We start from the raw sequence: 126486 nt of genomic DNA, 5'->3' as shown, positions 1-126486 counted from the left end.
AGGAAAGGCTTCTTAATTTTCTTTCTTTTTTCCCTCTTTCTCTCTCTCTTCCTGGCTTACTTTCTTTTCCTTCCTTTCTTTCCCTTACATTCTGTTTTAGAATCCATACTGAATATCAGTTTCAAGACAGAAGAGCAATGAGGGCTAGGCAATTATAGTTAAGGGACTTGCCCAGGGTCATACAGCTAGGAAGTATCTGAGACCAAATTTGAATCCATTCTTCCGCACTCCAGGCCTGGCTATCTTTCCACACCAAAACTTTCCCTAAGACTTCTTTTAAGTTTTAGGATTTTAACAGACTTTCTGGAAGCCAGAGAAGCCAGGAAGTAGGAAAAATTCCAGACATACGGACCAGCCATCGAAAATGCCCAGAGTTGGTACACAGAATGTCCAAGGAATAATCAGGAATCCGGTGTCATTGGATAAAAGAATATGTGGATGTGAGTAAAGTAGAAGAATACTGGAGAGTGAGGAGGAGGCCAGGTCATGAAGGACTTTAAAAGCCAATCAGCCCTCGGATTGGGGAATGGCTGAATAAACTATGGTATATGTTGGTGATGGAATACAATTGTGCTCAAAGGAATAATGAACTGGAGGGATTCCATGTGAACTGGAAGGACCTCCAGGAATTGATGCAGAGTGAAAGGAGCAGAACACCACAGAGATGGATACACTGAGGCACAATTGAATGTAATGGACTTCTCTACTAGCAGCAATACAACGATCCAGGACAATTCTGAGAGACTTATGAGAAAGAACACTATCCACATCCAGAGGAAGAACTGTGGAAGCAGAAACACAGAAGAAAAACAACTGCTTGATCACATGGTTTGATGGGGATATGATTGGGGATGTAGACTCTAAATGATCACCCTAGTGCAAACAGTAACAACATAGAAATAGATTTTGATCAAGGACACATGAAAAACCCAGTGGAATTGCGCATTGGCCATGGGAAGGGGTGGAGGAAGGGGAGGGAAAGAACATGATTCTTGTAACCAAGGAATAATGTTATAAATTGACTAATTAAATAAAAAAAAGCCAATCAGTTTTTAGTTTGATCCTTGAGGTAACAGTGAGCTACTAGAGTTTATTGAATGGAGTAGTGCACTAACATGCTCAGATCTGAACTTTAAGAAGATTAAGTTGAACTTCTTAAGCTTAATGGAGCTCATTTTTTAATCTTAGGAGAGTTTAGATTTGCTTGTTCTCTGTATTTGGGAATCTATGAAAATAAGCAACAATAATTTCCCTTTTCTGTCTAGCTTTGATCCTCTAGCAAGGATAACTCCTAGTAATTAGAAAGAAAATCTGTATTTGTGTGTGTGTTAGTCTGTGTAATTCTAATGTCTCTTTCAGCTGCCTTTTAGCAATTGATCAGTAATGCAACAATTAATCACACTTTTATTTTAATGACAGCTTTTAAAGACTGAATAAACAGAAATGTGAAACAAACTAAAAAAAAAAAAAAAACCACTCCAACAGATATAAGCTCTGAAACCACTGCATGCTTTCCCAAGGTAGGAGACAGGGGAATGAAATCACCATCCTGAATATGACCCTTTGGCACATTAAGAAAACAGGATCTGACTAGAAAAAATAAATCTTGGCCTTAGAATTAGATGATGGCCTAAACATTGCTAGTCTACTGCTTATTCTATGGTATTGCTTCTGATGATCTTTTTTATTCTCTCTCCTTTACTAGGTTTCTTTTCTTTTCCTTCCTTCCTTTCTCTCTCTCTCTCTCTTTCTTTCTTTCTCTCTCTCTCTCTCTCTCTCTTTCTTTCCTTCTCTCTCTCTTCCTCCCTCTCTCCCTCCCTCCCTCCATAACTCTCTCTCTCTCTCTCTCTCTCTCTCTCTCTCTCTCTCTCTCTCTCTCTCTCTCTCTCTCTCTCTCTCTCTCTCTCTCTCTCTCTCTCTCTCTCTCTCTCCCCCCCCCCCCGCAATGGAGTTTTTGAACTTTATTCCACTAGGTTTCCAACAGGGCTATTGCCTGGGCCCCAGTCCTCTCTCTCTTACATTTGGCAAAGGTTCTTTTCTGTCTCCAATTTCAGTGCTGGCAAAAGAAGCCAAGGGTGTGGACAGTGTGGGCAGGGGCCAGGGCATGAAGGACAGTAGTGTATGGCTTCTCTTAGGGGCAGCCTTGGCCCACTGCCTTCAGGCAGATGATCCTCTGTCCCCTTCTCACATTATCTTTTGAGAAGGTGATGGCCTGGAGACAAGATGGCACCAGCACCTGCTCATGAGGCTGAGGCATTTCTACTAGCTTGGGCATCTCTCACTGTTTAAACTAGTTGATAAGAGGTACTAAGTTCTTTGTGAGCTCAAGTATTTTTAGGTCTTATAGGCTCTGGGCTCACTGGGGGTCAGGTCTCTAGGTCCTGATTACAGCTTCCCTCAAGAGGGGTGCCTGAACTGTGTGTGGGATGGGCAGCCCTCTGATGTTATCACTTACAAGTAAGTCCCATAACGTATATCCTCTAATATCAATCAACCAGTAATCATCTCCTGAATATCATCTAACTAGCTACTACTGCCCCATAACAATTCATCCATTGACGAACCAATGACAAGTCACATATTAAGTACTTCCTATGTGTAAAGCATTGTGTTAAGTGCTGAGGATACAAGTAGCAAAGTGGAGATAGTTCCTGACCTACCAGGTTCAAATTTGAATGAAAAAGGCAGTGGATATTGGAATTTTAATTTTCAAATCTTATAGAAATATCTCACAGCCTTTCCGGTGCGGTGTCAAAACTGATAGCAATGTGTCTTTCCTGGCATTTCTATTAATAAAATCATGTAGCAATTTCTGATGTCGAACCATATGGTAGGGCCTTTGGGCTTTGGTGGCAAGACTTGTCTGTGTCTTTGCCAGGTTGCTAGGCCCTGGGCTGAAAGGAGGAAGGGTGGTTTGGGGTCACCACTGCTGGTTGGTCAGTGACTGGTGTTAGTGCCAACCAAGAAGGTAGGCTCAAAGTAGGGCTAGTGTTCTGAGATATTCCTGGGATCCTTGGCTCAGGGTCCTAGGTTGTGCCTATTGTGATGATCTTCTAGGAAGTGGTAGTCAAGGTGATAGCAGTGCTTTTTATGACTCACCTAGCCCAAGCAGCCTCCTGTTTCCACCCCAGAGTGCCTTTAAGGCCAAGTTGTCTTCTCCGTGGGTCAGAATGGATGATGGCTGGTCTGGAAACAGAATCAGTGGCGGCAGGGCACTAGTATTCTTGGCTCTTGGGCTGGTGTCACACTGACTTTTTGGGCATCGTTGCTCATTTGAGACAACTAGGTGGCTCATGTCTATGGCTATAACTCTTTGTGCCCAGTCTAGTTTGATCTCAGAAGTTAAGTAGGGTCTGGCCTGATTACTTCTTAGATGGGAGAACATCTGGGATTATTGGGGGTTTAGTTTAGGCTTTTAGAAAAAAATTTTTTTTTAACTCTTACCTTCCATCATAGAATCAAGACTGTGTATTGGTTCTACAGAAGAGCAGTAAGGGCTAGGCAATGGGGGTTAAGTGACTTGCCCAGGGTCACAAGGCTGGAAAGTGTCTGAGGTCACATTTGAACCTAAGACCTCCTGTCTCTGTGCCTGGCTCTCAATCCACTGAGCCACCCAACTTCCCCCTTTTAGAAAAAAAAATTTTTGAAGGCAGCTAAAAGGCTTAGTGGATAGAACCCTGGACTTGGAGTGAGGAAGACCTGAGTTCAAATCCAGATTCAGATACTTACTAGCTGTGTAACCTTGGGCAAATCACTTAACCTCTGTTTAACTTGATTTACTGGAGGAGGAAATGCTGAATCATGCCAGCATCTTTAAGAAAACCCTATGGACAGTATTGGTGTGTCATGAAGAGTCAGACATGACTGAACAAGAACAACAGGTGGCTCAATGAATAGAACATTGAAGTCAGGAAGACCTGGCTTCGATCTCATTTACTAGTTGTGTGACCTTTGGCCTCAGTTTCCTCAAATGTAAAATAGGTATAATAATAGGATCTATCTCTCAGGGTGGTTGTGAGGACCAAATGAGATGGTATTTGTAAAGCACTTAGCCCTGTGCCTGGCACATGGGAGGCTTTTAATAAATGCTTATTGGTATTGTTGGTGGTGAGGAAGGTGGGATTGTTCTTTGGAGTTATTCCCCTCAAAAATGGCTTTGGAGTTTGGGTTACAACTTGTGTAGGACTCTAGGAAAGGGACTTGGCTGAAAGAGGCTCCCATAGCAAACCCCTTCTATTCCCTGGAGGGAGGGAGTAGTAGTTAATGTTCTATTTGAATCTTTTCTTTTGCTAATTAGCCCATAGCTTTCCTTTTCCAGGCTCTCTCTCTCTCTCTCTCTCTCTCTCTCTCTCTCTCTCTCTCTCTCTCTCTCTCTCTCTCTCTTAAAGCCTTACCTTTGGTCTAAGTACTGATTCAAGGCACAAGAGTGGAAAGGGCTAGCCATCTGGGGTCAAGTGACTTGCCTAGGGTCATACAAATAGGAAGTATCTGAGGTCAAATTTGAACCCAGGATTTCACATCTCCAAGGCCTGGCTCTCTTATCCACTGAGCCATCTACTTTCCCTTTTCAGTCTTGTGTGTGTGTGTGTGTGTGTGTGTGTTGTGCGTACACGCATTTTTCATCTATGTCATGACCACTAATCCCAGTTGTCCCCTAAGACTCTGTCCTGGGTCCTCTTCTCTTCTTCCTCCATGCTGTTCACTTGGTAATCTTATCCACTTCCATGGATTCAATTATCATTCTAAATCAATGAGTCTCAGTTCTATTTATTCTGTTCCATCTCATTCTCATCTCCTCAGTCCCCTTGACTCTAGACAACAATGGAAAATGGAAAGAAGAGAAGGCAACATCTGCCTGACTTGAGGAGAGAGAAAAGAATAGATAAAAAGTGCTTGTGTGAATGTTAGCTATTATTATTATTATCATCCAAGGAAAGAAAAGAGTAGATGACAATTGTGCAGGAGAAAATGGGGAAAGAAAAGGAGGAAGAAGAATAAAAAAGTAAGGAGAGAAATTAGAAGAAAAAGGAGGGAAGGGGGAATTAGGAGTTGAAAGACCTGGATTCAAACCCCACCTCTGCTACTTTATTATTATTTTTAATTTGGACATTTTTATTTAATTAATTTAGAATATTTTTCCATGGTTACATGAATCATGTTCTTTCCCTCCCCTCCTCACAGCCCCCTCCTGTAGCCAATGAGGAATTCCACTGGGTTTTACATGTGTCATTGATCAAGACCTATTTCCATATTATTGATATTTACACTAGGGTGATTGCTTAAAGTCTACATCCCCAATCATATCCCATCAATCCATGTGATCAAGCAGTTGTTTTTCTTCTGTGTTTCTACTCCCACAGTTCTTTCTCTGAATGTAGATAGCACCTTTCTTCCTTTTTTTCTCCCCTTAGACTCTTACCTTCCATCTTGGAATCAATACTGTGTATTGGTTCCAAGGCAGAAGAGTGGTAAGAGGTAGGCAATAGGGGATAAGTGACTTCCCCAGGGTCACCCAGATGAGGCCAAATTTGAACCCAAGACCTCCCATCTCAAAGATAGCATCTTTCTTATAAGTCCCTCAGAATTATCCTGTATCATAGCATTGCTGCTAGTAGAGAAGTCCATTACATTTGATTGTGCCACAGTGTATCAGTCTCTGTGTACAATGTTCTGGTTCTGCTCCTTTCACTCTGCATCAATTCCTGGAGGTTGTTCCAGTTCACATGGAATTCTTTTAGTTTATTATTCCTTTGAGCACAATAGTATTCCATCACCAACATATACCACAATTTGTTCAGCCATTCTCCAATTGAAGGGCATCCCCTCATTTTCCAATTTTTTACACTACAAACAGCAAGGCTATGAATATTTTTGTACAAGTCTTTTTTCTTATTATCTCTTTGGGGTACAAAGCAGCAGTGTGATGACTGGACCAAAGGGAAGACAGTCTTTTAGTGCCCATTTTGGGCATAGTTGCAAATTGCCCTCCAGAATAGCTGGGTTAATTCACAACTCCACCAGCAATGCATTAGTGTCCCAATTTTGCCACATCCCCTCCAACATTATTACTTTCCTTTGCTGTCATGTTAGCCAATCTGCTACCACCTCTGTTACTTTAGCTATGTGACCTTGGTCAAATTGAACTCTCATGGGGCCTGTTCTCTCAGGCAAATGAGGAGTATGAGTTCTTTAAAATACATCTATAATATGAATATAACAAAATATATTCATTACTATATTACTAATGTATAATATCCTATATTAGCATAACATGGTAAATATTGGTATAGTATATTACAAAAAATATATTGTATTTTCCCCAATTACATGTAAAAACAATTTTTAATATTTGTTGTCTAAAATGTTGAGTTCCAGATTCTCTCCCTTCCCCCTCTCGTCTACCCCAACCCAAGACGATAAGCAATTGGATCTAAGTTATATACATACGACCAGAGTTCCGGTTCTTAAGCTGGGGTCCCTGAGTTTATTTTAACAAATATTTTGATCCCCGTATTTCAGTGGAAAGGTTTTCCTCGGTAATTCTGCGTCTTTGATGTTCTGCATTTAAAATTGCGATTCTTCCTGAGAAGGGGTTCACGCGCTTCCCTAGACTGCTGCCCAAGGGCTCCGGGATCCACAGAAGATTAAGAGGCCCCGGGCTAGAAGATTTCTAAACGCTCTTTTAGCTGGGAATATTCTGTGATCTTGGGAGAAGGAAAAGTGATAACAAAGTCGAGTTGAACTGAAAGGCGGAGAGACTGCGCAGGCCCATGGCTGAGGTCTCGATTTTTTTTTTCCTCTCTGTTTAGCCTTGGCTGACCCTGAGAGGTCTCTTGGACCTCTCTGACTAGGGCTGCCTGGCGGAGGATGACTTGAGCTGCGGGATCTGCCGGCCTTAACTTCTCCTGCCCCACTACTTTGCTTTGCGGCCACAACTTCTGCTGCGAGTGTATCGAGCACTGCTGAGGGAGGCGCAGCCCCGGATGATAGTCTAGGCGGTCTTGGGAGCAGTGGAAGAGGTTGGGGCTAATCCCTCTGCCGAAGGGCCGGTTACATAAAAAACGCTGCTCTTCAAGACCTGGTGAACCAGCACAGTCATGCCCCGAAGGAGGCCCTACAGGAACCCTGGGATCCCTCTTGAAGGCAACTGCCAGCCTACAGGGAAGGGGAACTGTGGGGCCAGGGGAGCAACAATCCAGTCTCCCAGAGGCCCTCGTCGATTCTCCAATCCATGTCCCCACTCCAAATCCTTCCATTCTCGCCAGTTTCCGACCTCATCTCCTTTATTATATCCTTACATCATTTCTAGTTTTTTCCAGAGTCCTCAGTGACTTAGTGGGCTCAGGACTTGGCGTCAGGAAGACCTCAGTTCAAATTCGATCTCAGACAATTACTAGCAGTAGACTCTGGGCTAGTCACTTAACCTCTGTCTTCCTTAGTTTCCTTTTCAATGAAATAGGGATAATGATAGCATCTATGGCACAGGGTTGTTGGAAGGATGAAATGAGCTATTTGTAAGGTGCTTTAAGCTCCATAAACGTTACCCATTACATAAGCTGCATATTGCAGAAATATATTGTTATATTGGTTTTCTGAGAGGATAAATGACTTGCTGAAGGTCATACAGCTAGCTCTTTAAACTCTGATAAATAACTGGTACTTAATAAATGCTTGTTGAAAAATGAGAGGTCATTCACTTTATCTTCTACTTGCATTTTCCCTTCTAAGTCAAACCCTTTTCTCCTGCCCCCTGCCTCTATTTATGGTCAGACTGCCCCTTTCCCAAACTTTCTGAAAGGGAATTTCTTTTGTTGCTTGGTTTCCCCCCCTCCCCCTTTAAAAGACTAAAGAGCTGTGAGAAGGCCACCACTTGGAGTGAAGCTCTGATTAGATCTTCAGTCTAGTCAGTGCAGAATAGACCCCTGGCTTGATGTTTTGACTTTTACCTTTTATTTTTTTTAAACCCTCACCTTCCATCTTAGAATCAATACTGTGTATTGGTTCCAAGGCAGAAGAGGCTAGGCAATGGGGGTTAAGTGACTTGCCCAGGGTCAAACAACTAGAAAATGTTTGAGGCAAGATTTGAACCTAGCACCTCCCATCTCCAGGCCTGGTTCTGAATCCACTGAGCTAACCAACTGCCCCTCTACACATCCCTTCAACATTTGTCATTTTGCTCTTTTGTCATTTTAGCTAATCTGATAGGTATGAGATGATATCTTGGAAGTGTTTTAATTTGCATTTTTCTAATTCTTTATTATTTAGACCATTTTTTCATATATTTATATATGGCTTTGATTTTTTCATCCAAAAATTGTCTGTTCATGTCTTTTATACATGTATCAATTAGGAGTTATCTCTGACTCATAATTTTGACAAAGTTCTCTATATATTTTATATTTATTTTTTTAAAAACCTTTATCTTATGTCTTAGAATCAATACAAGGCATCAGTAGTGGTAAGGGCTAAGCAATTGGAGTTAAGGGACTTGTCCAGGATCATACAGCTAGGAAGTGTCTGAGGCCAGATTTAAACCCAGAACATCTGTCTTCAGGCCTTGCCTTTTAGCCACTTAGCCACCTAGCTGCTCTATTTTTCTTCCAATTTCCTTATGATATGTCCTTTTATGTCTAGGTCATATATCCTTTTTTTTTTTAAACCTTTACCTTCTGTCTTGGAATCAATACTGGGTATTGGTTCTAAGGCAGAAGAGTGGTAAGGGCTAGCCAATGGGGGTCAAGTGACTTGCCCAGGGTCACACACCTAGGAAGTGTCTGAGGTCACATTTGAACCCAGGACCTCCCATCTCTGGGCCTGACTTTCAATCCACTGAGCCACCCAACTGCCTCCCATGTATCCTTTTTTTATCTCATCCATGGAGATTCTAAAGAGGTTTTTTTTTTTGCTGAGATGAAGCATGATATAATAGCTAGAGTGCTGGACTTGATGTCAAAGATCTGAGTTCAAATTCCACCTCAGAAACTTAATTAGCAGTATGACAAGGACTAAACCTGAGCCTGAATTTCCTAATGGGATTACCTGTAGTACCTACCTCATAGCATCAATGTGAGACTTAAATGGAGTCTTGCTTATAAAATGTTCTGTAAACCTTGAGATATTATACAATGCCCAATTATCATCATCATCATTATTATTATTATTTACCTTATTATGTCATTAAGATCTATTTTCACTGCTTTCTCCCAAGCTGAAGATTCCCAGCATATTTGAGAGAAACACCAATGAAATCATCAGTGATATAAAAGAACTGAAGAAAAAAAATCAGGAGACATTAATATAGGAGGAAGCTCCCAACAAAACAAACAAAAGGTGAGTTTATTTTGATTCACAGGATAGGGGTAAGAATGTTATATCTATGAAAATTGAGTGAAAATGGAAAAATGGTCCAAGGCATTTTTTAAGGCTGATGAAACTCCTACACACTATGTATATCATCAGATTAATGGAAAATAGTCTTCACATGCTGGGTGAGCAAAGCCCTAGTTCACCAGGGGTCGATGGCCCAATGGCTACCCTCACAAGGTTTAGCCGGCCTATCGAAGCCGTTGCCCGGGGTGTGGCCGCTGCTGCATGCTAGCAGCTACTAGGAGCCACAAGTGAGAGCTGGGTGTCAGGTGGGGGTCAGAGTCCAGAGTGCTGCCCTAGGAGGGCACGACAAGCCCTCTTTACCAGAAATACTACCCCTCCCTGAACACCCCATATACCCCATAAAGGCTAGGCAATGGGGGTTAAATGACTTGCTCAGGGTCACCCAGTTAGAACTGTTTGAGATCCATCTTATTTGCAAACATTCCAGTCCTGCCTGGACGACAAGCTGTCTGTCAAGGGACCATTCACTGGAAGCCCAACTGAGAAATGGAACCATTTCAGAGACGTGGTGACGGAAACATCAAAGGCAGTCCTAGCCCCCAAACAACGCAACCACCAGGACTGGTTCAACGAGAACAACACTGCTACTGAAGACCTATTAAACAAAAAGAACAAAGCCTTTATGGAGTGGCAAAATAACCCAAACTCTGCTTCTAAAAAGAACAGATTCAAATCTCTCCAAGCCACGGCGCAGTGTGAGATCAGGAAAATGCAAGACCGATGGTGGGAAAAAAAGGCAGAAGAAATCCAGCACTTTGCTGACACGAAAAACTATAAACAATTTTTCAGTGCCTTCAAGACTGTCTATGGGCCATTAAACCCCACCACCACTCCCTTGTTATCCTCTGACAGTGACACTCTCATAAAAGAGAAAAAAGACATCAGCAACAGGTGGAAAGAACACTTCAGTCAGCTTCTCAACCAACCTTCTTCAGTCGACCAAAGTGCCCTTGACCAGATCCCCCAAAACCAGACCTGACAAAGGCGTTCGACACAGTGAACAGGGACGCATTGTAGGTGATCCTTAGCAAGCTTGGTTGCCCCACAAAATTTGTCAAACTGATCCAGCCCTTTCATGTCGACATGACAGGGGAAGTCCTATCTGGTGGAGAGAATTCCGATCACTTCAACATCTCCAATGGTGTGAAACAAGGCTGCATCCTTGCTCCGGTGCTATTCAACCTATTTTTCACTCAGGTATTACGACATGCTGTGATGGATCTAGACCTAGGCGCTCACTATTCGACCTTCGCCGCCTGACTGCAAAAACAAAGACAACAGAGAGACTCATCCTGGAAGCTCTCTTTGCAGATGACTGTGCTCTCATGGCCCACCAAGAAAATCATCTTCAAACCATTGTGGACAAGTTCTCTACCACAACAAAACTGTTTGGCCTGACTATCAGCCTCAGCAAAACAGAGGTGCTGTTCCAACCTGCACCAGGGAGGCCAACTAACCAGCCGTGCATTACAATCGACGGCACGCAACTTTCTAACGTCAACACTTTCAAGTACCTGGGTAGCACCATCACCAACGACGGGTCCCTAGACCACGAGATTAATGCCATGATCCAAAAGGCCAGCCAGGCACTCGGGCGGCTGCGCTCCAAAGTCCTCCAACACAGAGGTGTAAGCACTGCGATGAAGCTCAAAGTGTACAAGCCATGGTCCTCAGCTCACTCCTGTACAGTTATGAGACATGGACACTGTACCGGAAGCACATGAAACAGCTGGAGCAATTCCACCAACGCTCTCTCCGGTCAATCATGAGGATCCGATGGCAGGACCGAATCACCAATCAGGAAGTCCTCGACAAAGCCAACTCCACCAGCATCGAAGTCATGGTCCTCCAAACCCAGCTACGATGGTCTGGACACGTCATCCGCATGGACCCACAGCGAATACCAAGACAGGTATTCTATGGTGAACTGTCAGCTGGACTCAGGAAACAAGGCCGACCAAAGAAAAGATTCAAGGATTAGCTAAAGTCCAACTTGAAGTGGGCTGGCATTACACCAAAGCAACTAGAACTCGCTGCCTCTGACAGAAGCAGCTGATGAACCCACATTAACCACGCTGCCACCACCTTTGAAGATGAACGTCGATGTCTTGCCGCTGCGCGTGAATGCTGACACCAAGCCACAACTGCACCTCCCATAACAACTGGAGTCCCATGCCCCATGTGCCACAAACTCTGTGCCTCAGCCTTTGGATGCCAAAGCCACATGAGGGTACATCAATAGATGATAATGCACAAAGACAATAGTCATTCTCGGTCACCAAGAGACTACTACTAATGGAAAATGGGCCAGGGAAACATTGGCCAGAATATTTTTTGGACCATCCCTGGAGGTAAGATGGGTTGTTTGTTGTCACTTTATTTATAGCTGTATACCTCTAATTTATTCCTATTCCCTATGTGTAACAGAGAGAGAATTAGTCACAAAGTTTGAAAGATGTAGGGTTAACTACTGAATGTGATGACACACTGACTGTGTGACCCTGGGTAGGTCATTTAAACTTCCACCATTCCAGGTAAGCTTTCTAAGATTACAAATTGTAAAGAAAAGTGCTGACCTTCATTTGTAAAGTGAGATTCCATGCCTGAAAATTCTCCATGCCAATGAAATCAGAGTTCTAGCCTTGTTCTTGTTCCCTCTGACTTAAAAAACAAACAAACTCTTACCTACATCTTGCACTAAATGTTGGTTCCAAGTCAGAAGAGTGGAAGGGCTAGACAACTGGAGTTAAGTGACTTGCCCAGGGTCACACAGCTAGGAAGTGTCTGAGGTCACATTTCAACTCAGTACCTCTTATCTTTAGACTTAGCTCTCAATCCACTGAGCCAGCTAGCTGCACTTCATCTGACTTTTTAAGCTTAGTCTGAGTTTTATCTGATTTGTTCTTGGTGGTTTATGGCTCAGCAACATTGATTTTTGAAAGGTAGGCATTTTGAGGAGATTAAAATCTTTACTATTCTATCTAAATTCTACTAGATTCTAAGCTTCTTGAGGGGGAGAGACTATTTCTTTTTTTTAAAAATATTTTATAATATCTTATTTCCCCCATTACACATAACAATAATTTTTAACATTAATTTTTTCAAGTTTTGAGTTCCAAATTTCTCCCTCCTATCTTTCCTCCTTGAGATGGTCAGCAATTTGATATAGGCTACGCACGTGAGATCATGCAAAACATATTTCCATATTAATCATATTGTGGAAGAAGACAGATTTTAAAAAAAGATCCATGAAGAAAACAAAGTGAAAAACAATGTTTTAATCTACCTTCAGACTCTCTTTCTCTGAAGATGGATAGCATTTCTCATTATGGTCCTTTGGAATTAGGCAGAGATGATTTCTTATCTAAACTTTATCTCCTTAAGAAGGTTAAATGTTTGCTTTGCAAAAGGTTCTTTGAAGTGGCTAGTACATTTAAAATAAATTTATTTATAGATGTATTTGGTAGGTTTTACTATATAGCAAAGTTCACTGAGTCCTCACTTTTTTACTTTCCCTCTGAGCAAGAAAAAAAAGAGAGAGAGATTGGAATCCTTCCAGACCCATCCTTTCATCTTCTGCTCTTCAGTCCAGGGCAAAACCTTTCCTTTGACCATCCTCACCTCTACTCTTTGACAAGCCTCTTTTTCACTTGGAGGATGACATCTGTTTGAGACCTGTCAGTTACTTAGCTATGCTAGATAAAGTAACTGTCTTATAAGCTTAGAGAGAAAATGACTGGAAGTCTATAAAGATAGTTTCCTCTGACAGGTTAGGCATAACAGCTCAGAGCCCCTAGTCAGAAGAATGTAAGCTCTTTGAGGGCTTGGAATCTCACTTTACAAATGAAGGTCAGTGCTTTTCTTTACAATTTGTAATTTTCATCTCTATATCCTACTTGCATGAGGATCTAAAATTTCTTCCTCATAAGGATCTTCTGTCTGTGAAGGTCTTATGGGAGAGGGGTTCTTTCTGGCAAATATTTTTTTTTTGTAGAAATCTTATTCACAAGGTGTGAGATGGTACTGGGAGATTGCATCTCTTCCCCTGGGAGGAAGATGGGATTCACAGGAAGGAAAGGGGAATGTCTTGCCTCTACAGAGACTTTCTCTGTAATGCTTTGTATGTTTTGTCATTTCTGTGGGACTATAATTGTTGAAAGAAAGGCTATCTTGTATCTGGAAAAGAAAATCCATAAGGAACTTCTGTGTGGCAGGGAACTCCTTTCCTCAAGGGACCCATCTATCCCTTAGTAGATATGTTGTAGGGTGGGAGAGGAAGAGGAGATCAAAGGTATAAAGTGGATTAGTGACTTGCGCAGGGTCACACAGCTAGTAAGGGTCAGAGGTGGAACTGAGAGTTGTGCCCAAGACAAACATGACAAACCATACCTTCATATCAACTGGAGAAGTGTGTTAGAGACCCAGAGACATTGCAGATATACTTTGGGAAGAGGCTACCCCCAATGGAGGGTAGGAATCAGGTAGGAACCAAATTGAACCAAAGAGAGCCGATTGTTAAATTTTCAATGTGAACATTTACACTTGGGAAATCACCAAAGGTTTTATCCATTGTTTTGTTGATTGTCTACATGTATGAAAGTAATGAGGAAACTATTTATAATGCAGATTAAATTTAAAATTGTGTGGAAGAATCATAAATACATATAATATATGGGTTTTTTTTTCAGAGAGTGGTTGTTAATATTTACCAGCATACCCCTGAAAGGTGGCCAGATTGCTACAGAGAGGAGTTCACTTGGGCCATGTCCTAGAGGAGAGGGAACTGCCAAACTGGTAGCTTCACCTTTAATGAATGATTTTTGCTAAGTAGGATCTAAGCTCAATTGGAGAGTGTTGGGAGTTCCTCTTCTACAGTTCAGTTCCTAGGGACAAAGCACTTATTGATCTGCTTTAATTACAGCTCAGGCCAGATTTGAACACCTGTCTTCCTGATTCCAAGCTCAGTGCTGCATTGATTATTCATATCCTCCCTTTTATTCACAGAGAACCCAAAAAGAGGAAATGAAAGGGGCTGGTGTGTGAGCTGGGATGCTGCTGCTCCCAACATCTTGTTTCCTTTCTTCAAATGTTTCTCCTTCCTCCCCCCCAAAGAGGTCTCTGCAAGTGTCTCACTTTCTACCTAATTTATGGGTACATGCACACCTACACTCCCATACTGAAGTTATAGTGTTATTGATAAGACGTCATACTGCTTGTTATTGCAGAATTTGATGGATTTCTGGGAGGGACTGTGATGGAATGCAGAAATAATCATCTGGAAAGGAATAATAATAATTCTAACAGCCTGAGGATGACTCATAGTTCTCTTACCTCAGATGCACTGGCCTGGGTTCTGCAAAAGATCCAAACTGTGAGTCTTTTAAAAAGATAGATTTCTTAGGAAAGTCATCCAGCATATTGGATAGCTTCCTGGGGACGGTTTAGGGGAGGAGATGGACAAGAATGGCCCAGGTTGGGTGGTTATCTGCACCACTGGAGGGAGGGATTCCCAGACAGACTCTCTAACAGAGTCCTCTGTTTGCCATCTGAGGTCTTTCACAACCTGGCCCTTCCTACCTTTTCTTACATCTTCCTTTCTTCCATAATACAAGTGACAGTGGTCTCCTGGCTGTTCTTTACAATGGTCACTCTATCTCTTGATTTGTAGTGTTTCTCTTTGTTCTACAACTCTTGAGTGCTTTCTGTTCTCATTTCTGCTTCCTGGCTTCCCTGATCTCCTTTTAGTCTCAGTCAAAATCTCACTTTCTACAAGATTTCCCTAGTCCTCCCTAATGCTTCTGCTTTTTCTCTGGAATTATTTCCAGTTTATCTTGTGGGTGTATGCATATGTATGTATATATATTACCTCTTTCTCTTTCTCTCCAATTTATCTTGTACATGTATTGTTTATACATTGTTGTTTTCATGTTGTCTCTTCCATCTGACCTCAGACATCATAAGGAGGTAATAGTACCTGCCTCTAAGAAGTGTGATGCAGTTCAAATGAGATAATATTTGTAAAGAACCTAGCATATAGTAGACACAATAAATTTTATCCTTCCTTCCTTCCTTCCTTCCTTCCTTCCTTCCTTCCTTCCTTCCTTCCTTCCTTCCTTCCTTCCTTCCTTCCTTCCTTCCATCTTTTGTTGTTTTGTTCCTTCCCTCCCTCCCTCCCTTGCCTCCTTTCCTTCTTACTTCCTCCCTCCTTTCCTCCTTCATTTGTTCCTTCATTCCTTCTTCCCTCCCTCCCTTCCCCCTCCCTATATTGTGAGAACAAGAACTATTTTTTACTTTCCTTGTGTCCCTAGCAGCCTTTAACATAGGACTGTGGAACATAGTAGATGCTTATTGACTAACTGACCTAATCAATTAGCAAGCATTTATTAAACACCTACTATATGTCAGACACTGTGCTAAGGCTGGAAATAGGGTGGGGAGATACAATCCCTTCCCTGAAGGAGCTAACAGCATTCTTTTGGAGGAAACAACATAATATAACTAGGTAGTAAGGCCTTCCTAAGGGGATTGGGGTTTAAAACCACTTCAACACAAATTGGGGAAAAAAATTGGTAGTTGTTTTCATGACTTTGGAAGAAACTAGGGGCTGCTGTGATCTTTGAAATGTGTGTGTGTATGATATTCTCAGAATGGTGCCTTTTGTTTCCTTCTAGTAGAATGTAGGCTCCTAGAGAGAGCACTATTTTTTATTTTGGTATTCCCAGAACTTAATTCTTTTTTTTTTTTAAACCCTTACTTTCTGTCTTAGTAACAACTCTAAGACAGAAGAGTAAGGGTGAGGCAAATGAGACTGAGTGACTTGTTCAGGATAACTCAGCTCGGAAGTGCCTTGAGGCCAAATTTGAATCCAGGCCCTTCAGACTCCAGACCTGGTTTGTAATCCACTGAGCCATCTAGATGCCCCTGAAGTAATTGTTAATATGGGATCTCTTACCTTGTCTTTTGCAATGTATTTTGATTACTATCTTTCAATCTAATTTATTTCTTCTATAGTCTTATGTATTTTATCTGCTGTGACAAGGAAATCACTTTAAAAGACTGATATATATTAATTTAAGGTCGCCAAGGAATTCAGCTATGTAATTCCTAAATGAAAACTCAAGTCAGCAGTCAACCTTTTATGGAGTTTAATTACAAACAGGATGAAGAAAGGTATTAGAGATAGAGAGAGAGAGGGAGAGAGAAAGGGGAGAGAAGGGAATAGGGCTTAAATACCCCTTCTGTTTAGGCTGGGCCAAAAGGCCCAAGCCCTTAGATAGCTGGGGCAAAGAAAGGAGATCAGTCCCTATTACTCACGTGACCAAAATGGAGAAACAGTCTCAGGGGCCTCCACCTCCAGCTTCCTTCAGAGCCAACTCTCAAAGCACCACACCTCAGACCAAAAACCTCTCCAACCAACAACCAACCCCCTCAGTCCTCAGACCCCTCTATCTTTAAGAAAACCATCCAAGTTCCCTCCCCTCAGTTCTCACATCTACCAATCACTGTCCATGTCTTCCCTGTGCCAATGGTGGCTCTAGCTTAACCCAGGACCGCCCAGAGGTCTGTGGCTTTGCCCATGTCTGTTGAAGGTCATATTCTCAATAATTAAATCTTGATCCTTTGCTGTAGCCCTTCCTAAATCCTGTTAGGACTGAGTGGGGTGGAAATTGTATTTTCCAAGACCTGGTTCTGTCATTCCAAGTATCTCTATTGTATCAATTCTAAAATCAATCATGACTCAAAGAAATTCCTGTTCTATGCTTAAGCATAGGTCAAAGCCCTTTCCATTGTTCAGCAAAAGATTTCTGTCCTAAAGTAATCTTAAGAAGGGAGGAGGAGGAACCTCCCATGCCAATGGGGTTCACATTCCAATAGAGTTCCCACTATCAATAGGAAAATTTTCAAGTATGAAATTTCCCAATGGTGAAATTTCCAACATTTATAAGTCTAAGAAATTTTAAGGTTTATACTGCTGCACTTAAAAATATGATTCTGTTGGGGCAGCTGGGTGGTTCAGTGGATTGAGAGCCAGGCCTAGAGATCTGAGGTCCTGGGTTCAAATTTGGCCTCAGACACTTTCCAGCTCTGTGACCCTGGGCAAGTCACTTAACCCCCATTGCCTAGCTCTTATTGTTCTTCCTCCTTGGAACAAATACACAGTACTGATTCTAAGATGGAAGATAAGGGCTTAAAAAAAAATATATATATATGTATATATATATATATGATTTTAAGAAGGTATCCAATTGCCTTATATTTAAAGCCTTTCTGGTGTGATAGTGCTGCCAAAGATTGTTCTCTAAAGTTGGCGTCTTTGGAGAATTCAGGATTGCCTCAAAGCCATGATGGCATTAGAGAGGTACTTTCTGGCATCTAACCCCACCACTTTCTTGAAAATACTCTTGCAAAAGTTAGTGGCAACCAATTAACTGTTAATTTTAATAGTCTTAGTTCTCATCCTTAATATCTCTGTACTTTTTGACACTGGGGCCATCTGTCTCCTTCTCCATGTTAACCCCTCTTCCCTGGGCTCCTGTGATACTATGATTCTTTCCTGGTTCTACTTCTACCTGTCTAGCTGCTCCTTCTCAGTCTCTTTTGCTAGATATTCATCTCCCCTTTACCCCTAAGCATGAGTTTCTCTAATGATCTTTTCTTAGCCATCTTTTTTTTTTCTTACCTCTCTATACACTGGTGATCTCATTTCCTATGGTTTATTCTCTTTGAGATTTGTGACTTGGTCCAACTCACCTATGATTCCATCATATAGGAAATGAAGGTTTGGGATAGAATGAAACTTTGCCGCATCCCCTCCAACATTTATTAATTCTCTCTGCTGTCATGTTAGCCAATCTGCTAGGTGTGAGGTGATACCTCAGAGTTGTTTTGATTTGCATTTCTCTGATTATTAGAGATTTAGAGCACTTTTTCATGTTCTTATGAATAGTTTTGATTTCTTTAACTGAAAATTGCCTATTCATGTCCCTTGTCCAGGAAGGTGAGGGTTTAAAAAAAAATAAAAAAATAAAATTTTTGTTTGTGTGTGAGGTATGTGTCTATACATATATATACTCACATACATACTTTTATATTATATATTTATCTCGCTATAAAAATGTTATAGATCTATAAAGCTGTCGTTCAATATAATTGGTTTTCTGTATTTTATTTGATGCAATTAAAATAATTATTCTAAGGAGAAGTCTATAGGGTTCACCAGAAGCATCCAAAGGGATATAAGGTACCAAAAAAGTTAGGAAGTCTTGGTAACCCCATGAATTGGTTTGATCTTGGCAAAAGGCTTGTTTGCTACTTTCACCTTAGAGAAATGGTTTGTGGTTGAGTTGGCCCTGTGTATCCATCTGAGAGAAGTGGCAACTTCTTTGCCATCACTGCCTCTTCCTCCCCCCTCCTTCTTTTCTTCTTCCTTCTCCTTTTCTCCTTCTCCTCTTCCTTTTCCTTTTTCTCCCCGTCCTCCTCTTTTTCCTCTTTCTCCCCTCCTTCTCTCTTTTTTCCTCCTCCTTTTCCTGTTTTTCCCCTCCTCTCTTTCTTTTCTCCTCCTCCTCTCTTTCTTTTCTCCTTCTCCTCCTTTTCCTCTTTATCCTTCCCTCTCCCCTTTTGCTTTTCCCATTTCCTGTCTCCCCCCTCCCTCTTCCTTCTTCCTCCTCCTTATTATTATTACCCTGGCAAGATGCAGTTTTCCAAGACACTAAGAGAACTTGAGAGTGGCCCCTAGTGGGCAATTGCCAATATCATGAGTTGAGCACGAGATTGGAAGGACAGTGCCAGGTCCTTGCAGTAGACAAGTCCCATCCTGGAAGACCAAGGTGCTTGCCTGCTGCAGTGGATCAGATGACTGAACTATAAAAAGAAACACACAACGTCTGAGTGAAGGGTCTGGTGAGGAGAGCCAGGACCCTCACTTTGGCAAGGGCTCTTCTTGTTCTCTTCTGAACAGGTCTCTCGTGCTTGATGAATCTGTAAGCTAAAACAAAACAAAAAACCAGAGGAGGAGTCAAGAATACTGAAGCCTTCTTTCTCCAGCCTCAAAGGCTTCGAGGACTTTTTCTAATAAGTTTTCTAAAAGGAGTTTCCCCCCCAACATTATTCCTGATGTGTTAAACATAAGATACACTCTCTTCTTTTACTCTGCTCTTCCTTTAGCAAGAGATTGTTCTCTTCATAAAAATGCTACAGATTGGACCGTAGAGGAAGCCAAAATATGACAGTCCTAGCCTCTTCTGTTGCCACTGGAGATCCAAGAATATACTGAATTTTTAAAAAAACCACACTTTGCAATGAATAAGAATAGCTCACATCTACATGTGAGCTTTTAGATTTGCTGGATTATTGTTTAGATGTGATCGCCTTTGTTTTTCCATAATAATCAGGTAAAGGAGATACTCTAATTCTATATCTTTTTAAAATAAGGACATTAAAACACCAAGCAGGGGATGGAAACAAACATTTGTTTGTAAAATTCCTTTTAGAAAACTTATTAGAAAAAATCCTCGAAGCCTTTGAGACTGGAGAAAGAAGGCTTCAGTACTCTTGACTCCTCTGGTTTTTTGTTTTGTTTTTGCTCACAGATTCATCAAGCATGAGAGACCTGTTCAGAAGAGAACAAGAAGAGCCCTTGTCAAAGTGAGGGTCCTGGCTCTCCTCACCAGACCCTTCACTCAGACGTTGTATGTTTCTTTTTATAGTTCAGTCATTTGGCCTTTTATGTGCCAGTCATTGTCCTAAATACTTTACATTATCTTATTTGATAGTTACAACAAACCTAGGAGGGAGGAGCTGTTATTCCCATTTTACAGAGTATATTGAGGCTGAGAGAGGTCCAATGACTTGTCCAGGGTCATAAAACCAGTATCTGATGCCTGATTTGAACTCAGGTCTTCCTGATCCAGGATAGCTAAGTGGTGCAGTGAAGAGAGTAACAGACCTGGAGTCAGGAAGACGAGAGTTAAAATGTGACCCCAAACACTTATTATCTGTGTGATCCTGGGCAAGTCATTTAACCTTGCTTGCCTCAGTTATTTCATCTGTCAAATGAGCTGGAGTAGAAAATGGCAAACTAGCATCTTTGTCCAGAAAACCCTAAGTGGGGTCATGAAGAATCAGACATAACTAAAATGACTGAACAAACAATAAAACTTCCCAAATTCAAGGCCAGTGTTTTGTCCACTGTGTCACCTACTAGCTTACTCTAGTCTCTATATGATACTGCCTCTCAAATAATTACTAAATGATCTCATATATGTTCAATCATTTATTCTTCCTGAAAAGTCACAAGCATTTCCATGGAAGGGAAACATTTTCATTTTATAGATGAAAAAACTCAGATTCAGAGAAAGAAAAGTGACTTGCCCAAGGTCACATAGCTGCAATATGGAAGTCTGAGGTCATAGACCTATTCCCAGCTATCATTTAGTCTAAGCCCTTTCCTTTCCATTTTAAAAGGGAGGAAAATGAGACTTGGGGGAGGTGGTGAGATTAAGAGATTTGGCCAAGGCCAAAAGATCCTGAAGGCACCTTACAGGTCATCTAGTCCAGTCCTTTTATTTTATGATGAGGAGACTTCCAAAGGAAAGAAAGTGGCTTGTCCACAAACCCATGGGGAATAAACATCAGAGGTGGGATTTAAATTTTGCCTGACACAGTATAGTATAGTATAATAGTTGTCTCTCGGTAACCGAGGATGACGATTGTCTTTGTGCATTTTCATCTATGATGGATGAGTGTGCACAAAGACACTTGTGCGTGAAGGAGATTTAAGTGGAAAAGTCAATGCACAGAGACAGTCCCACTCTCTCGGCGTTGGAAGCCTGGGTCCAGTGGCATGAAAAATCATTACATCTGGAGACTTCCTCAGCTGCATTGGATGGCCGTGTTGTCTTTTGTGCTCCAACACGCCCTAAGCACTCCACAGTGCTTTGCTGCGTCGCCCTCTCAGCTGTTGGACCTTCTATTTGTTTTCTTCCGTCTGTTAGGCCGAAGCAGTCTTCACATGCTGGGTGAGCAAAGCCCTGGTTCACCAGGGGTCTATGACCCGATGGCTACCCTCACAAGGTTTAGCCAGCCTGTCGAAGCCGTTGCCCGGGGTGTGGCCGCTGCTGCATGCTAGCAGCTACTGGGAGCCACAAGTGAGAGCTGGGTGTCAGGTGTCAGAGGCTGGAGAGCTGCCCTAGGAGAGCAAGACAAGCCCTCCATACCAGAGATACTACCCCTCCCTGAGCACCCCATACACCCCACCTGACACAGTAGGTGCTTAATAAATGTCTAATGACTAAGTGACTGACTCCAGAGTCAGTGCTTGATGCTTCTGCACATAGCTAGCAAGGCTCAGAGTAGGTAGGAGCTTATGATTTTAAGTACAAGATTTTTCAGTACACTGTGCTATCTTTCTAGAATAATTATTATATTATTAACAAGCTGTATTTTTTTCGGCATTTACTATGAACAAGGAACAGTGCTTTTCTAAGCAAACCCATCCACTGAGCATCTTTCTGGGCATTGGAGGACCTTGGGCAAGGCATTTCCTCTCTAAAGAGGGATATAAGGACATGAAAGAATCAATAAGGGATGATTAGATGGCACAGTGGATAAAGAACCAGGAGCAGAATCAGGAGAATTGTGTTAAAATCTGTCCTCTAGCTGTGTGACCCTGGACAAGTCACTTAACCCCATTTGCCTATTCCTTGCCATTCTTCTGTCTTAGAGTTGTTAGTAGAACAAAAAATAAAAATAAAATACAGAAGCAATATAAGCATTTATAAAGTGCCTACTAAATGTCAGCACTCTGCTGGGCAAGTTTGGTAATTCACAGAGCATGGGAGGGAGAGTAATGTACGGTGAGATTGGAAAGATGGTTTGGGGGTCATGATATGATGATTTTAAAAAGTTAAACAGCTGACCTCAGACACTTCCTAACTGTGTGACCCTGGGAAAGCCATTTAACCCTGATTGCTGAGTCCTTACCACTTTTTTGCCTTGGAACCAGTACACTAAAATGGAAGGTAAGGGGTTAAAAAAAGTCAAATAGAAAAGTATTTTCTCCTGGAGTGTAATTTGGAGTTGACTGAACATAAGTAGTGAGAAAAAAATCATCAGATTTGATAATTAAAAGATGATTGGTAACTTTGGAGAAGGTATTTTATCTGAGTGAGGATTTCTCACTTGATTGGACTATTCAGTCTTTTCAGTTGTGTCTGACTCTTTATGACCCCATTTTTTAACCCTTATTTTCTCTCTTAGTATTAATTTCAAAGCAGAAGAGTGGCAAAGTCTAGGCAATAGGGGTCAAGTGACTTACATTAAGCTAAGAAGTTTCTGAGGTCACATTTGGGGTTTTCTTGGCAAAGATCCTTAAGTGGTTTGCCATTACCTTCTCCAGATTATTTTCTAGATGAAGAAACTAAGGTAAACAGGGTTAAATGACTTGCCCAGTAAGTATCTGAGGTATGATTTGAACTTGGGTGCTCCTGATTCTAGATCCATTTCTCTATGGCACCTAACTGCCACTATGATTAGACTAGATGATCATTAAGGCCCCTTGAAGCTTATTACTATCCTCCATAGGACCCGAGGAAAAGTTGCTTGCTCCAGTGCTCATGGTATGCAAGTGTGCATGTATTTATGATGGCCAAAATTTCTTTTCTCCCATTAATGCCTTTGCTACCACATTCTTTAGTCACATCCCAAAGGAGAGAGACTATGTTTCTATCTGGTTCTTTTATTTGTCGGAACACTTGATTCTATCCCCATTTTTTGCCCAGGAAATAAACATATGTTTATAAGTATTCAATGAAGTCTTTTCCCCCTATGACTGGTGTGAAGATGAGCCTGGGTCTTCCAAGGCAATGTTATTTGCAGAATACTTTCATGAACCAAATGATAGACTGGCGTTGGTAAAGTACTGGCATTCATGCCCTGCCAGCAAGGGGGAGCTGCTCCATTCTTCCTCTTCCCAGTGCCTGAAAACATTTTTGCATGCCTCAATCCCTCTGTCCAGCTGCTCTAAGTGAGCACTTCCTCCCTCTGCTCTCTGAGGTAATGGGGGGTGGGGGTGGGGTGCTCACAGGGAGCTTGAAGTTGCAGTTTGGGCACTTGAACTTGAAAACCTTCAGCAATTTTCGGAGGCTGACCAGCAGTCTTCAAAGTTGGGGGTTCTTCTGACTAGGTGTGACAAACTCAGATAAGGAATGGGAGACAGATGAGTGTTTCAAACCCGTTGCTCAGGTGTCACAAGGAGCTGTTTTGAAAGGCACAGGGTTGTCTTTATTTTTATACATCAGTAGTTACATATTTTCTTGGCACACAGTCTCATTTTTCAACATTCATGATTTCTTACAGATAATTGGGTATGTCATACATTAATTTTTAGCAAATCGTTTAATTAACATTCTATGACCGTCTTGCGTACGAAATTGCTATGGATTTTGACAACAAAGCAAAGCTTGCTAAAGAGAAATGTTTTTTTTTTTTTTATCACAGGCAGGGTAACCAGGGTTCAGTCCTCACCGACCTGTGAGATGACCAGCTAAGAAAATCATTGTTGCTTTTAATCAATTTACGTAATCAATCAGAATTACTTGGGAGATAACTAACAAAAAAACCCAAACACTGCTAAGTGTGGGGTCAAAGAGTAAAATCAACACAATCCAGATTTAGGTCATTTCTAATTTCCAGCTTTCATTTTTCTGTGTTTCACTAAGGTATCTTAGAAATGTTACTTGAGTTTCTGTAAACACAACAAGCCAATGAGGTGTGACATACCAGCCTATGCCTGAAAAGTGATTAATACGCCTGTCATCCCTGGCTAGCAGTGGCGATGGAGAATCTGAATGTAGTTTTTCTAAAGGTTTAAACCTAGGAGAAAAAGGGAGGGGGTTTTTCCACCAAAGTGGGTGCATGGGATCTTTAGGTTTAATTCCGTAAGTATGATCTTTTAATGATATTCTGGGGGGATTAAAGTGGGGCATATATATTAATCCTGCAAGTATTTTACTCTCATATTATTTTTCCTGAAGCTAGGGAAGAGAACAATAATCATAGCAATTCCAATAGTAAGGGATGTTAGTGGGAGAAGTCACACAGAGTGGGGCTGAGTGGGTGTATCCATCATTCTTGGGGGCCTCTTTGCAGTCCCTGGTTTCCACCTGTGACCATGTCAGACAGAGTAGGTTTGATGGCCCCCAACAACTAATGCTGGGATAGACTGTTTACCTGAAGTCTAAAGACTAGCTTAATTAATTTCAGAGAGGATTCAATTGACAAACATTAATTTAAGCATTTATTGGACACCAGGACAAAGAGCTCTTTTAATTCCTTTTTCATTTCAGTTAGTCAATCAATAAACATTTTTTAAGTGCCTACCCTATGCTAGACACTGTTGTAATTATTGAGGATATAAATACAAATGTGAAGAAGAAAGTCTCTACCTTTAAGGAATTTGCAGTCTAAGGGGAAAGCAGGAAAAAGGTACCAAGCTTGGGGCCTAATGGAAAAGTCTGAAAGAACGTACCCAGGTATGAAGTGAGATTTCTTGGAAAACTGAGCTTGGTTTTAATATCCATTTCACAGAGAAGAAAACTGAAGTACTAGGAAACTATGGACTTATCACAAGTAGGTTAAATCTAAGGGGACACAAAGTTAAGGCAATACTGGAAAAAATTAATAATGTTTATTAACCATGCCAGTCAATTCAAATCAATAAGCTTTTACTAAGCAACTAGATAGACATCTTGGATACAACTTGGATACTGAGGAGATAAATCAAATAAAATGGGATATCAGATAATTCTTGTAAAATTGAAATATTTGTAAATCACTTAGCCTAGGGTCTGACATATTGTAGACACAGTATCAGTGGTAGCTATAATATTATTACTTTTTAACTCTTACTTTCTGTTTGAAAACCAATGATACTAGGTATCTATTCAAAGGCAGAAAAATAATACAGGATAGGCAATTGAGGTTAAGTGACTTGTACTGGGTCATACAGCTAGGAAGTATCTGGAAGCCAGATTTAAATCCTCATCCTCCCAACTCCAGGTATTGCTCTCTATCCACTGAGCCACCTTGCTGACCCATTAGCTATTATTATTAAAGTAATTTGCCCAGTCATACAGATAGTAGGTTTTAGGAATAGAGTTTGAATCCAGGTTTTCTGACTCTGAAATTCACTGCTCTTTCCACTATACCAAGTGATGCCTCTGATAGGGTAGATATTATACTGGGGGGAGGGGACTCTTAAATGCCAGGCAAAAGAATTTGACCTTCCCTGAGTAGGCAATAGTGAATCACTCTTTTTGAGCAAAGGTAATGACAATACCCAATCTATTGGTCATGAAAGATTATTCTGGCAGGTAATAAAAATGTATATTGGCAGGGGAGAGAGAGAATGGAGGTGGGAAGAACTGTAGAAATAGGTCTGTTGAAATTGGTGGAGCAGATGTAAGGAAGACTTGTGCTAAGGTAGCTAGTAGTCCTGGGATAGGAGGAAGGGACAGGAGGTGGAATAGAGGACTTGTTAAGTGGTTAAATATGAGAAGTGAGAGGGAGGAAAGAATCAAAGAGAAAAACAAGGCTTTTAACATGAAGGTTGGATGAAGCAGGGGGTGTCACTGATGGAAATGAGGAAATCAAGAGAAGCAGCTTGTTTAGGGGGAAGGATGATGAGTTGATAGGATCATCTATCTAGGGCTAATTCTCTCATTTTTCAGATGAGTAAACTGAAGCCCAGAGAGTATAAGCTAACTGTCCCAGGTCATACACATAGTGTGATACAGGCAAAATTTGAAACCAATTCTTTCTAATTCAGAATTTATGGATCTTTTCACAGTACCACCCGTCACTTTTATTTCATTAAAGATTATTCCTTTTTTTGTTTGTTTTGATATTACTTTAATTTCCCTATGTAACCCTCCCACATTGCCCTCTGTAAAGGTTAAAATTAATGGTTGGATGATGATTATATGAAATTGTGTATTTATTATATCTTGGGTCAGAAATTTATTTACAAATATTTACAAATAGGGAGGAAACAAAGAAGAGAAATGTGAGGGTGATAGAGAAGTTATCTATCCTATCAATATGATTGTTTTGCTCTGGATCTGCTTAATCCAGGCAGAGATTAATTAGCTCTCAACTAGGAAGGCTAGTAGTGAGTAACCATCCAGCCTCCTACAAGATGGAAGCTAGCCTCTCCAGAAGCTAGGAAAGAGGTCAGCCTTTTACTCACCCAATGAAGAAGTCTAAGAGTAAGAGTCCAAGTAGAAGCTGAGCCCACCATCTAGGCTAGTCTCCAGTGACGCTCCCTTGAAGATGATCTAAGACTATCTCCAGAAGACTATCTCTTCAGACTATCTTCTCAAAGACAATCTCCCCTGAAAGAGTTCTGGGCTTGCTTTTTATGGTGACTTCTTGGTCTTTCCCTTCTTCACAGGGGCCAATCACAGTTTCCTAATTGTCTAGCACTGCCTGGAGAAAGTGCCTGTAGGATTGACTTCTCACCTTCTGAAGGTTAAGTTCTCATCAAAAAGATTCACAGATTCCTGGCTTATTGAATCAAAAAGTTTCACAGTTTCCTGATTTGATTGAATTTCTGAGGGTGTGAATTCTCGAAGTACCTTGCTACCTTCTCATCTAGTACTAAGTAGGGTGTTTAATCTTTCATTGATTAAATTTAAAAGTAGATAAAGGTGGGAGTTAATCCTGTCTTCAGTCTAGTGAGGTACTAAGTAGCTGTGGTTTTTCAAATGGCTCAGAACCCTGGGAGACTACATCTCTCAGGACTCTCTACCCCAACTTCCTCAGATACCTCCCTCTTCCTTTGTGGGAGGTGTCTAAGAAAGTATAAAAGAAAAGAGAAACATGGGTTTTGGTACCTTTTCTGGAGAAGTGCCTTTTCCCTAGAAAGAGTCTTTGGTCCCTGCATCGCCAGAGATCAAATTTTCTCTAGCTTTCCCAAACTTTTAATTTTCTAGCCTAAATAAATCTATCTAACAATCCCTAGCTTCCTTTCCCTTCCTTTTTCCCTACCTTTCCCTCCAATTTCCCCATCAACAGTATTTAAGATAGAGTAAAGAATTCTCTTTCACACCTCCTTCCAGTTATCTCTCCTAAATCAGAATAAAAATTTAAAAATAAATAGTTCATTCCAGCCTATGTCAAGTTTGAAGTGTCAGATGGAAGTAGACCATAACAGATGTAGGTCTTGAGTGTGAGGTCAGGGCTGCAGATGGAGGCACGTGAGTCATCTGGAAGCTGTGTGAGTGAATGATTGTGAAGGAAGAGAATGTGGTGGTGGTGGTGACCCAGGGGAAAAGGAGGTCAAGGTTAGGATCTAGTGGAGCAACCACTTCAAGGAATTGGGAAGAAGACCAGGAGCCTAAGAAAAGGGAGGAATGGTCATAAAGGAGAGAGAGAAGTAAAAAAAGAAAAATTATTTCCTAGGAGAAGATTGGTCAGCAGTGATGGAGTTTTAGGGAGATTGAAAACTGAAAAAAATGCCATTAAATTTGGTCATTAGTGACTTTTGTTTTATTTCCAGGTTTTGAGATAGGAGGGCATTGAGTGGAGCCAGATTTCTAAAGATGTTGAACAGCATCTGGGAGAAGAGAGATGGAATAGTTATTATGGACATAATGGGGGCGGGAGCTGAGATTTCATGGGTATTGAGAACCCCCCAGGGAGACTCCCCTGCATTGGACATTCCCAGGGAGTTATCTGGAGCCCTGGGTGGTGAAGTCCCTGAGAAGTGACTTTCCCAGGGTCACACCGCCAGGAAGGGTCAGGGACGGGAGTTAGCTGCTGTTCTTTTAGGCTATATCCGCTACGCCTCCCTGCATTCTTTAATAAAGATAGCAATAGTCATTCTCTGGTTTAAAATGGTAAAAACGGCGCTTTAAAGTTCGCAACAGAGCTTTACAATTATTGTCTTGTTTGATTTGTGGGACTTGGGTTCAATTCCATAATCACCAATTAAGTGGAGATTTTCACATTTTAGTAGTTATTTATTCTTAAGCATTGGGGATCCCCGAATCAGTCTGAAATATGGAGCCACAAAAAGAGAGGTTCAAGAGGGAGAGCAGGTGAAAAAAACCGCGAGAAGGAGCGGAGGGCCACTTTGGGGTGGGGATTTAGTGAAGACGAAGGATTTCTCTTCGATGATTAGCAGAAGAGGGGATGGTGGAAGTCTCCATGCTCCCGGCGGTGCCGGTCTCTTTCCCACAGTGCCATAGGCTCTTTCTTAGCGGGGAGGGCCGGGGGAAGTGGAGCGTTCGCTTTACGAGCGAGTTTGTCCCTCGTCGCCCGCCGTCCGCTGCCGCCTGCGGGAGGAGGAGCCTGCAGGGCTCGGACCCAGCGGAGGAGCCGAGCGGCCGAGGAGCCGGCCGGGGGAGGAGGCGGTGGCCGCGGCAGCGGGGCGGGGCCGGGCGGGTCGGAGGGCATAACCGCGGAGCCGAGCCTAGCCTAGCCTAGCCTAGCCTAGCCCGGAGAAGCTGGGGAGCGGGCAGGGTCGGGGAGGGGCCCAGGCCGAGTGAGCGCAGCCACCGGCCCCGCTCCGGAAGGGCCGGACCGGGTCGGGCCGCCCCGAGCCGCCGCCGCCATGAAGAAGGACGTACGGATCCTGCTAGTGGGAGAACGTGAGTCCTGGGCCCACCTGCCTGTCCGGTCCCTGGGAATCCTCCTCGGGACTTCCCCTTTGATTCCCTGCTAGTTCTCCAGGCCTCTGTCGCCCCCCACTATCTCAGGACTCCATGTGCTGCCCCCCACTATCTCAAGATCCCTTTCTGCTAGTCCTTACTATCTCAAGACACTCCTGCTGCACCCCACTGGTTTATGATCCCCTTTTACCTTCCCCCATTATCTCAGGACCCTTTCTGCTAGTTCCCAAGGCCCCCACTATTTCAGGACCCTCTTTGCTGCTCCCTATTTTCAAAGGACCCCTTACTGCTTCCTCTACTATCGCAGGAATATCCTGCTGCTTCTACTATCTAGATCCCTTTTTTCGCTTATCCTCATTTTCTCAAGACCCTCTTCTGCTGCCCCCATTATCTCAGGACCTCCTGTTCACTTTATCTCAGGACTCCTCATTGCTAGTTGGTCAACTGTGTCCCCACTCTTTACTATCTATGGATTTCTCTCTGCTCGTCCCCAAGGCCTCCCCACTACCTCAAGATTCTCCTTTGCTAGCCTCTGAGGCCCCCCACTATCTCAGGACCTCCTCTTTTGGTCCCCATTATCTCATGATTCCTCTCTACTTGTTTCCAAGGCTCCCCAATATTTCAAGGTTACTGTATTAGTTCCCAAAAGCCCCTACTATCTGGAGACTCTCATTTTGCTGGTCCTGAGGCTGCCTCCATCTCAAGATCTTCTTTTATCTGTCTCCAGAGCCTCATCATCATTTCAAGACCCTTCCCCAAAGCCTCTTAGCACCCAGGGACACTATTCTTTTGTGGTCTCCCAGGTCTCCAAACTACTCCCCCACTATCTCAAGTCACTTGTGCCCATGAAACTTCTATTCTTCCCAGATCTCCCCTCCATACCTTTCCCTTCCCAGTCCCTCAGGTTCCTTCACTCCTTAAGTCCTCCCTGCACTGGTTCTCACGTCCATCATTTTCTAGTTACACCTCTACAAACATCCATGCCCTCTCTATTCTCTCAGTTCTTCCCCTCACCAAAAGCCCCCTCATCTCCAGATGCTCTTCCACCAGTCCCTAACGATACCTCCCATCTGTTTCAAGATTTTTCTCTTCACTGGTCCTTCCTCCACTGGCCTTCAAGACTCCTCAGCCTCCCAGACCCCCTTCTTTGGATCCCAAGATCCCTCAAACTCTTCCATTCCCCCCACATGATTCCCCAAGTCTTGTCAGGCTTCCAAGGTTCTCCAAAGACCATTCCATTGGTTCCCAAGGTTCTCATTACTGGACATCCTCTTCTGAAGTTCCTCTCATCTTTTAAGTCTTCCCCAGCCTCTTACTCCCTGCTCTCATCTCTCTGGAGACCACTTCCCTCACTTGCCCTGCAGATGCTGTCTCAGGTTCCTCCTTACCTGTTTTGTCCTTGGTCCGCATCCCTGAAAAAACAAACAAACAAACAAACAAACCAAACACAAATCCATTGCCTTTTGAACCCTATCTAACCCCTTTTTTCCAATTCTTCACCCCTTTCAGTACAGTGCATTTTCCTTTCCTTCAGCCTCTCCTGCTCTCATCTTTCACCCCTTACTTAGATATTGCTGTGTCCTAGGCAGAGTAACCACCTTGGGGGTGGCTGCCCAGTGAACTTCCTCTCCAAGAGGGAGAGAGAGAGATAAGGAAGGAGCAGCACTTACTCTGATTGCTGGCAAGGTCAAATTTCTATTTGGGGGTTCCTGCAAAAGTCTTTCCCATTTTTCTAATGTGTTAAAAGTAGTCAGAGAGACTATTTTTTAAGGTGTCAGAATTTTTCAATGAAAGACTTCATTGTTTTTGATATATACTTTTTAAAAAGTCTCTCTGGAACTTTAGGGTTTTTCTCAAGTCATAACTTTAGGGAGTAAATAGCATTACTAATAGTCTTAATTTTGTTGAGGTCAGACAACACTTCCAAATTTTTATTCCACACATCCCTAGCTACTTTTATATCTAAATTTTCACTCATCACACAGAAACACTTGAAGGACCCCTAGAGGTTTTTAGATCCTACTTTGGGAAACAGCCTTTGAGGGGAAGCGAGAAAAAGAGGAGCACAAACTTCTTGGGATTTCTGTGTGGATTAAATTAATGGGACTATATTAAGAAGAAAGTGGGCAGGAGGGATGGTGTTTGTTTTTAACTACATCACTTTGGAAATCACAGTTACATAGTATCTATTAACTGAGCTGAACTGAGTCTCGTTGGAGAGTAGCAACTTAAGGCTATTTATTGGGACAGAATTCACAGATCCAAGTTTAAAACAGTTTTATGTTCTGCTACAGTGGCCTTGTTTATCCACCATTATTGCTTCAGAATTAGAAATTTATGAATAAGTTTAGTCATTCAAAATTTACCTTTTGGTTTGTTTCTATTTGCTGATTTTAGTTTTTATTTGTGATTATGCTTCAGCCTTTCTATTTTTCATGGGCATTATTCAAAAGTTGCTACTGGGGGCAGCTGGATAGCTCAGTGGATTGAGAGGCAGGCCTAGAGATTGGGGAGGTCCTGGGTTCAAATTTGGTCTCCGACACTTCCCAGCTGTGTGACCCTGGGCAAGTCACTTGACCCCCATTGCCTAGCCCTTACCAATCTTCTGCCTTGGAACCAGTACACAGTATTGACTCCAAGATGGAATGTAAGGGTTTTTTTAAAAAAAAGTTGTTACTATCACGTATTATCCTTGATAAAGTATTGAGTTCTATGGTGACCCTGAGAAATTATAGATGACCCATAAAGCCCTATTTATAATTCTCCTTCAACTTATCTTGGGCATTTACAGTGATTTTTTAAAAATTGCTGATATTGTTTTTGTTTTCTTTTGCTGACTGATATTTGATGATATTTTGAAAAAAAGTAGTGATCAGATGATAAATTCAAAAGTGTTTTGGAACTGTTTTAAGTAAATATCTAAATAGAAAATTTATGGGTAGATAGACGGCATAGTGAATAGAGGATCAGCCCTGGAATCAGGAAGACTCACCTTCTTGAGTTCAAATCTGGCTTCAAACATTAATCATGTAACTCTGGGCAAGTCACTTAACCCTATTTGCCTCAGTTTCCTCATCTGCCAAATGAGATAGAGCAGGAAATGGCAAACCACTCCAGTATTTTTGCCAAGAAAACCCCAAATGGGGTCATTAAAGAGTCAGAAATGACTGAAAAACAAGTGCTTAGAAAAAATATATACAAAATAATTTGTATGATTGAGGTTTTTAGAGTACTTTTTAGGCATTTTTTTAAAATGTGGAAAACTTAGAAAGCTTGAGTAAAAACTTGAAGGAAAATAGGACTTTTTGTTATTTTTGAGGAGGGCCTGGCTCCTTATAAATGGGTGGCGTGAGTAACTTCTGAAGTATCCAAAAATAATTGAACATGAGATTCTAAAGAAGTATAATTGTGTTTTGTTGAAAGATGTGTTCTTCATATCACTTTTTAATATTAAAAGTGAATACTTAGCTGAAATGGTAATTTAATTAGTTACTGAAAATCATACTAGAAACTTCATTGAGAATTGTAGCAGTTCTAGAACTGGAAGAGATCTTAGCAATCATCTAGTCTATGGTTTCCAAAACTGTCTTCAGTTTACTGCTATTTGTGTCATGTGAAATAATGTTTCCATGGAATTTCTGTACTCAAGGTATTTTCCTTTTAAAATATTAATTGTGATATATAGTTAGCTGAGATACTTATGTGCCAGAATTTTAGATATGAAAGTAGCCTTAATTTTATCTACTGTATTCCACGATATCCCTATCCCCCTTTTCTTTTTTGATACTGGATATTCACAGACTCCCTGGACTAGTTATAGATTCTATCAATATATTTTAAGCCCAAAATGTTCCATAGAAAAATTAATTTGAGAAATGCTGATGCTGTTGATTAAGTTTAGTTTGATAAGCATATGAAATGACTTTATATATAAAGTCAAAAAGGAAGCAGTTCCTGACTGTGAGTGGCTTACCTCTCTGGTGAGTCTGGGGTGGGGTCCAACATGTACAAAATTAAGTAAATACAAGATAATTTGGGGAAGGAGCATCCACCACTAGGGAGAAGGGGATTCAGAAGGTGTCACCAGGCATGTGGTTACCTGAACTGAGCCTTGAAAGAAGGTAAGGATTCTGAGACACTAGAGGACAGTGGAGGAGTGCATTCCTGGTGAAGGTTGACTTACTCAAAGTCAGAGGCAGCAGAAGGAATTTGTAATTGAGGGATGGCTAGTGGGCCAGTTTGACAGGAATGTAGCATGAAGGAGAATTTGGTGAAAGAGCACAGGGAAGGCAATTTGAAATCAGGCTGTTCTGAAGGCCCTTAAATTCCAGCATGAAGGGTTGTTTTTTTTTGTCCTCTAGATAATAGGAAACCACTTCATGCAACATGCTTAGACCTATAACATAGGAAGATTTTGGCAGCTATGTGGAGGATGGATTATAGGAGTCAAGAGAGTATGAGGTCTCTCTCAAGGGGACAGAGGCTAGACTTGTGGACATGAAGTCTATCTGACTGATTTGAATAGGAGAGGAGAGGAAAGAGCCAAGGGTGAGTCCAAGGTTTTGAATTTGCCTGACTTTGAGGATGGTCAGTTTATAAGTGAGAAAACTGAGGATCAAAGAGGTTAGATCACTCAAGTGCTGATCTAGCTAATTAAAGAACTTGGACTACAATGTCAAGGCATCTGGCATTCAGATTCTATTTAGGACCATCAGAAAATATGCTAGGTAAGAGAAGTTAGACATGTCTCACAGCACATGTGGCACAGTGCATAGAAAGCTAGCACTGAGTTCAAATGTAGCCTTAGACACTTCCTAATTGTGCCCTGTGGCAAGTCCCTTTAACACTTTCTGCCTTAGTTTCCTCAAGTGTAAAATGGGGATGATAATAACATTAGCTATCTTCTACGGTGGTTGTAAGGATGTAGTGAGATAATACTTATAAAATGCATTTGTAAATCTTTAGGCAGGCTATTCTTATTATTATAACACCCAAAAAACTGATGGTAGAGGGAAACAAAACCACTCTGAGGTCTTTACTAATTCTTAGAAACTAAGTTCTGTATTGTTAAAAAAAAAAAGTGTCCTGTGAAAGGAATGCAGAGAATAGTAATTGGTTCTTCACATTGTTTTAGGAGATATATTTTATTTCTGTTAACTTTTTTTTGTTGAACTTCCAGGACTAGTTTTGTTCAAATAATGGCATAATTTCACATGACCTTTTACTATCATCCAGAGGTGAAAGGTATTTTATACTATTTAACTTTTGACCTATCCAAAGTCCAATATTAAGTGATATCTTATGTCTCTGTTGTTTGAAGAGTTTGGGAGTGGGAAGTAGAATTTTATAAATAACTTCAATAAGATTGGAAAAGTCCAGCTACCATCCATTTATACATTTTATTTTGACATAATAGATATTTCCCAGCAAATCCTCAATACCCAAGCCCTTTTAAGTGCATTCCCTGCAAAACTGAAGACAGGAAAATGGGACCTTTAACTTGGACAGTATGGTATTAACATTGTCATTAATCATTAATAGTCCTTAATTTGTTGTGAAAATCAGAAACTTTAAATCAGCATTATACAGAAATTTTAATTGCGCATAGAGACACCTTATTAGCCTCATTTAGAAATATGCCACAATTTGTTAAAGTAAAAAACAAAGGTTCAGGTATTATATTTCCTTTTATATTGACAGGAGTTTGTATTTAACTAAATATGGCTAAATGCTCTCTAACAGATATCCTTGTTGTGAATGAAACAGTTTATAGAGTCATGAAATTTCAGATTTAAATCACATAACTACTTTAAGTGTAAATAAAAAGAATTCTTTAAAAAAAATTCAGTGTTCTATTCAGCTGCTGGTCAGATTTCATTGTCTTTTTCACTTCATGAAATGTGGCTGCTTTTTTTTGTTTTTGTTTTTCCTTTTCTGCAGTTTAAATTGGCTTGAGTTTCTTTTCTGTAGGGGAAGAGGAAAACACTCAGTTTTCCCAAGTAGTCTCCTCAGTCATCAAAATGTGATAACATGTGATTTCAAGCCTGTTGGGATTTGTGAGAATATTATCCATTATATCCTATATTTCTTCTCTTCAGCTTTGCTTGCCTGGGATAGTTGTGTTTTTCTTCTAGTCTAACCTGTAAAGTGAAAAAGTAACTTCTTAGGATATTGCTAAGTGTATTTCATGGATTGATGGTCAGAAAGTGTTGTCATAGTGAAAAGGATCATTCTGACTCTAAGCCTTAAGTATGTCATTAGAAAATTTAAGGATTTTCATAGGAGGGTAGAGAAGAAGAGCTCTAGACCAGTGATGGTAAACCTTTTAGAGATGGAGTGCTGTGCTAGCCCAGACCCAGAGCCATGCTGCCCCTCCCCTTTGTTCCCCCTTCCTCCCCCCCTTACCCTAGACTGGGGAGGGAGGAAGCACTCCCATTGGGCTTCTAGGAAGAGGGGTGGATGATGAGAGGTGTGTGTGGAGAGGAGGAAGAGAATGACCCGAGTTCTCCGCTCTCCTCCAGCTATGTGCCACACTGTGAGCTATGTTCTCCTCAAACCTAGCTTCTCTCCAACCCCACCATAGGAATCGCCTTCATCACAGACTCAATAGGCTGCTGCCTGTGCTATACCCTCACATAGCAGGTAAGCCCCACCCCACCCCTCTCCAGTGCCTTACCCCAGATGGAGGAAGGAGAAGGCATTCCCATTGGGCTGCTGGGCAGAGGGGCAGGTGAAGTGAAGAATGCGCTCAGGTGTATTGAGAGGGGAAGGGGAATAGCTTTGCCCCAAGTCCCTCTGGCTTTCTAGTAACAAACTCTGGTGGGTGACTGCAGGTGTGCCCACTGAGAGGGCTCTGTTTACCCTTTTTGGGCACATGTGCCATAGGATTGCCATCACTGCTCTAGGCTAACTATGGGTTTTGCTACATAGATTGTCAAGCCTTTATACTCCTTATTAGTATGCTGTTTAATTCTTATGTTATACCAATTGTGATTCTACTGTGGACTATACTATCTTCCTGAGGGATTGTCTTAATTCTCCTCCAAATGCAGGTACAGCTGTTGCCTACCTCTTCTTCCCTGCCATGTGGTTCCCCCCCCCCCAAAAGTTTAATAGTAGTGATCCCATCTGGGAGAAAAGGGGCCCTTGCTCATAGAGTGGAAGAAACTCTCAAGCAATTTTTTCTGAAGGATAAAAACAATGTCTATAAAGAAGTTAACTCCAGGATTTGTTACTGGACAATGGAAACGAAAATTTATAACCATTTTTTTTAAAAGGAAAAAAGGTGATACTTTTTAGAGGTAATACTAATTAAATGATGTAGGTATGGCAGTAAGGGGACTCAGTGTATCGAGAGCCAGGCCTGAAGACAGGTGGTCTTGGTTTCAAATGTGGCTTCAGACACTTCCTAGCTGGGTGACCTTTGTAAAGTCAGTTAACACCCATTGTTTATCCTTTACCACTCTTCTGCCTTTTATTTTATTTATTTTGAACATTATTTTATTTGGTCATTTACAAGCATTATTCATTGGAGACAAAGATCATTTTCTTTTCCTCCCCTCCCCCCCCATAGCCGATGCTCAATTCCACTGGGTGTCACATGTGTTCTTGATTCGAACCCATTTCCTTATTGTTTGTATTTGTATTAGGGTGTTCATTTGGAGTCTCTCCTCAGTCATAACCCCTCAACCCCTATAGTCAAGTGGTTGCTTTTCCTTGGTGCTTTTACTCCCACAGTTTGTCCTCTGCTTGTGGATAGTGTTTTTACTCTTCTGCCTTTTAACCAATATACAGTATTGGTTCTAAGATGGAAGGTAAGGGTTAAAAAAACAAACAATAGTTTTGAAAGTACCTAGCAAAAACTTTATGATGAAAGATATTGATAAACAGGAAGAGTAGTAACAGAAAGCTACCTAAAACAAGAGCTACTTGCTATCACGAGAAATAACCACTTGGGTTTTAGAATAAAGGTGATGGCTGGACCAAGAAATACTGTTTTTGTTTCATGGATGGCAAAATATTTATTGCTACTTGGGACTAAATGTTCTGAGGTTTTGTTGAAAACAGTAAATATAGCCTCAATAATTTGTTCTTTAATGATAAGTTATGTGTCTCAAGGGTGACCTACTTTGGAGCAGTCCCTTAAACTGAACTCTGGCATGTTTTATTGAACTGGATCTCAAGGCCTATTTCTGTCCTTGAGGACTAGGAGTAAGAGACCAAGGGTGGAAGGGGGAATTACCTTTGGTAAGAGAGCTCTAGTAAGAAAGTTTATTTTTACTGCAGTTATATAGGGTTTAAGGAGACTAAAATCCACATATGAAGCCAACAGATTTTACATTCTTACCTCTGCAAGAAAGGTTTCTGGTTTCATGGCACTGATCTAGCAATCTTACGAACAGCATTCTTTTGAAGCAGAAAATGTGGACATCAGAAGGCATGTCAGTGATAAAAGAACCATGTTACACAAGAAATTACATCATTAAATTAATGTAGAGGGAAGAACTCAAGATTTTTTCCCTTCCACAATTATAAATAAATAGGATTTGTACTCATGTTGTTATTAAGAGATTGTTTGGATATTAATTTGATTAAAATAATTTTATTATAGGCCTAAGCTAGAGAGTTTATTTTTCTTATCTTCAGATGGGAGTTATTCATTCAGCAAATCAATGGTTCTCAAACTATTTGATCTTAGGACACCTTTACACTCGAAAAATTATTAAGGAACTCAAAAGAATTTGTGTTTATATAGGTTTGCTCAGTATTTACTGTATTTTAATTAAAATGGATGCTATTTAAAATATTCATTTATTTAAATTAAGATTTAAATTAAACTGATTACATGTTCATGTAAATAACATTTTCATGACAAATAATTGTATTTTCCAAAACTAAAAAATGTAATGAGAAGAATGGTATTGTTTTATTTTTGCAAGTTTCTTTAATGTCTAGCTTAATAGAAAGCAGATGGATTCTCTTGTTGGCTTCTGTATTCAGTTTGTTGTGATATATTATTTTGGTTGAATAAATATGAAGAAAATCCATGCTCATATACACGTACTTGGAAAAGGAAAGGGTTTTGGGGACCTCCATAAGTCCTTGGACCACCCTTTGAGAACTGCTGGTTTAGATCATTGAAGTTAGCTGTAAAGTAGCATATTTGATTTTAAACTTGTTGTTTCATGATTCTTTGATAATCTTAAACCATTCATGGCTGCAGAAGTAATTAAGGAAGTAGGGAAACACATTTTGAATCATAGTATGTTTTTTACCATTATAAACTTCTAAACATTCTATTATATTATTGTTTTCCTTTAAAAAGAGTTGTTTTTGCATGGCCAGAGTTTCTCTACCTCCCAGAGGGCCACCCACTAAAAGTAGCTTTTGAAAAAAATTGCTCTGCCAAAGAGAGGTTATTACAGCTGTCTCCAGTCTTCACTAGTCTCTTGTTTAAAAATATTTTTTAAAGGAAATTTCTCAAACTGTTGTGAAAAAAAGATTTACATTCTTGAGTTTTAAAAGCCTTATCAGTAGTTTTAAGGAATAAATGGTTTAAATTGTTAATGTATTATAGTATATTGAACCCTGATTAAAATAACATTGTATTATATATAATTTTACAAGATAACTAGACTTCTATGTAGCCATATCCTTTTGTCATTGTTGAACATCAACTGTATCAAACTTCAAGTGAAACTTTAAAAATATAAGAAAAAGGAGGGAAGTTAATGTTTTTATGCAAATAGATAAATTGTAACAGATATCTGATCTGTATACTTTGTAAAAAAACTAAAATTATGATTTAAGTCTTTTTGGAGCCATTCAGAATGACCAAAAATGTAATCTATATAGACTTAGATACTAAGTGTAATGTTTAAGCTTTGATAGATCCTTGATTCCAAGAAAATTCAGACATACTTCTGTTGTTAATTCATGTTTCTTCACTTTCCATTTGGTTGCCAGATTTTTCCATTTTTACTAATACATCCCTCATGTCCATCCCCTTCTCACTACACACACCACTACAACCTTAGTTGAGAGTCTCTGAAGTGATTTTAAGTACAGGTCTGATTATGCCACTGTAAGGGTTAAATTTAATGGTTGGAAAATAATTTTATGAAATTATGTGTTCATCAATATTATATCTTGAGTCAGAAATTTATTTACAAATGTATACAAATAGAGAAGAAACAATAAATAAGAGAAATGTGTTGGGTCGGAGAGGTTATCTATCCTATCTTAATCCAGGGAGAGATTAATTAGATCTCAACCAGGAAGGCCAAGTAACCACATGGCCTCCTCCAAGATGGAAACTAGTCTCTCCAGAAACTAGGAAAGGAGTCAGCCTTTCACTCACCCTATAAAGTAGTCCAGGAGTCAGAGTCCAAGTTGAAGCTGAGCTCCAAGCCCATGATCCAAGATGCAGTCTCCAGCAAAGCTCCCTCGAAGACTCTCTCCAGTTAGGAGACTTTCTCCACAAAACTGACTCAAGCTGAAGGATTCATGGCTTTTATGGTGCTAGCAGTGCCCAAGGGGCAGTGCCTGTGGGAACCAGTTCTCATCTTCTGGAGGGGTGAACTCTCATCAAAGGTCTCTAATGGTATCAATTCTGATCATAGAATTCACAAGTTTCTGGAGTTGTCATCCATTGTAGAAATGCCATTAGAACTCCATCTAGTTTAAGCTTTTGTTGGTTCAATTCAAAAGTGGACAAAGGAGAGCTAATCATGTCTTCACAATCTAGTGAGGTACTAAATAGGGGTACTTAAGTTATTGTTTAACCAAGTGTTAACTCAAAATAGACAAAGGGAATAAAGAATTCTTTTTTACAAGTGTAAACTCAGAAAAGAGAACAAAGAATTCCCTTTCATACCACTCACCAACTCAGTAAACTCCAGCACCTTCCTTTAGCATCTAAGATAAAATAGAAATTCCTCTTTTTTTGCTTTTAAAATAATTCACAACTTGGCCCAACCTCCTTTCTAGTCCCATTATATTTTATATCCTTTTAACTTCAGATTCTCAGTAATCCAGCTAAACATGTCTTTGCAATGATCATCTTCCATGTTTGGAATGCTTTCTTGCCTTAATTATTAATTAATTAATTATGACTTAGAGAATTAAGTACTACCTTCTACATGAGATCTTTCCTGATTTCCCCAACTGCTTATGCCCTCCATAAGCTGTCTTCTTATTTTATATATTCATACATATGTACACTTTGTCTCCTCAGTAGAATAGTAGTGGTAGTCTCTCAGTGACCGAGAATGACTATTGTCTTTGTGCAGTTTCATCTACAGTGTACCCTCATGTGGCTTTGGAGTCCAAAGACTGAGGCGCAGAGTTTGTGGCACATGGGGCATGGGACGCCAGTTGTTATGGGAGATGCGGTTGTGGCCTGGTGTCGGCGTTCTCGCGCAGTGGCAAGACGTCGACGTCACTCATCTTCAAAGGTGGTGGCGGCATGGTTAATGTGGGTTCGCCAGTTGCTTCTGTCAGAGGCAGCGAGTTCTAGTTGCTTTGGTGTATTGCCAGCCCACTTCCAGTTTGACTTTAGCTGATCCTTGAATCTTTTCTTGGGTCGGCCTTGTTTCCCGAGTCCAGCTGACAGTTCACCCTAGAATACCTGTCTTGGTATTTGCTGTGGGTCCATGCGGATGACGTGTCCAGACTATCGTAGCTGGGTTTGGAGGACCATGACTTCGAAGCTGGTGGAGTTGGCTCTGTCGAGGACTTCCTGATTGGTGATTCGGTCCTGCCATCGGATCCTCATGATTGACCGGAGAGAGCGTTGGTGGAATTGCTCCAGCTGTTTCATGTGCTTCCGGTACAGTGTCCATGTCTCGCAACCATACAGGAGCGAGCTGAGGACCACTGTGTTATACACTTTGAGCTTCATTGCAGTGCTTACACCTCTGTGTTGGAGGACTTTGCAGCGCAGCCGCCCGAGTGCCTGGCTGACCTTTTGGATCCTGGCATTAATCTCATGGTCTAGGGACCCGTCGTTGGCGATGCTGCTGCCCAGGTACTTAAAAGTGTTGACGTTAGAAAGCTGCGTGCCGTTAGAAAGCTGTGTGCTGTCGATTGTAATACACGGCTGGTTAGTTGGCCTCCCTGGTGTAGGTTGGAGCAGCACCTCTGTTTTGCTGAGGCTGATAGTCAGGCCAAACAGTTTTGTTGCGGTTGAGAACCTGTCCACAATGGTTTGAAGATGATTTTCTTGGAGGGCCATGAGAGCAGAGTCATCTGCAAAGAGAGCTTCCAGGATGAGTCTCTCTGTTGTCTTTGTTTTGGCAGTCAGGCGGCAAAGGTCAAATAGTGAACCATCCAGTCGGTATTTGATGTAGACACCCAGGTCTAGATTCATCTCAGCATGTTGTAATACCTGGGTGAAAAATAGGTTGAATAGTACTGGAGCGAGGACACAGTCTTGTTTCACGCCATTGGAGATGTTAAAGCGATCGGAAATCTCTCCACCAGATAGGACTTCCCCTGTCATGTCTACATGAAAGAGCTGGATCAGTTTGACGAATTTTGCTGGGCAACTGAGCTTGCTGAGGATCACCCACAATGCGTCCCTGTTCACTGTGTCAAATGCCTTTATCAGGTCTATGAAGACAATGTAGAGACTCAGGTTCTGCTCAAGGCATTTTTCCTGCATTTGCCTCACCATGAAGACCATGTTGATGGTGCTGCGATCTGGTTGGAAGCCACATTGTGATTCAGGCAGGTTCTGCTCTGAAACAGATGACAGGAATCTGTTGAGTATAACATGGGCGAGGATCTTTCCGGCAGTGGAGAGTAGTGAGATGCCTCTGTAGTTGTCACAGGCTGCTCGTGAGCCTTTGTTCTTGTATAGGGCTACGATGGAGGCATCTCTGAGTTCTGGGGGCATGTCTTCCTCTTCCCATATGCTGGTCAGCACTATATGGAATGCCTGAAGCACCTTTCCATTTAAGGCATTGTACACCTCGGTTGGGATCCCGTCTTTACCGGGTGCCTTGCCTGCACTCATTTGTTGAATGGCTTTTTGGACTTCCTCTATTGAAGGAGGGACGTCAAGTTGTTCAATGGTGCAGTGTTGGGGGATCTGGTCAAGGGCGCTTTGGTCGACTGAAGAGGGTCGGTTGAGAAGCTGACTGAAATGTTCTTTCCACCTGTTGCTGATGCCTTTTTTATCTTTTATGAGAGTGTCACTGTCAGAGGATAGCAAGGGAGTGGTGGTGGGTTTTAATGGCCCATAGACAGTCTTGAGGGCACTGAAAAATTGTTTGTAGTTTTTCATATCAGCAAAACGCTGGATTTCTTCTGCCTTTTTTTCCCACCATCGGTCTTGGATCTTCCTGATCTCACACTGTGCCGTGGCTTGGAGAGACTTGAATCTGTCCTTTTTAGGAGCAGAGTTTGGGTTATTTTGCCACTCCATAAAGGCTTTGTTCTTTTTGCTCAATAGGTCTTCAATAGCAGTGTTGTTCTCGTTGAACCAGTCCTGGTGGTTGCATTGTTTGGGGCCTAGGATTGCCTTTGATGTTTCCTTCACTGCATCTCTGAACTGGTTCCATTTCTCGGTTGAGCTTTCAGTGAGTGGTCCCTTGGCAGACAGCTTGTCGTCCAGGCAGGACTGGAATGTTTGCAAATAAGATGGATCTCTAAGACGACTCATGTTGTAAAATGCACGAACTGTCTGGGCGCGTTTTGGATGGCAAGGCACAATGCGCATTTGAAGAGTCGCTCTAACCAATTGGTGGTCTTTCCAGCATTCAGCTCCTCTCATGGCTTTGGTGATCTTTACATCCTGGATGTCTCGCCGGCGTATAATGATGTAGTCAATGAGATGCCACTGTTTTGATCTTGGGTGCATCCACGTTGTTTTATATTTGTTCACCATTCTGAACACAGTGTTCGTGATGGTAAGTTCAAACTCTGAGCATTTGCTAAGTAGCAGTAGGCCGCTGTTGTTCATTTTGCCCACGCCGTGTTTGCCGAGCAGTCCTTTCCATCTTTCATGGTCCTGGCCAACGCAGGCATTGAAGTCTCCCAGGAGTATCAGCTTGTCATTTGTGGGCACTGAGTGCAGAACGGCACTCAGGTCAGAGTAGAACTGCTCAATGGTCTCCTCTGTGCTGATCAGTGTTGGGGCATATGCGCTGATGATTGTAGCATACCGGTCTTTGCTGAGAGGCAAACGGATCTTCATGAGCCTCTCGCTGATGCCCACAGGCAAGTCTGGCAGCTGTTTGAGCAAACTGGTCTTGATAGCCAGGCCAACGCCGTGGATTCTATCTGCACTTGTGGCTCTACCTTTCCAGAAGAAGGTGTATCCAGTGGTGGGTTCGCTGAGTGATCCCTCTTCTGGTAAGCGTGTTTCGCTTAAGGCTGCGATGTCGATGTTATATCGCGCCAGTTCTTTACCGATTAGAGCTGTTCTTCTCTCAGTTCTTGGGGTATTCTCTCTATCAAGTAATGTTCTGATATTCCATGCTCCTAGTCGGAGTTTCTTTGTATTTTTTCTTTGATTTAGACCGCTTAAAAGGATGACCCGCCAGCCACGGTGTGCTGACCACCGTTTGTACGGCAGGCAATGTTTGGGACACCTTTTCTAGTCCCCACCCTTGATTAGGGTGAGCAGTGCTGTCCTAGAGAGGGCTGCTCAGTCGCCCAGGATGCTGCCGAACATCCCTGCTGCCCACAGGGCCGAGCGACCACTGGTCCGTGGGCCGCCTACGTGCAGGATCGTGACTACAACTGCCAGTGGTCACCTCCACCTGTTGCGTCGTTACTCCCCCATCGCTGCAGGTCTTGAAGAGGGTGGACGGGGTTAGGATAGATGAGTGTGCACAAAGATACTTGTGCGTGAAAGAGATTTAAGTGGAAAAGTCGATGCACAGAGACAGTCCCACTCTCTCGGCGTTGGAAGCCTGGGTCCAGTGGCATGAAAAATTGTTATGTCTGGACACTTCCTCAGCTGCATTGGATGGCTGTGTTGTCTTTTGTGCTCCAACATGCCCTGAGCACTCCACAGTGCTTTACTGTGTCGCCCTCTCAGCCGTTGAGCCTTCTTATTGTTTTCTTCCATCTGTTCAGCCGAAGCAGTCTTCACATGCTGGGTGAGCAAAGCCCTAATTCACCAGGGGTTGATGACCCGATGGCTACCCTCACAAGGTTTAGCCGGCCTGTCGAAGCCGTTGCCCGCGGTGTGGCCGCTGCCACATGCTAGCAGCTCCTGGGAGCCACAAGTGAGAGCTGGGTGTCAGGTGGGGGTCAGAGGCTGGAGAGCTGCCCTAGGAGGGCAAGACAAGCCCTCCATACCAGAAATACTACCACTCCCTGAGCGCCCCATACACCCCAACATTGCACATACATATGTACACGTTGTCTCCTCGGTAGAATATAGACTTTTTAATAGCAGAAACTTTTCAGTTTTATCTTTGTATCCTTGGGGTCTAGCATAGTGCCTGGCACATAGTAGGTACTAGAGAAATGATTATTAGTTGCTCTTATTTGACTAGGAGATTATAGAACAGAAGTTTATTTCTTGGGAGTCTATGTAGTAGATCCAAGTTTTTATAAAAATTTAAACCTTCCATCAGACTCATCACAAAAAGTGAGGGTTCCACAGTGGGTTATCAACAGCCTATGAAGAAAGAAAGGGACATTAAGAACTTTCTTTGAGACTCAACCTTTTGGCTGCTACTATTATAAGGAATAACTGGTCCCTTCAGTTCTTTACTTCTTCTCAGTTGTCCTTGGTCAACCTGTGCCCTTAGATAAATGGTCAGAAAACTCTGTTTACTCATTTTGAGCCTCCTGTCCTGTTTTTATCTCATATGATTTGGAATCTGTTATGATCGCCTTTTGAGAAGCTTGTCACCATGTTCTTTTATACTTGTATGGACTTCTCTGATGTTGATCCATATTTCTACCTAGACTTACATTTAGGTACTCATTCTTATACTAACTGACCTCTTGATTATGACTTTTTGCTATTTAGATCCTCAATATGCATCATATCTCACTGGTATGAATATATTGCCAGGTCTTTATTAGTGTAAACTATGAATTCCCTCAAATTGGTTGTATTATTTGAATTTGCACTGTGTATTTCCATTGGGCTTGAGCCAATTTCAATATTTTGCATAATTATATCTTCAAATAGTGAGAATTCAAATACATTAGACCTCTTTAGGAATTGATTATTTTTCACTAATTGGGTTATAGGTCCTAGCTTCTTGTAACCTGTTTTAACCTATTGCTAGCTGCCTAGGACATGAATAGCCTAGAAATTCTCATATGAGAATGAACCAATGTACTCTAAAGACACCTCACAATAACTATTTGTGGATCTCATAGCTAGCACATTGTAGTTTCCTTTTAGTGGAAGGATCTATTGGCAATATTGTTAGTTTCAGAGACCATGTAACTTTGTAAAATGGTTCATATTATTGAAGTCCCTTAAGTTATATGTGAATTTTACATTTTAAAAAGATGGCAGTATTTTTTCTTATACATTACACTTAATAAATTCTTGGCACTTCAAAAGCTTTTGTAAATTGCATCATTTGCACAGATCTGAGCAATTCTGGGATCACTGAAACAGAAGTAAATAAGCCCTGGTGCCTCATCTGGAGATATGAACTTCTACCACAGTGATGGACAACCTTTTGAGCTTGGTGTGTCAAAATTCACCAAAAAACCGAGATATAACTCAAGTGGTATGTCACTTTGAGGAAAAAAACATCATAATTCTGCGATATTTATAGTTTAAATAACAAAAATGTATAATTGTAATATATAACTGTATTTAATAAACCAAAATAATTATTTAAGTTATCTGCTTATTGACTTCTTTGTTAATCTGTGAGTTGGTTTATTTTGTTGGTCTTGATATTATTTAACTTGTGTGGGGTGCCATGAACTAAGATAAGTGAGAGGGAGGGGGAATTATTTAACTAACCGATTAGTGACTTTTGTTGCTGAATTTCATTGGCTAAATCTTCAATTGAAGGTTGGTATTTTGTACACTTCAAGCCCAAGGAAGCACAACTAATTTCATCTGTCAATCTGTTTCTTTTGTTGGTTTTGATATTATTTAACGCTGAGAATAAGGTCTCACAAAAGTATGTAGAGGGAAAAATTGTGAGTAAAGCCATTGCCATATTTTTCAGGGTGCTAAAAATGTCTGGTAATTGTTTTCAGGCACTCCTCCATTGCACATGGGTTGGAGCCCTGCCCAATCCTTTGCCAGCCTGGCCCTGCCCCGTCCCACCCCTCCCCAGCCAGCTGGCCCTGGGGGTGCTGCAAGAGGAGTGGCTTCTGCCCACCAGCCTGCCTGCACACACTCCTCTCTGCAACCGCAGGAGCCCCATGCACCCCAGCTGCCTGGCAGGTACAACCTGCCACTCACCCCCTGCCCCTGAGGCCAGCATGTGGAGCAGCAGCACCCCCTCTGCCCCTCCCTTGGGCCAGGTTGGGGCATGGCCATGACCAAGGCTGCCAGCATGTGGGTGCATGACTCCCCGACCCCAAGGCATGCTGAGCTCTTATGCAGCCACATGTCATTAAAAATGGCCACGAGTGTCAATAGGCTCCCCATCACAGCTCTACCACAATCTTCTGGGATTAGAATGTACTAGCCCTGGTGCTGAAGCAAAGGGCATGTTGAATTGGATGAAGGGTTTGGATCTCTGGAGTTCATTAGAATCAAGTTCCCTTTTAAATAAGATTACCAATTCAATTGTTTTAAAAACATATTTCGATTTAGTTTTACATCACCTTTATTTCAAAATATATCTTGTCCTCATTTACCAAGCGAGTCATCCCTTTTAATACGTTTTAAAAAAAGAAAAAACAGTTCAGCAAAATCTACCAACATATCAACCCCAATTGATGGCATATTTGATATTTCATACCCATAGTTCCCTACCTCTGTGAAGATGAAAAATAAGTTTTTTTTAAACCCTTACATTCCATCCTAGAATCAATTTTGTGTATTGATTCCAAGAGAGAAAAGTGGTGAGGGGGTAGATGGTGGGGGTTAAATAACTTCCCCAGAATCACACTGCTAGGATGTAGCTGAGATAGATTTGAATCCAGAACCTCCCTTCTCTAGGTCTGACTTGAAATCCACTGAGACACCCAGCTGCCCCTGAAATTTATTTTCTTTTCTCTTTTCTGCGACCAAGCTTGTTCATTATAATTACACAGCATTCAGTTGTTTGTTTGTTTGTTTCTTTTACCATTACTTTGAATGTGGGAATTACATTCTAGAGACCACCAAAAATAGGTGAAAATCTGCAAAGTAGCAGTGTTTTATTTATTTTATTATATATATAAATATATGTATATATATAACATGGCTTTATAAACCCTTCCCACTATTATAAATCTTTTCCACACTCTTATTAACCTATAGTCACTGAGCCAATCAGTACCCAGGATACAGAACACAGCACTGTGGTTGGTTGCCTTTCATTTGATCAGCCAATGGTGTGCTGCCATAAGTGTAACTCTGTGATACAGAATTAGACATATATATATTTAAAAACCCACGATACAGTGAAGCTACAATAAGTTAACTGAAATATAGTGAGGGACAACTGTATTATCAATCTATGTATTGTTTTCCCACTCCTGAATTTAACTGAATTTAACTGCCCCTGAATTTTTCTTTGCTTCTCTTAATTGCTTACTACTCAGGGATATTCCATCATGTTCTAGAACTACAGTTAAGCTCTTTTCTAGTTGGTGTTAGTAAAAACTAGCAGCCCTGAGGAAATGCTGAAAGTCATGAAGGGCTCGTCCACAATTTTTGGTCAAATGTGAATTCTTCTGAGTTCAGATAAGAGTTGGTATCCTGGTATTTCTGCAGAACTCAGCATCACATTACCACAGATGTGAATCATAGAATTGTTGTTCTATGATTCACTCAGAGGCCTCAGTGATAACTTAATTCAGTTCTGTTTTAAGGATTAAGACACTGAAATCTAGGGAGCTTGTGGCTTGCCTGAGGTTGTACAGGGAGACAGTGGGATACAGTGGAAGGAGTGCAGCATTTGGTTTTACAGGATCTGACTGAATCCTAGCTCTTCTACTTTGTGACCTTTGTGACAGTGTTCTCCCAGTTCTGCTTATTTCATTTTGTATCAGTTCTCACATATCTTTATAGCTTTTTCTGAAATCATCTTGCTTATCATTTTTTATAGCACAATAGTATTCCATTTCCAGCATGTACCACAATTTGTTTATCCATTCCCCAATTGATGTATATCCCCATAATTTCCAATTTTTTGCCACCACAAAAAGAGCAACTATAAGTATTTTTGTACAAGTAGGTCCTTTCTCTTTTTTTATTTTCTCTTTGGGATACAGACCCAGTAGTGGCATTACTGGATCAAAGGGCACAATTTTATATAGTCCTATGGGCATAGTTCCAAATTTCCTTCCATAATGGTTGGATCAGTTCACAACTCCACCAACAATGCATTAGTATTCCAATTTTGCCACATCTCCAATATTTACCACTTTACTGCCATATTGGCCAATCTGATAGGTATGAGGTGCCTCAGTATTGTCTTCATTTGCATTTCTCTAATCAAGATTGATTTAGAACATTTTTTCATGATTATTGATGGCTTTGATTTCTTCATCAGAAACTTACTTGTTCATAACTTTTGACCATTTATCATCTGGGGAATGGCTTGTATTCTTATAAATTTGACTTAGTTCTTTATTAATTTGAGAGATTAGATCTTTATCAGAGACATTTGTTATAAAATTTTTTCCCCAGTTTGTTGTTTCCCTTCTAATCTTGGTTAGTTTTGTTTTTACAAAAGCTTTTTAATTTAATATAATCAAAATTATTCATTTAATACCTTATAATATTCTCTATCTCTTATTTGGTTATACATTCTTTTTATTTTTTATTTTAATTTTAATTTAGATTTAAATTTAATTTAATTTATTTATTTTTAGGAAATTTTATTTAGTCAATTTAGAACATTATTCCTTGGTTACAAGAATCATATTCTTTCACTCCCTCCCCTCCCACCACCCCTTCCTGTAGTTGACACGCAATTCTACTGGGTTTTACATGGGTTCTTGATCAGAACCTATTTCCATGTTGTTGATGTTTTTACTAGAATGATCATCTACATCCTTAGTCATATCCCCCTTGACCCATGTAATCAAGCAGTTGTTTTTCTTCGATGTTTCTACTCCCACAATTTTCCCTCTGAATGTGGATAGTGTTCTTTCTCCTAAATCCCTCCGAGTTGTTCAGGATCGCTGTGTTGCCACTAATGGGAAAGTCCATTACATTGGATTGTACCACAGTGTACCAGTTTCTGTGTATAATGTTCTCCTGGTTCTGCTCCTCTCATTCTGCATCAATTCCTGGAGGTCATTCCAGTTCACATGGAATCCCTCCACTTTATTATTCCTTTGGGCTCAATAGTATTCCATCACCAACAGATACCACAATTTGTTCAGCCATTCCCCAATTGAAGGGCATCCCCTCATTTTCTAATTTTTTGCTACCACAAAGAGTGCAGCTATGGATATTCTTGTATATGTGTTTTTCCTTATTATCTCTTTGGCATACAAACCTAGCAGTACTATGGCTGGATCAAAGAGTAGACAGTCTTTTAGTGCCCTTTGGGCATAGTACCAAATTGCCCTCCAGAATAGTTGGATCAATTCACAACTCCACCAGCAGTGCATTAATGTCCCAACTTTGCCACATCCCCTCCAGTATTCATTACTTTCCATTGCTGTCATGTTAGCCAATCTGCTAGGTATGAGGTGATATCTCAGAGTTGTTTTTATTTGTATCTCTCTAATTATAAGAGATTTAAAACACTTTTTCATGTGCTTATTAATAGTTTTGATTTCTTTATCTGAGAACTGCCTATCCATGTCCCTTGCCCATTTATCAATTGGAGAATGGCTTGATTTTTTTCTACAATTGATTTAGCTTTTTATATTTTTGAGTAATTGGACCTTTGTCAGAGGTTTTTGTATGAAGATTTTTCCCCAATTTGTTGCTTTCCTTCTAATTTTAGCTGCATTGGTTTTATTTGGACAAAAAACTTTTTAATTTAATGTAATCGAAATGATTTATTTTACATTTTGTGATTTTTTTTCCTAGCTATTGCTTGGTTTTAAAAATCTTTCCTTTCCCAAAGATCTGACATGTATACTATTATGTGTTCATGTAATTTACTTATAGTTTCCTTCTTTATTATTCAAGTCATTCACCAATTCTAAGTTTATCTTGGTGTAGGGTGTGAGATGTTGATCCAAACCTAATCTCTCCCATACTATCTTCCAATTTTCCCAGCAGTTTTTATCAAATAGTGGATTTTTGTCCCAAAAGCTGTGATCTTTGGGCTTATTTGGACTATCTTGCTGAAGTCACTTACCCCAAGTGTATTCCACTGATCCTCCTTTCTGTCTCTTAACCAGTACCATATTATTTTGATGACCACTGCTTTATAGTATAGCTTGAGATCTGGGACTGCAAGGCCACCTTCCTTTGTGTTTTTTTTTCCTTTCATTATTTCCCTGGATATCCTTGATCTTTTGTTCTTCCAAATGAACTTTGTTATGGTTTTTTCAAATTTAGTACAAAAGTTTTTTGGTAGTTCAATGGGTATGGCACTAAATAAGTAAATTAATTTGGGTAGGATTGTCATTTTTATTATGTTAGCTCGTCCTACCCAAGAGCAATCGATGTTTTTTCAATTGTTTAGATCTAGTTTTAATTGTGTGGAGAGTGTTTTGTAGTTGTGTTCATATAGTTCCTGTGTTTGTCTTGGCAGATAAATTCCTAAGTATTTTATATTGTTTAGGGGGATTTTAAATGGAATTTCTTTCTAGTTCTTGCTGCTGATATGTGTTGGAAATATGTAAGAAATGCTGATGACTTATGTGGGTTTATTTTGTATCCTGCAACTTTATTAAAGTTGTTGATTATTTCCACTAGCTTTTTAGTTGATTCTCTAGGATTCCTTAAGTATACCATCATATCATCTGCAAAGAGTGATAGCTTGGTCTCCTCATTGCCTATTTTAATACCTTCAATTTCTTTTCTTTAAGTGGTACTGCTAGTGTTTCTAGTACAATGTTAAATAATAGAGGTGATAATGGGCATCCTTGTTTCACTCCTGATCTTATTGGGAAGGCTTCTAGTTTATCCCCATTGCTGATGATGTTTGCTGATGGTTTTAGATATATACTGTTTATTATTTTTAGGAAAGGCCCTTCTATTCCTATGTTTTCTAGTGTTTTAAATAGGAATGAGTGTTGTATTTTGTTAAAGGCTTTTCCTGCATCTATTGAAATAATCATGTCATTTTTGTAGGTTTGCTTGTTAATATGGTCAATTATGTGAATGGTTTTCCTAATATTTGGTTATATATTTTTCCCTTCTCCAAAGGTCTACCAGGTAAACTATTCTGTGTTCCCCTCATTTAGTTATGTTATCATTCTTTATATCTAAATCATATATCCATTTTGACCATATAGGGTATGAGAGTTTGGTGTATACCTAGCTTCTGCCATACTGTTTTCCAATTTTGCTAGCAGGTTTATTAGAGTGAGTTCCTATTCCAAAAGATGGGATCTTTGGGTTTATTAAACTAAAGTTGCTAAGGTCATTTACATTGTGTATCTACTCTACTCCATTTACCATTCTATTCCTTAGCCAGTACCAGATTTTTTTGATCATCACTGCTTTATAGTACAGTTGAGATCTGGCACTGCTAGGCCTCCTTCCTTCACATTTTTTCCCTTTGTTCCCTTGATATTCTTGACCTTTAGTTCTTCCAAATGAATTTTGTTATTATTTTTTCTAGTTCTCTAAAATAATTATTTGATGGTTTTATGGGTATGACACTGAATAAATAAATTAATTTAGATAGAATTATTTTTGCTATATTTGCTGTAATGCTAACGCTAGCATTTCTAGTACAGTATTAAACAACAGTGGTGATAATGGGCATCTTTGCTTCACACCTGATCTTATGGGAAGGCTTCTAATTTATCCCCATTGCAGATGATACTTGCTGAAACTTTTAGTTATATATTACTTAAAGAATGATCTATTTATTACTATGCTTTTTATTGTTTTAAATAGGAATGGGTATAGTATTTTGTCAAAGGCTTTTTCTACATCTGTTGAGATAATCATGTAATTTCTGTTAGTTTGGTTATTGATACGGTCAATTATGCTGATTGTTTAGTTATTGATATGATTAATTATATTAGTTTTCCTAATAACCAGTCCTGCATTCCTGGTGTAAATCTCACCTGATCATAGTGAATGATCCTTGTGATATATTTGCTTTATTCTCCTTCCTAGTATCTTATTTAAAATTTTTGCATCTATAATTATTAATGAAATTGGCCCAAATTTTCTTTCTCTGTTTTTGTTCTTCCTGGCTTAGGTAACAGTACCATATTTGTTTCATAAAAATAATTTTGTAGGATTCTTTCTCTGCCTATTTTCCCAAATAGTTTATGTAGTATTGGGATTAATTGTTCTTTAAATGTTTGATAGAATTCACCTGTGAATCTATCTGACCAGGGGATTTTTTCTTAGGGACTTCATTGATGTCTTGTTCAATTTATTTTTCTGATATGGGATTATTTAAGGATTTAATTTCCTCTTTTGCTAATCTGGGCAATTTGTATTTTTGTAAATATTCATCCATTTTACTTAGATTTTCAGATTTATTGGCATATAATTGGGCAAAATAGCTCCTAATGATTGCTTTAATTTCTTCTTCATTCATGGTGAGTTCACCCTTTTTATTTTTGGTACTGATTATTTGATTTTCTTCTTTCCTTTTTAAAATTAGATTAACCAACACTATTTTATTTGTTTGTTTTTTTCTTAAAACCAACTCCTAGTCTTATTTATTAGTTCAGTTTTATTACTTAACTTTCTTATTTTTGTTTTTCAATTTTCTTTCTCTTTCAATTTATTAATTTCTCTCTTTATTTTTAGGATTTTCAATTTAGTCTTTAAATGAGGATTTTTAATTTGTTCTTTTCTAGTTTTTTTTTCTTGCATGCTCAATTCACTGATCTACTTTTTCTCTATTTTATTGATCAATAAGTGGTTAGAGATATAAATTTTTCCCTATGTATTGCTTTGACTGTATCCCATACATTTTGATATGTTGTCTCCTCATTGTCATTCTCACTAATAAAAGTATTGGTTGTTTCTATAATTTGTTCTTTGACCCACACTTTTTTTTTTAGCATTAGTCTATTTAGTTGCCAACTAATTTTTTATTTATCTTTCCATGGAGGTTTATTGATTATAATTTTTATTGTGTTATCTGAAAAGGATGCATTTATTTTTTTCTGCATTTGGTTGTGAAGTTTTTATGCCCTAATACATGGTCTATTTTTGTGTAGGAGCCATGTACTACCAGAAAGAAGATATATTCCTTTCTATTGCCATTCAATTCTCTCCAGAGATCTATTAGTTCTAACTTTTCTAAGATTTCATTTACTTCCTTTCCTTCTTTCTTGTTTGTTTTTTGGTTTGACTTATCTAGATCTGAAAGGGGGAAGTTGAGGTCCCCCACTAGTATAGTTTTACTATTTCTTCCTGAAGTTCATTTAATTTCTCCTTTGAAAATTTAGAGGCTATACCATTTGTTGCATATATGTTTAGTATTGATATTACTTTATTGTTTATAGTACTTTTTAGCAAGATGTAATTTCCTTCCTCATCTCTTTTGATCAGATCTATTTTTGCTTTAGCTTTTTCTGAGATCATGATTACTTCTCCTGTTTTTTTTTTTTATTTAGATGATGCACAACAAATTTTGCTCCAGCCTCTTACCTTTACTCTGTGTGTGTCACCCTGCATCAAATGAGGTTTCTTATAAACAACATATAGTAGGATTTTGGTTTTTAATCCACTCTGCTTATGCACTTCCAATTTATGAGTGAGTTCATCCTATTCACATTCACAGTTATTACTAACTGTGTATTCCCCTCCATCTTATTTTCCCTTTGGATCCTCTTCTTTTTCCCTTCACTCTATTCTTTCTCATCAGTGTTTTGCTTTTTATCACCCTCCCACTTCCCCCTCCCTCCTATTACCACCTTCTTTTCCTTGTCTTATTCCCCTCCTAATTCTCTATAGGTTAAGATAGAATTTTATACCCTAATAAGTATGGTTGTTTTTCCCTCTCTGAGCCAATTATGATGAGAGTAAAGTTTAAGCATTGCCTGTCACCACCCTCATCTTCTCTTATATTGAAAGTTTTTCATGCATTTTTAGGTTAGATAATTTACCCTGTTCCATCTCTTCCTTCCCTTTTCTCTCAGTGCAATCCTCTTTATAACCCTTTGATTTTTTTTTTGTATATCATATCATCTATATCAGCTTACTTCCCCACCCTATGTCTAAGTATACTCCTTCTAACTGCTCTACTACTAATAAGAATTTTTAAGAATTCTAAATATCCTTTTTCCATGTAGGAATACATGTAGTTTGACCTTATTGAGCCCCTTCAAAATTTTTCTCTTCCTTACTACTTTTTTAGGCTTCTCTTGAGTCTTGTGTTTGGACTTCATATTTTCTGTTTAGGTCTGGTCTTTTCCTCATGGATGCCTGGAAATCTTCTATTTTATTGAATGACCATTTTTTTCTCCTGAAAGAATATACTCAGTTTTGCTGGATAGGTGACTCTGGGTTGTAACTCTAGATCTTCCACTTTTTGGAATATCATATTCCATGTCTTCTGGTCCTTCAATATGGAAGCTACTAAGTCCTGTGTGATCCTGATTATAATATCTCCATAGTATTTGAATTGTTTCTTTCTGGCTTCTTGCAGTATTTTCTCCTTGGTTTGGCAGCTCTTCAATTTAGCTATTATTTTCCTGGGAGTTGTCATTTGAGGATTTTTTTCCTGGGGTTGATCTGTGGATTCTTTCAATTTTTGTTTTACTTTCTTGCTCAAGAATATCTGTGCAGTTTTCTTTGATAATTTCTTATATTATGATTTCCAGGCTTCCCCCTTTCCCCCCTTATCATGGCTTTCAGGTAGTCCAATAATTCTCAAATTGTCTTTCCTGGATCTATTTTCCAGATCAGTTGTATTTTCAATGAGAAAAAACTTTCAGTCTTTTGATTTTTTTTAATTGTTTCTTGATGTCTCATGAAGTCATTAGCTTCTAGTTGCCCAATTCTAATTTTTAAGAAATGATTTTCTCCTTTCAACTTTTGAGCCTTCTTTTTCATTTGGCTCATTTCTTCTTAAATTGCTTTCATTCCCCGTCCCCATTTTTCCTTTGCCTTTCTTAATTAACTTTTGAAATGTGAATCTTAAAAACTGCTCAGACTGTACCTTAGAAGATTTAGTTAAGCAAATTCTCCTATTGTAACAATGAAGGTACTTGATCAGGAATGTATTGAGAACTTTTAAAATTACTCCACCCTACTCAGACAGTGCCTTAGGGGAAGATAAAGTTGTAAACTCCTGATGGAACAATGAAAGTCCCTAACTCATACTTATAGTGAAGCTAGAACCTTAAGCTAGGTCTATTTTTAGATCTAATACAAAAAGGTGCTAACTACCTATAAAGGTTAATTAATCACTAAAAGGTCAAGCAATTTACAAAAGGCAAGCTTAACAAAAGAGGTGGGAAGTACTCAGAAGATATAATCTACCCAGAGAAAGTGAGAACTAAAGAGTGGTGAGAACTAAGAATGGGCAGTCCTGGGGAAAAGTGTCTACTATGATTGGTAGATGTGAAAATTTAGGGGAGGTGACATAAGAGAAAATTTCTTTAAAAGGAGAAGGATTGAACTCAGTTGAGGGGTTCAGGAGTTCAGTGGAGGACTGGAACTTGCTTGAGACGATCTTGTGGTGAGTGATAAAGACTGACTCTCTCTCGGGCTCAGGCCTAGGCCATTTGGCCTAGGCCCTTTCTACTATTTTCTCTTTCTCTCTCTCTCCTTCCCTTAATTCCTTCATTTGTATTAATTAAAATTTCCATAAAACCCAGCTGACTTGGGTATTTTCATATTTGGGAATTTTCCCATGGTGACCACTTAATTTTAGATTTTAAATCAAGACACTAAAAATTATTTTTACAGTTTGGCCAAAACCTTTACAGTTTTGGCAATTCACAGTCTTGGCAAAACCACATTTTCACAGTTACAGAAATCCTTTTTGAGCTCTTCCAGAATTTGAGCCCAATTCATATTTTTCTTTTGGACTTTACATGTGTACTGTGCCTTGCTGTTTGTCTTAATAAAAATTCTCAATTATTAGGTGGTTTAAAAAAATGTTTGCTCATTTCCCCAGCATTTTAAAAGGTAGACTCTGTTTTCTGGGAGTTTAGGGCACCCTCTTAAACTTCTGTCCTTCCTTAATGCTACCCTTAGCCTTATTTATGTGTTTCTATAAGATTCAGTTCTTCCAATATGATATAATGGTCTGTGGGCTCGGAGTTCTGAGAGTCACTGCCCACTGCTAATTCAAATACCCTCTGAAATTGCTGTAAGCTTAGATTCTAGACTCAGGCTTGGGTGTAGATTTTTGGTCTCATTCTGGACTTTATTAGGTCAGGCGCGTATACATGAAGGGGAGTAGTATGGGTTATGGCTGGAAAACCACATTAGGGGATAGTAGAAGCCCTTGAATGCTAGGAACAGGAGATAACACTTTATTTTGAAGGTGATGGGGAGCCATGAAAGATTTTGCATAGAGAAATGATGTAATCAGAGTAAGAGTACTGGTATGCTAAGCTGTATAGAGAGCATTTCTTTTCCTGAAGATAGTGAGACCAAATAGGAAGATATTAAAATAGTTTGGATGATAAGAGATAAAGGCCCAAAGGAGGACACTTGTGCCTATGGGAATGGATAATAGAAGACAAACTCTAAAGACTATGGAGATAAGGTCAACTGAGACTGGGAGGTCAATGAGTCCAATGAAAAAAGTTCAAATTTCTGTTCAGCTGCATATAAGCTGTAGAGTTCCTTATAAGATGTACAGTTCATGTAACCTCTATGGGCCTCCGTTTCCTTATCTGCAAAATGAGGGAGTTGGACTAGATAGATTCCTCCTGACTCACTTCCTACACTTGGTTCTATGATCCCATGATGTTAGGGAGAAGGAAAAAATAAGCACATTTGTGAAGTTATAAGCCTGGATGATTGAGAGGACAGATTTGGGGAATAGCAGAGGAATTTAGTTTGGGGTATACCAGAGGGATATTCTAGTAGTGGTATACACAGTAGGCAGTTGGAAATAATGATATAGAAGTTCTGACAAGATTGTGAGCAGAGATGAAACTAATTAGCAATTGAAACTATGATATAATGAAATCATAGGAAGATAAGAGTCTAGAGTAAAAAAAGAAGGGGGTTAAGAACCTTGGGGGATATGTAGGGCAAAAAGGAGGAAGAGGGGCCAGCAAAAGAACATAAAAGGTAGTCAGAGCTGTAGAGACCTGAGGATATGGGGGCATAGAGGTCAGTGGGGGGGGGTATCAAGAAGTAGAGAGTAAGTGGTACAGTGTCACATGCTGAAGAGGTTGAGAATGATGAAGCCATTGGACTTAGTGTCAAGAAGTTCAATAGCAAAGGGATGACAAGGAATTGTAGGGAGCAAGTGACATTTTATAGAAGTAAGACAGTAAAGAAAGAGGGGATGATAACTGGTATACAGTCAAGGGGAAGGTATTTGTTTGTTTTTTAAAGGAAAAGCGAGACTTGAATAGGTTGAAGGAAAGGAGCCAGTAGAAAGAGCAATGAAGAGGCATGCTAAAGGAATGTTTAATGAAGAAAGGTAATAGAGACATGGATGGCATCATAAGGATGGTCAGCCACATCTGATATAAAATATTCAGAATCTTAGGGTGAGTTCTGTAGATCTAATAGATCCCTCTCCCTGAAAGTGTGATTGTTCCATTTTATTCCATGTAGTGTCACATGCTTTATTCACACAAGATATTTTTCTTTTCACAGCCAGAGTTGGGAAGACATCACTGATTATGTCCCTGGTTAGTGAAGAATTCCCAGAAGAGGTAGGCATTCTGATTTTTCCTCTAATAGCTTATTTCCACAGAGATTAAATGTTGGCCAGATTTTGTTCAATTTTAGATAAAATGAAATGAATATATTGAATGGGGAGAAGGGGAATTAAGTTTACTTCATTTCAAGTAGTAACATTTAAAATTTTTTTTAAATTTATTTAATTGAATAATTTAGAGTATTTTTCCAGGATTACAAAAATCATGTTCTTTCCCTCCCCTCTCCCACCCCCTCCCCCACCCCCTCCCATAGCCGACACACAATTCCACAGGGTTTTACTTGTGTCATTGGTCAAGACCTATTTCCATATTGTTAATATTTGCACTAGGGTGATCATTCAAGTAGTAACATTTTTTAAGAGTGATGTTAACAAGAGAAAGAACTGTTGGAGTATAAATGCAGATGGAAACATGATTTATCACTTGTTTATTTGGGTATGTGATTTGGGGTTTTGGTTTTATAATATTATTCACTTAATAAAAATGAACAACATAGAAATATGTTTTGAGTGATAATACATGTATAACCCAGATTGAATTGCTTGTCAGCTCCCAGAAGGGGAGGGAAGAAGTAAGGGAGACAACATGAATCATATAAATTTGGAAAATTTACGTGGAAATTTTTTATTAAAATAAAATAGAAAGAATTATGTTAACTCATAGATTGTTATCTTTAAATGTCATAACTAACTTTTATCAGTATGTGTAAGGCTTTAGGAAGGCCACTTAACATTGTCTAAGCCAATTTTGTCTTCTTATTAAATAAAGATATTAATATCTATTTTGCCTATCTCTTGTTATTATACAGATCTAATGAAATAACATCTATAGAAAAGTCAGAAAATTTTAAGGATCAAAATAAATGTTGGAGGTTTTAATGATTTGTGTAAATTTTTTTAAGTAGTTTTAAAAAATGTTATTTAATCACTGTGGATGCACCTTTCACTGACACATCTCAGCCTCTACATCTTGTTAGATGGCTTTCATAAATTGCTGTGGCCAGAAATTTCAGGTGTTGGGTAGTGTTGCTCATTCAACTTTGTATTGGTCCTTGCTGGGCCAGAATATAGAGCTTTGAGCCTGGTATAGACCTGCCTGAGCTTTTGTTTCTGGTGTAGCCTTTGAAAATCTAGTGTTGCCTCCACACTATGAGGAGATAGCAGTAATGTGTGGTTTAAATTTAATCTTACTGGCCCCAATACCTCTAGCCAAAACCTTGTGTGAGGTCTTTCACTGTGTGGTTTGAGGAAGTAGGAGAAGCTGGGTGGGAGTGTGGCTCTGCTGTGTCTTCTTCATGGTTCGCCTAAAAGTCACCACCCATTTCAGCCTCAGCCCCTTCTGTATGTGCTGTAATCTGTGCACTTACTTGAATCAAAATACATCAGGTGTCCTCATTAGTATGTTAAATGGGGAGTTATATTTTAAAATTTGTGTTTTACTTTGTTACTTTTTGTAATACCAAAAGCGAAGTGAAGTGTGACTAGCAAGTCATGAACCACATTTTCATGTTTCTCTCAGAAGCAGTCACATTGCTTGATAGTCATACCTAGTAAGGGAACATCTTTTGAGGGTTTTGAACCTACTAGCAAAATTGTGCTTGCATTTGGAGTTTTAGTCATTGAAAGTGACATGGGGGCAGCTAGGTGGTTCAGTGGATTGAGAGCTAGGCCTAGAGTTGTGAGGTCCTGGGTTAAAATGTAACTTCAGATATTTCCTAGCTTTGTTACCCTGGGCAAGTCACTTAAGCCCCTATTGCCTAATTCTCACCACTCTTCTGCCTTGGAAACAATACTAATACTGATTTTAAGATGGAAAGTAAGGGTTTAAAGAAAGAAAAAGAAAGAAAGTGATATATAGGGATACTTGTCAATTGCAAGTTAAAAAAATCAAAGATTTATATTAAAACAAATTAAATGATGAACTTACTCATGAGCCCATAAATATTCTGAGAGTCTTTGAGCACATAATGGAGTTTGAGAGTGTACAGGTTTACCTATAGTTCACTTTGGATATTCTTTATATCAGCACAACCCTTTATTTGTGTAATAAAATAAAGAGCTTTGAAAATTTAAAAATTGCATATTAATCCATATTCATAAATATGTCATGGGAAGTATTTTTTATTACATATGCAAATAAGAAATAAAAATGTAATCTTTACCAAAAACACACATTTTGATAAATGAATCTTATGTAGATTTGTATCTAGCAAAGAATAGAAATAAGGAATTGACCCTGGGCAAGTCTTTTCCCCTCACACTTCTTGTTTCCTCATCTGTAAAAGGAAAGAGTTGACTTCAGTAGCCCCAGGGTTCCTTCCAACTCTAATTCTGTATTTCATTGGTTCTGTGAAAACCCAGTTGGGATGTGGCCTTTATTGGAATATCTGTAAAAAGGCTCACAGTTCCTAGCATTTCTGAACAGGCTTTGATTGACTCTTTTTGAAATGTTTTCTTTTTCAATGTTTGTTTGCAAACCAAGGTTCCTCCAAGGGCAGAAGAAATCACTATTCCAGCTGATGTTACACCTGAGAGAGTTCCAACGCACATAGTTGATTACTCAGGTAATGAATCTACTGTCAGTAAAACTTTGTGGTTTTCTTCTGTACGATACTAATTGAGCAACTAATTATGGTGGGTGCTGTAGTAGGCTCTGTGTAGTGAGACCCTGCCTTCTAGAAAGTGAAGATTATTTGATCTCATCCATTCGTCAGTTTTGTGACCACGAAAATATGGGTTTTAAGACTTTGAATTGCCAAAATTGTAAAGATAATTTTTAGTGTCTTGAGTTAAATAAAAAATAAGTGGTCGCCATGGGAAAAAATTCCCAAATATGAAATACCCAAGTCAGCTGGGTTTTATGGAGATGTTAATTAATATAAATGAAGGAATTAAGGAAAGGGAAAGAGACAGAGTAAGAGGAAATAGTAGGAAAAAGGCTAGGGCCTAGGCTGAAATGGCCTAGGCCTTACTCTTTAAGAGAGAAACTAAGTCAGTTTTTAATCACTCACCACAAGATCTTTCCAAGCAAAACTCTAGTGTTCAGAGCCCCAGCAGCCTCCTCTGACTCCTGACCTCCAATTCAGCTACCAAAGCTGAATTAAATCGAACTCCCTTGAACTGGTTCAGACATCTCCATTTAAAGAAAAATTTCTCTTGTGTCACCTCCCCTAAATTTTCACGTCTACCAATCACAGTAGACGCTTTTCCTAGGACTGCCCATTCTTAGTTTTCAGTTCTCACCTTCTCTAGGTAGATTATATCTTCTGAGTACTTCACACCTCTTTGTTAAGCTTGCCCCTTGCAAGTTGCCTGACCTTTTAGTGATTAATTTGACCTTCATAGGTACTAAGCACCCTTTTGTATTAGATCTAAAAATAGACCTAGCTTAAGGTTTTGGCCTCACTATAAGTATGGGTTATATGGGTTAAGTACTTTTTCATTGTTCAGTAAGGAGTTTTACAACTTTATCTTCCCCTAAGGTATGTCTAAGTATGGGTGGAGTAATGTTAGAGTTCCCACCTACATTCCTGATCAAGTACTCCCTTGTTTAAATGGGGAATAACATTAACCAAATGTTCCAAGGTAGAGTGAGAAATTTTAAGATTCACAGTTTCAAGGGCATAAAGTAAGTGTTGAGTTAAAATTCAGATTAAGATTTTGTCCAGGTTGATTTAGGATATTTACAAAACGAAATCCAAAGTTTGTCATGGTTTCTAGTATTGTATATGACAGATGCCACGGATTAGGACAAGAACCAAAGTTGAACCTTGGTTCAAAATTTTTTACTTTTGTCAATCTCCTTCCTAATTGACATTATATCATTTGAACCAACATAAAGTCACATATTTGTATTTTTAGCTGAAAATTTGTGCATGTCACTTCTTCCTTTTAGTCATTTTGCCAGTTGCCTTTGTGCTGGTACTAAGTTTAAAAAACATTCCTATGAACACATTAAGAATACCAATACCATTCTTAAAATCTCTTTAAGTTCATTTACATACTCTTAGTAACTTCTTTATTTTATATAGCACTTTTGTGTCTCTGAGACTTGAAATTTTTTCTCCCTCCAGTAGAGGTATTAGATTTGAGTGGATTGGCAATAGAAGAAACTCTTCCCTCATACCGAATCCAGAGCTCTGAAATCACTTGGCTTACAACATTCCCAGAAGGATGGTTAATGTGATGATTTTCTATGTGTACAATCTTGCAAACAATATCCTTAATATAAAAATAATGTATAGTTTCACTTTTTTATGATAATGACGAACTGGATTTGGAATAGGAGACCTGGTCTTTAAATCTTGTGTCTGCTTCTTACTCTCTGTATGACCTTGGGCAAGTTAATTAAAATGGGCCTTAGATTTCTTTCTCTTTAAGAGGAGAGGTTTGGACTAAGGTGCATCCAAAGGCCCATTCCAGTTCTAGAATCTATTATCCTAATATATGAATCTCCCTAATATGAAATCCCAGAATATACTTGCTTTCTCTCTGGTCATTTGGAGAGGACATTATATGAGGACACTGGGCCCCGATCTCTGAGGCCTCTTGTCACTGTAAGGATGTTGTAGCTCCAATAATCTGTGGTTGAATTGCTCAACATAATTGAAAGCTCAACATATGATTAAATCAGCTTGTGAAAATTAAAATGGCTTAGTGGATGGAGGGCTACCCTTGGGAGTTAACAAGCTCTGGATTCAATACTTGTTACCCATATGATCATGGACCTGTGTGATCATGGTCAAGGAACTCTTATTCTTTTTGTGTCCCTGGCAGTTTGCTAAGACTAAGTTAAAAATGAATTGCCTATCTGAATTAGTGGAGGCAGTTTGCTACAATGATGAAACAGGTTCAGATTGTTGGGGTGGGGGGGTGAACAGTAAGAAGATATGTGGTGGGGAATGGGAAATTTCTAAGAATAGGGTACAGTAAGGGGGCAGCTAGGTGACTCAGTGGATTGAAAACTAGGCCTACAGTCTGGAGGTCCTAGGTTCAAATGTGGACTCAGACACTTCCTAGCTTTGTGCCCCTGGGCAAGTTACTTAACCTCCATTGCTTAGTGTTTACCATTCTTCTGTCTTGAAACAAATACATAGTATTGATTCTAAGATGGAAGGAAAGAGTTTAAAAAGAAAAAGAATAGGAAACACTAGAACATTTAAAATACAATGGAACCTTTTAGTAGTACTGGCATTGGGCAAAGGAGACACTTTTGTAGCCAGACTTCTTAGTCTCTATATTGTCCTTTGGGACGGTTGACCATCTATGATCTTCCCAGATCCTGGTGTGAAGAGCTTAGTTATATTTATTTACTGCCACTTGTAGACTTTGCCCACATTCATAGAATCCTCAGCTAGAATGGACCACAGAGGTTTGAAGCATCCTCAACTGCTGTCATTGGACTCCAGTTCTGGCTCTAGGGAGGAAGTGTATATATAGGTGGCACTTTTTTGGCTAGAACTTTAAAGTTGTTGTAAGCTTCATTCTTATTCCTAGTTCCTCGTGTCTATAGTCTAGACTTGTTTTTTAGATCCTATCTTTTGTTGCTCAAGATCTTTGACCTTGTCTTCTGGTGACTTTTTTTTGCCTTTCTTTGACTCCCAGACTCTTTGTTTCTTAGCCTGGCTTCCTAATCTCCATTCCCCTTTTTTCTGGACTGTATATTTTATGCTTGTTTAGAACCACAGTATCTACTGCTCCTTACTTTCCTTAATTGTTCCTTGTGCCCTGGACAAGTTGTTTATTTGGAATGTTTCCCCTCTGTTGAATAATATTAGCTAATCCATCTGTCTGAATGAATTCACTTCCCTGGCTTCCCCTGACCTTCATTATCCTGTAGTTGAAGTCCTACCCTCACATCGTTAATAATGAATTGTGATCGTGCAGTTTGGTATACTCAGGAGTGTAATGAAAAAGTAGAAACTATTCACCTTCCATTTTTTCCCCATGGAAGTTAATATCTCTGTCCCTTGTAGAAGCAGAACAAAGTGATGAACAGCTTCACCATGAGATCGCCCAGGTAAGTCAAGGCATGCAGTGAGGCACAGTTATGTTGGGATTTGTGAGTGGGAAGTAATGATTTGGATCGGCTGTCTTCTAGCTTGCTCTTCTGCCCCTGAGCTTTTGTCTCCAGTTCTCCATTGTGATTACTTATTTTAATATGTGATAATTATAAATATATATTAACCCGAGCCTTTCAGAAATTCTTTATCCCCTCTCATCAGTATATAAACCTAAGGCTTCTTCTAGTCTTCGAAGCTGATTTTTTTTATTCCTCTCCATTAGCCTACTGCATTAGTACTGTTGCTGTTTTATGTTTTTGTTTTAATTTAAAGGAGATTACTAATTATTCATTCTTCTTCTAGGCTAATGTTATCTGTATCGTCTATGCTGTTAACAACAAGCATTCTATTGACAAGGTATGTCTATCTCAGGTATTTGGTGGACATTGTGCTGTGGCCTGGATTTGGCTAAATTGAAATAGTGCCTTCACTAACAAGCCCTAAATGAGAATCTTAGATGGAATTTCCTTCTATTCTATGGATAACTTGACTGGCAGGTTGTGCTTCGTGTTTAATATATTTTTATATAGGAATCACATTTTGAGGGTCTCAGATTCCATGGAGTTAATTGCTTATTTCAGGGTTTCCATTACACTTGTGCCTAGCTAGTGCACATTTCACCACTAATCTGCCACCCTAAGTGTTGATGTGTGAGGCACTTACTCATCCTTCTCCTGTTCCTCAGCTGCCCCCCCCCCAGTCTTAGAGATCTCAGTTTGATTCCTGTCTCAGACACTCACAAGCTATCTGACCCTTCTTTTGCCTTTGTTTTCTTATTTGTAAAATGGGGTTAATTAAAGCACCTGGATTACAAGATTATTGTGAAAATTAAGTGATAGTAAGTGAAATAATAGATATCAAGTACTTTGGAAACTTTAAAGCCCTATGTATGTGTTAGCTATTTTTATTGTACTTCATTTCTGTCTCTCTTGAAATGGCCTTGATGAAGCTCCAGAGATGCTTCCCTGCTTCTCTGGTTAGGTGTTTACACCACCATTGACTTAATATATGGAAAGTGCTCTGCAAACCTTTAAGAATGATGACAGCTCCTGTCATCACCATTTCTCATATCATTATCCTGAATAATTTAAACTTCCATTTTAGGTAACAAGCCGATGGATTCCTCTAATCAACGAACGAACAGACAAAGACAGCAGGTATTTATTGAGAGGAAAGCAAGAAGTAGAAATTATGCTGCTAAAGTGATTCAGGTGTCCCCATGCAAAAATCTGGGGTAGAGTCATTGCATGTATCTCTATTGAAAGGCCAGCCCAATTTTGAGGGAGGAGGCCAAGGGGCCTCTATATTGCTCATTCCCTGAGCCCTCTTGGCTGGTTTGTATCAGTGTGGACAAAGCAGGCTCAGCATGACCATCGTGCTCCTTTCTGTCTGTGGCTAAGTGTGTTCTGTCTGTGGACTTGCCTGGCTGCTGAATGTCCCTTAATAATGATTTCTTGTTATTTAAAATTTTGTATGGAATTTATGCTTTTTGCAATGGGGGCGGGTGATAAAAGCATACAAAAACTTGTGCCCAGCATTTTTGCCTAAGCAGGATGCTAATTGGGCATTCATAAAGATGAAGAGGGTTGTAAGTGGCTAAGGGCCTTCTTTGGTAGGGAGACCTGAGTGCAAGTCCTGCCGCAGGTACATGCTAGCTGTGCAGTCACAGACAAGTACTTAACCTCTTATAGAATACCCCTGGAAGCTTCCCAAGACTGTCAGTTTCAGGCACTCTGCTGATACACCTTAATTAGCATTGATAGAAAAAGTTTCTGAACCAGGAATTCCCTACATCAATGAAATTACCAGCTTAGGTAAAAATATCTTGAGTTTTAATGTAAAATTGACTCAAGGACTTATGACCGGCCTATTTTGATGGTTCAAAACAGTACCTTTGGAAACTTTTAAATCTTTGCAAGGATTAATGCTTGCATAAATCATTCAGCAAGCATTTGTGGAGCCCCTTCTACATGCTTAGCACATAATAGGTACCCTTATGTATTCACTTTGTGGGTTGATTAAAAATTAGAAGTGTAGCCCCATAAGGAGCTTGCTCTATAGTTGGAAGGACAAAGCAAAGGAACTTGAAACAAAGAAATATCATGTGTGTTTCCCATATTTTAATATTCCCACTAATTTGGGTAGCCCATGTTTCTGTCCTCGACCCTGCTTTCATTCTCTCTTCTCTTTGGATGAGGTTTAGTTACAAACTCTGCTAATGACTTCCAGATCTATGAATCCAACCCTCATTTCTCTTTTGGAGTCCATTCCATCATTTATAACCTATTGCCTATTGGACATTTCCCAGGTGTTCCATAAGCATCTCAAACTCAACCCTCCCCCAAAAAGACTCTTTATCTTTCTCCCTCCCCCTTTCTGAGCTTCCCTATTATTATTGAGAACACCACTATCTTCCAATCACCCAACTTTAGTGTCATCTTTGACATCCCATATGTATCCAAGCCATCGTCAAACCATGTCATTTCTGTGTCCACAGCATCTTTTGTATCCACTCAACACTGTTCCCACAGCTAGTGCCCTGCTTCAAACCTTCTAGCCTTCCACCTAGTCTTATAATAGTCTCCTGTGCTGTCTTCCTACCTCAAATCTCTCCCCACTTCAAAGCATTCTCCACACAACTACCCCAGTGGTTTCTCTAAAATTTAGGTCTAATCCTATCAGATCTTCTCTAGCTCCCAGCGTTCTACTCCTGTGAATTCCTGTTGTCTCTAGAATAAAATAGAAACTGTTTAGAATTTAAATCTCTGCAGTCTGGCCCCTTCTTTTCTTTCCAGTCTTCTTATACATTATTTCTCTCTTCACATTTTGTGAGCCAGCTAGAATGGCTTACTAACTGTTCCTCACACTTCATCTCCCATCTCTGTCTTGCACTGGCCATCCTCTGTAGCTAGAATGCACTCCTTCCTTACCTCTATTTCTTGGAATCTGTGTGCGTGTTTAGGCCTGAGCTCAAATAACATCCATGGGAAGGACGCTTTTCCTAATCCCCTCACTCCTTCCCAAAATTGCCTTGTAATAATTTTGTATAATAATATGTGATCTTATATATGCATATATTATCTTCTCCATTAGACTATAAACTCAAGGACAGGGACTGTTGCACTTTTGTTCTTGAATTCATAGTACTTAGCACAGTGCTTGGAATATAATAGAAGCTTAACTTAAGGGTTCTTCATGTACCCCTTCTCAGATTAGTTATTTCTATGCACAAAATAAAGTCCATAAGATTCCAAAGAAAATTTATATTGAAATAAATATATTTATCAGAATGTTTTCCTCATCCAAGTTCATAGACATCCTCCTCCCAAAATCTCTTGGGAGTACTTGAACACCAGATAAAGAACTCCTGGCTTAATAAGTGTTTGTTGATTGATTAAACTGAGTAAGTGAATGAATGGCTGAAGAAGCTTGTTTGAAGTGCTTACTATGTTCCAAGCACTGTGCTAAGTGTTGGGGATCCAAAGACCCATCTCTGTCCTTAATGAGCTTACATTCTGAAAGGAGATAATTTACATAAGACAGCCAGGGAGGAATGGCTTATTCTGGAAAATTACAAGTATGGTGATATGTCACTGAGACAATTTGTAACACAATGGTAATTATATGATAAAGATGGGAGTTAGGAAAGGATGAGGGTTCTTATAAGAATTTTCTCATCTAGCACCCTTATCTTTCTCCTGTTAGAAACAGAATTTAATTGCAGTTCTGACCTGTTAATGGCTACGTTTCATCCCTGTGGGTCCGGGTCTGCCCATTCTCAGGAAGCAAATAAAACAAAGCAAAGAAAGTTTCCTGTGCCCTAGAATCAGAGGCCACTGCCATTGCCCTTACAGTACCCATGTTACAGATTCACTGACTTCCCAGGCTGGGTCCTATCTGGACCAGCGGCGACTGCCTGCTTTTTCCTGACTTAGATGTCCTCCTTGGATTTGAGCCTTTGTTTCCTTAGACTTCTGGTTCCTGCCAGATCTGTCCTGCTTAGCTGGCTTTTAATTCTGTATACATATCTTGTTCTGAAGTATCCTAGAACCCCTTCTGTGGGCTCTGGCCATCATATTGCTGACCTTCTAATCAGTGTTCACTTTTATGAGTGTACCACTTAGCCAGCTACTAGCTTCCATGCTCCTGTTCTGACTTACTGCCTTGGCTATACCATTATTGAAATGGTTTGATAATGCATAAATCCATCATTTAATGCCTTCTGGCTTTTCCCAACCTACCAAAAAGTTGGATCAGTCTTGCCCTAAACCTTTGTACAGAAGCTACTATGAAATAGGATTCCTTGATATTAGTTGGATTTCCTATCTTGTACCTTTGAGAGGGGGCATAATCTGGCCCCCCAGGGAAGTCATACACATCCCTTGGCAGCGGAAGCATTCTGTGCCCCCACTGTACTTTGGAATTGTCCTGCTGGAGTACTGATGCCACGTGGATTGAAAGGGCTAAGCATTTCGGCGAGGGATTCAGCTAAGCCCTGAAGAATGGGTTTACCTAAATAGCTCCATCACTGAAGTTAAAAGCTTTTATTATCATCTGTATGTACACTGACCCTGGGTGATGACTGGAGTGGAACTCTGAAGAGTAGTTCCCTCAGAGGCATCTCGGATCTGGATGAAGTGGGAAGACTAATAGCCAACACTCCAGAAACACCCTTTGGACACCAAGTGAGGACAGTTTACTAAGCCCTTTGTTCTTCCTTTAGTCAGGCTGAATTATTGGGTGTTGCCCCATCTAGCTCTAGGCCCTTTTGTGCTTTCTGTTCTGTGAGAGAAAGGGGAGGGAGCAGGGAGAAAGAGAGAAATATACACATGTACCCTCTGATGATTTTTTTAAACCTTTACTTTCCTCCTTAAAATTGATACTAAGCATTGGTTCCAAGGCAAAAGAGTGATACGGTCTAGACAGTTGAGGTTAAGTGACTTGCCCAGGAACTAGGTACACACCTAGGAAGCATCTGAGGTCAGATTTGAACCCAGGACATCGTGTCTCCAAGCCTGGCTCTCTATCCTCTGAGGCATTTAACTGTCCCCCTCCCCCCTTTTTCCCTCCTCTGATGATTGAGTTGCTCATTTTTGTGAGGGCTAAGGAAATCCTGGGGCCTTTCCCATTGACATTGAAGAGATATCAAGATACTCTTCTCCTCCCTTGCTCCTGATCCCTAGACTTGCCAGCCCCTGGATGATCCTTTTCCTAGCTTGTATATCCTCTGAGCACCATAAACTAGCCTTATATCAGAAAATTTCAGATTCAGATTTTCCATTTTCCTAAAAGCTTCCTGACTCTACATTTCTGATCTCCGTTGTCTTTTGGCTTAGGAGCCTAGAGTTCCTGCCAGAAGTTTTATTTCTTTGGTGACCTTCCTTTCCCTCCATACTAGAAATCACTTGCTATGGGGAGTCCCTATAGCCTGTCTTCTCTCAAAGTTCTCTCTGGACAGCCCTTTCATTCAGAAATATAAGTTCTATTGCCCAAGTGCCAAAACTTGTGGGATATATATGAGAAAAGGGGAGCTTTGATCATTTCTATCTTGTGGCTGCCATGTCAGCCTTCAGCTTGGAGTACTCGTGTGCTTTCATCAGTACTAGAATAAGAGGCCCCAAGGACTTGTCTTCAGGAAAAGCTATAAAAGCTGTCTGCTTCCTCTGCAATGGCATCCCAGAATCTCAGAGTTGAAAGGTCATCTGATTCAACCATGTCTGAGTAAGAATTCCCTCTACCATGGGTAGCTAGGTGACTCAGTAGAATGAGAGCCAGGCCTAGAAACAGGAGGTCCTGGGTTCAAATTTGACCTCAGATACTAACTAACTAGGTGACCCTGGGCAACTCACTTAACCCCCACTCCTAGCTCTTACTGCTCTTCTTCCTTGGAACCAAGACAGAATTGATTCTAAGATAGAAAGTAAAAGATTAAAAAAAAAATTCCCTCTACCCTATACCTAGCAGGATCCTAACTTCTGTAATTTAAGGTGGAGGGTGGCCTTCACTCTATCACTTGCTCCTTGGGATTCGGTTGCTTTTTAGCTTTCTGTAGCAGTCTTGGTGATTAGGAGGAAAGATGGGAAATCATTTTTTCGATGAAGTAGAGACATTTTGAAACAGAATGACTTTTATTTTGCCTCACACTTGTACAATTTTTAGTTAGGTCATTATTGAACAGCTTTTATTAAAAATGTGCTTTGAGAATGGGGCAATGGAGATAGAGTTTGGAAAGAATGAAAATGCACGCAGGTTGCTTTGATAATTTCTGCTGGAGCTTTAGGAGCAATTTTCTCTATAATCGAGATGTTCTTATTTATTAAAGAAAGCTATTTATTTGTAGTAGACACTAGCCATTTGGACTGCCTTTGTCCAGGTCTAGATGGCATTGCCTTCTCTCTTGGTTCACTCTGACCGTCATTCTCATTTATCATGGAGGCAGATGCCTTAGCATTAACTTAACTGTAAAACCTATCCTGCCCAAGAGTTCTCTTCTTTGACCACTTAGACCACTTGACTGCTACAGAGAAGAAACTGATATGAGATAGGAAATTTAAGGTGTTTCTTAAATGGCAGCTACTACTATTACTATTGTTAGGAGTGGCCTTCAAGATTTGAGGTACCTGTTAATAGTAATCACTGACTTAACTTACATTTATATAACACTTTAAGATTTATAAAGTACTTCTGTTTAATAAGTAATCTTGTGAGGCAGATGGTAGCAGTATCATTATTCCCATTTTACAGTTAAAAAGCTGAGGTTCAGAGAGTCTGTGACTTGCATAGTCATACAGATAGTACTAGGACCAGAATTTGTACCCAGGTCTTAGGACTCCAGATTCCTTGTTCTTTCCATTACACCATGCTGTGCCTCTTCTGTTAGGCACAGAATACCTATCGTGGACCATTTGAAACCTGGAATACCACTGTGCTGTGATATACTGCAAACCCTAGCTGGTCAGGTAGGCTCATATTTTTGCTTGATTTAACCTTGTGGTGACCTGCCATCCAAGCATTTGAATGATAAGATGAAGGCCGTATAAAGAGCAGGGAGGGACATCCCTAAGTTCCCAGCACCCACACCCTCCTGAGGTCTTGTGTTTTGGGTGCTTACCATTTTGCACAAACATTAAAACAGGGCCTACTTTGTGTTTTATTACTAATAGGTCTTCTGGGATGGAATAGGCCAACTTCTAACTTCTAGGGGCTTCCATTTACATTTTTTTAAAAGAATATATATTTCCCTCAGGTCACTTAAAAATCTAAGCTCTTTAGGTTTACCCTAATAGTATCACAACTGGGAATTTGGGATCATGGAAAATGTTGAAGATTTTATGTCAGATCATTTGGCCCTCCATCCTGTAATATCCTTTGACATTCTACCTGGTGTAGAGGCCTTCAGAAATACTTGTTGATCAATTGATAACAAGTACTCTTAGAGTTTGCTGTAGCCATTGACAATCCACTCCCACCAAGAGGCTTTGGGAGAACCTATCTCAGAAATTCAGTATCAACCTTCCCCCATCATGTAGGCATCCTTATTCTGTCCATTTCATTCCTATCCTGTACCACAGCTTCATAGGCTCCACAACTCTAATTAGATGATATTTCTTTTTCAACAGACTTACTGAGAGCTTTGTTGTCTAGGGGTTGCAGTTCATCTCCATTTTAGAACACTATCTTGACTCTGTTAGGCTTTCATAGGCCCTGTTTAGCCTCCCATTGTCATTTTTTGTAGACTAATGGCAGACCTGAAAGGTGAACTAAATTTCCTAACCATTTCTCAGGAGGTTATTATTAGCAGGATTAAAGATTTAGAACTAAGAGGGATCTTGGAGGTTGAATCCAGCTTCCTCATTTCACAGATGAAGAAGTTGAGAGATTCATGGATTTGTGGATCATATAGCTAGTAAGAGTTTGAGGTCAGGCTTGAACTCAGGTTTCCCTGGTTTTGAGTCTAGCTTTCTGCTTTGCTTTAGAAGAGACCCTTCTATCCCAGCTATGGGTTTTACCATCATTTGGGACAAACACCTGTGCATAGTCCTAATTACAAGACCAAGATGATGGTCACCACCAAGCAGGATTACTTCTTTGGGACTGAGTGGTGGATAAGATTTGCTAGCTGTTTGAGCATATGTGGGCTGATTGTCTCTCTAAAATTTAACTACCAAAACCCCCTTTTTACTATTAAAAAGATTTTCTGTAATGCCTTAGATTTGTTGCTCATTATACTCAAAATTCCTTCAATGTTCTGTCTTCCTCCTCAAATCCTACCTGAACAACTACCTTCCCTGGCAAATTCTGTCAAGAACTTGTGTCCTCTGCTATAATTCCTGCCCCAGGGTGTCACTTTCCTCTAATTGTAACTGTGCCTACACAGATACACGGCAGCCAAGTACTTAGATATTTTTTACACTGGTGACTTTCTCTGTGGACATCAGTGCCCTTGTGTCCTATACTGACTACTTCTAAAGCAGCCCTGAACAGACAGACTTATTGGAAACCTCTGGGAACCAATTTCCATGAGGAACACAGGCAAAGACATGGTCCCTGGAAGCCTTATTTCCCAGTCAACTCCTCAGCAGCCATAGAAGACTTTCATAAGGGGATGAAAGATCCTGGCTTCCCAAAACATTGAATTCCTTCACACATTATAGGTAGCTTCCTATATGTGTCAAAACGGATCAGGATTAGTGGAGAGAAAAGAGAGTTCTTTCATCAGCAGCTACTTTCTATTGCTCAAACCCTCCAATAGGCACACATTGTCTACTTCCCAAAGCGAGGCTGACCTGTTTCTTTTCCAGTGTTGACATTAGGTCAAAGATGTAGGTTTGAGCACCTGAAAAAGTTCAGCTTTCTAGCATAATTAAGTTGAGACCTTAAAAATAGGGAAGGATATACATAGTGACTATACAATATAAATGGAAAGAACAACCACAAAGCAGTCAAAAATGAATGTTGAGAGATTATAAAGAACAAATTTGACCCCAAAGAAGATTAAGAGAGGACATCTACATACAATGTCAGATTTAGTTTTGCTGAATTTTTTTTTCCATTTTCTTTAACAAAAAAAAATTTGTTATAAGAGATGACTCTGGTTGTGGGAAAGGGAAAACATAGGGGGTATCTAGGTGATGTAACAACAAAAGATATCAGTGAAACTCTATTACAGAATAAAAAGAAGGATCAGGATACTCCCTGTTAGGAGGTGAGATAATATAAGGCTATCTGGATGATATTGGGCCCTTTGGCCACATATTAGAGACTGTTTGCCTATAGTTATATAGCTTCTTTCTGGGTATGTATGGACTTGGGGCTACCTACAACCAGCAGCCAGTATAAAACAGGGCAGATTATAATCTTTGCTCTTGTTTCAGAGATTATGCCATACCTGCTTGGTAGTGCTGCTCTTACTGATTCTGTGACTCCTTGGACCCTGGGCTCTACCTTTCTAGAATTATGGTATCTATAAATGCTGTGGTACCCATAAACCAAGTAATATGGTACCTAATTCCCAGTCTTAGCTGACGTGTCTTAGACTTTTTTTTGTCCCTCATAAACCTGTTATAGCTTCAGATGCCTCCTGCTTCGCTGAGATCATGGGCCCCATTCCTCTTGACCAGTTCTGTCCTGTTCCCTTTCACATTTAGTAACATAACTGTGGGCAAGAATTCCAAGCAGAGAGACAAGGACTGGACAACTTGAAGATTAGGGAAAGTGTGCATAGACAATGAGCACTGAGAATGGTTTATTCTAAGAAAAGAGAATAGCAGAGGTGGAAATGAGTGTGGTAGGTATTGGGGGCAGGAAGAGAATGGGATACCATACTGATCTGATTGAGTGGAAGGTGCTAGTTAGGAAGAAATCTTTTCCATCTAGAATAGGTTTTGAAGCAAATAAAAAAGGAGTAAGTTCTTTATTGCCTTTAACTATGTCTTGTATATTCTAGGCTGCCTTTGATATTAGTTGGGAACAAGTCGGATCTAGTGGAATATAGCAGTATGGAAACCATTCTTCCCATCATGAACCAGTACACAGAGATAGAGACCTGTGTGGAGGTATGCTGATATGCTGCCCTGATGGGTCAGCCAAGGGTTGGTAGTGCCCAGTTGTTTGGTGGAACTGGACATGGAGTTAAGATAAGTAACGAAGCCATTTGGGCAGCATGCATGACTCACCATTGGGTTATAAACTCTTTTGCACCTTTCTTATTTCTATGTTGTGAATAGGTGCAAAAATAAATTGTTTTCTCCAAGGAAACTTTTTTGTTACCACATACTGAAGGAGTTTAACTTTTTATTGATTATATTTATTAAAGTGTAAATATTTAAACTGTCTTTTAGTGTTCAGCAAAAAACTTGAAAAACATATCGGAGCTATTTTATTATGCACAGAAGGCTGTTCTGCATCCTACAGGGCCCCTGTACTGTCCAGAAGAAAAAGAGGTACTTTAATTTTTCTATAGCTTTTTGTGGAGATTGGGAGGAAAGTGGGTAGTAATTTTTACTGTGGTCTTCAAGAAGTTTTTTTCTGAAATTAAAAAATTAAAAGTTCTGAAATGCTGTTAAATTTTTATTAGTGTCTAAATTGAAGTATTATATATTTTTCTAATTATATGTAAAAAGTTTTTAACATTCATTTCTTAAAATTTTGAGTTCTATGTTCTCTTCCTCCCCACTCCTGTCCTTGAGAAGGCAAGCAATTTCAAATAGATTATACATGTGCAGTTATGCAAAATGTATTTCCATATTAGAAAGGCTAATTTTTTTAGACTTTTTTGGATTAGATATCTAAGTACTTAAACTATTTTAGTTGAAATAATTTTTTGCCAAATATCTTTAGAATATTTCATATAGTAAATGAAATGCAAGTCTTAGCTAATAGTTTTATTTTAATGGTACAGAATTTCCAGACCATAAACTAATAGGTTTAGTCCATTTTGAATAGAATTTGAATTGATTATTACATAATAGAATTAGATTCTCCCATAACTAAAAGCACAAAGGATTTTAAAATGCCATCTAGGGGGAACTAGGTAGGCATTTCCTGGCTGTGGGAACCTGGGCAAGTCATTTAACCCTAATTTCCTAGCCCATACCAGTTTTCTCCTTGGAAATGGAAGATAAGGGTTTAAAAAAAATTAAAATATCATCTGCCTTGTTCAGCTGATTTAATCTGGATTTGATCATGTTACTAAAGTCTATGAGCTATTTAAGGGTCCCTGTGTTGGCATTTACTTATTTCCAAGATCAGGTTTTCAGTTTTACTCTCCAGAAGTGTTAGATCCTCAGAAAAGCCACATCTGCAGTTTGAGTTCTTGTCCATCTACTGAGTGTTTGGAGATGCTTTGACTACTGGGCTTGTATACACTAGCGATCAGGACAGAATGATTCAGGTGTCAAAAACTCAGAGGAACTTCTATTTATTTTCTCTTGTGTTTTTCATTTAAAATGAAAAATAATATTCTTTAGCAACCTTACAAGCAATGTTACTGAGAACTATTGTAAAGATAGTTTAAGCTTTTAGAGTAAAATCTAGTTATAATTTGCTAATTCCTACCTTCTTTCTTACTAATATTTTACTTTAACATCTATCACTTAATGCAGCCTTGGTCTGATTCCTAGATTTGATTTAAAATGTCTTTTTGGGGGACAGTTGGATAGCTCAGTGGATTAAGAGTCAGGTCTAGAGATGGGAGGTCCTAGGGTCAAATCTGGCCTCAGACACTTCCCAGCTGTGTGACCCTGAGCAAATCACTTAACCCCTGTTGCCTAGCCCTTATCACTATTCTGCCTTGGAACCAATACACAGTATTAATTCTAAGACAGAAGGTAAGGGTCTTTAATTTTTTTAAAAAGTGTCTTTTTTAACTTCTTCTCTATCCTAGGCACTTAGGATTTCAACTCTGAAACCTTCCATAAAAGTTTATATTAACTCCACTAATGGCTTCTTACTTTTCTCTGCTGAATATCCCATGCTGGTTTACTTCTTTGACTAAACTTTCTAGTTTCTTTGCCAGTCTCTTTTCTTTGAAAAGAAAAGAAAGATTATGAAAGAAAAGGCAGTATAGACAAGCCTTTTGATTTCTTTCTCCATTTATAGTGACACGAAATAGTCACCTTGCCTCTTATCTGCCAGCTATTTGCTTCCCCTTTTAATTATTCTTAAACTTTGTTTTATGTTTTATTGATCCTTTTTTTTAAAAAATTAGATCACTGATTCTTCTAGTGACTTTCCCCTTTCTCCCCCCTCCAGTAGCTTACTCACTTATAAAAATATAGTCAAGACTTTGCTATTTGCTAGAGCTCCTTGGCTAGATGTAACCTAACCATCCTGTTACAACTAACTCTCCAACAACCTGAAATATTTAGAGACTGCTTTCTTGTATAAAACTTCCATTTAAAAGTTACTTTGTATTTTAGATGGAAAACTTAAGCTTTTTTAAAAAAAGATTAAAAGTTGTTTTTATCAGCCATCCTAAAGGCTATATTTAAAATAAAAAATTCAGATCTATGAGAATTCCTAGGCAAAAGAGAAGTAATGGAACTCTTTTTATCATATAAAACATGAACTTCTTTGTATAGAGAAAAATGTTTAGTGAAAATCAGATTTTTAATTTAGATTAATAGTGCCCTGGAAAGAAAGAAGACATAAATTCATACCTTCTCTCTATTACACAGGGTGTAGTCATTGGGCTGGACACACACTGAACTTCTCCCAGATGTCAGGTTCTTTTTCTCTGTGAAGAGTGATTTAGACTATAATCTTTGTTTCTTGCTTTTTCTAACCCTAAAATTCCTAAAATGTTTTCAAGACAATACTTTTAGTACTGTTTGATTTTAGTATGTTAAGAGAGGAAGCTAGTATTTATATATCACATTCAGTTAATGGGCTGAGAGCAATCACTGATGTTTTTTAACTTTTGCTGAGAAACATGCAATTGATTATTTTTTTCCATGTTTGGCAATGTCTTTTAATAGTTTTTTACTGAGAGAGAAGACACTACATGCACAAAACAGAGACTAATTTTAGTTACAGTTGTGTGTAGTGTAGTAACTGATATTCTTTGAGAAATACAAGGAGCATTCCTGAAGAAGTTAGAATTATCATGGACTTAGATTATCATGAGACAGACCTTTTTATACTCGTCCTTAAGTTGTTTTTGAATACGGAGATTACCTTTATAGAATCAGTATCTTCTTTTGTTACTTATCTGCCTCATAGATTCTTTAAGAACTATTTTAAAAGATTGTGCTTGTGTTTTGTTATGCCAGGTGCCCATTCATAAAAGAAAATAGTTGTAGATTCTATCCCCAGAGTCTTGATTTTCTTCTTTTCTCATTTTCAAATCCCCTTTTCTAATTCATTGAACTTTGTTTTGGAAATTGCTTTTTTTTTTTAAGGCTGTCTCTTGGTTTAGAATTCTTTCCACCTCTTTTTGGAGCCCTTTTTTCATTCCAGAGTTACCTGATATGATAGGTAGCATGACCCAAACTTTGGCATACATGATCCATTTACAAACATCCTCAACTCCTTTACTGGGAACATCCTCAACTCCTCCTCTGGGAATAACCACCTAGCAGGGGGACTCACTAAGGTTACCATATGATTCCTTTCTTTCATCTTGCTCATTGTGCACTCTCCCCCCAGATAAAATGTTTCTCAAAGTTCTTTGTTACATGTATAGATTAATTTTATTCCTAGATCTACTGACAAGTAAATTAGAATTCTTTGAGTGTTTCTGCTGGTCTTGTGATTTCACTGGCCTAGGGAGTTTCATGAATGGAAACTCCTTCCACTCAAGCAGATGACAGTTTATCAGTAACTTAGTCTTATGGAATTTTCCCTAATTACAAAGCTATTAAACATGAGTGGCAGATGTTAATGCCAAAACTGTAAGCATAATTTTTAGTGTTTTGACTTAAAATCTAAAATAAGTGGTCACCATGGGAAATTTCCAAATATGAAAATACCCAAGTCAGCTGAGATTTATGAAGATTTTAATTACTAAAGAAAGAAGGAATTAAGGGAAGGAGAGAGACAGAGAGAGAGAGAGAGCGAGAGAGAGAGAGAGAGAGAGAGAGAGAGAGAGAGAGAGAGAGAGAGAGAGAGAGAGAGAGAGAGAGAATTAATTTAAACTGCTCTGGCTCAGGATGAGCCAAGCAATAGAAAAAGGCCTAGGCCAAAATGACCTAGGCCTGAGCCTAAGGGGGAGTGAGTCAGTCTTATTACTTACCACAAGACCATCTCTAAGCAAGCTCCAGTCCTCTACTGAATTTCCTGAACTCCAATTCAGAATCTCCCTCCACTCTGAATTGAATTGCTCTCCAAACTGAATTCACTTTTCTCCTGACTTTTTACCCCTTCCTTTTAAAGAAATTTTCTCTTATGTCACCTCCCCTAAATTTTCATGTCTACCAATCACAGTAGATGCTTTTTTCCAGGACTGCCCATTCTTAGTTTTCACCTTTTTTGGTTTTCACCTTCTCTGGTTAGATTAAATCTTCTGAGTACTTCATACCCCTTTGTTAAGCTTGCCTTTTGTAAGTTACTTGACCTTTTTGTGATTAATTTAACCTTTACAGGTACTTAACACCTTTTTGTATTAGATCTAAAAATAGACCTAGCTTAAGGTTCTAGCTTAAGGTATGAGTTAGGGACTTTCATTGTTCAATCAGGAGTTTACAACTTTATCTTCCCCTAAGGCACTGTCTGAGTAGGGTGGAGTAATTTTAAAAGTTCCCAATACATTCTTAATTCTTGTTAGACCAAGTATCTCCATTGTTACAATAAGGGAATAGCTAGACCAAGTCTTCTAAAATACAGTCTGAGTAGTTTTAAGATTTACACAGAACATGAATTCAGATCTTACTGATTCTAGCTCTTTCCATTCTCTAATAATGTTAGTGCTTTTGTGTCTTTTCAGTGTCCAAAAATTTAGACCTGAAAGGTACTTTTGAAGTTATTTAGTACAATCTCCTTATTTTACAGGTGAAGAAACCAAGGCCTATAAAACCAATCAATCAGCAAGCATTTATTAAGTCTTGTTGTATGCCAGGACCTGGGCCAGGTGCTGGGGCTAGTGATGACTTGCTCAGAGTCACACAGATAGTAAATAGCAGAGACAGTTTACATTCTAGGCCACTGACTTTGGCATAGCTTCCTTTTCTTCTTTATTTTTTTCACCCTTTAAAATGTCCCAGACAAAGATGACAGAAATACCTTTTAAAGCTTTTAGAGAATGATTAGAAAATCATGAAAAACAAACCAGTTCTTAATCTAACAGCTAAGGATAACAGTAGAAGTGATTCAAACTTGGGCAAGAATGTTTTGCCAACCATTTTGGAGTAGGTCTATTTCTTCCTACAGGCTTTATCATAAAAAATGAATTATTATTATCAGTTCTAGGAACAGATCATAACAGAGAACCCTACCTATTCCTTGGCCTATAGGTCTGTCTGGAGGTCTGGCTTTCATAGGGCTTTTGTGTCAGAAGGGGAGAATAAAGGGGCTCCTCTTCCAGATAGCAGCCCCCCAAAATAGGATCAGTAGCATCCAATGTCTGATAGGTATGAGCTCATCACTCATTGTTTCATTAGGTGTGATGAGTTACTTTGGATGACAGTAATGAAAAATAGAGGTGTATCTGAAACGGTCAAGGGAGGCCCAGGTGTAGTTAAGAAAATAAGATGGAAAAGCTTCAGCATAAATTGATACATGAAAAACATACTTCATTTTCTGTTTTCCTTTGTAGATGAAACCAGCTTGTGTCAAAGCCCTAACACGAATCTTCAAGATATCTGACCAGGACAATGATGGCACCCTCAATGATGCCGAGCTCAACTTCTTTCAGGTAGAGGCCTGGGCATTTAGCCTGTGTGAGCAAGGGCTCTGTCTCTTCATTGGTCAGTCCTTCCCAGCATTAGTTTGTACGGATACACACCATAGGTGTGAGGGTCTTTTCCATGGGAGAACTATCCTGGCCTCCTGTAGAGCAGCTTTCGAGTGTCATGGCCTTGTGGACAGTGGGGAGAGGAGGGGTTAAGTAAAACCTAGAACTCTGAGCCGCACAAAGAGGGTTGGTAGAAGGTCTTGGGGGTAGTAGGAGGAGTTTCTCTTCCTCTTGGTGCTGTACACATGAGACGTTTGCTACGGACCCTTTTTATTTGGCTTTCCTTACCCACCACCGACCCCCAACTCCTGTTGCTTCCCTTTGTGCCTGTGGTGGCTTAGACTTTTTGCCTTCCTGAACTAGTGCTCAGGTTGTTGTGTGTGAGCAAGCAAGCCCCTCAGTGATACAATCCTGGGTCACTGAGGAGTCACCCTGGTTTTCAAGTTTGTTTGCTTTGATTGTAACTTTTCTATGTTGATTTCAGATTGTTTCATAGATTAATATTTCATGGTTATTGTCTGATTTCATGCTGATTGCTTCTCATTATTTTATGTTGTTTGTTAGAGAATTTGTTTTAACACTCCATTAGCTCCTCAAGCACTGGAAGATGTTAAGAATGTAGTCAGGAAAAATCTAAGTGATGGAGTGGCTGACAGTGGACTGACCCTAAAAGGTAGGTGGGTGTTTTGTTTGTTTTTGGTTTATTTTAGCTTAATATTTGCTAAACTTGATAGAAGCAAGAATTCCCTGCAGTATTTCTTTTGTGACTCTTAGAAGTGCCAAGATTTGTTAAAACATTTGAAATTTGTTTCTAACATCCAAAGCTCCTACAGGGTCTTCTACACAGACAAACCTATGGGTGGGGGAGGAATGGTATCTTGGTCAGAAGGAACAAAAGTCATCAGATGGCAGTAGGAAAGATTAGGCCTCGAGGCCGCATAACAATTCACCCCTGTGTCCGAAGCACTGATAAAATCTGTTTAGGGCAGGCCCCTCTGGCAGAGAGATTGACATGTCATCCCCAGCTCCAGGTTTCAGATAATCTGGAGTCCCGGATGTCTTGGTCAGCTGATCATGGCCCAGGTTCTCAGGGATGCACAGAAGTACCTGAGAGAGAGACAAATGTGGCCCCATTCAAAGAGCTTCCTTCTGAAGCAGCCTTGAAATAGAAATTATTTTTAGTGAAGACTTTCTGTCTCTTAATCCTGTTTACCAAGTACAGAATGTTCCCTGTTGTCAGAGCAGCATACATTAGAGATGCAGTAAAGAAGAGCCACCTACAAGTGAAACCCAGAATTTCCATTATAGAAAGATGAAAGAAAATGATGCTTGGAACCATGTTTTTTTCTTTTCACTTTATCCCTTTTGTGAATGTCATAGATTATGGGATTCAATTTAGAGTTGTCCTCTCTGATGCATTTTGGGGCCTTTGTATCTATTGCCTTCCCTTTTAGAACTGAATATATGCAGAAGTCAGTATTTGAACATGTAGTAAGGGATTTCTAGCAGGGCATAACAAGACAGGACTCAGCTGCTTTTTAAGACTCCAGCCTGAACTTTATTTGGGTTTTTTTTTTTAAAGTGTGATTTGGACATAGGCATGGTTGTTATTTGATTAGCTCTTTTTTTATACAGTTTTCCATTTGACTGCACATGGCCTTGTCCATCTGAGAGTCTTCAAATGATAGACTTCTTGAATCATTTTGAACCAGTCTTTTTTCACTAGATAACACAGCACTCCATTTAGGTAGTCATTTAGTAACAATGCCATACAATGACATCTGAATACCTTTTACCCAGAAGGTTTATTTACTGATATGCTTTATTTCAGGCTTTCTTTTTCTACATACACTTTTTATCCAGAGAGGGAGACATGAAACGACTTGGACAGTGCTTCGTCGGTTTGGTTATGATGACGATCTGGAACTTACACCAGAATATTTATTCCCTTTGTATGTATCTAGCTTCCTACTTTCATTTTTTCTTCAAGGGTTTTTAAAAAACTTTTTTTAAGCATAATTGCCAGCTGTTGTCTGCAGAACACAAAAAAGGGGGGGGGGAAAGGAAGTTGTTTGTTTAATTTTCTATTGATAACAAACTCCACAGCTGATCATTAACACTTGGCTTAAATTTCTTATTCTCTGTGAATTGCCAAGATTAAAAATGTGGCATAAAAATATCCTTAAGGATATGCAAAGGAAGGAGGTGGGCTCAAGGATGGGGTAGGAATGAGACTGAGGGAATGGAGATAACCTCATGAGAGAGGTGTAGGTGGATGATCTGAGTGCTATTTGATGTTCTTAAGACATCTTTGTGCCCTTGAGATAATAAAAGAATGAGAGGATGGATTTTCTAGAGAGGATTTATGGAAATGCATTAATGAGAATCACACAGAACAAGGTATATAGGGATGATGGAAGTACCCACATCAGGGAGATCACAGGTCTCTCCAATGCTCTGAATAGGGAATGGGGGTGGGGAGGGTTGAGGGGGAGGATGGTATATGTAGAACATTTTTCCCCTATGCATTGTCATGTTATTGAGGCGATTATACTTACTTGTTCAGATATGACTACCTAATTAACAGGATTCTTTTAAATGTAGTGAACTAATTTGTCTTGAGTGAGATCAGAAATAGGAGTTGAGTGTTCTTTTGCTATGTGTACCGTCCTTAATTATAGACAGCATATAACTACTATGACTTAGCCTCTAAGGCTCTTTGCTTTCCCCAAGAAGGTATGACTTTTCCCTCTTCTTTTTCCCAGGTTAGGGCTCCAGGAAGGGCTCCAGGCTGTTTCCCTGTCAGGCTAGAGCTCTAGACTCAGAGACAGCTCTCCCTTTGGGAGAATTATCCTAGTGATGATTCAGGCACTTCATATGGAGGCTCCCACTATCTGCAAGGAAAAAGCCGACCTCGGTAGATGCTCAGCCCACCCAGCTTTTTGCCAATTAATATTTCCTAATATTGGGCTTGTATTATATGTAGATACACACAGATATGAAAACAAATCCTGCTGGAAAACCATAAAAATCCTTCTGTAACATCATTCGGCAACTTGCTCATTGATATCTTTGTTTCTGTGTAACTGTCTTCTGTAATGTAGACTTTCCTGATGTCATGTTTTTGCAGAACCAATTAGTGACATAAGGTAGGATATGCCTATATGCCTAATTGTTATAAGCAAGATTCTCAAACTTGAACAGCAAATTTTATGGATATATTTTGTTTCTATGTAAGAAACAACTTCCAGCAAACCCACCCCTTGCCACATACATACAAAGCTGCAAGTGTGGATCAGAAAAAATGACATCTTTATTTTTACTAACTTCTAACTAAAAAAAGAACTCTGAGAGTAGAAATGCAAAAGCAAAACATATGACTTATCACATGTCTATATGGGTACATGATTTGGGGTTTAGGCTTTTAAAAAATTGCTCTATAGCAAAAATGAATAATATGGAATTAGGTATCAAGTGATAACATTTGTACAACCCAGTAGAATGGCTTGTCGGCTCTGGGTGTGTGGAGGGAAAGAAAATGAATCATGTAAACGTTAAAAAAATTTTTTTAAAATAAAAGCTAATTTGATTAACAGGGAAAAAAACAAAAACAATTGATTCTATGAAGGGGTAGACCTGTAGCTTTGCTAGACTACCAGAGGGTCCAGTGGCACAAGCAAGGTTATAAGTAGATGTTTGTTACTTAGTTTGACAAAGGTTAACACAGTAATCTGATGTAGCTCATTTCCAAGTAGTATATCTTAGGGACTGGACTTTATTTGTCTTTTCTTATGTGACTTTTTTGTATTAATGTCTCCAGTTTAGCATTGAGATTTTTTTTTTTTAGTTCCATGATGCAGTGAGCAAAGTTCTTTCTATCTGAGTCACTGGAAACCTAACTCATTAGCTTTCCTAGATTCCACCCAGAACTCGTTTACACGTTTTGTATCTTTAGATCCATTTTTGTTTGGACAAAGTATTGTAGAATATCCTTCCCAATTTCAAGAAGCCTTTCCTTGACTAATCCGGTGACTGGTCTGTTAGGATTCTTTTATAGGCCAGTGCAATTTCCCAACCTGCATTAATCATACTGCCTTCTCTAAAAGAGCACACATTGTTTATATTTCAGTCCCCATTGTTTTTTTTGAGAATACATTTCACTAGTCTGGCTACCATATTCATCACATCATTGTTCTATATCAGTATGGAATATGGAATCTTAGTATATGGAAACCCTACATTTGTATCTTGTAACTTTGTGGGCGTTAGAAATGAGTTAGATGTAGTAGACAGTATTTTAGAGAGAAAGTTTTGATCATAACTAGCTCTCAGGTTTCTTAATCATGTTGGTTCTGGGGTTTCATCAAAGTGGTACTCCTTTCACCAATGCAGGGCTCCATGTTTTCATCCTGTGTGATTCTTATCCCTATCTTTCTATAAATTCTCCTTAGAGGATCTGCTATTTACATATAAAAATGTTTACATGTAACTTTACCCATTACTTATAAATATCATTATTATTGATCTTAAGGATGTTCACTGTTACTTTAAGAAACATACTGTTCTAAAAAAATTTGAGTACTTCTAATTTTTTTAATATTCACTTCTTGGTTAAAATTCACATCTAGATAACCAATTTTTATTTTATTTTTTCTTTTTGGTCTATAGACTAAAAATACCTCCTGACTGCACCACTGAATTAAATCATCATGCTTATTTATTTCTCCAAAGCATTTTCGACAAACATGATTTGGTAAGGTTTTAATTTTGATTTTGATATGGTAAATACTTCAGTATGATTGGCTTACTTTGATACTTTTAACTGTGATTGAGAAATCCACATAAGACAAGAAACTGATGGAAACTCTTTAAATTGAACAATTGAAATTATTTTCTTGCTCTTTATTATTTTCTAAATGCTACAAAAACACAAAATATTTTTTTGGCATAGAATTATATTAGAAAATAACTAATTGATTTTTCACAGATTTATTCAAATACATGGACAGTTTAGAGTCATTAATTTGACTTTGGATGTAGAAGTAAAAACCTCTTACCTTGGAGAATTAATCTCTTAGAGAATCATTACCTTCATCTTTGTGTATTTTCAGGATAGAGACTGTGCTTTGTCACCTGATGAGCTTAAAGATTTATTCAAAGTCTTCCCTTACATGCCTTGGGGACCTGATGTAAACAACACAGTTTGTACAAATGAACGGGGATGGATCACCTATCAGGGATTTCTTTCACAGTGGACGTGAGTATAAAGTTCACATGTCTTGATTATAGAATGACATAGTTTTAAGTAACGTTTTGGTGGGGGTTAACTTTATTGCAAGTTTATAACTCTTCTGAAGTAAAAGAGCCTCTCACTGTGGGTGGACCCAATCTGCCATCTTTGTAACATGTCCTACCTTGTTTAAGAGTTCAGTTAGACCTGCTCTGCCCTCTGCTGCTTCTGTTCTAGGAATAGTTGTGTTTAAGCAGACTCTTACTCCTTAATTTATGTTCTTGTTCTCAGGGTGTGAGAGTTGCAGATATTTTTTTAAACCCTTACCTTCTATCTTAGAACCAATACTGTGTATTGGCTCCAAGGCAGAAGAGTGGTAAGGGCTAGGCAATGGGGGTTACGTGACTTGCCCAGGGTCACACAGCTGGGAAGTGTCTGAGGTCAGATTTGAACCTAGGACCTCCCGTCTCTAGGGCTGGCTCTCAATCCACTGAGCTACCCAGCTGCCCCCCAGGTGTTTTTTTTTTTAATGCCATGAAACTAGATATAGCAAAGACCCAACCGGTTGTAGGAATTGGAGAATAAGGAGAATTTGTTAAATGCCTTTTTCTCTTCTACATGAAAGGTGGATCTTTAGACATAACATAAATCTAACTTGGGACGGTCTCACCTTATTTGTATGACTCTCACAAACAGTGAAAATAGTATTTCAAATGGTTTCATGTAAACACATTTAAAATCTATATTGAGGGTATATCCAGTCAGAGCTGCCATACTTCTGATTGGAATTGAGAAGATACGGTAAACTTTCTTTATTCGTACAAAATGGTTAATTTTTAAAAATCAAGACAAGTGAGTCACTTTGGCATTGAGCCCACCAGGGGGCGCAGAGAGTTTAGTGCTGTGTGGGCTTGGTGTCTGAGGACTTCAGACACTGGCAGCTGTGATGCCGGCCAGACACCAAACCTCCAGTTACCTCTGAGATTCCTCCTAGCTCTAAGTCTGGGATCCTATTGACAATTTAACCAGATCAGTTAAACCTAATCGGCTCTGGAGGCTAATTCAGGGCACTTGTGAGTGTTTATTAAGGGCAACTGTGTGCTGCATGTTGTGCGAGGGTCCGGGAAGGCCTCGTGGAGGAAATGGCAGAGGAACTGGAGGAAGCCGGGACTCCCAGGGTCCCCGGTGAGCAGGAAGAGCCGGCCTGCACAGGGTCATGTGAAGGAGCCACCAGAGGGTCCGTTTGAAGGACACGAAGGAGAGCAAGTCATGCAGACATGAGAATAATGCGGTTTCTGTTAATTTAATGGGGAAATATTCCTTTAGAATAATTTATAAGCCAGGCTGTGCAGGAGAAATACCATTGCCTTTATGTAGTTTTTGGATGTTGGCAATTAGAAAAGATCACATTTTAGGTAGAGTAGTAATTGTTGACATTTGTTTAACTCTCAAGAGTTTACCAAACACTTTAAAAACACTCTCTCATTTGATTCTCACACCATGTAGATGAGGCAGGTAATGCAAGGTTTGGCTTCCCATTTTACAGTTGAAGAAACTTCGGTCTCAGGGAGGTGACTGACTCGCCCAGAATATCTGAGGTGGGGTTTGAACCCAGATGTCTTATCATTCTCCCTGTGCTTTCCATTATTGAAAATAAATGTGTGGGGCAGCTGGGTGTACAATAGATAGGGCGCCAGGCCTGGAGTCAAGAGGACCTGGGTTCAAATGTGGCCTCAGATACTTCTAAGCTATGTGGTCCCAGGCAAGTCACCCCACTCTGACCTCCCCTCCTCCCCCACACTCCCATTGCCTAGCTCTGTTGCTCTTCTGTCTTAGAATTGATTCTAGAACAGAGGATCAAAGTTTTTTAAAAAAGGAAATCAGTGCATGCCCTAGTGTTACTTCATAGGTTTGTCATTCTTCCTAGGATGCTCAGAAATCCCTGATCTTATGATGTTCCTAGAGGTTTTATTCTGATACAATGAAGCCGTGCTTTCCTGTGCTGATTTCTAGAGGCTTGTTTTGGGGCATTTGATAAACTCATTATTGATACATTATTGTTGCGTCATCTTCAGTTTATAAAACAAAATTTCTATAGTTTGATCAATTTTCTCACCTGAGAAGTAAGAGGGAGGTTGGGCTTGCTGGTTTCTGGGGTCCCTTCTGTTTCTGAGGCCAGAAGATCCCCTACAACCTTATAATTTTCCTTGCTTCACAAATGGGTAAAAGAGCGATAAAGAACAGGAAGAAAGTTCCAGCCTTGATATACATGTCTGGGTGACCCTGGGCAGATTACCTGACCTCTTGGAGCCCCAAATGACCAGTGCTGTTCTCTTCATTGACCCAGGGGGCTTGGCTTCCTCTGAGAGAATGAATTGCACCAGGGAAATTACAGGTCTTTACCCATGACCCCCCAAAAGGCAGGGAAAAAACTGAGGCTTAGGTTAGGACACTTATCCCAAATCCTACAGGCAGTAAATAATACACTGTGTATTCAAACCCAGATCTTCTGATCCTTACAATCCTGAGCTCCTTCCTCTTCATCCCATCAGCTGGTAAATAATCATGACTAAATGTTCAGTCACCCAGTATCTATGGGAAGCACATCTGTGACTTGAAGAACATGTTCTCCCCAGAGACAGAAAGCATGTTTTGTGGAGATTTCACAAAGAGAGGCAGCAGGGGGAGGAGACACTGGCTTGGAATCAGGAGGGCCTGGGTGCAGATCCCACCTCAGGCACTTACTAGTTGTCTCACCTAGCAAGGCACTTACCTTCTTGTTTCTTCAGCTTCCTCACCTGCAATATTGAGAATTTAGACTGGAGGGTTTGGATGGCTCTGAGGTCTCCTTCAACTCTAGTTCTAAGTACTTTTATAGCTGTGTTCCACTTAGCCTGATCTTCCTAACCAGGGACTATTTTATTTTCAGCAAGAGCTCATTGGACAGCTATTTACTTCATTCTCTTTTCCAAACTAGAAAACACCTTTTTATAAGCCTTTTTGGACTCATAGAGGCTACATGATATGGTGTATTGGTTCTTAATCTGGCTGAAAATGATAGCCTTAGTTTCACTGTCTTCTGATATTAAGCATTTCCTTCCATTATGAATGTGGCCAACAAGCTATTCTTCCGAGAAAGGGCCCATAGGCCTTACCAGATTGGCCAAGGATCCACGATCCAGAAAAAAGGGTGGAGAACCCCTGATATAATGGTCAGAGAGCTGACCTATAAGCCTGAAAGACCTCTGTTCAAGCCTTCCCTCTGACATATACTGACCATGTGATCATAGAAACGTCACTTGTCCTCTTAGTGCTTGAGGCAGTTCAGGGATGGACTGACTTGCATTGGCAGAGGGGTTTCTTCACCCAGGGTCTGGGTAATGATAATATCAGCTCCAATAGTAGCTTACATGTGCTGTGATGCTAGGCAGCGGAAAAAAATTACACTGAGAGTTTCAGTTCTCACAACAGTATCAAGAGTTAATTATCCCTGAGACTCAAAGAGGTTGTGATGTGCCCCAAATCAGATCCTACCCAGAAAGTCAGGGTCTTCAGGGCTGCTGGATCTCTTGCCTCCAGGCCAGTGCTCTCAGCATCAAGGTAGTTCAAGGAAGATCTTCAGCAGAAAGAGACAGCATGTGACCTTTTTCTGTCCAGAAGGGATGATACCACTTTTGAGCTGTTAGAGCTTTAGATCTTCCTTTAGAAGCTCTTCATTATTCCTTTAATCTTTCCTTTCATTAGGCTTACAACCTATTTAGACGTACAGAGGTGCCTGGAGTATTTGGGCTATCTTGGCTACTCAATATTGACTGAACAAGAGTCTCAAGCTTCTGCCATCACAGGTGATTATATCAATTTTTAAAATTATGAATTCATTAATACTGAAAAATTAAAATAAATTGGTCTTCATTGTTCTTCTCACACATTAGCTTTGGTATGTTTTCTTCCATTTGCTTATTATGATAATTCCTCTGGAATCCAGTGAGAAGAAGAGGAATAAAGTCATGTTCTTTGGTTCATATTCTGGTCAGTGGGGTTGGCTTTTCTGTGTCTTGTGAGGTAGTGATGTATTGTTTTAATAGGGTCTTCATCTTAAGTGCAAATTTCCCTTAAGGTAAATGAGTGACCTGTTTTTCAGAAGGTAAACTAGGACTTGAGAAATAGTCTATCCTGTGTGTTTTTATTTGTTTCTTTAGTAACAAGAGATAAAAAGATAGATCTTCAAAAGAAACAGACTCAAAGAAATGTGTTTAGATGTAATGTGATTGGAATGAAAGGATGTGGGAAGAGTGGAGTTCTTCAGGCCCTTCTTGGAAGAAACTTAATGGTGAGTTCTCATCTTGCAGAAATTCAACAAACTGCTGTATGCTTAGGCCTTTATAGGTCTTTTTCTAAGCCCTTATATTTGGTAGATGATGATTTAATAAAACTCAATGACATATATATTGGGAGCAAAGTATAGTGTAAAGCATCAGTAGACGTTTTCGATTTGAACCATTTGAAAAACATTGAACCAAGGTCTGTCTCTGCCCTAGTCATTCCCAGCATTTGCCTTCCTAATTTCTTATCCCGTGTTTGGGGAAGAGCTGGAAATATGCCTAACCCCATTGAGTCCTTCATTCTTCTAAATGGTTTACAAGAAAAGAACTCCTAGACTATGGCCTTTCAGCCAGCAGTGGCTCTGAATCAGCATTTTCAGTCACTAATTTTGTCTCACTTTCAGCTGTTGCTTTATGTAATATGTTTTGAGCCATAGCATAGACTGAAAAAAAGTCTTTTTGCCCCTTAGTTGCTGATAACTAAACCATGTAACACCAACATAATTTTCACGTTTGCCAAATGGCTAGTAGTGCAGAAAATAGGCCCTTGTAGTTATAAAACTCTCCTTTACTGGTGGAAATTTAGTGGCATGATTTCATATTGTAAATAATATATTTCTGTCCTACTTTCAGAGGCAAAAGCATATTCGTGACGACCATAAATCTTATTATGCAATTAATACTGTTTATGTATATGGACAAGAGAAATACTTATTGGTAAGAAACTTGGAGTCCATTTTACCCATAAAGACTTTGAATTAGCATGGGGGTCCCAGGGGCAGGCACCTCCATTTCTTTGAATGCTCACCATAGCAGCAAGTGGGAAGTAATACTTTGGTCACACTGCACCTTTAATAAGGCACAGAGACAGAAGGTGTGGTGGAGGGAGCTGGGAGAGGCACAGAGTTACTTACAGAACCAGATCGATGTTGGGCTTCTTGGGCAGCATGGGCATGGAGTTTGGGGTCTCATTTTTATAGTTTTGGGGGTAGAGGATGAACTAATGCTTTATCGGTGCTACCTTGGCTCATTAACATATCCACGTCATCTCTAGAGTATCAGCTTGGTTCAATAGCATAATGTTTGCTGGTGTCCTGCTGGTGTGAACTGCCCGTGCTTGGAGTGCCGTGGGCAGGCAGCAGGACCAAGAGGCCCTTACTGTAAGACCTAGCTGGCTTCCCCACATTCAGGATATGGCCTTAGTTAATCTGTTGGGGCAGTTTCCAATGGCTCTTCTGCCCCCCTAATTTGTGAGACAATTTACAAGTAACTGTTCTGCTCCCTTCAGTTATGGCACACTCTGTAAGAGACTTCTGGGTTCCCCTTTAACCATCTTACTCCTGCTATTGTTACTTTAGACTGGCTACTTATAAACTTAGGATACTATCTAGAAGGGGCAGTGGGAGTCAGGGGGACCAGAACAAGAGACAGTTTTCACACAAGGGACTAAATCAGTGCTTGTTGGTTGATTGAGCAGGACAGGTCTTCAGAACCCACTGGTGGTACATAACGCACTACCTGTGTGAATTTGAGCAAGTTACTGAACTCCTCTGAGTCCTTGTGCATGCCTTCTCTCCCTCCCCGCAAATCCTCCCATATGAATGCTCTAAGAGTCTTTATATGTAGAGGAACTGCTGGCCTGTGTCTGGAAAGGGAATTTCCTTCCCAAGAGTCCCATATGGTGAATCAGGCATCCAGGCTAAACAAGCAAACCAACCCTTTGTTACTTTGAAAGAGCTATTATTTCATCACTATGTGAACCAGAAGGAAATAGTATAATTATCAAGACCTTATCTAGAATCCCATTAGAAAGTTTAATTAAATTTATATAAGACTAGTTTGGGGAAAAAAGGGTTGAAAGAAGAAGAGGGCCAAAAGGGCCTTCTGGGTGCATAAGGATCTCCATTCAACAATTGAACTATTTTTATTCTGCCAACAAAATGACCACATTGAATTTAAATATATCTGTAGTCTGCCTGTGAGAATGTATACTTCTTGATTTTGTTTTTTAATGCCACTTTGCCCTGCTTCCCTCTCTCATCAGTATAGAGTTGTATTCAGGAACTCTCAAAGTTTGATGACTATTATTTGTCCTTTTTCCACACTGGGTGAGCCATATATTTATTCTTACTCTCCAAGGGCATGGCTGGTAATGCCATTAATGCCACTTATTGCCCTGGAGTGGTTCCAGCAACTTGGAGATCTAATACAAAGGGAAAAGGAGAGAAAATGCAGTTCAGTAAGAAATCAGTAACGTATGATAAAGTCTCTTATATGTAAGTCTCAGTTTAGGTCATCCTCTTGCCAGAGAAGAAGTGAGTCCTTTGGAACCTGTAGAGTGGAAATGAAAGAGGTCAAGGTAGACCCAGAGCGTAAAGGAGAGCCAGCCTCCTTCCTAGCTCTCCTTCCTAATTGATTCAATCCTTACGCACAGGCCAGACACTTAAGCACACTTGTTCTTTTTCAGGAACATCTAGGGAAATGATGAAAATGACTCTAATCTGTGCCTCTTTCTCAGAATGAAGACCAAAATGCAGAGGATAGTGATGGTGATAGCTAGAGTTTATATATACAACACTTGAAGGTTTGCAAAGCGCTTTACAAATGTTATTTTATTTGACCTCACAACAGTCCGAGGAGGTAGGAACTATCATTATCCCCATTTTTTCAGATGAGGAGACAGGCAGGCAGACAAAAGTGACTTGCCCTGGATCACACAGCTAGTAAGTGCCTTAGGTTACATTTGAACTCGGGTCTTTCTGATTCCAGACCCAGTGCTCTGTGCACTGTGGAGCCCCTTGTGGCCTTTTAATTCAGAAGCATGCCTTTTAGTTTACAATGAACCATTATCTATTTCCTGGTGTTTACATTTATCTTTATCTTTCTTTTCAAAGTTGCACGATATCTCTGAATCTGAATTCTTAACTGAGGCGGAGATCATATGTGATGCTGTATGCCTGGTATATGATGTCAGTAATCCCAAGTCCTTTGAATATTGTGCCAGGATTTTTAAGGTTTGTAACTGGTGTTCTGTTATCAAAGTCATGCCTATGAGGAATTTAATAACGTTTTAGTGAGTCTAAACCATCAATATAGATTAGCTCAATTTCCCAGGTTAAAGAAAGACTTCAAATCCTAATTGTCGTTTGAGAATGGTCTAAACAACACTATTCTTTGATTCCTGATTCTTTTTGTTAGTCCTTTTGAAAGTGATGATGCCTTCCCAATTAGAACTGAAACAGTTCACACTTCACAGACTGCTGCTCTTGAGTTTTCATGTAGCCAGAGTTTTGAAGGGTTTTTTTTCTTTCCATAGCAACACTTCATGGACAGTAGAATCCCCTGCTTAATTGTAGCTGCAAAGTCAGACCTGCATGAAATTCGACAAGAATATAGCATTTCACCCAGTGATTTCTGCAGGAAACACAAAATGCCTCCACCACAAGCCTTCACTTGCAATACTGCTGACGCACCTAGTAAGGATATCTTTGTTAAGTTGACAACAATGGCCATGTATCCGTAAGTACTTGCTGTCTCTGTTTATAGGCAGCATGGGGTAAAGGGGCACTGCATGCCACGGTCAATCATGAGGGGGGACGCTGCCATACTGAAGTGATTTAGCAACAGAAAGAGTTTTCTTCAGTGAGAAAGTACAACTTTGATTTTTTAAAGTTTGAATAATACATTAAAAAGCAGCCCCTGTTTTCAAAGCAAAGCCTACTGCAACATATGAGGGTTTTGTTTATTTTTCAGTTGTGCCTTTCAGATATCACCACACAAACCAAAAAGAATTTGTTTCTTTGATTTTTAACCAGTTTGTGGGAACTGGCATTTTTCATATGTCCTTTCTTCATAGGAACTTTTCTCCTACTAGTGGTTAATTATCAGTGAGGAAAAGGGGAGTTCTGGCAAGAGAAAGTTCAATTTTGTAAGCTGAAAACCTTAATGTAGAGAGAGAGCACTGAGCAGAAGGAATGCTCTGCATACGTGGCCAGGAGTCACGATTTCATGTACATTTATGGCATTGATCCATATGTGTATGGATCACACATGCCTAGAACTGGTCACATTAAGTTGACTGCCTCAAAATGCATGACTGAAAAGTATTCTACCAGTACAACATAGAGATAAATTCTGTTTTGCAGCAAAATCTCGTGCTTTAGGCTGTATGTTTCTTAGGGGCTTAAACTGAAAACTCACCGTTAAACGCATTTTAATTCATTCATCATAAAGATTTTGACATTTTTTCTTATAAAAAAAGCAATATGATAAAGAGTAATAATCAAACATTGCTGTTAACCAGGATTGGTTTATGTTTCCCCAAGTGAACTGACGACTTCAGAAAATTATGGCCTATTATAGATTTTAAAAGGCAAATAGTTGACTTCTTTGTTATTCCACTGATTCCTTAGAAAAAAAATAGCAAAACCCTCTTAAAATTCGAATTACTTTCTAATGGAATGAAAAGTCATTCCTGGTTCTATAAGACTAGTAATTCCTTGTGTTGTATAATTTACATGGTTTAAAACTCATGCATATACATTTTATTTCTATATCTGCAGAGAGGATCATTATAGAGACAGATTTCTGCTAAAACATTAGCAACATTGATAGAATAGAATTTGAAGTCTTCTTAAAAAACTACTTTGTAAATTATTTTTTCCATATAGTTCTCCAGGGATTTTAACATTTCCTTTCAGGATTGCCAAATGTCTTTTCTTATAATACTTTAAAAAAAAAACCTTACCTTCTGTCTTATAATCAATATTGTGTATTGGTTCCAAGGCAGAAGAGGGGTAATGGATAGGCAATGGGGGTCAAGTGACTTGCCCAGGGTCACACAGCTGGGAAGTGTCTGAGGCCAGATTTGAACCTAGGACCTCCCATCTCTAGGCCTGGCTCTCAATCTACTGAGGCAATCAGGTGCCCCTTATAATACTTTTTAACAATATAATCAGGAAGAAACCCACTGCTTGGTAGAGCTTATTGCTGGATATACAGTGTCTTTTTAATGTATGCTTTTAATATATTTTTAATGTATCGTTTTGTGTAGCCTTATATTTTAAACACATTTCACAGAATTACATATATGCACACACACCGCTCATATCTGAAAAATGCACATGCATTGAGATTTGTGCTCCGATTCATCTGAAGCTACTTCTCCTGAAGCGTCTTGCTGTTGCTAAGCACACTTTGCATCCTGCCTTTCTTGATAGATAGAGCTTTATGTATGTTAAAGACTTAGATTCAATTTATAAAATAACAGATGGATTCCAGTATGACAGCTGGTAATGGCTTTAGTGTCAGGGATGTGCTCATGCTCACAAGTCATGTTTTTAAAAGGAATCTTTTGGTTCTTATTGAACTTAATTTTTTTCTCCATGGGCTTTACCCGTCCCACCCCCCTATGCTATGACGACCCCCACCCCCCAGCTCTCACCAGCAGAGCCATGTTGTCCATCTGAAAAACCTCTGGCAATGCTCAGAGGTTGAAGGTCAGGGTAGATGACTGATTCCACAGAGGCCCCCCCACTCCATTCCCTGCCTTGTAAGTGGGGATGTGGGGACCTGTCCAGGTATTGGATGCTGCCTGGGCCTGACCAACTGGCAATCATTAAAGAGCACCGTTAGCCTTTGGTCACAAATGTTGAAGGGCACCGAGTCGTGGCCTGCGACTGGGCTAAATTCCCCTCCATTGGGAAGGCCCCTAAATTAATTCCCTTTCTGATTCCAGTTGGATTAGATATTGTCCCTCATTCCTTAGCCAGAGTTCCAGCTACTGCCTGCCAGGCATAGCTCCAGAGTTTCAGTGGAGAGCACTTTAACACCATGATGGGCCTCCAGGAGTTTAGGAAGCACTTTGGGGTTCAAAGGGGTGGGTAAATTGGGGGTGGGGGGCACCATTCCTGCCTTTCCGCAGGTGGATAGACTTGTCTTTTGTTGTCTTTTGTTCACTAGCAGCACTTATTCCTTCCTGGTTTTCAAGCATGTGTGTGTGCTAGGGGAGGGGGGAGGAGTGGAGGTTATTTTAAATGCAAACAAAACGTTATCCTGTTGGCGGATTATGGTTTATTTTTTAAATTGATTCTGATGAGGGTGCCATCTAATGCTGTGCAGACTCTTTCCATTAAAAACCCTGCAATCATTTCTTCCCACCACCCTCCCCAGAAGCACAGATTTTGACCTGTGCCCTTAGGTCTTTTCCATGGGACATTGTGGCCCGTCCAGTCACCTCAGGGAGCTTCACGCTCTGCACAGCTTTAGTCTGCCCCAGCTGTCCCTTTCCTCTGTAAGTGTTGCTTATGCCTTAGTCTCTTAAACAACAACAACAACAACAAACGATTGGCACAGCCCCGCGGTGCCTCATTGGTGAGTAAGAACTCAACTGTGTCCTTCTGTGTGTTTTCGCAGCCATGCCCGGTTACGCTGTCTGTGCGCCTGCAACAGGTGCACATTCTGCATCTGTCAGAGCTTCCTCAACTCAGACTTGCTGCAATCTGTAAAGAACAAACTCTTCACGGCAGTTCTTACCAGGTCCTCACTTTATTTACTGCCTGCCGGGCATTCTATTAAAGTACCAGAGAAAGAAAGTAGATACTTTTTCTTTTTAATACAGATTTTCACTATGTAGCCACCCACTGGCCAGGAGACTCTTCTTAAAATGCAACTAATTTTCACTAAAACTCTCATTGTGCTGGATGGTGGTTTGTACTTAGGATTTGTGATCATCCTTAGTAATTCTGTAAAGCTAAGAGATGGATTTGGGGAGGAATTTGCGAAGGAATGCGTAAGGAAGATTTGGGATTTTCTACTTTAAGGAGGTTGATGTTTTTATTTTTTAATACTGAATGATAATAGACTGGAATAGAAATATATTAGAAATGTTGGAAGGTGAAGACACCTGGAGTACAAAGATGACAGTGGTATGGGGTATTTTACTGAATTTTGCTAATTCAGACAAATAAAACATCAAAATCACTTTAATAACGTTCATGGCATATAGTCTGAACTAATGTATGTGTTGTAAAGAGAGCTGTAGCTTTTCCTGAAGCTAACTGATTGACTTTGACTCCTAAGCAATATAGCATCTGACAGCTTGTTAAGCACCTAGACTAATATGGAAAAGCGATTTCAGGGCCAACAGGACCACTTTTAGAGAGTTGTGTTTTTCTGTGTCCTCATCTCCTGGTACATCAGAGATGTGACTATAAAGTATGGGATTGGATTATTTAACAGAACTGAACTGGCTCTTCCAAATAATTTTGTTCCCTTCAGTGCAGTTACTCTCAAAAGTTTTTATACCTGCTTCAGCAGCATTGCCAGGGCTCAGAAATGGATCTGGAAATCCTCTTTTGGAATCTTTTTCAGGCCTATGGCTAACGTTCTTCGTGCTGGCAAATCTTTGTTCTTCGATGATAGATTTTATTTTATTTTTTAAAGCATTCCAATGTTGTTCTGTTTGGTAAATGAAGTTGCAGTCAAGCTGAGTAACAAAGAATGAGGTATAATTTTATTTCAAGGAAGCTTGCAAACTGACTTTAAAGGAAATTCTTAAAGAGAAGATTCAAAAGTGGTTCAGACCTGGGTGATGGCAAAATAAGCATATCACCTCCTAAGATTCAACAGGAATAACAATGATTGGATTATAAAAATTCAGTTAGTTTTGCTTAAAAATCCATCTTATTATTTTATTGTGACACCTTTATAGAACACTGGCCTTACAGAAACTATCCTCTTGATTTGGCAAAATAATGTTAGTTCAAACTAAATAATTCTCTTGCTCAGTGACTCTGTAGTCATAGACTTATAAATCACGCTCTCATTTAGAACAAGAATTGCTAATGTGGCATCCTACAGAGAAGATCATTTGGCCTCCTCCTGGCCATAACTGAATGGGACCTTTTAAAGTACTTGTGCCACTAAATAACTTAGTAACTTCTTGTTGGAATAATTTTTTTTCCTTATTCCATTTCAACTTCACCCAGCCATTAGTCCTTTCTCTCTCTCCTTTAGAACTACACAAAATAGCCTCATTTTTTTTTGGCATGCTTATCCTTCTAGTTTTGAAGATAGTTATTAAGATAAGTCTCTCTTTAGTCTTTTCTTCTCTAAATTCAATATCCCCATTTCTGTTACTCAGATCAGATCCTTTCCAGACCTTTCTCTTTCATAGTGGCCTGTGACCACTATTTAGTTTGGTAGCATTCCTCTTAAGATGTGACCCCTAGGACTGAGCATGACTTTCCAGATATAGTATGACCCCCACATAATGCACTTTAACTTTTACTTTCTCTAATCTGTCTATTATATTTCTGCTAAAGATGTTAGCTTTTAATAAAAGCTCTGTCACACTGTTGGTTCACACTAAACATGTAATTTAAAATTCCAAAATCATCTTAATGTGAACTACTAAACCAAGACTCCTCAGCTTATTTTATGCAGTCATTTATATTTATCTCCGTGAAGTTTCATCTTGTTAGTATTGACCCATCATTCTAGCCTATTGATATTATTTCAAATCTGTAGTCTATTCAGTTGCACATCCTAGTTTTTTGTCAGCAGCAAATTTTTAAGAATTCCTTTTATGCCTTCATCCAAAGTATTAGTGAAAGTGTTAGAGTTATAAATCCTCATTTGCCCCTAATAGGACTTTACTAAAAGAGACATCCTACAGATTGAAAGAGAAACGCTAGATCAATTCTCGCATGGATGCCATCCTTGAATCAGTGTTTCATCATCATATCCATATAGATGTCATGGGAGATTCTGATAATTGTTTTGCTGAAATCTATTTATAATGCATTTATAGTATTCCACAGATCTATCCATATTGTGATTCTATATAAAAAGGAAATGAGTTTGATTTAGCATGATCTTTTCTTTTGTGAATCTTCATGGGCTCCTAGGAAGTACTAGTTACAAACCTTTTAACTTACAGAATTTTAGAACTGAAAAGAAGCTGAAATATCATCTACTCTAACCCCTTTATTTGACACCTTAGAAAATTGAGTCTTAGAGGTTGTGAGGATTTAACCAACATCGAGACAAGAACCCAAGGCTGTTTTCTATCTCTTTTACTTGTTCTTTTTAAGGCATAATATTGTTCACCATTGATAATCCATTCTAGACATCCCTGGTGACTTTTTTATTATGGATTGGTGTTTCATAAGCTGTCTTGGAGTGACATTTGTAATACGGATTATCTTTTCATCTTATTGATACTCTTTTGTGTCCATTTGGTGGCCATAATGATTTTAGGTAGGACATACAAGAAATACTCTGAGACTATGATCTCTGAGGAATCATAAGTACTTTAACTACTTCTGTTTATAAATTGGAAATAGCATAATGTCTACCAATAACAGAATTTTTTATCTCTAACATGAAAATAGATAACTGAAAAATTAAATGTGATGGCATGGAAAGAGGAACAGGAATGATTCAGAGGATCATCCTACCATCTAGTCCCTTTCAAGGTTGTTTCTTGACAGTCTATCCAGAAAGATAGCCCCTTTCTCTGTTAAAGAGGTACCTCCTGTTTCTCTAGTTTTGTTTCCCAGGATAGGAGATTGCCTTGATTCCATTTGACTGAGTGTATATTGTATTTAGCATGTAAAACTGAGGACACAGAGTCATGTTTATTGAGCTGTCTTGCAAAGTAAAAGCTGTTTAGGCCTTGCTCTAATTTGATTCTACTCTTATCAGTCTGTTTAGGTTTATCTTTTTACATAACGATAAATTATATTATTAATCTGTTTTCAGGTTGTTTTTTTTCTCTAAGTCACTTAATCTCTGCTTCAGTTTCCACAGCTGTAAAATGAGAATAAGAACATTACCCACCTCCTAGGATTATTGTAAGGATTAAATGAGATGATATTTGTAAAGCACTTAGCATAGTGCCTAGCATATAGAAGATGGTTAATACTTGTTTCTTCTCTGCTTCTTCCCAAGCTTTTCCTTAATAAGAACTATATTAGTTCAAAAAAATGAAAAATGCCTTCTCTATATATTTTATATTTATGCATATATATAATCCTTCTTGCAAAAAATTGCCAAATTCTTTTTTCTTCTTTAATGTTAAGACAAAAGTACTATAAAGGTGCAAATTATATCATTTGTTTGAACTACCTAGGTCCCTTTTTTAGTGGTCTTTCTCTCAAATTCATACATTCCCATTCTGTGCATGAGAATTGTTAGTCTAATACAGGGCTTAAATTACATAATTTAAATTTCTTCTTTCTCATAGGTGTTCATTAGTGCTCATCTACTTCTTGGTCATTTTTTATAACTTTTCTTTATACATGGTTCATGTGTGTTTCTGTGTATAATCTTCCTGTTTATTTAGCACATGTTTATCAAAGAAACTTCTATTTGGTGACTTTGTTTTATGTTATTTTTTTCCATTCCATTTTAATCATTTGCATTAGTTTAGTCAAATCATAGGATCATTGCCACGAGGACAGCATTTTTCTCCAGTAACAAAGTTCTTCATTCATTTTCTGTTGACTATTAGGGTAAGAGTTGATCATAACTTTCCATCCAGGAATTGTTGTTTTCGCATCTGTTAGGATTCCCACTTACATTTTTAAAATTAGAAAGTTACTTCATTTCAGGAATTTAAAAATTGGTTAGTAGGACAAACACCATTGATTTAGTAATGGTGGTCAGTTCTTTCAGTTCTTAATTCACAATCATTTTTGAAGAGGACTTCTCATTTTCAAACCTTTAGAATTATTCTATGCCAGAAGTCTGATGTCATAGTCCCTGCCTTGGGCAGTATTCTAATAAAACATGGTTCTTCAAGGAACCTTTTGTTGTTTCACATGTAAACTCATAAATTCCATTGCATTTATTCATTCACTTAGATACAAAGTTCTTTTAAAGACTACTTTGGCTACCATCACCTCCTACCTTATATTATACTTGTGTTTAAAATGTGGCCATTTTCCTTGCCTTAAGTACACTGCACGCTCCTTAAGACAGTCTTTTTAAAATATTTGTACCCCAAGCACCTCAAAAAACCCTCTGAGGTACCTGGTCAATGTTTGTTGGATGGGTATGACAAGACAGAAACCCAGATAGCGTAACAGAATCTTATTAAATGTTATATTAGGGATTTTGAAAGGATTTTGTCCTTTTCTTTCTAGTTTGAAAGCAAATGACGGTGCTTGACTGCAACTCAAGTTGCTAAATGTACATAGGATGTAGTTAGACTTTCCTCATGAAAGCAGCTGGTGCCTTGCAGAAGTTTGCTCATAGATACTGTATTCATCTATGTTACCCAAGAACTTGTTAAAATCCCCTCAAGTAAATTGTCGATGCTTGCATCTTTTAGATTTTGCTGTTAGTTGACAAATATCTATTTCTTGGTGTGTTCAAATATATGGAAAGCTGCTGTTTGCTCTATCTGGTGCTCTTTTCAATGAACTTAGATGGTATTAGAGCATTTTTGTGTAACTTCCATCTTCTGCAGTACAGATTCTGCTGATGTCCAGGGAAGCATTCCTGGGCATAGGACCAGTGTTCTGGCCTTTCCCAAAGTGTGTCAGTATTAAGGCATGCTCAGTTAACAGCTGGCTTTCAGGATGTGGTGCTAGTAACCCACATTGGGCCCTTATAATGGAAATTCTAAAAATGTTTTGAGAAAAAAAAACAGATTGAAACATTTCATGTCACCAAAATGTTGTGTTATATTGTGTCTCTGAGGCCCACAGTTTGAATAAATCAGATCGACTTTTATATTGAAAATGAATATCCAAAATACTTTATGCTAAACAAGGAATAGAGAAATAAAAAGAAAATAAGAAAATAAAGTCCAAAAATGGACACACATCATTTCAAAAAAGCATTTTCGGCAAGACAATCTCAAAATCTGAGAGAGAAACTTTCTTTTGATTAGTAGATTTGCTTATGGGATGCCAAGGAGCAGAGTGGATAACAGGCTGGCCTTGGAGTCAGGAAAAACTGGATTTACTTTCTGCCGCTCCCCCATAATCTAGCTGTGTTGCCCAAAGATCTGAGTCCCTGAGGATCTGAGGTACTGATAGCTGACACCCCCTCCCCACCAAAAAAAACACCAAACAACCTCCCCTCCCCCCAGCAGGATGTGAACAGAACAACTGGTGTTATGGTGACTAGAATGCCTGTATATGGTTCCTCTCAGTCAGATGAGCTTCCGTTGCAGGTGCATGTTATCTTGGACTTAATGTGGTAATTTATTATGTTCTTCTAAGTTAACTTCATGCCCACAGTGCATGTGTGCGTGCTCATGTGCATGGAGTATTAAGAGAATGTGTTTTCCCCTAGGTGTTGTGTTCTGGGTTATGGTTTGAAGGGATAAGATTATAGGAAAGTATCAATTCAGATCAGAGATGATTGGAGGAGACCCAGGAGAGTGACTGCAGAGTTTCTGACACTTGTCTTCCTCCTATTTCCCTTTCCCATCCTCTAACTCTTAATCCCGAGCTGAAAGAGCCCTTAGAGGCCAGCTAGTCTGACCCCTGAATCCTGCAGATGAGGGAATGAGGTCCACAGTTGTTCAGTGACTTGCCCATAGCCCTACAGGTAGTAAGAGGTGAGAATAGAGGTTGGACTTGAATCCAAGCCCTCTGACTCCAGAGTCAGTGTTCTTCCTTTGAATCTAAAGGACTTCCTTGGCAAGTTCCTTCCTCATGCCCCGCTTCTCAATATTCTGAGTGCTTTCAGAACCCCTTGAGACCTGAGTCTACAGGTTATTTCATTGAATAAGCCCCAGAAAGCTTGTTCTAGTGCATTCGTCCCATTGTGAAATGACTTGCTTTTGACGCTAAGGAAAAATAAATTGTGCTTTACCATTTTAACTACTCCTCCCCCCCCCCCAACTCTAAATTAGGACTCTGCCTAGGGACATATATGAGAGTTATTGGGATGTTCTGGAAAAGACACTCAACTTAGAGTCAGAGACTTACCTGTACCATTTCCTTGCTCTGTGAATGAGAACAACTGACCTGGAGACATCTCCCTTAGCCTCAGCTTTCTCGTCTGTAAAATGGAAGTAGTGATGCTTGTACAACACATCTCACAGTGCTGATGTAAGGAATGTGCTTTTTGATTCAATTAAACATTTCACTGAGAAGTTACTCTTCCCCTTCTCCTCACATTTTCTAGGTTCTAGGGTAGATTTTATTTGAATTGAGTCCCTTTGGGATTACTTAGAAATGTACTAATGTTTATCCAATAGAAAATTTCAGAATATTTTCTAAATTTTAAAATAATCTTTAAATTGTTTGATAAAGCAAAAAACTAGGGGAGTTAAGAAACATATACTTAGATTGCTAATTTTCATCATGTTGCAGCAACTTAGGGCTCACCCTATACATATATAATTACATTTGTAGCCTTGTATTTTAGACACCTATATAAATCCCATTCGTTGAAGTAAAGGCTGCTTCAAGCATTTAATCATACTTAATTCATTATTTATGTTCTAATCAGATATTGTCGCTGAGAATTGTTGAACTATATGGCTTGTGCTGGCAAGCAACATTAGGAGAGCCTGGAATGGTAGTTGAGGTAGAACAGATATGTCATAAGATATCGACATGTCTTCTAAAATGATCATTGGCGTGAGCCCTTATGAAAGATTTGTGCTTTGGGATCGCTGAGGAACGGTTTTGGCTTGTCTTTGCAAATGAAATATGGAACAGTTTTATGAAACCAGTGCCTGTACTTATGCTAGAGCTCTCCTGAAATAACAAACATGAATCAGACCTTGCCGCCTGCTTGACTAATACATATTAGATCCCTCTTGTCTCTGTTCACGTGATGCCAGTTAGCTGAGTAATGACAGATGTTCTGTCAGATTTCTAAATGCCTTCTCTGTTGTAAATACTACCTAGTTAGTATAGCCTTCAAGTACATTTAGTAAAGAAAAAATTATTTTCCCGAGCATGTTTCCATGTCCCAGAATATCTGTAACATTGATGAAGATGTTGAAATATTTTATGAGTAAGTAGTTGCTTGCCTTAAGTATTACAGTAAACCAGTGGTGTTAAGGGACTGTATCAGTGTGAGCCAAGCCTCAGCAGTGTGTGTTTGATGCTTCTCATGTGTAAATATGTGCATCTATATTACATAAAGTGCTGTGGGGAATAGAGTAAATACTGTTTTGCAAAGCCAGTGAAAACGCAGCTGTCAAGACAAGATGGATGTTTTCTTCAGTAGCAGTACCCTGTTATAACTCCATAAAGAGGAGCCTGCATTAAACATCGTTACGGATTTAGGGATTCTGTGTTGGGAAATCATTTCAATTCTATTTTTCATATGATTAGAGCAGGCCAACCTTTCCTGTCCTTCCCCAAGGTTAAAAAATAAGCAAATAAAAAACACCTGTTCTTCTCCAGCTGGTAAAAATCCCAGCAAGGAGAGTAGGGACTAAAGGGCTGTTTCTGAAGCAGAAAAGGTGAGAAACTTGTCCTCAGTACCAAGTGGAGAAATCTTTTGCTGATCGGAGTCCACTGTAAAATAGGCTCTGGAATGGACTGATAGCCTATGTTCCTATTTATGATTATGTAGCTGTTAACTTGGAGAAGACTCTCCCAAGCCATGGGAGCATCGTGTCTAAACTTGGGCATTTTCTGTAGCTCCTATGATGTTAGTTGGGTTTGTGTGTTAGTTTTCATAAGCACTATTTCTGTAATGGCTAATTAGTCTGTCAGAAAAGGTTAAAAGAGTTTCGGCTCTTGGTGAGTTACGTGACCCACATATAGTAGGATCTAGTTGTTAGCTTCATTATTAACAAACGGTGTGCTTCTGTTTTGCCCCAAAGTGCTGAACGGTAGTGGTTTTGAGGAGCCAATCCAAGTGTCTCAGACCTATCATTAGAAACAGTAGTGTTGAGAATGCACAGGGAAATGTGTCTGAGAGCCCACTTGTTCAGGTCTTAAATGTTATTTTGAACAAAATATTTATTGAAGGTGATAATCTTCTTATAGAATAACAAATTTGTTTAGAGACTTAAAAAGGTAGAAAGAATGAGACAAAGCAATGCAAACTAGCAACTAAATTTATATTATATAACTGAGAGGTATATTTTAAGAGCCTTTCTGTGTTGAGCTGTGCCATGAACCACAACTGTGCATGTGTGCAAAAGGTTAAGAGCCCAGGTAGCTGAGTGGGGTGCCATGCTGTTAGCAGACGACGAAGGCAGTATTGTTCACCAGGTGCACGCTGTCAACTCTGTAGAAGATTCCATCTTCATGGAGTCATCTCATGGTCCGCTTTTTCTTGAAGCCAGGTAACATTTCCCACGCTCACCAGTTTGACCTTGCTGGGTGTTTTCCCATTGGAAAAACTGAAACCCAGATAACTAGTTCCTTAAGTGATTTTTAAAAAGAGAGAGATTGTGTGTTGAAAGAACTAACTTGCAAGATGGAATGCACCTGTGTTATCGTTTTACTCTTAAAAAACACACATAAAGAATAATTTTGAAATAGAGATTTACTTTTCTTTTGATGTGTGAGGGAGAGTATTGGAGTGCTGTGCTTCTGGGCAGTACTGATAAAGCATGGAATTCCGCAGCTTGTGTTACCGTCTCCAATTCCTGGGGCATGTGGAGTGCAGAATCACCCTAGCTACAACACGCAGTGAAATGTTCAGAAACGAAGGTGATTCTGCAGTCCAAGACCAACCAAGGGGCAAAATAATTTGGCATAACTCGTGTCTTGGCTATTAACTCTCTTCTGTACGTGTGGATACACTCAGTGTCTCATTCCTTGTAGACGTTTAACTTTCACCTAAAATCCGTTTCTCCGATGTAGGTAGGTCTAAAGATAACCCAGCCTAGACAGCATCCAGAAGCCCTTTGAAGCGTAGGTTTCCCACATCACCTTAGTTGCATTTGCTTAACCAAAACTTGGTGACACTTGATAAAGTCATTGGTTCCACCTTGGCTTTAGAGCTTTATCTTCCTTATGGTAAGCTGTCATACTTGAGACTCTTGAGGGTGGCCAGCAGTGTTTTTAACTGAGCATGCTCACAAACCTAGTTTGTGGTAATGGGGGAGATTGGGGGCATTGGCTGTCCTGCCCTTGTCATGCATAACATGGCTTCTTTTATGCCATCCTCCCACTTCCATCCTACTGTGTTACATTGCGTGTTACATTGCGTCTTTTGGTTTGTACTGTTGTCACTGCCTGTTTCATTAACACTTGATTCCTATTAACAAGTTTTCAGTGTAACGCAAACTAGTAGTTGGCTTGTTTTTTCCTTTGGTGGGGGAGGGTTCCTTCAGAATTTTTAAAGGGGACGAGGATTTCGAAAGTTTGATTTCTCACTGCTCGTAGGGAAGTATTGCGACTCGTCACTATACTACAGTGTATCTTGAAGCTTCTGGGTAAGGGTGATTTTGCTAATTGTTTGAATTCAGCCAAACCATCCTCAAAAATGGGAAAACTTCATCGTCTTTCTTATTTTTAATGACCCAGCAAAGAATCTAAAAGCGTGGGTTGTTTTTTACCCACTTATTGGTCTTTCTTCATGAGAAAAAGGCAACGATGAGAAATCTTAAACTTCATCTGTTTCCAAATGTTAGCTAATTGCAAAACCACCTGCCTTTTCCTCCTACACCATAATGACCAATCTCTGTTAGAAACTGGATTGAGATAAAAAGTTTCAGTAAACATAGCTGACAAGTGTCCTAATACTTCCCTACAAGTTCTTGATTGCTGTAATGCAACATTCTCAGAATAAATCCTGTTTTTGAAATCGCTTCTGTTTTCTGACTGCAGGCACGTGACGCAGGCAGACCTCAAGAGCTCCACATTTTGGCTTCGAGCAAGTTTTGGTGCTACAGTGTTTGCAGTTTTGGGGTTTGCTATGTACAAAGCATTGTTGAAACAGCGATGATCTAAACAACAACTTCAATAATGGCCCTACCAAAAACCAATACTTTTATGTACATTCTGAATGCTTTAAATTGTGCTAGAAATATTGAGATATTTATATATGCAGAGTTACTTTATTAATATTTGTAATTCTTGCATAAGAGTATTTTAAACGATAGCAATGACTGCAGTATTGGCTAGTGTGTATGCAAAAGAGAGTTCCACTTAGTGGCCATGTAAAGGTGACCATGCTACAGAGGCCAAAAGGGAATGTTTTGTAAATAATGTACATATTCAGGCAGCAAGATATGTGGCTTCCCGAAAAACTGAGTTATGGAAATGCTGTCCATAGATGTTTCCACTTACATATTAGTGTTTAATTGGAACTCACTATCATAGGTTTTAGTTCAACTCAATGTACTTGCTCATGGATTACTTATTTATTTCACATTCATTTGAAATGATGCGTTGGGGTGGGGGGGTGGGGGGAGGCAGCATCTAAGCGATATGAGGCACAGTTCACGATTTTCCCTCCCTGGAGGGTAGGTGTCAGTTTTCCAATAGAGTTTTGTTTCATTTCAAGGACAGCTTCACTATGGCATGCCAGCCACTGGGGCTTGATAAGATCTTTGACATGCACAGCTGGATGTGAGGCTCCCCTTGGAGGGTGCAGCAAAACTTTCCCAAAGTCACAAAGCAAAAGAATCAGTGTAATTGTTGTGTATTCCTTAATTTTTGAGTATGTTGTATTTTATAAACCCTTTCAGATCAAATGGGGGTGGGATGGGGAGGAGCCAATTTATACATTATGAATGTTTCTAGTTCAAAAGACCATTACTGTTTAATTTCCTCCGAACTGTAAATCATCCTGTCTCGGCTGTGTCTGTAGTGCCAAGGGAGTGCACAGTTCTTGCTCTGTTGTAGAATATCACAGTAGCTGCATGCTTCCTGATGTGTTCTATACCTGGTTAGAACTCCCTGTAGACAGCGACTTTTTTAAATGAAAGAATAAATCTAATGAATCTAAACCCTCACGATAAACTTATTTTTTCCATCATCAACCTTTTAAAGTATTTCAATAAATAACTCATGTGTACTGTGGTTTATTTTTTATATTGGGTCCTCTCTCCTAGAAATCAGCCAATTAGAAAACATCTATTAAGTGCTTACTGTATGCAAAACATTGTGCCAAGCCCTGGAAATTCAAAGACAAAGGTAAAACAGTCTCTGTCCTCAAGGAACTTACATTCTCATAGCAGAGATCACATGCACACATGCACAGCCTAATCCTGGAAAGTGGGGTAGGGTGGCAGGGGCTACTGTGGTAAATTTGAAGAGGAGAGGGAGGGTCTGGAATAGCCACTGTAGTGAGTGAGACAGGAATCAATTAGGAATGAGTAAAAGGATTGCCTGGAGATCCAATAACAAGTTTGCTGCAGACCCAACCAGCCCTATGGGGTGACTTCTTTCATCTCAGTCCAGCAGTGTGTGAGTTAGGGTAGAGGGAGAGGATGGGATGATGGTGTAAAGAAAGGATTAACTTTCCCCTTATCTACTTTTAGCTCAGCAAATCAAGAACTTACAGTACCCTTACTAAGTATGAGAGTTCATAAGTCACTTACTAGAGTAAGCTCACATCTCCAAAGGCCACTGCTCCCCAGCCTTGGGAGGTGCTAGCAACTTGAAAGGCTGCAATAGGTTTCTGTGAAGAGGAGAAAAGACAGGAAGTGAAGTGGGAAAAAGGGTATAAAAAGAGACCAACATAGTCTGAGAGATCATTCCTTTCCTGGCATTTGGAGTGAGTGGCTGAGATTCCTGCCTTGGATTTGGAGGAGGCTGTGCTGGTAGACTTCTGGCTGAAGGCTCCATGTGGAGAGACCTCATTGGAGAAGAGCTGATAGGCTTATTAGGAAACTGTCTCTTTTTTCCACTTTCATTTTTTTCTACCTCTTTGTAAATAAAAGTTGCTAAAAGTCATTTTGACTTAAGCTATAATATTTTAAAATCGGCAATATTACTTTATAACTTACTGAGTTAAAACCTAAATTTAAACCTTACATTAACTGGCGAACCACAAAGTTTTGACAAGATAATTTCCTTCACTTTTTACTATCTCTAAACTATCCCTCAGCTTTTAGTAGCTAATTCTGGAGTTAAAAACCTACAGCTGTTGATCTGTTTGCTGTGGGGAAGGATAAGTCCTAAATCCCTTTTTTTCCTCTTTCCTCCTTAAACTGAAAACAGCTGAATAACCAGCAATTGCTTGCTGCTGCTGGGTAAGCTGGCAGTTTTTTCTTAGGCAACAATTAGCGGGCCCTCAGGGCTCCACCTGGGGAGATGCTTCCACCCCTGCCCTCACTCTTTGCCTCAGGGGTGAAGCAACCCTGCCCCCACAAGCTTCCATCTCATAGCCCAGAATTTTTTAAGACCTTTCTAAACCCCATGTGTCTCTACTAGGGAGAGCAGACAGGAAGCAGGAGCAACTAAAACTGTCCCTTGAATCCTGAAAAGCTTTCAGATCCATTAAGAAAAAAAAAAAAATAGGAGGCAGCTGGGTAGCTCAGTGGATTGAGAGCCAAGTCTAGAGATGGGAGGTCCTGGGTTCAAATCTGGCCTCAGACACTTCCCAGCTGTGTGACCCTGGGCAAATCACTTGACCCCCATTGCCTAGCCCTTACCACTCTTCTGCCTTGGAGTCAATACCCAGTATTGACTTCAAGATGGAAGGTAAGGGTTAAAAAAAAAGAAAAAGAAAAAAAATACCAGCAAACCAATTTTTTTTGCCCACAGGTGTAATAGATGATATTGGAGGGTATATTTGATGGATATGGCCTGAAAGAAGCTCCCTAGAATCATGTGGTGGCCCCTGGCATTTAACCTCTGGGGGAGAGGAGAAAACCACCCTCTTATAACAAACTATTTTCTCTGAAGTTTCTAGAAGACCCCACTCACTAACTTTATGAAACCCTAACCCCTAACCAGCAGCACCACCTACTGACAAAAAAGTAGAATTGCAAACAATTTTAATATTCAAATTGAAAAATATTGAATAGGTGACTGAGTATAGTACTGAATAGCATAGCCTAAACTGGGAAAATGCTGCATCTTGTCTATCTAAAATGGCTCGTGAGGGGACAGCTGGGTAGCTCAGTGGATTGAGAACCAGGCCTAGAGACAGGAGACCCTATGTTCAAATCTTACCTCATACTTCCCAACTGTGTGACCCTGGACAAGTCACTTAACCCCTATTGCCTAGCCCTTACTACTCTTCTGCCTTAGAACCAATACACAGTATTGATTCCAAAATGGAAGGTAAGGGTTTTTAAATAAATAAAATGGCTCATGGTTCTAGAGAACATTTCACAATGGCTTTATTTAGCACTGTTCCTGGCTGTACTTATACTAATAGGATGCCTTGCAGTTTACCTATTCCTCTTCAAGAAAAAACAACCAAGACTGGAAGATAGCTTGATTAATCTCAAGATTCAGAAAGGAGATTCATCTCCCTACACTCCTTTACTATCTAAACCTACTCAGTCTCTGCCTCATCCTGTCCAATCTATTTCCCGTTCTGTCCAACACATTTCCCATCCAATCTGACCCATCCCTCCCATTACTCCACACCCTCACCATCTCATCCTACCCAACTTCCTTGCTCTTGCCATAGCCACCTTATCTTGTTCAGCTTTTCCCCACCTACTACCCAAACCCACTCATTCTCCTGTCCCTACCTGTCATCCCTCTGCTCCTCCCTGCCCACAACCCCTCCCCTGATCATCTCTGTCCCACCTCCAACCCACCCCTGATCTCTAGACCAACCCCTCCCTCTCACCTCACCTCCTCCCCTTTACTCCATTGAAATGCAAATATCACACCATGCATCAGAAACCAAAAATAGTTAAAAGCCTATTCTCCTTAAGGGAAGTACACACAATAAAAGTGGAGATTTAGTGTCCCTTAGGCACCATAAATCCTTCAACTCCCAGGATATTGAGAGATTCAAGCAAAATACTTCCTTTGAAGATGAGCCCATTGTGATTATAAAAAACAACAACAAACTAGAGAGCATTTACTTTACTTATGATCCCATGTGGACTGACATGGGAAAATTTGATCCAAGAATTTTTAATAGAAAGAGAACAATAAAATAATCTCTCTCACCAATCAGGCCCAGGGAAGGAGAACAATTCATTGGTCCCAGCAAGACTCAAAATGGAATGTTAATAATGAACAAGACTACTTAAAACTATGCCTGGCTAGAGAGGCATTACTAACAGCAAAGAGAGCTTGTTCTGATAGGCCTGGTACATGGACAAAGTTTGAAAACTTAAAGCAAAAAAATGAGGAAAATCCCAGTTTACGGACAAACATTGAACTGGGAGGTAAATATATAAACCTGAATCTTTAGAAAGAAAGGGATATCAGATAAGAAGATAGTTTGTAGAGAACTGTTGCAAAGTTGTCAAAGATTATTTTTAAACCAACTGCCCAAATTGGGCTAGTATGGACCGTGAAGAATTGAGAAGGGGAACAGTTTATGTCTTTAATGGTTGTGAAAAGAAAGATGAAGATAACAGTGACTCAATGGAGGAATTAAGGAAAGAAATAAAAAATTTAAAGGAGGAAATTAGAAAAGAAAAAGCAAATCAAGGAGTGGCCATAGCCCGTTTTGCAGGAATGCACAAATCAACTATTAATGTGTTACTTCTGTGGGAAAATGGGTCATGTAATGAACTGTAGGAAGTGGAATCAGGCAATAGAAATAATAACAATTACAAAAATAATAATCCAAAAGAGGCAACCAATAATTCACAACAATATATCCAAAATGGAGCCCATCCACACTCTACTCAGTGGAAAAACCACACAAAGTGGGGAACCCCAGAGAAATGGCCAAAGATCTTTATGAAGGTGTGAAAGGGGGGAAACACTGGAATCAGAGTGAAAAAAACACTGGAATCAGAGAGTGAAACCTTTGATTTTCCAGACCCTGATATCTTGACATCAATTACCCCTGTCCATTCTCCTCCCCATAGTAATGAACCTCACATGACCTTGAAAATTGGGAACATGAATTATGATTGCCTCTTAGACACTGGAGCTTCCAGATCAGTTTTAGTATGTAAACCAGATTCCAAATTCAGTTCTATTGGCTCTCTAAATGAAATAGGCATATCAGGAACACCTCTAAAGGTCTGAAAGCTTTCCTCTCAAATGGTATCTATGAAACCCCTATCAGTAGAACATTCTTTTCTTTTAATGCCTGGTTCCCCAATAAATTCGTTAGGGAGAGATCTTTTATGTAAACTTAGAGCCACAAATAACATGCTCTCAAGATGGAGCTATGATGCGAGAATTGCCTGAGGAATCCTTAAATTTGCTCCCTGTACTTCTTTCAGACAGTCAGGAGGTGAAGTAGCCTCCCACCTTTGAAATATCAATGGATATACCTGAGTCTCTCTGGGCCATATCTTCTTCTTATGTAGGCCTACTTAAATCAGCTGTTCCTGTACAAATTAAAACAAAAGATGGCCCACCTCCTTCCATTCCTCAGTATCCCCTATTGAAAAAGACTGAAGGGTTACCCCAGTAATAAGTTTATTAATTGAGCAAGGAATAATAATTCAATACAAATCTGAATAAAATACACCCATTCTACCTGTAAAAAAGCTAAAATTAGGTGCAGATGGAAAACCCATCTATAGATTTGTATAGGATTTAAGGACTGTAAATAATCATGTCCTAAAGAGACATCCTGTGGCTCCAAGCCCAGCCACAATTATCTCCTCTATTCCTAGCACAGCCGTATATTTTACTAGAGTAGATCTGTGCTCAGCATTCTTCTTGATACCAATTCATGAAAATTCCAGGACTATATTTGCCTTCACCTGGAAAGGTTCTCAGTGGACCTGGTCCAGGCTGCCACAAGTGGACAGTCCCACATTGTTCTCACAAATTCTAAATTAGGGTTAAGAAAATATTAAATTTCAGAATAGCTGTTTGATACAATTTGTAGATGATTTGCTCTTGGCCTCACCAAATGCCACATTTTGCCAAGAAGATAGCAAACATCTTTTAGAGCTACTCAAGAGAGGCCAAAAGGTCTCAAAGGCAAAAGTTCAGTGGTGTCTCACTAAAGTGAAATATTTAGGGTTCATTTTAACTGCTGGTGCCCACTCCATTTCCCCTAAGTGCTTTGAAGATATTCAAAATTGAGGACTCTCTCCACTAAGAACCAGTTGAGAGCAATTTTAGGAGCAACGGGATTTTGTAGACAGTGGATCCCTTGCTATGGAGAAATCGCTAAACCCCTTATAACTCAGACAAAAAAAAAAATAAGTCCCTGAACCACTGAGATCAGAGGTGGAACACCTGTCAGCTCTTTCAAAATTAAAACAGGCTATCCTGCCTGCCCCTGCTCTAGGCATCTCAGATTATAAAAAGCCATTTACTTTGTATGTATATGAACAGAAAGGGGTAGCTTCAGATGTTTTAACTCAAACTTTAGGACCTATTCAGAGTCCAGTTGCTTATTATTCAGCCCAGCTGGACCCAGTAGCTCCAGGAACACTACCATGTCTCAGAGGTGTAATTGCCACAGTTTTGTTAGTAAGAAAATCTACTGATTTAGTATTGGGATGCCTTTTAACTATAATGTGCCCACATGAAGTTGAAGCATTGTTGCTAAGACATAGAACACAGGCATTTTCTGATCAAACACTTGCAAGGTACAAGGTAACCTTGTTTGGCAATGAAAATATTACCTTAAAATGCTGTATGACTCTTAACTCTGCCACCTTGCTTCCAGATTTACCAGTTTCAGGAGTGAATCTTTAGTGTCCATGGCTGAAAAGCCTAAAGATAATCTCCTGGACACTCCTTTAGACAATTTAGACATAGTCTTATTCACTGATGGTTCTTCTTTCATAAGGGATGGCATATACTACACTGGAGCAGCCGTAGTCACAGAATTTGCCACTGTGTAGTCAGCTTCACTGCCCGCAAATATAAGTGCTCAACATAAAGAACTGATAGCTCTAAAACATGCCTGTATAACTGCCAAAGACAAGAAGGCATCAATTTACACAGATATTAGATATGCATTTGGAATATGTCATGCAGTAGGTATGCTATGGTTCCAAAGGGGATTTTTAACTTCAGCTGGAAAATGTATTGCAAATGCAGAAATCATTAATGAAGTCCTTTCCGCTCTCCAGCTCCCTGAAGCCCTAGCTATCGTTCTTTGATCTGCCCATACAGGTGGAATTGATCCTGTCTCTAGAGGAAACCACTGGGCAGATACTGCCACAAAACTCGCTGCCTTAGAAGGTCCTGAACGAATTTTAACTTTGGCAACTAGTAATGATTCAAATTTATTCCTTTCTTACAATGAACAGGAAATGGGAAAATGGAAACAAAATTTCAAAGCAAAATAGATCAATAGAGTATGGGTGTCATCTGAAGGAAACCCCCTACTCCCCAGAAGTTTTTATCACCAGATATGTTTATCAGTTCATAAAAAATGGTCACTTTGGTACCCAGGGCATTGTAGACTTGGTTAAAAGAGTATGGCAAGCCCCTGATATAACTACAATAGCCTCTAAAGTGTGTGCAGACTGCCCCACCTGTCAAGCATATAACCAATATGTCTTTCATGGCAAAGCTTTTGAACATCTTCAAATCAACTTTATCCATATGCCAAAGCCTGGACATTGTAAATTTTGTCTAGTCATAGTGGATCAGCTGATCAGATGGCTGGAAACGTTTCCTACCACCTGAGCCACAGCAACTTTTGTGGCCAAGGTACTCTTAGAAGAGATTATTCCTTGGTTTGATCTGCCAGCACATATTGATTCATACAGGGGAATTCATTTTACTGATTCAGGTCTGTCCAAAATTTATTCGTCTTTGGGAATCACTCCCAAATTCCATGTACCAAGATGGATACTTAGAGGCAGCAAAAATTCAGACCTCTGTAAACCCTTCCTCACTGATCAAAAACACAGCACTTTCAGGGAACTGAAAACCAAATAGAACAACAGGACAGAGCTAGGGAACCCCCCTCCTAGACCCAACTTAAAAGGTATGCCTCCCCAAAAGCCTGAACTCTAGAACATGTGGGTTTAAGGGGAAGGAAGAAGGAAGGTCCCAGGACCCCACACCCACCTACAGCGCTGAGCCTCCAGCAGTGGCTGGAATCTCTGGGCCAGCAAGGATGCTAGTCAGTAGGGAGAACCTTACTGGCAAAGTTGTGCCAGGTTCAGGGCATAGAACACAGGCAGCATAGAGGCACTTGGAGGAGAAGCACAGAGCAGGCAGCCCAGTCTTAGCTGAAATGCTTCATCTTGCCCTTCCCCTTCTGGAGGTTTTGGCCTCAGGGCACAGCCAGCTTTGCAGATCAACTCCTCTGCCCTAGCTGAGTCTCATCAATAAGGGCAGATCAGAAGCCTTCAGGGGGCAGAGAAGCTCAAGCCCCAACACCCCTCCCTGACAGGCTGATCTGAGAGCCTCACTGACTGAGCTCCAAGGGGCAAAAGCAGCAATAAATTACAGGCAACAGCCTTGACCACAGGGCAAGAAGCCCAGCTCCTTTTCAGCGTCTGCTGTCAGCTGAGGAAGATTAGACTACCTGACCAAACAGCAGAACAGCCCAAACTCACAGATCCAGTACAAAATGAGAGGAGAAAGACTATGGGCAACTACAGAAGGAAAAAAAGGGGAAATATGAGTAAACAACAGAAAAAGGAAACAGAAATTACCATTGAGAGCTTCTATCCAGGCAATAAACAAAGAGCAAATGAAACAGAGGAGGATCAAGGAACGCCAAGCAAAAACACAGAAACTCCAGCGAATTCGACACAGGCTTTGGAAGAACTCAAGATACAATTCAAAAAACAATTAAGAGAGGCTGAAGATAACTGGGAAAAGAACTGAAAGAGCAAAATAAATCATCTGGAAACAGAAAATAGTGTCTTGATTTGATTTATCTAAATTTGATAGTGGTAGGTTCAGGTCTCCCACTAGTATAGTTTTATTATCTATTTCCTCCTTCAATTCCACTAGTTTCTCCTTTAGAAATTTGGATGTTATACCATTTGGTGCATACATGTTGATTGCTGATATTTCCTCATTGTCTATACTCCCTTTTATCAGGATGTATTCACCTTCCCTATCCCTTTTAAGCAGATCTATTTTTACTTTGGCTTTTTCTGATATCATAATTGCAACTCCTGCCTTCATTCTATCAGTTGAGGCCCAATACGTTTTGCTCCAACCTTTAATTCTACCCTTTTGAGTATCTACCCACCTCAGGTGTGTTTCTTGTAGACAACATATGGTAGGATTTTGGATTCTAATCCACTCTCCTATTTGTTTTCGTTTTATGAGTTAGTTCATCCCATTCACGTTCAAGGTTATGATTGTCACTTGTGTATTCCCTAGCATTTTGATATCCTCTCCTAGTTCTGTCCTTTCTTTTTTTGCTATATCCTTTTAAACCAGTGGTTTACTTTTAACCAATCCCCCTAATCTCCTCCCTTAATATGCTTCTCTTTCTGGCCCCTCCCTTTTTGTTCCCTTCTTGTTTTTTTAGGGTCTGTTAAGTTCCCTCCCTGCTCTCTTTTCCTCCATTTTTGTACTCCCTCCCCCTTACCCCCCTTAGTTTTCCCTTCTCACTTAACCTTTGGGATAAGATAGAATTCAAGACCCCAGTGGATCTAGATGCTCTTCCCTCTCAGAATTGATTTCACTGAGAATAAGGTTTAAGTATTACCTAGCACTTTCTCCCTCTCCTTCTTATAAGAGTATTCTTACCCTCCCCTTCCCATGTGTATCTTTGTGTGATAAAGATTATTCTATTTATTTTATTTCTTCAAGTATCTCTTGGTGACATCTTTGATCCTCCCTTTTTCTTTTTTTGCATATTATCTTATAGCCCTTAATGCCCCAATCTCTTCCTGTGAATGATTCTTCACTATAATAATGAATACAATTTTTGAGACTTACAAATAGCATTTTCCTCATATATTAATATATATAAATAATTTTAATCTAATTATAGCCCTTAAATAAGAGAATTTGAATACCCCCCCCCCTTTTCCTTCTCTTTCTTATTTACCTTTTCATGTCTTTCTTGATCTTTGTATTTGGATATCAAACTTTCCACATAGTTCTGGTGTTTTCTTTACAAATACTTGGAAATCTTCTATTTTGTTGAATGCCCATACTTTCCCCTGGAAGTATATAGTCAGTTTTGATGGATAGGTGATCCTTGGTTGAAGACCCAATTCCCTTGCCTTTCTGAATATCATGTTCCAGGCCTTGCGGTCCTTTAGTTTGGAAGCTACCAGGTCTTGTGTGATCCTGGTTGGTGCTTCTTGTTATCTGAATTGTCTCTTTTTGGCTTCTTGTAGAATTTTCTCCTTAGCTTGAAAGTTCTAGAATTTGGCAATTACATTCCTGGGAGTTGTCTTTTGAGGATTTAGTGTAGCAGGTGTTCTATGAACTCTTTCAATGTCTATTTTTCCCCCTTGTTCAAGAACATCAGGGCAGTTTTCTTGGATAATTTATTGTTGTATGATGTCAATATTTCTGTTTATTTCTGGCTTTTCAGGTAGACCAATGATTCTCAAATTGTCTTGTCATGACCTATTTTCCTGATCTGTCACCTTGTCATTGAGATATTTTATGTTTTCTTCTATTTTGTCAGTCTTTTGATATTGCTTTATTAATTTTTGCTGTTTTGCAAGATCATTGTCTTCTAGTTACCTAATTCTGGTCTTTAAGGACTGATTTTCAGCTATAATCTTTTGATTTTCCTTTTTGGTTTGGTCTATCCTGCTTTTTGTGGCTTCCAACTGTTTCTCCAATTGGAAGTTCTTGTCCTTCAGACTGTTATTTTCTCTTTGAACTATTTCCCACTTTTCTTGCCAGAAGGCTTCCATCTTTTTGATAAGCTCCAATTTAAATTCTTCAAAGGCTTGTGGACAATTTCCATTTTTTTAAGGTTTTGGGTTTATTTGAATTTCCTCCTGTATTTCCTCTGTAGCTTGGGTTTTCCTCCATAAAAATTTTCCAGAATCAATGCCTTTTTCTTGTTTTTTGTTTGTTTGTTTGTTTGTTTGGTAGAGGGAAGTTGAAGCTCCTGGGAACAATTTGCCATCACTGTGGAGGTTTTTCCTTCCCTTTTTAGTCAGAAATCTGAGTGAGATGGGCAGGCTCTCTGTGTATGGAATTAAGGAGCACGTATTTTGCCTGAGGCAAGCTCTCAAATCTCTGCAGCTTCAGCTGTTTGCTGCCCTTCTCTGTAGTACCTTCCTGGAAGCATCCATGATCTGCTTTCCCTAGCCTGCCGGGGTTTCAGGTGTAGCTGCTCTCAGGGGTAGGTCTTTGGTGGTCTTAGTCAGCTTCCAAGGACCTAGAGGCACCCCTTCCTCACTCTAGAGGTGCCCCTCACTCACTCGCTGATTCTGGTGTGCACTAGCTCTGACTCTGGTTCTGTAGGTGGAGTGGGGGTGGGTAGATCAGCTCACATTTGGGTGGGAGCTTTTTTACCCCCTTATAGTGTGGAAATGCCCAAAGTACCTTCAATGCTCTGCCCTACTGTAGAGTCCCTTCATTCTTATGAATTTGGGTTTTTTTTTGGTCTTTTGAGGTAGTCTATATCGGTGGGTGCTGAGGAAAGGAAGCATCCTGTGACTAGATGCCGCCATGCTTACCCGGAAGTCCCCAGAAAATAATGTCTTGAAAGCCAAATTCCATGTATCATATCATCCCCAGAGCTCAGGCAAAATTGAGAGAATGAATAGAGATCTTTAAACTATTATTGGAAAATTGTGCACTGAGACTCACTTAAAATGACCTGAAGTTCTCCCTCTAGTTCTATTTTATCTCTGAAGCAGGCTTAAGGGAGATCTACACATCTCACCATTTGAGATGCTTTTTGGACATGCCCCTATACAGGCTAAGCCTTTTTCTCCTGCATACACATTATTACTGGGGGGAAGGGAAGAACTCTTCTATTGCTTCCTAAATACAGGACTTGCAGATCAAATTGTGAGAACTCCATGAATCTGGGGCTGCAGCACAAGCAGGACCTATAGACTTCTCACTTCATGACCTACACCCAGGAGACAAGGAATACATAAAGAACTTCCAGCACACAGGAGCATCTCAGCCTGCCTGGGAAGGTCCATTTCAAATACTATTAATCACCCCAACAGCTATCAGAATTGGAAAAAAAACTCTTGGATTCATTGCTGACACATAAAATGAGTACCTTCTATTGACACTGATTGACTGTATCCTGTCACATGCATTAGAGATAAGTCTATAGACAAGTAGACACTGTTTTGGCTGACTCATTGAATTCCTGATTTTTTCTTTTTATTTATTGCTTTTCTTTTTATTTTTCAATAGAATGTTTTATTTTTTTTCCTTTCTTACTTCTTTTACTTGAAGTCCAAGTAACCAATATTAATGTTTTGAATTTTGAAAAATAAGTTTACAATATCTATTAGCTCTAATATCAATGCATACCCAAAAGCTTTAGACTATAGAAACCTGCCATTCACTGATAAATATTATGGGACTTTGATGAATAATTGTGTCTGATTCCAGGAGAAAGGATCACAAAAGAGTCATTGTACAGTGCCAACAGACACAAGGCCAAGGAGACCAACACTCCTTGTGGGATTTATGAGATCTGCACCAAGACAGAGGACTCATTTGAGGTTCAAGGTAGCAGCTGTTTGACATATGTCAGACAGAGGTCTTCCCCGTGCCACATTCTGACAAATAGCTTAGTTTGGCTGCAATTTTGGCTCCCCAGTCCCTGAGAGTGAAGGTAAAATCACATCAGGGAAACACATTTCCCTTTTACTTCAAAATCTAGTTTCTCTCTTATAGTATGGCAAATTTCTGTAGTCCTGGCTACCAATGGGTAAGTGCTATATTGTTACAATTGTCCTACAGGTTTGTGGGACATAAATCACTTTAATTGGTCCTAATACAAGGACCTGTTAGGGATTTATTCTTTTTCACTCAGAAATTTTTATATATATAAATTTTGATATTTTGATTTTTTCTTCCAAAATATAATTTTTCTTCTATTTGTTTTTCTTTTTATGTTTTTTATTTTTCTTTTAATACTTGACTCATAACTTGACCCTAACCCTGTAATTTTGGGGGACTCACACTCCTTAGATGGAGAAATGAGGAGTGAAGGCAGTGAGGAAAGGGTTGATGAAAATGGCTTCCTTCACTACTCCCTCCCAGAGTCCCTGAATTACTTGAGGGAGACAAAAATGAAGATCTCCCCTCAGTGAAGGCTTGCGCCTTGATGGTCATGCTGGCCCTTGAGGGCACCAAGGAAGTCTTCTCTGCAAGAAGAGGAATGTGGGCCCTCAACCAGGATATACACTGCTTTGGGATGCTCACAAGCCTCCCCCTCGTGTCTTCTTTTAAACTGGCAACAAGATGGAGTCTGCCAATGAGCTTACTCTCTGGTTGTAAATAAATGAGATTGAATTCACTATCTGACTGCTTATTTGATTTAATTGTTGATTGGAACAAAGGGTAGAGGTTAGGGGGGTTGTGGTTCATGCAAAATTTTTTTCTAAATAAAACTAATTACTGAAGTATTAGGTTTTCTTGTAGGCAGGGGAGAGGTGGAAAAAAGGGAAGAGAGCACTGCTCACCAATTTGAGTCCAGTATCTCAATAGTTCATGGAAATGAAAGTCTTTGAAAAAATTAGGTTTCTTGACAGGAACCAGTGATGTTTTAAACAGGAACCCACAATGTTAAGATTTCTGTCAGTATCAGAAATCTCCACAGGTATCTTAAAAATGGCCTGGAGAAACAGCTCCCCCTTCCACTCCCTTCTGTGTCTCAGCACCCAAGACCCTCTCCTCAGGAGAATTTCCTGGAAGTCCTTGTTCAGTTTCCAACTGTTGTTCTTGCCTCATGCAACTGTTGAGCTCTCAACATCCATTTCCCCCAATAGTTCTTTTGTTCTACTTCCCATCATTACAACCCCATAACTCAACCATGTATCCTAAGTTGATCCAGGTATTGATCAACACCCTCCTCGGGGGTTGGGGGGCAGAATTATATGATTTTCATAAAATCCAAAATTAAAAAAATTTTTGAGACAAATTTCAGGAAAAGAAACTTGCTAACTCCCCAAATCAAGAAAGTGCACTGTTTGGAGAAAGTGTTATAAAGAAGTCTACACTGCATCAGAAGATCCAGAATGAACTTTGGGATATAATTGATTGAACTGAAGGGGGTTGAACACATTTACTCTGAATGTAAACTTTTATGCCAAAGGGAATTGCCCCCTAATTGGCTTTTTGCAAATGCACCTAGCTGTCATTGGTTTTGCTCTCTCTCTTCTATTTCCCACTTATCTCCAACTATTGTAGTTTCCTCTTAGAAAATGCAATATTGTATGCACCTTTAGCTAGAAGATCTTTAGAGGTATAAGCTAGTTATGCTAAATGATCCATTGGGGAGACTAGTCTCCCAAAGAATGACAGAGGGTATTGTGAAGATAGGATTAACTCTCCCCTTGTCTATTTTTAGCTAATCAAATCAAGAACTTAAAGTACCCCTACTTACCATTAAGTATGAGAGTTCACAAATCACTTACTAGAGTAAGCTCACACCTCCAAAGGCCACTGACCCCCCCCACACACACACACACACACTTTGGGCAGTGTTGGCAAATTAAAAGACTGCAATTTGTTTCTATGAAGAGGAGGAGAGACAAGAAGTGGAAAAAGGGGTATAAAAGAGACCAACATGATCTGAGACAGCATTCCTTTCCTGGCATTTGGAGTGAGTGGCTGAGATTCTTTTCCTGGCTTTTGGGGTGAGTGGCTGAATTTTCTTTCCTGAATGGCTGAGATTCCTGCCTTTGATTTGGAGGAGGCTATGCTGGTGGACTTCTGGCTGAAGACTCCACAATGAGATTGGAGAAGGGGGCTGAGCTGGACCTCACCAGAGAAGGGCTGGCAGACTTGTTAGGAATCTGTCTCTTTTTTCTACATTTCTACTTTCACTCTTTCCACCTCTTTTAAATAAAATCTTCTAAATGTCATTCCGACTTAAGCTATAATATTTTAAAATCAGTGACCAATATTACTTTATAACTCTCTTATTGAGTTGAAACCTAAATTTAAACCTTACAATGGGAATAATCCAAGTTTGGGATTCAGGGAGCAGTTAAACTGCCCTAGGTGGTAGTTGGTTCAAGTATCCCTATTAGCAGATAATGAGACTCTGTGAGCAGTTAAGGAGCTTGTCTATTTCATTCTAAAATGGGAGAAAGGGGAATATTATATAAGCATCCAGGATTTATTTAGCTTATACCCATGGAAGTCCTTGTTAAGCTTTATTCCCTATTCCCGTTTACTAAAGAATGGTTTTTTGAACTATAACTATTCCTGACAGCTAATCTAGAACACAGATCACTTATTAAGCACTGACTATGTTCCAGGCTCTGTGTTAAGCTCTATCTTATCTTCCAAATTCCTCTGCTTAAATTGAAAGATTGATATAAATGAAGCTGCTTTCCTGAGTGTTTTTTTGGTGAGAAATTCAGAGATAATTAGCAAGTAATTGAAAAGTATTTTATATTTGGAGTTTCTTTGAAGTTTCTGACTTGGGACTTAGGCACCTTTAATTCAAAAAGAAAGAACTGGTTAACTATTATGGACTTATGGCATGTCCTTTTGGGGTAATAAGGGCATTGGGAGTGGGGGCAGCTAGATTGAGAGCCAGACCTAGAGTTGGGGAAGTCCTGGGTTCAAATCTGGCCTTGGACACTTCCTAGCCATGTGACCTTGTGCAGTCACTTAACCTCCATTACCTACCCCTTACTGATATACAGTATTGATGAAACAGGTAAGGGTTAAAAAAAAAAAAGTTCATTGGGAGGCCAATGGTGCTATATTTCCAGCTTAGAAAATTTATAGAAGTGGACTGGGAGGGGGCAACTGGGTGGCTCAGTGGGTTGAGAGCCAGGCTTAGAGACTGCAGGTCCTGGGTTCAAATCTGACCTCAGACACTTCCCAGCTGTGTGACCCTGGGCAAGTCACTTGACCCCCATTGCCTAGCCCTTACCACTCTTCTGCCTTGGAGCCAATACACAGTATTGACTCCAAGACAGAAGGTAGGGGTTTAAAAAAAAAAGAAAAAGAAAAAGTGTACTGGGAGGGGAATTGGTGTAAGAGGCAGTTGACCAAGGAATTTTCCCCACCTCTAACTACATCCCATCTACAAAGCTGAAAAATGGTCAACCTCTTTATTGATTTCTCTTCCATCTCCGCACCCCAGTAGTTTTTAAAGGGCAGGAAATGTAAGAGAAAGAAAAGCCCATGAGTTAAATATGGTGATAACAGAAAAATTATTCTGAGTTTTGTAAGAAAACTTATAGAAAAAAAATAGAGTACCAAGGGGGCAAAAACCCCTGGGAAATAGCAAACTGAGGCTGAGAAAGAAACTTCTAGTTAAAACAAAATGAATAATACCAACTAGAAAATAGGACAATGAGCCTAAAAAGAGACCCCCTTTGTTGAAGAGTAAATGGTTCTACTATATATGCATTTCTTAAGTGACATTTATTATAAACAGCCATTAATATATTACAGGGCAATCAAATGAACATGTTTCTCGATATCACGTTGACTCTGCAGCTTCACAGTGATATCTGTTATCTTAGTCTAAACAGTATTTTTATATAACATCCAGCAAAGTTGCTTTCTATTATCCCAGCCCAGGATAGTCTTTCATACTAACATGGACATGAAGCTAAACAACCAAGGGGCAACGTGTCCTAATTTACTTGTAAATGCTCAAATTTTGGTAGTAGAAGGGAATGGTTTGAGGAAAGCTGGTTCTGTTTTGAGCCTTCCTTAGAGGAAGTAAGATCAGTTTGGGATGTTATATGCCCAGTCCCGCCCATCACCTGCCAGGAGAAGTTGGAAAAGAGGAAATGCCCCTGGTGAACCAGGAGTGAACAGCAAGGTGAAAACCTGCATTGGGGAAGGGAAATATGGCTCATGGACATGATTTGGTTTTTGAAAGCTTCCTGAAGAAAAGGAAAGATAAAATGGTGAGTGCCCTAGCCAACTCTTTTATTTAAAAATTGATATTTTTGAGGGTTAACTTAGCAATCTTCAATAAGCATTTCATTGTTCAAAGGAGAAATATATTAATTTTCTTTTTCTTTTTAAAGTTTGATGCCTTAAACACATCATTATGTATCTAATAATGATTATTAGACAAACCTTAATGATGTGTTTTCTCTTCAAAGCAATTTAATAACAATAATATTAATAATAGCTAGCATATAATACCTTTAAGGTTTTCAAAGTACACTACAGATCTTCACAACAACCCTGGGAGAAAAGTGTTACTAGCCCAATTTTATAGATGAGGAAACTGAGGCTGAGTGGTTAAGTGATTTGCCCAGGGTCACACAACTACTAGTGTCTGAGGCTGTAAAGGAATTCAGGTCTTCTCGACTTTGCCCACTGAGTGATTAACAGAAAGAGGACAGGTCCTTTATTTTGGGGTAGTACTTGACATGTAGCTCTTTAGAAGGGTAGAAAACTTTCCTAGAGGAGGCATTCAGAATGTAGGAAGACAATGTATTTAGCTTTGACTAATTCAAAAGAAAAAAAACAACTACAAACATTTCGTCCAATACAGTAACAGAAATGTACAAAAATATAAGAACTGGTGCTTGAATAAAGACCATGAGCTATTATGATTGATCCTTCCAGCATCTGTCAGCTCTATTCATTTATTAGCTCAAATTCTGTACTGATGCTATGAATCTGAATTTTGTCTCTCATCAGCATTGTACCCAGGTTACCTTTTGGCAAGATCAAATGTGAAAGTTGGCTTTAAAAACATGTATGTTATCTCAAATTCAAAATATGCAGCAGCCTTCAGTTTTATATTGCTTGATTTGCCCTCAGTACTTTAGCTCTTTTAAAGTTATTTTGTACTTAATCAGATTTTACAATTTAAAAAAAAATTGGAACATGATGAGGCAATATGGTATAATGGATAGAGAGCTGGCTTGAAATTCCAACAGTAGGACCTGAGTTCAAGTTCCATCTCTGATGCATAATGTCTCTGTGACCCTGGGCAAGTCACTTCTGCCCTTGTTGTAAATGTCGGCAAATCTTTTAGGTCAGTTTGTTAAACTCAAATAAAAATGGGGCCACCGAATGGTACCTAAAGATCGTTTTAGTCTGCTTATTGACTTAGGAGCCTACATCATAAGATCTTTATTCTATTGTATTTTTGTTTAATTTGTTAAATATTTCTCAATTACATTTTAATTTGGTACTGGCCACACTCAGGAGCTTTGTGGTCGTGTCTGACATTTCTGCCTTTAGACTATACATTGCAAAGAAAAATGCTGTTGTGCTTTGGGAAAGAGACTTTCCCCAACTGGATATTCAATATACTTCCTGATTGTGTAACCCTGGGCAAATCACTTAACCCAAATTGCCTAGCTCTTGCCACCCTTCTACTGTGCAACTGATGGTATCGATTCTAAGGCAGAAGGTGAGGGGTTTTTAATAACATCAGTCTCTCCATTCCCTTCACTCCTGCGGAGTATTAGTAGCTTAGTATTTCATAAAGGTTATGCTATTACCAGCAACATTCAAGGGCCACGTTGCCCACAACCCTGTGAAAAAGAAATGTTCCTCCAAAAGGAGATATGTATATTGAGAAGGACCCAGATGGATTGGTGGAAAAAACCCATCTAAGGATCTTCCCAGGGCCAGTGAAGCACAAAACCCCTGAGACTATATTAAAACACAAAAGTTAAGTTAATTTTGCTTATTGAGGTTAGGGAATTGATAGTTAAGATCCAAAATGTCCCTGACTCTGTAGAACTCTATATCCACCCAACTTTCTATTCCTCTCTCACAAGAGAGCTCTTCTGATCTTCCAAAAACCTTCTTACCAGCTCCCAGCTCTTATCTAACACCCTAAACCATCCGACTATGTAACTAAGGATTCCAGATTGTTAATTAACTAACCTTAATTGTCTCTAAACAGGCTATTGAGGATGGACTCACTGGTGGACTGAGTCCTTCCCCAAATCTAGAGTTGGCTTCTTGGGTAAAAAACTCCCCAAACCCAGATGTTAAATCTTTGGTTTACCTGAGCCAAATTGCCACAACACCACAAGGAAACTAGATCACCTTCTAGGTATCTTCCAAGCCAAAGAACCTCCAAATTTCTCCAGAAAACTGGTCAGGTCACAGGAGCTGATGGAGCAGCTATTCTCTCTTCCAGCTCAGGGCAGGAAAGACAGTGAAGTGATAGTTAACTCCCAACCCTCTCCTCTGCAGTTATTCTTCTAGAATCTTTTCCAGAGTTCATGGCTAAATTTCCTCTCTCCCCTTTTAGAAATAATTTTGCATTTTCCCCTATCCCTTACCTCTCTATTCCTATAACTGCCAATATTTGGTCTTATATGTCTCTCTATTTTTTCAAAATGTATGGGAATGATATGGTGCTTTTTATTATTTTAATTTATTTCTTCAATATTTTTCTTTTCAAATACAACTGAAAGTTGTTTCAAATGTTTATTGTTTCTTTATTTTATGAATCATGTCCTTAAATTATTTTGATCCGTTCAATACTTTATAGATTGATCTTTATTTATAAGATTTTTATTTATATTTATAAATATATTTATAAATTTTTAAAGAGTTTCTTGTGTGTTCTGTATTTTAAGTTTTTATCTGACATTCAACTTCAAATTTTATTCTCACTCTACTTTCCTTGTATTTGTATTGTTTTTCATGGAACAGATTTTAAAAGTAGAAATACATGCTTCATTAAATGTCTTCACTAATTTCTTTAATTAATTTGATCATTCCCTACCACATAGGGGATAAGTATACTGTATTTCAGCCTAACTTTTTAATAATTTTTGATGCATTGATACTTGAATT

The 126486-nt window shown here is 39.5% G+C and overlaps 1 protein-coding gene across 4 annotated transcripts; it reads left to right on the top strand.

Annotated features, from left to right (window-relative positions):
• The first annotated feature begins 28769 nt into the window (after positions 1 to 28769).
• On the top strand, positions 28770 to 107580 carry RHOT1 (ras homolog family member T1). 4 transcript variants are annotated; one of them, XM_001374607.5, is made up of 21 exons: positions 28770 to 29039; positions 58063 to 58121; positions 60609 to 60690; positions 64102 to 64145; positions 64492 to 64545; positions 65293 to 65345; positions 74135 to 74243; positions 74529 to 74630; positions 79940 to 80038; positions 80642 to 80750; positions 81909 to 82029; positions 84746 to 84830; positions 85189 to 85334; positions 89052 to 89152; positions 89507 to 89637; positions 90263 to 90346; positions 92524 to 92643; positions 92946 to 93148; positions 96044 to 96166; positions 104763 to 104906; positions 106399 to 107580. In XM_001374607.5, the coding sequence occupies exons 1-21, from the start codon at positions 29003 to 29005 to the stop codon at positions 106514 to 106516; spliced, it is 2124 nt and encodes a 707-aa protein (XP_001374644.3). In that variant the 5' UTR covers positions 28770 to 29002; the 3' UTR covers positions 106517 to 107580. The 4 variants fall into 4 exon arrangements, with proteins under 4 accessions (XP_001374644.3, XP_056675445.1, XP_056675446.1 ...); XM_056819467.1 differs by lacking the exon at positions 104763 to 104906; XM_056819468.1 differs by lacking the exons at positions 96044 to 96166; positions 104763 to 104906.
• Positions 107581 to 126486: the final 18906 nt, after the last annotated feature.

The sequence above is a fragment of the Monodelphis domestica genome, chromosome 2 (genome assembly GCF_027887165.1).
Source record: "Monodelphis domestica isolate mMonDom1 chromosome 2, mMonDom1.pri, whole genome shotgun sequence".
In the NCBI taxonomy this organism is placed as follows: Eukaryota; Metazoa; Chordata; class Mammalia; order Didelphimorphia; family Didelphidae; genus Monodelphis; species Monodelphis domestica.
The sequence above is the reverse complement of the archived record's forward strand: the minus strand, read 5'-3'. Positions and strand labels throughout refer to the sequence as shown.

Bases quoted from the DNA above. Each gene is read 5' to 3' on its own strand.
- RHOT1 (XM_001374607.5), top strand. From the start codon at position 29,003: ATGAAGAAGGACGTACGGATCCTGCTAGTGGGAGAAC. The intron at 60,691-64,101 runs GTAATGAATCTA...TGTCCCTTGTAG, and splicing joins GCACATAGTTGATTACTCAG to AAGCAGAACAAAGTGATGAA. The intron at 90,347-92,523 runs GTAAGAAACTTG...TTCTTTTCAAAG, and splicing joins GACAAGAGAAATACTTATTG to TTGCACGATATCTCTGAATC.